We start from the raw sequence: 135,786 nt of genomic DNA, 5'->3' as shown, positions 1-135,786 counted from the left end.
GGGCCGGGTTTGAACCCAGTCAGCGGGCTTCAGAGCCCACACGCTCAACTCTGGGCTACATTGCCCCTCGGGGCTAACATCAAAGCTGGAAGGAGCCCACGAGAACATCCAGTGTAAATGCCCACTTCCCAGATGGGGAAACCAAGGCCCAGAGGAATGCAGGATCGCTTGGCGTCTCGTGGCGAGTTAGCAGCGGAGTTGAGGGAAGAGCCCCTCTGACTCCGGGCCTCCCGGGGCCTCACCCCTGCTCCCCTCTCTGGACACGGGGAACAGGCCTTCCCGCTCAGCCGAGGCTCGGCGTCCAAGGATCCCGGGTGGGAAGTGCTGTGTGGGAGGCAGAGGCCCGAGGGCCAGGGAGCGCCTTCTCTCCCCCGCAGATGCCAGGACGGAGCGGGAGGAGACGCCGATGCCCAGGAGCCGCAAGTAGGCGGTGCCCGGGCAGCCCAGAAGACCCACTGCCCAGCCAGGCCGCCAGCGACGTCAGGCAGCCCCCCGGCCGCCAGCACGGTGAGGTCCGCCAGGACCGGGCTGACCAGGTAGCAGCCGCTGGGGACGTGCACGCCCCGGACGGTCACCAGGACCACCACGGCGTCGCCCAACATGCCAGTCACGTACACGAGGACCAACCTGTACTCAGTCGGGCCCGGGTCAGCCTCTCCAAGGGCTGGGGGCGCGTTGCGGGGATTGTCGTGGTGGCCGACCGGGCGCCGGAGCAGGCGAGAAGGGGGAGCTCCGGGAGGCATCCCCGGTCAGCAGGGCGGGGCCCATGCACGCGCAAGGCCCAGCCGACACCTGCGGTCCTATAAGCCAGGCCTTGAGGGACACCAGGGACCCTGTGCTCGTGAGGCTGCTGTTTGGCCAGACGAGGGGACAGAACGGGGAATACACATCCGAGTCTCCGCGGCCAGTCTGAGCCACCCGCAAGCCTGTTTCCTGGTGCACATAGACAGCTGGCAATCATACCTCACGCGCAGGACCGTGGGCAGGATCGGTCCGGGTAATCACTCCCTGGGCCTAGCACATCCTGAGTGCTCAGAGCACAGCTGGCCTGTGTCGCAAGGAAGCCACACGGCACCTCAGCCTCGGTGAGCTCATCTGTGAAGTGGGGAGACTCAGGGACACGGTGAGATTCTGGAGAAACGGCAGGGCACGGAAACTTCTGGACCTGGAGTCTGGTTCGATGTCTGCTGCTTAACGTTAGCATTAAGGTTCCAATCTCCCTGAGCCTCGGCAGCCCCATCTGTCAGTGGGGCTGACGGCAGCTCCCTCCTCTCGTGCCGCAGGGAGCAAGCTCGATCAGCACGCCGGGGTCGTGTGACACCCACCCTGGGTCGCCCAGGAGCCGAGCCAGAAGTCAATGACCGGCTCTTGCCCGCAAGCCCTGGGCCGGGGCTGTGGCACACTCTTGCGCCGGAAACGGCCCGGAGTCACTCTGCCCGTCTGCGGGCGGCCCCGCTCTGCTCCCCCGTCAGCCAGGCCGGCCCCCTGTAGGGCCCGGAGTGGGGGCAGGTGAGCAGCAGGGGAAGCCGAGGCAGACCACGCGCTGAGACAGCCGGCAGGCCGGGGCTTGGCCCAGTCCTGCCGGCTCTAGGTGGCCAAGAGCCCCCGCCGCAGCCCCCACGGGGCAGGGACCAGGGCACAGAATTGGGGCAGGGCCGGGAGTGCCCTAGGACACTGCCCACACACCTGCACACGCACAAAACACGCAGACATGCACACACACACACACGAGCTCTCACGGACCCTCCTCGGCAGATCCGGCACACACGGCCACACACACAAACACGACACACCCTGACACACCCACATGCAGCACACACGTCTTCCTGCACCCACACATGAATGACCCCCCCGCACACCCTAACACCCAAAACACACAGACCCAAACGCACACGCACGTAGGTGAATCACAGCATAAGCTCACTCACCCCTCCACCGCCGTAAATAGACACACACTGCCCACACTCACGTGGCAGGTGCACACGTGCGTGGAACACACACCCACGCCTGTACTCATAGACGCCTGCACACTTGGATCCACAGGGGCCCCCAGGCCCATCGCTCTCCTGAAAACGAGCCCCCGTTCTGTTTGGCTGAAGAGACAGTCAGGCCCGGACCCCAGCACAGCTGCTGCCACCCCCAGGGCCTCAGCTGCCTTCTACCGTCGAGGCTGGCCGCCCCGGGACTGCACCCACAGTCCTCACAGCTGCCCCTCCAGTGTGCGGCCCCCCGCAGTGTGAGCTGGCCCGGTCGCTGCCTCCTCAGGTCTCAGAGGACCTCCCCAGGTCCCACCCCGCCTGCACGCCAGCCTTTCTGCACCAAACGTTCCACCAGATGGGCGACAGCCATCTCCCAGCCCAGCCCGGGAGAAACTTGAAAGCTCAGACAACTCCCCCCAGGAGGAGCCTTCCTCCTCCTTCCAGGGACAGGGAGGGGGAGACAGTCCCGGTGCCCCAGCCATTCCGCGCACGGAGGCAGAGCTGTGCGCGGGCGAGCCTCCGGTGTGCGCTCACACACAGACACACGCGGCCCTGCCAACTTCTCCCCGCTCCCCCCCCCACCCCCCGCCCTCCCCCTGCAGGGCTGACTGCCAACCCGCAGCAGCTTCCCCAGCAGGAGACCTGAGGCACAGCCCCCGCTTCCCCTCCTAGGCCTGGGGCAGGGGGCTGCCCAAATTCATCAGGCCGAGAGGGACCCTGCTTAGCCAGCTGGGCCACTGGCGGCCTAACAGGAGGAGGTACCAATCCAGGGAGGAGGTGGGGAGGGCATGGACGGGCCCCCTTTTCCTGCGCGGCCAGGCTGGGAGTAACTGGGGAACCCTCAGGTGTCTACAATCTGCAGGTGACTCTGGTGTGGGGCCCACCCCCGCCCCAGCCCTCGGGGGCCCTTCACAGGGCTGTGGAGAGGGAGGAATGACGTGCTCAGTGAGCACTGCCTGCAGCTCATTTCAGAACGGGGACTGTGGCTTGGGAGGGGGAATGGCTGGGTCAGGGGCAGGACTAGAGCCCAAGTCTGGGGACTCTGGGAGGCAGGGGTGCTGCCGTGTGCCCCATGGGGGGCATGGCTGCCACACCTCTTGGCTAGCCCTCGGGAGGAGAGCCCAAAGGGACCCCTCAGCTGGCCCAGGAAGCAGGGCTCCCAGACTGTTTCCCCCACATGGCCAGGGGCCTGGCTTTTCTGAGACATTTAAAATACAGATTTCAGAGGCGCCTGGGTAGCTCAGCTGATTGATTGTCCGACTCCAGCTCGGGTCATAATCTCACAGTTTGAGTTCGAGCCCCACGTCGGGCTCCGTGCTGACAGCTCAGAGCCTGGAGCCTGTTTCGGATTCTGTGTCTCCTTCTCTCTCTGCCCCTCCCCTGCTCATGCTCTGCGTCTCTCTCTCAAAATTAAATAAACATTTAAAAAACATTTTAAAGGCACCTGGGTGGCTCAGTAGGTTTAGCACCAACTTCAGTTCAGGTCACGATCTCACGGTTTTGGGCCCCGTATCGGGCTCTGTGCTGACAGCTCAGAGCCTGGAGCCTGCTTCAGATTCTGTATCTCTCTCTCTGTCCCTCCTCTGCTCACACTGTGTCTCTCAAAAATAAATGTTAAAATTTTTTTTTTAATTTTAAATGCAGATTTCAGGGGGCACCTGGCTGGCTTAGTCGGTACAGCATGCGACTCTTGATCTCGGGGTCGTGGGTTGTAGGGGTCACAGGCACACACCTCAGAACCAAGGAGGGACCCTGTTAGTGTGTGTATTCCTGGCCACCGAATTGAATGACCAGCAGCAGTGCCCTTGAATGTGTGTTTTAATAGCCCTCTCCTCCAGAAAGTCCGATGACCCCTAGTGACTTTCTCTTTTTTATTTTTTCATTTTGAAACATAGCATACACATGAAAAGGTGCACCAAACATAAATTACCGGTTGGATCAATAAAGTGATCGTGTAGGTAACCACTGCCCCTGCCCTCCCTATGCAGATCGCCACCACTTCTCTGGCTTACAGCCCCAAATGCCATCCTTCATCTTGCCTGCCCGGGACCTTTCTATAACCAGAAGTAGACCACGTGTAATTATTTGTGTGCTGCCTCTTCCCAGCATCACGCTGAGAGATCCATCCCCGCCGAGCGTGACTGTGGCTCGTCCGTTTCCACTGCTGTGTAATGTTCTGCCCTAGGATTCTCTGCAATATGTCCGTGCGTGACAGGCTGTTGATGGACTTCTGGGTGGTTTCCTGTTTGGGGGAGTCACAGACGACACATCTAGACGCTTCTGCACACAAGCTCAGGCTGAGTGGCATTTTCATCAACATGGCTCCAAAACTGTGATTTCCAGGACCTGGCTGAACTCGGGACCACAGAGATGAGTGGAGAGGGGAGAGGGCTGACGGGGAGGGGAAAGGGTGGCAGGAGACACCCATACGTGGCAGGCCTGGTCCCTCCTGCTTCTAAGCATGGCATCCCAGCTCCCCACTGGGGCTGCCGGGAACGTCTGGGAAGGCTCTGACCCCGTGAGCCCCGGTCGCATGGCAGGCTCATTGTTCCCAGACGCAGAGCCTGTCTCCCGCCATCCCTGCTGCTGCCTCCTCCAGCGGCGGGCCACACCTCTCCTGCCTTCCTCCAGGGAGACCCACCCGAGATTTCAGCCCATGGACAGCTCCAGGCGCTGTCCTCCCTTGCTGGTGCTGAAACCACCCGCCGCCTTATCCTGCGTCCTTCCAGACGGAACCAGAGGCACGGTGACCTCAGGAGAGAACGGAATCAAATGGCGTGGAAGGCAGCAACACACCCATCTACACCAAGGCCCGTGGAAGCGAAATCGGACATCCAGACAGGGAGAGCGGCTCGCCCAAATCACGCAGTTAACACTAGTAAATGAAATCGGCGCAAACAGCTAAGACTTGTGACCACTCACCACACCCCATGAGCTGTGCTAAGTGTTTGTGTGCAGAGTGTCTCGGTCGGCCCTATGGAGCAGGACACCCTTCACAGCGGAGAAGCAGCAGAGCTGGGACAAGAACCTACATCTTCAGCCTCACGCCGGTCCTTTCCTCTACTCCACTCCCCTTGCCCCTGATCCTGGGGGGTCCTCCCTCTGTCTAGGATAGGAAAGACACCACCAGAGCAGCAACAGCTCCAACACCCAGAACGCGTGCAGAGAGTGCTTTCACTCTGCCTTGAATTCTCCCACCACTGGCTCGCCCGCACTGTAGACAGACCACGTTTGCAGACGTTTGCATCTCCGCCCTCTGTGTGCCCCAGGAAGCCGGCAGCCAGCAGCCTCCCACCGCCCACAGCAAAGAAGCCTCCAGGGGCATCTCCTGGGGTCACATAGCAGTTACATAGCTTTTGTTTGTAATAAGACAACTCGCTGACAACTTAAATATCCATTCAGACTGGAAAGAACTTGATGCTGTGCTCCCACATCAGACTAACGGGCTGTCAAGACCGATGTCGTAGGAAGTACCAGTTGGCACGGAAAGGCGCTCACAACAGAGTGAGTGGAAGAGCATCTGTAAATAACCGGTGAGCATCGTCTCCTATTCTCAAATGTGTTCATACCTAACAGCAGCCATCTGCCGGGGGCATACCAGGGGCCAGGCACTGGGCACAGCCCATGGCACATTGTAGCTGTCACAAGCACCCCCCTATGGTGACAACTGTTATTGTCACCGTTTTTCAGAAGAGAGAGCAGAGCGTCAGAAGGCGAGCTAGTGGAGGGCAGAGTGGACATATGAACCCAAACCCATCCCTCTACAAAGTAGGTGTCCTCAGCCACAGCGCTGGGCGGCCACTCCCACCCCCGAGGCTCTGGACACGCCCGGATCCTGTCACATACCAGGGCCCAAATCGCCTTATTTATCTGTCTGTATCTATAAAGGTGGGTTTGTTCTGTAATTTAGAAAAAAATGACAAAAAATGTTTGCCCTTTTCATGACAACCCTCCTACATTTGGTCCCGAGGAGCAGGGCAGGGTGTGGGCAGGAAAGGCCATTTTGCAGGGATTGGAGGTGAGCCACAGTGAGACTTCTAGAATGTCACCTCTAAGTCCTCAGACTTAGGGACTTGGCAATCAGCGAAAACATCCAGCTGGGGGTGGGGACTCAGGGAAGGAGGGGTTCCGAGTATGAGTTGCAGATGGCACATCCCAGGGCATGCCCCATGGGCCCTGAGGAGGGAAGGTGTGTCTGAGTGAGCCCCCAAAGAAACACACAGGTGTTCAGCTGGTATGCATCAGTGCGGCTACCTCGGCCACTAAATTGCCACGTGACTCCCATACTAATGTCAATATGTCAATAACCAAGGGCCCTCTACCTCAGCCGACTGGACCCTCCTTGGAAACTTCCGGACCTCTTCCATGGCCCAGGAACCAAAGGGTTAATGTCTGGCACCACAGCTGTGACCCTTCTGGCGGTGGAAAGCCACGCTGTCTGGTGCTAATCCTGGGTGTTTGGCAGTGGGTTCTGCTGATGGTAGGAGGTGCTCATAGAAGCTGGGGCAACGTTTGTGCAACGGAAGATGGGACAAGGCTGCTGGCATAGAGACGTAGGCAGGCTGGTGCCAGAAGGAGGAAAAGTCACATTCAGGTGGTACGCTCATCAAGGGCTGGGGGCCTCATGGGTGCAGACCCCAGGTCCCAGGTGTGAGGGAGCATCTGTGGCCTTGGCCGTCTGGAACTGGGCTGCGAAGACAGTCGCTTCATTATCGTGCACACTTGAGGGCCCGCCGGGCTCCTCCGGGTGGTTCCTCGGTGCCTGATGACGGTGGGACAGCGGTCGTCTGGTCTCCTGCCTAGTACCTCGCAAGCAGGACTGGCAGGCTGGGGTTGGCTGGGACAGCAGAGCCCTGCCCTCTGTGCCATCTCGGGGCCTCTGCCTCTGCACGCGGCCACTCCAGCAGCGAAGCCGGACGTCCTACAATAGCTCAGGGCCCCCAAGAGCACAGACGTGGGGCTCCAGGCCCTCCCAGCACACCTTGCCTTTCCCTCCCCCGCCAGCCCAAGCCGTGGTGGGCCAGCCCGGATGGCGGGGCTGCTCCAGAGAGCGAGTCCCAGCGGGCAGGGCTCCTTGGGGCCATCTTGGAGACCGGCGACCATAGCCCCCTTGTTCTCCAGAAAGGGCTTCACTGACAACTGGGGTGGGGAAACCCACCGGCTGGCTTGCGGCATGGACCCAGGGTGCCGTGCCCACACCGCCACTGTGGGAAGAAGTCCTGGCCCTTGGTAAAGGCTTCGAGTTGGGAACCAAACTGACATCCGTTCATGCAATCATTCGTTCATTTCTTCACTCATTCAGCCACACCAGGGAGGAGCGGGCTGCAGCCACGGCTCAGCTGGGTCTGAGGTTGTCCCAGGATGTCTCAAGGGAGGAAAGGGAAACAGCTGGGTGGGGTCAGTGCCGGGCACCCCTCGGGAGTCTGGGACAAAGCCTGGAGAGGACAGGGGTCCCCCAGGAGTCAGGCCCCCCGGCAGCGGAGACCTGATCTCTCTCGCTCCCACACTGGGTCTGTGTAGGGGCTGTGACAGGAGGGTGGGGTCCCCACCCAGAACCAGCGGCCCTTCCTGCAAGCTGCGTCCACAGTTGTCTCGCAGAAGTGAATTCCAAATACAGGAAAAAAGCCCCCCAAAATTTGTGTGCTCCATTAATGTTCCAGTGAAGCCAGAGGAAGAGCTTCTAAACGAAGATGAAAGGGAATGTGTGTGGGGGTGCAAGCGTGCGAGCGCCCCTCCCCATGTGGGAATAGACAGCGTTTGAACATCCAGGAGCCTGAGGCCCGTCCTGCCTTCCGGCATCATCCACATGGCAGCCCAAGAATGAGAAGGGCTGAAGGGCTCTGGCAGGGGGAGCTGCACCCCCCCCCCACCTCCCTTCCCACATCCCGTCCCCAGGCGTGCAGAACACCTGGGTTGGCGTGCCCTCTGGTGGCAGCTTGAGAAAATAGCAGAGGCTCATGCGGGCATTGCCACCTTGAAGTGTGAAAGTCCAGTGTTGCACCTCCCCGCCCCCGCCGCCCGCCAACAACGGTCAAAGCCGGACATACACATGCACGTACTGATACGCGCGCATATATACGTTTGGAGGGCAGCCGACGCTGGCGGCGGTGGGGCTAAGACCTTGAGCAAAGGGAAACAACAGAGTGAACCCTGCGTGCACCCTGCGGCGGGGTGGGGGGGACAGACGGCAGCAAGCGCGGCCTTACTGAGCTGAGGAGACAGGGTCTAAACCATCTGGAGCTTGAGGGGAAAGCCTGGAGAAGGAGCCCAGAATCCTGAGCACGAACCCCTCAGGCCGCGGCTGCCCCCTGGGCTGTCTGGACTGGGGGAGAGTGTGACAACCGGCAGAGAAGGGCAGTGAGCGGGCGTTTAGCAGCAGCGTGGCAGCGGGAGCGACAGGTTGTAGATCAAGCCCATGGACACTGAGTCGGGCAGACGGAGCAGACGGTCCTCTGAACGCGCAGGGGCTCCACTCGGGAGTACGAGCCACACTCCCGGAAATAAACCAGCCCTTGCGAAACCCAGCAGCAACGCTTAATCAACAGGGCCCGGGGATCCGCCGAACCCGCTCGCCCAGAAGGCCTCACCCTCCCTGGGAGCGCGTAAGGCCGCCCCAGCACCCCACAAAAATTTATCCACCATGTCCAACATCAAATAAAAAGTACAACGCGTGCTATAAAAGGGGACCAGATCACCGAAAATCAAGAGGAAAAGCAACAGAGCCACCCACAGGTGACTAGGTGTAGGAGCCGTCAGATGAGGTTTTAAAATCACTGACATGCGGCACCTGCGTGGCTCACTCAGTTAAGCGGCCGACTTCACCTCGGGTCATGATCTCATGGTTCGTGGGTTCGAGCCCCGCGTCGGGCTCTGTGTGGACAGCTCAGAACCTGGAGCCTGCGTCGGAGTCTGTGTCTCCCTCTCCCTCTGTGCCCTTCCCCTGTTTGTGCTCGCTGGCGCGCGCTCTCTCTCTCTCTCTCTCTCTCTCTCTCTCTCTCAAAAATAAATAATTATTTAAACTCACCAACGTGAAGCTCTCTTCATGTCGCCCCCCTGCTCACGAGGGCACGTGGCTTCCTCCTCCCTCTTCAAAGGGGCAGTCAATGCCCTTTGTGGAAGCAGCTTCACCTGCACAGATATTAGAGGCATACACTTGACGTTCACATACTGCAATGTTTAACAATTACAATATTATACATATTGTACACTATTGCAAACAGCTGTAAACTGTTTTTTCTGTTTCTGTTTTTTTCCCTTGTTTTTTTTTTTTTTTTTTTTTTGGTGATTACTGAGAAATCTTCTGTATCCTTGTTCGTGTCTCCCAGAGGCCACGGGCAAGAGCGCCACAGTCCCGTGGTTCTTGCCCTCCAGGGGCATCGGATCCCCAGGCCTGTGGAAGGGCAGCCTGCCAGCCCCACTGTCAGAGTTCCTGATGCAGCAGCTCGGGGCAGGGCCTGAGAATGTGCATTCCTCTTTTAAAGAGAAAGCATAATGATAACGATGATGAAAATATAACGATGCATAATATTAGCCTTGGAGCGGGGAAGGCTTTTTTTCCAAGCGTTTTAATTTTAATTCCAGTACAGTTAACACACAGCATCATATTAGTTGCAGGTGCACAATACACTGATTCAACAATCCCATACATTACACAGTGCTCATCATGATAAGTGAACTCTTTAATTCCCGTCACCTGTTTCACCCATCCCCCCCTCCTGCCCCCCCACCCCCCCCCCCCGTCTGGTAACTATCAGTTTGTTCTCTATGGTTGAGTCCGTTCCTTGGTTTGTCCCTTTTTTCCCCCTTTGTTCCTTTGCTTTCTTTCTTAAATTCCACATGTAAGTGAAATAACACGGTATTCATCTTTCTCTGGCTCATTTCGCTTAGTCTTTTTTTAAAATTTTTTTAATGTTTATTTATTTTGGGGAGAGAGACAGAGCCCGACAGAGCAGGGGAGGGGCAGAGAGAGAGGGAGACACAGAATCTGAAGCAGGATCCTGGCTCCGAGCTGACAGCACAGAGCCCGACGCGAGGCTCAAACTCACGAGCTCTGAGATCATGACCTGAGCCCAAGTCAGACGCTCAACCGGCACCCCACATCTCACTTAGTCTTGAGTGCTTCTCATTTTTTTTTTAAATGTTTTTATTTTGAGACAGAGAGGGACAGAGCATGAGCAGGGGAGGGGCAGAGAGAGGGAGACACAGAATCCAAAGCAGGCTCCGGGCTCTGAGCTGTCAGCACAGAGCCCGATGCGGGGCTCGAACCCACAGACTGTGAGATCATGACCTGAGCCGAAGTCGGACGCTTAACCGACTGAGCCACCCAGGTGCCCCAAGTGCTTCTCATTTAAAAAATTTTTAAATTTTATTTAAATCCAAGTAAGTTAACATATAACGTAATAATTTCAGGAGTAGAATTTAGTGATTCAACGCTTACATATAACACCCAGTGCTCATCCCAACAAGTGCCCTCCTTAATGCCCATCCCCCATCTAGCCCATCCCCCACCCCCCATCAACCCTGTCTGTTCTCTGTATTTAAGAATCTTCTGTGGTTTGCCTCCTTCTCTCTTTTTATCTTATTTTTGCTTCCCTTCCCTTGTGTTCCTGTTTCTTAAATTCCACCTGTGTGAAATCATATTTACCTTTCTCTATTTTACTTAGCATCATATACTCTAGTTCCATCCATGTTGCTGCAAATGGCAAGATTTCACTCCTTTTGATCACTGAGTAGTTTTCCATTCTATATATACCACATCTTCATTCATCAGTCAGTGCACACTTGGGCTCTTCCCATACTTCGTTGTCGACAGCGCTGCCGTAAACACTGGGGTGCGTGTGCCCCTTCGAAACAGCACACCTGTATCCCTTGGATAAGTGCCTGGTCGTGCAATTGCTGGGTCGGAGGGTAGTTCTAGTTTTAACGTTTTGAGGAACGTCCACGCTGTTTCCCAGAGCGGCTGCGCCAGTGTGCATTCCCACCAACGGTGCAAGAGGGTTCCCCTTTCTCCACATCCTCGTCATCGTCTGTTGTTTCCCGAGTGGTTGATTTTGGCCGAGACCGTGCGTTCCTAACAGGTCCCGTGTTGCTGCCGCCCAATGACTCCGCTTTGGGCCGCCCGCCTAGGGTCGTGTTTTTGGCCACAGACCACTGCTCCCAATATGCCTGCGGTTCTCCAAAGTGGTCGTAGCCCAGTAGAGACCACCACGCTTGAGAGGTTCAGACCCAGTGACCTCAGGGCACTGTCCCAGCTGTCCCAGCTCGGTGGTGGCAACGCTCTCATGCGGTTAAGTAGTGTTAATGCAAGCCCGTTGGCTTTGACTGACCCGATGGCCCCGGCCAGATGGGATCACGTGTGTTGGCGCACTGAACGTGGCGGGAGAGTGCCTGCCAGTCAGGGTCAGAGGGGCTGCTAGTGACGCTGACTCCAAATGACCCGGGTGGATAAGACAGATGTTTGTGTTTCTCTTGCAGAACAGTCACACCCAGAGTAACTTCACCTGGAGACACCTCCTTTGTGATGTCACAGAACGCCTGGGATCTGCGGTCCACCTGCCGGGGTGAAACCCCAGCTGTGCGCCCCTACCCCTTCTACCTCCTCAACTATAAAAAACCGATCACGGGGGCGGCGGGGGGGGTGCCTCCCCAGGATCTCACGACAACGCCCAGCACAAGGCCTGCCGTGAGGGAAGAGCTCTGCGAACCGACGACCGTGTGTGCCCGTCACCGCACTCCCTCTTCCTTCTCTCGTGAGGAGGCGGCAGGTGTGAACAGCCCCACTTTATAGAGCAGGGAAACTGAGGCTCACAGGGACACTGTTCATATGCTGACACCCAGGGCCTCGGGCTCAAAGCACAGAGGTGCCGTGGTGTTTGCATTCAGAGACGCCCGGGTTCTGATCCCACCTCAGCCATTTTCTGTCTTTCCAGATGCTGCTCCCCCAACACACACCCCCACCCCAGATGCTGCAAACGCTGTGATTAGCGATTCGTGCCTGACCAGGAGCTCATAGCTGTGCTGCATAGACAGTCAAGGTTCTGGGAGAAGGTCCATCATCAACGAGGCCTGAAGAATGATCAACGTTAGGCGGGGAGACGTAGGGGCAGCGTCCCAGGCAGCAAGAATGACACGTGTAAACACCTGGTGGCACAGGAAGTGTGCCGCAAATTGAGGGCAAAGAAGGAACACACGTGCTGGTGGGACAGGCTGGGCAGGTCACGGAGCGGGGACAGCACGCCCAAGGGTTCAGGTCTGATCTGGGGACAGGGGGAGCCGCCGGAGGGGCCTCGGGCTGGAGCAGTGAGATTATAGGCAGGTGACTCTTGGTGTCCAGGAGAGGATGGGGGCAGGGCACAGTGACAACCAGGGAACCAGGTCTGGAGCTGCAGGATTAATCCTGGTAGGTGGTGACGGTGGTTGGAGAGAAGGGAGGGTGGTTGGAGATTCATTGAGGAGGCAGAATCGGGGACAGAGTCCACGGTTCTGGAGGCTGGCAGCCCAAGAACAGGGAGCTGGTGTGGTCAGGTTCTAGTGAAAGCCCTCTTCCGGGGTTGCAGATGCCACCTTCTCGTGCCCTCCCGTGGCGGCTGGAGGAGGAGACAGAGAACTCTTTGCTCTCTCTTCTTAAAAAGGCTACATTCCTTTATGTGGCTCAGTAATATTCTACTGGACTGATGGACCATATCTACCTATCATCACTTGATGAACACGCAGGTAGTTTCCCCTCGTGGCTGTTGTGAATAAAGCTGTTACCAACATCCATTCGTGTACAGATGTCTGTGTGCACAGGTTTCATTTCTCTTGGCTCAGCAACCCAGGAGTGGCATTGCTGGGTGATATGGTAACTCGTTTCTTCCCTGGCTCATTTGTTCAGATGACATGGGGCAAACATCTATGAGTTCACGCAACTTCACGGCGTGCCAGACTTACTTGCGGCTGAACAGTGGCAGACCGCACCAAGGAAGAGCTCCTAGTATTTATTGCAAATTTTCTGGAGGAGGAAGATGGCTGAATGAAGGCCTGCTCTGCTTAGCACGTCCCCAAACCCTTAATTACACCCAGAACCCACTACATAATCTGCAGGGCCCAGCGCAAAAGGAAAATTGGTTCCCTTGTCGGCAAACGATGAAAACTTCTAAGGCCAAGACAGCCGGGCATTCAACCAAGCCCAGGACCTTCCTCTCCAAAATGGAAAGTGCCTTCAGAGGGGGGAGCATGGGACTCTTGATCTGGAGGTCCTGAGTTTGAACCCCACCTTGGGGGTAGAGATGACTTAAAAATAAAATCTTAGCGGCGCCCGGGAGGTTCAGTCAGTTGCGCTTCCAACTTCAGCTCAGGTCACGATCGTGTGGTTCGTGGGTTCTAGCCCTTCATCAGGCTCTGTGCTGACAGCTCAAGGTCTGGATCCTGCTTTGGATTGTGTCTCCCTCTCCCTCTGCCCCTTCACCGTTCACACCCTTTCAAAAAAAATTAATAAATTAAATTTTTTTTTAAAAAGTGCTGTGTTTGGCCCTCTGCAGGGTGGCCCCACCCCGAGGGGCTGTGCCCACAGCCGGTGAGCTGCCAAAAGGCTCCAGGTGCCACGTGACGTCCTTCTGATACACTGATCATTCTAGTAATAGGGAGAGCTGTTTATTCCCACGGAAATGAAGTTGTGAAGCTCTGATATTTAATCTCAGTATCTGAGAAATGATTAATCTCTGCGTTGAGCTGATTATTTTTACGAAACCGGAAACGGTTACAATTTTGAAGCTTTGACATTTAAACTCAATACTCACAAAGGATCAATTCTGTGTTGAGTCGCTTACACTCAATGAACATAAAGCGATGCAGTCCGACGGAAGCCGCGAAAACTGTCGGGGCTCTGCGGTTTCAGCTCAGTGCGGGAAACACGAGTAACTTTGCGCTGGGCGCGCACATCCGCGTGGCGGGAGCTCACGGGTCCGCGGGAAGAGGGCGAGGCCGCCGGGCGGGAACCAGCGGCGCGGGGCGTCACGTGACCGCGCGGCGCGGCCAGCTCGCCCCGCCCCTCGCAGGCGTGGTCGGGCGGCCGGCCGCGCGTGGACTCGGAGACACGCCCCAGGGCGGGGGCTTGGGCGGCGCCTGCGCCGTGGCAGGCTCAGGCAGGCGCGCGCCGCGGGGGTGGGGCCGCGCGGAGGCGGCCGCGCGGAGGCCGGAAGGAAGCGGGCGGAGGGCGGGGCGAGGGAGGGAAGCCCGCCGGCCCGCAGGACGACCGTCGCGGCCTGATGACGTCGCACAATGGCCGGCCCCCGCGGGTAGTGGAGCCCGTTTGTTCCGCCCGCGTCGCGCCTCAAGCCGGAGCCTGTGAGGAGCGGAAGGGCCGAGGGACGTCTTCCCCGCGCCGCCCCGACGCCAGCGGAGCCGTGGCCCCCTCCCCGCCCTCGCGCTGAGGTAAGTGTCGGCGGCGGCGGCGGGGAGGCCGGGCCGGCGGGGAGGAGGCCGAGGCGGCCGGGCGGGGAGCGTGGCGGCGGCGCGGAGCAGAGGCCCGGGAGCTCCGGCGCCGCCGCCTCCGGGGAGCGCTCCGGGCTGCGTCCCCGGCCGAGCGTGGCTCTCGGGCCCTGGGAAGGGGTCCCTGAAACACACACGATCCCGCGTTCAGTCCGCTGCGAGCCGGCCCACGGGGCCCTGGAACCCACTCAGACCCCGAACTCCCCGCGGCCGCCTGTGCGCCCAGCGGTGGAGTTGATACTCCCGAAGCTGTCATTTCTCTTCCGGGACATTCGCGTGGCACATGTTTGCCGCCCACAGCAGGAGTAGCGGGGAGAGGCACGCAGGTTCGCCCAGCGGAGGAGGCCAGCCAAGACCGGGGATGGGCTCTTCGGGAACTTTGAGCTCTCTGGAGCCTCCCGGAACTTGCTCCCTCAGCTTCACGGTGCACAGGTTGGATGTTTTGCCTGTGCCCCAACGCGCGCGCCACTCTTAGGAACAAACTTAACTCCTTAAGTTAGGAGCCCGGAGGATGCCCAGTCCTTTGGAAAAACTCACTTCCAGCCTTGCATCTGCTGAAAGTTAAGTTTTGTCGAATACTTTGTGACAGCTAATTTGCCGAGTAGTGTGACCGATCATTTTAAGAGAGCGCTGTTCAACAAGGTCTTTGGCAGGAGTGGGGCAGTCTTCTGATCCGTTTGGGGAAAATGGAACGGAGCGCTTGGCATCTGTAGTACTGTCTGGGGGCAGAGCAGCGGCTCATCATTTCTTCTTTGAGACTCACCTCCCCTGTTGCCTGTGGATGGGAGTCTTGGCCCGAGAATTTCACAGCCTGAGCACGCGTGTGGAGCGCAGCCAGCTCTGTGTCCCAAAGGCTGGAACTCCTCCCTGGTTTGGGGTGGGAAACGCTCACATGTTGTAAGAAAGCTCGGTGGGATCCTTTCAGAGAGCAAACAGGTAAGCTGTGGCCTTGCTCGTGTTTAAGAAGGTTTTTTACTTTTTCACAGCTACAGATCATCTCAAGGTGAGTGCTTCTTTCCTGAGGAGTTTTTGGTGGTCAGGCTTAGTCCGTTTGGGGGCGGTGTCTGTCACCAGTCTTGACATCCTTCCTTTAGATGTTGTGAACCTGTGACGTTTTGAATCAGGAGCGTAACTGGACGTACCAGAACTTAGACCTTCAAATAGGGATTGCTCTATTAAAAGTTACCTTCCTGAAAGGTTACGCTTGTATTTCACGGGTGCTCCTTTGCCACCCTGAGAACTCTTGTTTTGGCCGTAAGTACCTGCGTCGGGTGAGAAAATTAGTCCCATTCGATAGTCGTACCCTGCATTTAACCAGAAGTCCTCTTACGTGGCTTAGTCGCTCCTCTCCTGGATTTCCTGTGATCTCTCGAGTGACCTACCTTGAGAGCACGAGTGTCTGCGGCCACTAGAGCGTGAGAAGAAAAGGTCCCAAACGTCGCTCAAAAAGAGAAGTTCCCAAAACGTTCTGCACTTTAGCGTTGCTATTGGAATCCGTGTGCAGCCCTCCAGAGTGCTGCTGGGTGACGAGACACCACTCACTGCACGTCTGAGTTCTGGCATCGTCTTCTAAAAATGAGCACTTGTTTCCAGTTTCTGGTACGCAACAGGTAGTTTATCAAGTAACAAGATGTTGTCGTTTAGCCAACAAGCATTTATCAAGTGTCATCTGCCCAAAGCAGCCTGCAGTGGAAACACGGTGATGGATGGACCCTTGTCATTCGGTTCTCTGGGCAAGTGCACCATCTTGGGAGTCAAAGGTTCTAAACTTTGCCAAGAATCCTCGGTTACAGGGTGATTGTGTGAGAAGAGCCGAGTAAAAACTCCGAACCCAGGAGTTGGTGAAGACGTGGCAAGAGGACGCCCCGTGTCACTGTCTGCATCCGTAGGCTGCGTGTTCTTCCTGGCATGTGGCCCGGGGTGTGCACTCACATGGCTGCCACGCCGAGTTCGTCTCCAAACAGGACATAGGTGCCCCGAGAGACGGTGAGCCTGCCCAGCACGGGGCCTGGAAGGCAAGCCTTCTTCTGACCCCCGGTGACACTTCTCTTCCGGGCAGCAGCGTGTGACTCGGGTTGTTTCTAACAGGCAGGTTCTTTGGCGTGTTTTTCTGTGCAGTGTGTTCACCTGTGAGCAGCCTCATACCGTAAAATCCCAAGGGGTTCCCCAGGTAAAGACGAGAAGCGACTCCTCAGGAAATTATCAGGGCCTTCTAAGGGGGATCGTACGTCCCAGTGTGCCTAGGACAGCACCTCCTAATGGCTGTTGTAATTGTTCATAGTGCCCCCCCCCCCCCGCCTTCAGTCTCAACCGTGACCCCGTTTAGACAGTAAAGTATGTGGAGCCGTGCTACTCGGTGCCAGCTGTCTGCTGAGCTTGGGGAGTAGAGAGGTGAGTCTGAACCCTTCTCCTCAGGTACTCCATGTAGGGTGGGGGCGGGGCCCGCCGACAGACTTTGCAGACCAACAGTTGTGGACGGCGTGGTAAGTATGGATTTGGAACCCGGTAACGTACAGTATACTTAAGGCAACGGCTCTTAATCTGGGGACAGCGGATGGACCCCAGGGGGTCTTGAACTCCCTAAAGTGGAAGATACATTGCACATATTCTCGTTTTTCTAGGGACACGAGCCCTCCCTGCTCTCCTAAAGGCTAAGCACCACTACCAGAGAACACTGGGCTGCCCCCAAAGGGGCGGACTTTTTACTCCGCTCTTCTCGCACAGTCACCTGTAACTGAGGATTCTTGACAAAGTTTAGAACCTTTGACTCCCAAGATGGTGCACTTGCCCAGAGTGGCAGGTGCACTGGACTGAACCCCTAGTGGCGGGTGCACAGGGCCTTAGTTAGCCCTGCTGCCTTCTGGTCAGCTCTGAAAACTGCCTTTGAGAGTCAGGAAGTTAGCTTTGTGTCCTTGGAATGTTGAATTGATTTCCATAATTTACACCATGGGGGCTGTGCACTCAATAAGGACTTCTTAAAGTGACTTTCCTGCCACAGTGCTCCAGCGTCTCCAGATGGTAACCTGAGTCTGCATTGCTCACGGGGCCAGTATAACGGTGTGCCCCTTTGGGGTTCTTTTCTTGGATTTCTGTTTAGCTTATGTGCCTAAGATTCAAACTGCAGATGAGCTTAAGATGACTGGTGTCACAAGTTGGATCTTCATATGTTCATAACTGGTTTTTAACTAATGGACTACATAAGTGGTATGTTAATTTTTCCACATATACGAAAATGTGGTTTTGTAGGAGGGCTAAGAAGTTATAGATGGATCGGCACAAAGCCTTAAAAGGGAGAAAATAAAAACAGGCAGACTCTACTGGTTCAGTAGCAGGCCCCAGTTTGTGTGTAGGTTCTGTTCCCCCAAAAAAGAGTTTATAAAATCAGTTTGGAACTCAGGTCCCATTTCCTATAGAAACAGTGGCAAAACGTAGGGGTGGGTTCCTCGGCGGGTAGCACGCGCTCACGCAGAGTACGGGGCTCTGTAATTGACCACACACTCCGGGTGCAGTTCTGACTTGCGGTCCCTAGATACCCACTCGGTGGCCATGCGGCCTAGGTCTCCTTATCTGTGACAGGGAACATGGTTTATTTGGAAGGCTGACAGGGATTGGTCAGGTGCCTGACACGGGGGGAAGGGGGGGGTCATCTCTCAGCAGGCGGTGGTGGCTGTCAGCTTCATTGCAGAGTTGTTTCAGCGATCCAGTCTTGAATCGAGTGGACAGCTGTTTGTTGGATGAAACCATGAATGAATTAACTCCTAAGTGCTCACAGAGACTGGAAGTGTGTCTGACGGGTGATAGGAGTCTGGTTCTTAGAAGTTGGGGAGTACCTTTACTTTTCACCAGTTCAGTTCAGATTCAAATGTGTGGAGCCTCTGTCAGGCACATGATCAGGCTTTAGCTCATCTAATTGTTACAATCTTGCAAAATAGATACTCTTGTCCCTATATTTCAGATGAAGAGACATACCGAGGTGTGGCCCGAGGTGTGCCCAAGGTCCCGACTCTAGGAAGCTGGGGTCCAGGTCTAACACAGAGGCCACACACTGTTGCACTGGGTGTCCCATTAAGATGCAGCCCCCCCAGCGGGTAAACTGCCCACTTTTTGCATTAGTTCGGGTGTTTGAAGTTAGGTACTGTGTTTCTTCCATTTATTACTCTAGGATTTGATTTCAAGTTCCCAGAGTATAAAACGCAGTCTGATTGGATCTAATCATGACAGCGAGACCAAAGTGCAAACCGGTTTGCATATGAGCCCCAGAAAAGAGCTGTTACCAGGTTAGGAGAGTTCGTGGCTGTGAACAGGATAGTATGTTGCGAGGCCAGTGGCGGGCTTGGAAGGTATTTTCTGCAGCCTGTCAGTTGTGCGATTTTTAATCTAGTTTGAGGGGACATTTAATTTTAGATAACAGTCGATTGATTTAAGTGGGAAGTCATTTTGTTTTCCGGGGTTGCCATCGCACTATAAAATGTGAAAATCAGAATTTGTCAGGTTTCTGGTAGGGGCGTCTGAGGCTCAGTAACCAGCTCCGTGTGACCGGCTGCCCACAGGGCACAGGTCTAGATTCAGCAGCTGCCCCGTGTGGAGAGGTGTCTTGTATGTAGCGTAAGAAGATCTGTGCAGAGATGGGCATAGGACTCCTGCACAAAGGAAAAGCTTACTGTCCACCAAGAAAGGGGAAGGGGCCCCGAGTGCTTGTTGCAACCTGGCCCTGTCTGACCGCTGAGCGTGGAAAGGCCTTAGCTTTCAGGCACCTCGCTTATCTCACGGGGGGCAGTAGGCGTGCTCTCTGGGGCAGGGGGGCCTACTTGATATTCAGCAGCGTCCACCATTTGAGGACTGACTTTTAAAAAATTCTCCCCAATAGTCCCCAGTCCTACCTCCGGATAGTACAGTTAGGAAGACTGAAAAGTGAATCATGCTCAAAACTGTGGCTATGAATGGATGATCAGGTTTGTAAATTTCTATTACCAGTGGTCATTTGGTTGATTTATAAAGTGGCAAATTTTAGGTGATTTGTCCTAACGTGTGCTCAATTATAATAATTTCCATTAACTGCGAAAACAGTGTTTCTAACTATCAATTAGGGTACCAGCTCTCGGTATGCATCTTTAAACACAGGTTCTCCTTTCAAAAGTATGAATCTGAAAGATACGTGTTTAATTTTTAGCTATATAAATGCATAAGGTAATTTTACATATCTTGTTTTTGAGAGAGAGCGCACTAGAGCACGAGTGGAGGAGGGGCTGAGAGAGTGGGGGACAGAGGATCCAAAGCAAGGGGCTCAGACCCGTGAACCGTGACATCACGACCTGAGCCGAAGTCAGACACGTAACTGACTGAGCCACACAGGCGCCCCAGTAATTTTTTGTATTTATTGAAGTATGCAGTCATATGTGTGTGCTTCCAGTACCAAATACCAAGTAGCATGATTGTGACATACATCATCTTAAATAACAACTTTGAAGACTCAGGTGAACGTTGAGCCCTTCGCCATTCCTGCTGTTGCAACAGTGACTCACTCCAGGTTGCGCTGGTGAGTGGTGTTGGTTTCCTGCACGTATACTCCGGTCCCACTGTGTGCAGTCTCCAGAATGGAACAGGGACGCCTGAGGGCTCAGTCGGTTGAGCATCCGACTTCGGCTCAGGTCATGATCTCATGGTCTGTGGGTTCGAGCCCCGCGCCGGGCTCTGGAGCTCAGAGCCTGGAGCCTGCTTCGGATTCTGTGTCTCCCTCCCTCTCTCTCTCTCTCTGCCCCTCCCCTGCTCGTGCTCTGTCTCTCTCAAAAATAAACAAACAATAAAAAAAATTTTTTAAGGAAGAAACGGAACAGTATACTGTCTATGGGCATCAAGGTTGGAAAACCAAAAAATATACACTTTATTATTAAATCCAGATTGGTAAAAATAAAAGTGAGATCTTCTGAAATGACAGTCTTTTTACACGTGAAACTACTCAAACATGTAAGATTTTCTGCAAGAGTCCTTTTCCGTGATATACCTGTGTTAGGGCAGTGATTCTCCACTTTGCTGTGAGGAAATCACAGGGTGCATGAGTGAGTGCCACCTTCAGAGCATCTGGTGGTGGCTCCAACATACAGGTCTCTGAGTAGGCCCCGGGTCTGCATTTTTTTTAATTTTATTTTTTTAACATTTATTCATTTTTGAGAGTGAGAGAGACAGAGCGTGAGCAGGGGAGGGGCAGAGAGAGAGAGAGAGGGGGAGACACAGAATCCGAAGCAGGCTCCAGGCTCCAGGCTGTCAGCACGGAGCCCGACGCGGGGCTCAAACTCACAGACCGTGAGATCATGACCTGAGCTGAAGCTGGACGCTCAACCGACAGCCACCCAGGCGCCCCCAGGTCTGCATTTTTAAAGCTTGTCCTGAGTGATCCTTTGGGACAGTCAGGGCCATGCTTACAGAAACACGTTCGGGAACAGGAGCTAGCCCATGACCTGGGGACTCCCAAGGCCGGCCAAGGTTTCTGCCTCAGACCCTTGAGGGGTGCCTTCGGTTCTGCTGTCTCGTTCAGTCGTGCAACTTTTCTTGAATTTCAGTTCTTACTCTAAGAATTGAAAAAGCTGTCCCTTGCAACAGCTATCTTATTACTTTGTTTACCGGGTTGCACTTGTGACAAGAACACCAGGTCTCTGCCAGATCGCCGCAGATGTGAGGCGCTCACCCCCCAGCTTAGTCAGTACGTGCAGCCTGGTGGAGACCCCGTGGGTGGTGCTGGCCTCCCAGCCTCCCTGCCGGCGCAGCCAGCAGCAGTGGTCTGTGAACGGGGGCCTGGGGTCTGGAGGAGCCGAGTGCCGGGCCAAGTGCGGGTCCCGGGCCCTCCTGCCGGTCAGGACCGAGCGTGGGCCCCGGGAAAACCAGGGCAGATTTGCTTTCCGTTTTGCTAAGTGCTGTGCACCTGCGATCTTTTTCTTTTGCAGAATTGTGGGTACCGATGGATGTGGCCGAGAGCCCTGAACGGGACCCTCGCTCTCCAGAGGACGAAGAGGAGGAACAGCAGAGGCTCTCGGACGATGACATTCTGAGGGAGAGCGGGTCTGATCAGGACTTCGGCGGAGCTGGGGGGAGGGCTTCCGATCTGGAGGATGAAGACCATGCCGCCCCGGGACTGAGCCAGGAGGAGGAGGAGAGTCACTCTGACGAGGAGGACCAGGACCCAAGCAGAGGCCCCGCGAGCCCCCCTCGCGGGGAGGAAGAGCGCGCGAGCGACCTGAGGGACGAGGCCTCGTCGGTCACCAGGGACCTGGATGAGCATGAGTTAGACTACGATGAGGAGGTCCCCGAGGAGCCGGCCCCTGCCGGGCAGGAGGACGAGGCCGAGAAGGCTGGCGCCGAGGATGACGAGGAGAAGGGGGACGGGGCTCCCGGGGATGAGGGGGCCGCGGGCGCTCACGGCCTGGAAGACAAGGAGCCCCTGGAGACTGCCAAGGAGAAGAGCAAGGAAGACGATGACGGGGAGCTGGACGACGGGGAGCTGGATGTGAGTGGCGGGGCTGGCGGGCGGAGGGAGGAGGCGGGGTGCGGGGAAGTCATGACCACTCTGGGAGCCGTCACCGTGGTAACCCGGGAGTGCCAGACCCGAAGAGGACCAGGCTAGGCCCAGAGAGCTTGGGCCTGCCGGTCAGCAGCTGGCACAAGTCCTGTGGACGCCCCCCCCCACCGTCTGCTGCTTTGGTGGGAAGGCGGACAGACGCCCGACCCCGATTGTTTCCTTGAGTTCTAGGTTTGTGTGACAAGACATCGTTTCTCTCTCTGCTATCTTTAAATAATATTTGAGTTCACATTCGACTAAAACCATTGTGGATTTCAGTTCCTGTTAGGTTCTTGAGACTGGTGGGCTCGAGAAGCTTCCTTCCAGTTTTGTCTGTTCTTTCAGGCCTTTTTATCTTTGCCCCCCAGCCCATCCTCTGAGGGTCCCGGCTGGAAGTGTCCCTGAAGGGGCCCTTAGGAATGGATAACAGGTGCATCCGAACACGCCAGCTTTTGATCGAGCCGTCACACTTGGTTACAATCTATTTAATTTGACTTTCAGGTTATGGAGAAGGTATTGCTGACGTGCTATCTCAGACACGGATAGGCTGGGTTTTCATGATGCATAATCCCGCTGAAAGGACTCTAATCGTGATCTCTCTCTCTCTTTAAGTTTTTCTTTAAGTTCCAGTTGGTGAACGTGCAGCGTGGTGTTGGTTTCAGTGTTCAGTACAGTCATCCAGCATTTCCCTACATCACCCAGTGCTCAGCACGCCATGTGCCTCCTTGATCCCCATCGCCCGTTTCCCCCATCTCCAGCCCCCCTCCCCCCGGGAACCATCAGCGTCCCCGTCCCTTTGCTCTTTTGTTTTGTTTCTTAAATTCCACGTACGAGCGAGATCATATGGTATTTGTTTTTCTCTGACTTCTCTCACTCAGCATAATACACTCTAGTTCCATCCACATTGTTGCAAATGGCAAGGTTTCACTCTTTGATGGCTGAATGGTATTCCATCGTGTATTACACCCCGTCTCCTTTATCCATTCCTCAGTCGATGGGCACTAGAGCTGCCTACACAGTTTATCATAAATATGCCGCAATAAACGTGGGGTGCGCGTACCCCTTTGAATGAGTGTGTTTGTATTTTGAGGGTAGGTACTTAGTAGTGGGATTACTGGGCTGTAGGGTAGTTAGACCTGTTTTTTTTTTTTAATGTTTATTTATTTTTGAGACAGAGAGAGACAGAGCATGAATGGGGGAGGGTCAGAGAGAGAGGGAGACACAGAATCCGAGGCAGGTTCCAGGCTCTGAGCTGTCAGCACAGAGCCCGATGCGGGGCTCAAACTCACGGACTGCGAGATCATGACCTGAGCCGAAGTCGGACGCTCAACTGACTGAGCCACCTGGGTGCCCCTAGTTAGACCTGTTTTTAACTGTTTGAGGAAACTCCACACTGTTCTCCAGAGCGGCTGCACCAGTTTATGTTCCCACCATCTGAGCAAGAGGGTTCCCGTTTCTCCACATCCTCGCCCACACCTGTTGTTTCTTGTGTTGTTGATGTTAGCCATCCTGACAGGTGTGAGGTGGTATCTCAGTGTGGTTTTGATTTGTATTTCCTTGACATGAGTGATGTTGAGCATCTTTTCATGTGTCTGTGAGCCACCTGGATGTCTTCTTTGGAGAAGTGTCTGTTCGTGTCTTCTGCCCATTTCTTCAATGGATTATTTTCTTGGTGTTGAGTTTTTTAAGTTGTTCTGCTTTATTTGTGTTTTGAGAGAGAGAGAGAGAGAGAGGGAGAATCCCAGGCGGGCACCATGCCTGGTGCGGAGCCCATCTCTGTGACCGTGAGATCACGACCTGAGCCAAAACCAAGAGGTGGGTGCTCAACCGACTGAGCCACCCAGGCGCCCCATAAATTTTATTTATTTAAGTAATCTGCACACCCCATGTGGGGCTTGAGCTCACGGCCCTGAGATCAAGAGTCACACACCCTCTTCCTACTAGGACAGACATCCCTGTAAGTTCTTTAAAGATTTTGGATACCAGTCCTTTATCCAATACGTCATTTGCAAATGTCTTTTCCCATTGCGTAGGGTGCCTTTTAGTTTTGTTGATTGTTCTCTTTGGTGTGCAGAAGCTTTTTATTTTGATGTCGTCCCAGTAGTTTATTTTTGCTTTTGTTTCCCTTAGAAGACACATCTAGAAAAATGTTGCTACGGCCAATGTCACAGAAATTGCTGCCTGTGCTCTCTTCTAGGGTTTCTGTGGGTTCAGGTCTCACATTTAGGTCTTTCATCTGTTTTGAGTTTGTTTGGTCTGTGGTGAAGAAAGTGGCCCTGTTTCCCTTTGCATGTCACTGTCCAGTTTTCCCATCACCATTCGTTGAAGAGACTGTCTTTTTCCCACAGCATGTTCTTGTGTCTTTTGTAATCATGATCTTTAAAAAGTTGAGTTTTGGGGTGAAAGAGCCTGAAGTCCTACCGAGTAATGCTTTTACTCAAAGGAGTCGAGAGAGGCACAGAGCACATTGAGATAATGGGGGGGGGGGTACCCCAGGGGAGGCGACGCTGCTTGTCTGGGAGTCATTACAGTGGAAAGTGTGTGGATTCTGTCAGAAATGTTCTGGGTTGGAGGAGGGGAAAGGTTGCTGCTTAAATACATGACCGTAGTCCGCGGTAAGCACCACACCTCCTTAGGTGCCCATTCCGTCTTCACCTGTGCTGGTAGGCCGTGGTCGTGCCTGGTTTTAAACATTGCTTATCTAACTTAGGCTCGTGAGAACAGAACTTGGTGGGGATGCGATGTATGTGGTTACAAGCTCCGAATTTTAGCTCTTTTCTTGCAGCTCTGCTAATAAGCTTTGCTTTGCTTAAAGGGTATTGTCAGGGTATGATTATGCAGGCGTCCTTGGGTTTCCCAGCCATGCTGCCTTTCCGGTTTTGGAAAACGTACCTCTGCCACAGGCCTGTCCAAGGGAAGAGAGGTCTTGAAACCCGAGTTAATCCATTTGGGTGAAATTTTAGGCAGAAGATGAAGTTCTTGGCCGAGGCGCCTGTGGGTGTGGTTGTCAGTGTTGCAGAGCGAAACCGTCTTTGTTCTGTCCTGAGAAGATGACGAGGGAGGGGCTGATTACCAGGCGTGGCCCAGGGGTCCTTGGCGGCCCATTCCCCACTCAGAGAGGGCCAGTTGCGAGTTCTTCCTGCCTCAACTGTTGAACGAGTCTCAGGGGGAAGTTCAGCTCCTTTCCTACCTTTCCGTGATCGTATGGGCCAAGTGTCTCCCTGCGGGTCCCGGACGGCCGTGGTGTCATCGCACCAGTGGGCTTGCCGGCTGCCCTTAGATGTGGTGGTGCGGGACCTTGGGTTGAACCGAGGCAGCCCTGGAAAATGCCCGTCATCTGGAGGTTGGCTGGTTGCCCTAGAAAAAGCACGTGGAATAGACAGACCTCCGCAAGCGGAGAACAGGCCCAGTGAATGGTGACAGGAGCACACGCGGCCTCTTCGAGCGCCTCTGCTGGGTTCCTGCCCTTGTCCGTGTCCGGCTGCGCCCCGCCCTGTAACTGGCAGCTTAAGTGTCGCTTCCTCTCCGTGGGCTCTGCCTCCTCCCCCGACCGTTATCCCTGGCTGAGGACTTCGTTGTATTTGCACAGTCTGAATTCACGGGGCCATTCCCCCTCCCCCGCCTCCGGAAATACACGTCCCCTGAGTCCAGAAGCTGCCTGGCCGGCTCGTCTGTGTCTCGCCAGAACTGGCCTGTCGTGGGCAGCCCCTAACTGCCTTCTGAGCAGAGAGGTGAAACCCCCGTTACTTTGGGGTACGTGCCATTGAAATGCATAGTGGCAGCGGGCAGAAGGAAGGCCTGCCCCGGAGAGCCGTTGGCACGGGGCGGCTCCTGTCCTGGGTGTCGGTGACCAGCCCTGCCTGAGCCCAGTTGGTAGGACCCGGTGTGGACGAGCGTCGGCCTGTCTGGGAGCAGCTGCTCCTGGCCTCCTCCTCCTCCTGCTCTTGTCCTGGTCCCAGCCCTCCGTCACTCCCCGCTGGCTCCCCGCTGCAGCGTTTTCCCCACCAAGATGCCGCACTGGCGTTCCCGTGCCGTATCCCCTCCTCCTCCCAGGCCCGGCTCTCTGATGGAGGGGGAACCAGAGGTACGCGCTTGGGTCTGGAAACAGCCTGCCTTCGCTGGTCCTTTGGCTTGGTCCCCTTTAATCAGCCCTTGCAGAGTCGCCTCTGGCCTCACAGAAAGCGTCCATCCCAGGGGGGTGTTTTTCCCCATTGCTTACAAGCCCTCTCATATCACAAGTGAACCACCTGGATGTTTTGTGAGCGGGAGATGCGTGGTTTGGCCTCTACCTCGAGAATCTGCATTCGCCGTCACCCCTAAGGGTCCCCGTACCCAGCAGGCTCCCTGTCCAGAGGCCCCTCCCGCACACCTGCCACCTCCTCCCTGCAGCCCTCCTGGCCTTGAATTGCCAGAACAGCTGAGTGGGAGAGTCTACAAGCCAAGTGCTTTTCTCGTCTTCGTGGTGCCTTGTCCTGCCTTTTCTCCTCTCTTAGGTGTCCAGTCACTGGGACTCGTGACTTGATATGCGGAGGAGTAAGCCCTTAAACTTCTTTTGCCTAAACCACACAGTTTGTGCCCAAGATCTTGAATTACCTTTATATGTGTTTGGTGTGCTCCCAAATTACCTTTCAGATGCAGATATGTTTCTGGAAATGCTGCTTTGCTCCTGTGGTGGGGGTGGGATTTTGCACATGGGCACCCTGGCTTGTTTGTGGAGTGGAGGCTGAGGGTCCCCGATGGCCAGTCCCTGGGGAGCCTTATTTCGTATTGAATCAGCAGTCTCTTACTTGCTCCGGAAGCCACACTTAACCCCGGCCCTACCTGTGGCTCTGTCTCTGCCCGGGCGTCTCTCAAAAGAGTGGGTGGAGCCCGCAGAAATGGACCCCTCTGTGTGAGGTTCCTTCCTCCTGCACCTGCCGAGTCTGGCCGTGACCATTCCTTCCATCAGGGTTCGAGGAGCACTCAGAGTTGTGGGTCTTCGATTTGCCTTTCCCAGCAAGTCCTCCCCTCTCGGGTGTGTCCGTCCTTCCTTCTACTCATGTATTTGGTTCTGGGTTTGTATCTTACCTGCCATTTGGTGAATAGAATTTGGTGTCCTCCATGTGGAAAAGGGTGGGCTATGTGTTTTGTTCCAAACCTGCCTTTGTCGATCGCTCTCACACTGGCAGTGTGGCCTTTCAGACCGCGGGACAGCAGCCACGTCCCGTCCCCAGTGGACAGTCCACGGCGCTCCTCTCGGGCCCCCACACGTACAAAAATCCTTTGAAATGTTTTCTTGGCAGGTGGTATTTTATATTTTCTCCCGTTTACGTCTACCTGTTCCTTTTATATCTAGATACATAGTATCTCCTACGAAAGGTCTCCCTCTGGTGGTTCAGGGTTTTCACTCTGCAGGGGCCCCGCTCTCCTCTGCTGCGTGGCCTCGCAGAAGCCCAGGAAGCAGCTGCCTGCCCCGCATTTGAGGAGAGTCCACACCAGATCAGGCACAGAGAGAGAGCAGGCCACAGTCCTTACCCTGAGCCGGGGAGTCCGGGAGCTCTGAGGGTGGACAGGTTTCCTCGCTCATCTGGTGGCAGACCTTGCCCGACACGATGCGAGGCTGTTTGTGATCCTGTGTTTACCCCTCGTGTGGCTGGTCGTGCACACCCCCCCCCCAGAAGGATGACCGCATCCGTTCCGGGGTGCTGTTCTGACCCCTGCTTTATCGCCTTCTAAAACCAAAACGCTTCTGAATTCCTAGACCACATCTGGCCCCAGGGGTGTTGGGTAAGGGGTCATAGACCAGGATTGTCACCCCCATTTTACAGATGCAGCACCTCTGGCACAGTGTCCGTGCCCGCCCGCCCCCCATGGTGCCGTCATGTGGTGCCCACTCACCTGCCTTAGTGCTGGGGCCGCTGTGGCGGAAGTGGCTTCTTGTGTAGATAATATGCAGGCATTGGTTTGTTCTGTTTTGTTTTTATTAAAGCAAGATAAAGACGTGCACAGAGATGTCAAACTATGTTACCGTTGTCGACACGGTCAGGGGTTTTTTTGATGTTTATTCTTTTTCTTAGATGAAAGTCTTTTCTTTAAATTTTTTTAATGTTTATTTTTGAGAGAGAGACAGAGTACAAGCGGGGGAGGGGCAGAGAGAGAAGGAGACACAGAATCCAAAGCAGGCTCCGGGCTCCCAGCTGTCAGCACAGAGCCCGACGCGGGGCTCGGGCTCATGAACCAGAGATCATGACCTGCGCCGAAGTCGCGTACTTACCCACCTGAGCCCCCCAGGCGGCCCGTATGTGGTCATATTTGGCATATCGCCTCCGAGGTAGTTTTCCGCTAAAATCATGACCACTCGTTGAGCGCTCGCTGCTCAGGTTTTCTGTGAGCACCGTGAGCGCAGCGCCTGGCACGGAGCAGCCTGTTCTGCGGGAGGACAGACAGTCCGGCTCAAGTGGGGCCTGTGTCCGTGGTCACAGTGCCAGGATTCAAGTCCAGTCTCCCCCCGCAGTCCTATTTTGTAACGCCAGTAAAGTGCAGTGTGCCCTGTGTGTGTGTGTTTCCCTGAGTGGGCACTGGTGAGGAAACACGAGCAGCCTGGTGTCCCTCCGTTCTGAAAGCTCCAGAGAACCTTGCCCGCCCCCTGAGTTCCACGTGGGGCTGTTAGTCTGTCCCGGGTGGGGGTCGCCGAGAGCCTCACGGGTGGTGTCCCAGGTGTGCACCCAGCAGGTGCACCCCGGACCCCTAGGGCCTCTCCTTGTCCTCTGCTCTCCGCTGTGTCAGCTTGTGGCCCTGTGACCAGGAGGTCTGAAAGACACACGTGATGTGACAGCCGCAGACGACTGAGTGGTGTGGATTTGGCTGTAGAGACGTCGTTCTTGACCTGTGTTTGCATGAGACTGCACAGTTGAAGTCATTTTAATTAACCATCACTTGAAAAGCCATCGTACTAAATAAACGAGTGGTTAGTTGAAATTTCAGCTGTTGGGGTGCCTGGGTGGCTCCGTTGGTTGAGCGTCTGGCTCTTGATTTCAGCTCAGGTCATGATCTCACAGTTTGTGAGTTCGGGCCCTACGTCAGGCTCTGTGCTGACAGCTTGGAGCCTGCTTGGGATATTTTCTCTGTATCTCTCTCTCTCTCTCTCTCTCTCTCTCTCTCTCTCTCTTTCTGCCCCTTGCCCACTCTTTCTTTCTCAAAATAAGTAAATAAACTTAAAAAAGAAAAAAATTCACGGTATTATATCGCTGAGTGGTCTATTCATCGTTCTTGTTTGTTTTATAATTAGAGAAGAGACCATACGTCTGGCACATGACAGGGAAGCCCTCTGTCTCCTTCCTAGCGGGGGTGGGGACTAGACGGCGGCAGCCAGTAGGTAGATGCCGTCTTGTGTTCTTTGGGTCGACGTTGCGTCGTGCACGCCTCACGTGTGGTTCGAGCGTTCTTAGCCCTGAGCCTTCTTGGCAGCCGCACGGAACACAGCTCACGTGACCGCTCGCCAGTCTTAAGATGGGCGGGCCGGTCTCCTCCCTGCCCTGGCAAGTATTGAAAGTAGCAGCTTTGCAGAAATACCTCTTTAAATCTGATCCAGCGCGCTTACCGGGAGCCCTGACCCATGCAGGGCCACCTCCTGGGCTCCTCAGCTCAACCCCTGGGCCTCGATTTCCAAGTAAAGCAGGAGGACTTGAATGGGGTGTAACCTTTCAGAAGAGTTTTGTTTTCCTAATGAGAAAGAAGAATCTGCCCTCGATTTGAGCAAATAGCACCTGAGGTGTTAGTCTAGCAGCCGTCGGCGTGAGAGCAGTTGTAAAGAGAAGGTGCCCGGGGCACCAGGGGGCTCAGTCCTTGAGCATCTGACTTGATTTCCACTCAGGTGGTGATCTCGAGGTTCGTGCTTCGTGGGATCAAGCCCCGCGTTGGGCTCCGTGCTGACCGTGTGGAGCCCGCTTGGGATACCCTTTCTTTCTCCCCTTCTCTGCCCCGCCTCCTCAAAAATAAATGGGGAATTGGGACGCCTGGGTGGCGCAGTCGGTTAAGCGTCCGACTTCAGCCAGGTCACGATCTCGCGGTTCGTGAGTTCGAGCCCCGCGTCAGGCTCTGGGCTGATGGCTCGGAGCCTGGAGCCTGTTTCCGATTCTGTGTCTCCCTCTCTCTCTGACCCTCCCCCGTTCATGCTCTGTCTCTCTCTGTCCCAAAAATAAATAAACGTTGAAAAAAAAAATTTTAAAAAATAAATAAATAAATAAATAAATGGGGAATCATCTTAAAAAAAAAAAAAAAAAGATTCTAAAGGACCAGAGGAGAGAGATGTCCCATCATGCCGCAGGAAGCAAACACATCTCTGAGACCTAGGAAATCCTCCTGCGGTTGGACGTGGGGAGGTGGTGCTTAAAGGGTATGGACTTCCACTTAGAATGTGAATATGTTCTGGAGGTCTAAAAAAAATTCTTGAATAAATCATGTAATCTTTTATTTATCTAATTTTTAAACATTTATTTTTGAGAGAGAGAGACGGAGAAAGACAGGTCACGAGCAGGGGAGGGGCAGAGAGAGGGAGAGACAGAATCCGAAGCAGGCTCCAGGCTCCGAGCTGTCAGCCCAGAGTCTCAAACTCACGGACCGAGAGATCATGACCTGAGCCGAAGTCGGCCGCTTAACCGACTGCGCCACCCAGGCGCCCCAATTATTTAATCTTTTAAAAGAAAGAAATTATTCTGTTGGCTCTTAAGGGATATAACTTTCAGGCATTTGTTCTTTTCACTATAAAATGTTTTTTTATTTTTATTGTTTTTAACGTTTATTTGTTTTGAGCGAGTGGGGGAGGGGCAGAGAGAGAGAATCCCAGGCAGGCTCTGCACTGTCAGCACAGAGCCCAACGCAGGGCTTGATCCCACGACCGTGAGATCGCAGCCCGAGCCAACATCAACGGTCAGATGCATAACCGACTGAGCCACCCAGGTGCCCCATAAAATGCTTTTTTCATAAGTAAATATTTTTCAGGCAGAAGTTATACAAATATTTACGCTTTAAAGATAAGCCATCCTGAATCCAGGGTTTGACCTTAGTATTTTTCATTCAACAAATGTTTGCTGACCATTTGCTGTAAGCCCAACACTGTGCTTGGACTGGTGTCACAGTCCTGCCTGGTCTGAACCCCTGTTCAGTCAGGCGGGACCGTGGCAGCCGTGACCCATGCTGTGAGGACCTGTGGTGAAGGGAGCCGGGGTGGGGAGGTCCTGAGGCAGGAGACTCATCCACCGTCTGAAAATGAGGTGAGTCCGTGTTAGTGTCGGTGGAGAAGGAAGAAGAATGCGGGCTGGCTTCTGAAAGGTCACTGCCAGGAGGCCCTGTGGGGAGTTGGGAGGGAGCGGGGCACCAGTGGGGAAGTGGCTCCCAGACCAGGCGGCACTTCGGACGAGGGGGGAGACGCTTTGGTGATCCCCATGCCCTGCCCTGTGTGACCCCTTGGGTTGACTGTCCTAGAGCACCCTGGACAGGGTAGGAAGGGCTAGGACGGGCCAGGACAGGGTAGAACTGGCTAGGTCGGGCCAGGACAGGTTAGGACTGGCTGGGATGGGCCAGGACAGGGTAGGGTGGGCCAGGACAGGGTAGGACGGGTAGGACGGGCCAGGACAGGCTAGGACAGGCCAGGACGGGGGGGCAGTGAGGAGCTCCCTCCTGGACCTCCCAGCAAAGATGTCAGCAGGGCACCTGCATACCCGCTTTGGGGCTGGGGGTGACCCCTGGGGATGGCGTCTCAACTGAGGGGCACAGGGGAGTGTCTGCAGGTCCGTGGTGACCGAGGCCCTGGGATAGTGGAGGCTGGACAGGGCTCAGAGCAGTAGTCCGGGTCATGGCTGTTCTTTGGAATTCCTGGGGATGAAACCCACCCAGGCTTTGGTGTTTGTAAAGCTCCCACATTACACCAAAGCTTGGCAGCCAAGGTTAGGAGCTCTGGCCTGAGAAGACAAGGTTCTGGGTCTGAGCCTGACCTCCCTCCTCCCCACCCCTAGACTCTTAAACTAGAGGACGTTGGTTTTGAGTTTTAAGAACAAAATATTTTGGCTTATAAATACCGTTTAAACGCACAAAGTTCTAAAAGTGTGAAGTGTCACCGTTTGCTGCCCAGCGTTGCTGCCGGAGGGAAAACAGAGAAGCCTGCTTTGTACTGAGCATTAGGTACTTCACGGAGCGTTTTTACTTGGTGTTTTGTGTCACGCCTCGACCTTGTAGACCAGCTCTGGCTTATCCCCATCGAGGTTTGGAAAACTGACCTGAATTGCCAAGTGGCCGAGACACCAGTCTCGTGAAAATACCCTTTCTGGTCTGGGGAAGCCGTGCCTGTTGGTGGACGCCCTCCACCTCCCCTCTCTCATTAAGGTGATTGCCTTTTAAGTCCCGTTGTCCTCTGTTTCAGGATGACGATCTGGAGGAGGGCGAAGTAAAGGACCCCAGTGACAGGAAGGTGAGGCCGCGTCCCACCTGCCGATTCTTCATGAAAGGTAATTGTCTGTGGGGCCTTGTGTGGTCTTGGCTTTTCCTGGGACTGTGGTGGTGGCTCAGCCCCGCCCAGTGCCCGGAAGCCTGTGCAGGGCTGTTCTTGGGGCCAGACCGTGACCGTGGCAGGGTGGCACCGTCCTTTGCTGGTCCTTGCCTCCTTTGACTGACTTGGAGGGGCCAGCCTGGCCGTTTCCACTTTGTGGCTCCAGGCCCTCCGTGACAGCAGAGCTGTGACCACCCTGTTTATGAGTAGTCCTTGTCCTAAGGCAGACGCCCCGGGCACCAGGGGCCCTACCTCTGTACCGACAGTTGCTGCTTGTTTGTAAACGTATCCAAGTACATCCTTCATTTGGAATGGATGTCCAAATAGCAAAGAGATAGCCTCTGAGTGCAGCAAGGTCGCTCCCTCCTGGAAGGTGAGTGGTGCCAGCCACGTGGCTGTGACAGGTCGCAGACTAACGCCACGGGTGACCTGGAACGGCGGCGAGAACCCCGGTCCGTAAGGGTCTCGCGGCCACGCGGCGGTAGTTGGGGCCTATTCCTGGTCACTCCGCCTTCTCCTTGGACAGGTGGGAAGGCGTCTGTCTTTGTCTCAGCCTCGCTGGCCCTGGGCGCCCCGCTCCCTGGCCCGGCCCGCGCGTCTGCTCCGAATTTCACAAGAGCTTCCTGTACTTCTTTTCCAGATGTTGGGACAGCACTGTCCACTCCTCTCCCACCAATATCACATCCCATACCACTCAGAGGCCAGGTTAAAGGTACAGAGTATACGCTTTTCCCTCTCTGCTCCAGAGGCCAGACTTCCTTCTCCTGGATCCAGAATACTGATGTGAAGCCAGAGGAAGGAAGGGGGAGGCTCTGAGGGGCAGAGAGCGCTTGTGGATCCCAGTTCTTAGTGGCGCTCGATGAGGCTCCCGGGACCTTTGCGGACCGCGGGGGGCAGCGGTGGGGGGTGGGACAGGAGGGGCACGGTGGAGTCCCATCTTGCCGAGAGGACAGGCTCTGCACTTGACTGGTCCTCGGAGGACCCTCTGCCTAGACCTCAGTGACGTGACGCAGAGGGTGCTTGGGGCCTGGGTCAGCTCACTCCTCAGGGTGTGGGCTCCTAGCCTGTGCCGTTTACCTGCACAGTTTTGTTTTGTTTTGTTTCAGTTTCTTGATTTTGAGAGAGAGAGAGAGAGAGAGAGAGAGAGAGAGCGAGCAGGTCGGGGAGGGGCAGAGCGAGGGGGAGAGAGAGAAGCCCAAGCAGGCTCTGAACTGTCAGCACGGAGCCCAGCGCAGCACTCAGGGCTCAGACTCACGAACCGCGAGATTATGACCTGAGCCGAAGTCGAGTCAGACGTTTAACCGACTGAGCCCCCCAGGCGCCCTACGTGCGTGTTGTTTCTGCCAAGTGGAGATACTTGGACTCGTGAGTTAGACATGCCCGTGATGGGTCCTTTGCACAGCACGTGCTCTGTCCTCAGGAGGGTGGCTGGCGGTTGTCTCGTGGACAGCATAGTCACCCTAAGGACACAGATGAGTGTGTGGTATGTTTTAGAAAGTAAATTCTTAACAGTTCTTTACAAGCTTTAGTATTTGAAATATCAATATTTCAGAAAATTTTGAGCAGAAGACCTCTTTTCCATAATTACGTGGGAGTAAATGGTGTCAGCCCGCCGAAACTCCTCACGGGGAGATGCACTTACGCAAGTACGTAGATGCGAACGCAGTCATTTCCGGTTGGCACCGCTGTGGAATCGTTCAGAAGCCTGGCCGGCCCGTCGGGACTAGCCGCGGGCTTCCACGGCAGGAGGAGGCACCGTCCGTCCGCGCCGCGGAGGCTCCGGTCCAGGTGCTCCCGGGGGTCACAGCCCTGAGGTCGTTTCCGGAGTTTAGCGACAGAAGCACACGGACCGACGGAGTTGGTCCCGTGTTGGGACCGCGGATGAGCATCCTCGGAGGTACCTCGTGGCACGCACAGGGCACCGTCTCCGCAGATGACTCCAGGGCCACATGTCAGTGGGAGGGAGGTCCCTCCAGAATGCTCAGCTTGGGTTTCAGAGCCCAAGGCCAGTGGCAGGGCTCTCTGCGGAGAAATCTGAGGCCAGTGGCACCCGGCCTTCTCGGCAACTTGGCTGGGCAGTCAGTAACTTGTCTCGGCCTCGGTTTTTGAGTATACATTTACCTTTCCCCCTGGATTGTTGAGTGACTCTGCGGAGTAGTGGGATACAGCATAGGAAGAAACGGTTGATTCTTTGGGCATGCCGAAACACATCCCTCGCTTTTTTTTTTTTTTTTTTTTTAGCAAGTTTTTGGGTGAAAATGTTTTTGCTTACCTGCAATTTTATAAGCTTGGTGTTCCATTGAGACAAATCGTGTAAGTTCCCTTCAGGAGCAGGAGAAGTCACTTTAGAAATAAAACAGAGTTTGTCGCGTTTGACGAAGATGGGGAGAAAGGGGACCTTCACACCCTGCTGGTGGGGACGTGACCTGGTGCAGCTGCTGGAAGACAGTCTGGCGGCTCCTGAGGACACGGGCGTGTAGGACCATACGTGACCCCATCGATTCTGCTTCTAGATCTCCACCCGAGAGAGATGAAAACGTACGTCCACCCAAAAACTTGTGCACAAATGGTCGTAATAGCAGTGTTTGAAACAGCCCACGAGTGCACACAGCGCCCGTGTCTGTCAGCTCATAAATGGTCAGACAGCGTGGTCCGTCTGTACGGTGGAATATTACTCGGCCACAAGAAGAGTGGAGTACTGGGACCACAGCACGGATGAACTGTGAGGACGTCATGCCGAGCGAAAGATGCCAGACACAAAAGGCCTCCTCGTGTGCAAGCTGTCCAGGATAATCCACAGAGGCAGGAACTGGATTAGCCGTTGTCTAAACTGAGGAGCCTGGAGGGAGGGGGAGTGGCTACGGGCAGTAGGGGTGATGGCTAATGAGTGCAGGGTTTCCTTCTAGGATGATGGTTGGACAGCCTTGCGCGTATGTGCTGAAACCCGCGAAATTGTTCGCTTTAGATTGGGACATTACACGGCATGTAATTTATATCTTAATTTGAGGTTTCTTCCTGAGAAAGTTTGTTAGTTATAGTTCTATTAAAAGATACCCCCGGATTAATCATTCGTTGCCCAAATGGGTACATTGATATTTGTGACCATTGGCAAGAAAACACAGGAACATAGGTTGAAACGTCTTTAAGCACCAGTACTTTGTTTACGATATGTTTTTACCTCTGGTGTATTTATGTTAAGTCATCGAGATGGGAAGCTCCCCCTACAGTGATGGAAATAACGTCTTCTTGAAACTATGTCCTACGTTGGGTTTCCGATTGGGCCAGCTATCAATGGCGCCCAGCCCATTCTGTGGGACAGGCCTCCTGGTCTCTGCTCCTTCCTGTTCTTTCTCCCTCTCGCTTTCTTCCCTGACCCCCTCCCCCCGCCCCCCCCAATTTGATAAAATGCACCTCGTGAAATTTACCATGGTAACTATTTTTATTTTTTTTTTTTTTTTTTTTTTTTTTTTTTTTTTTTTTGAGACAAAGCATGAGCAGGGGAGGGGCAGAGAGAGGGGGAGGCACAGAATCTGAAGCGGGCTCCAGGCTGTGAGCTGTCAGCACGGAGCCCGATGTGGAGCTCGAACCCACAGAGTATGAGATCATGACCTGAGGTGAAGTCGGGTGCTCAACTGACTGAACCACCCAGGCGCCCCTGTAACTATTTAAACTTTTTAAATTTTTTTTTTGAGAAAGAGACAGAGCCTGAGTGGGGGAGGGGCAGAGAGAGGGAGACACAGAATCCGAAGCAGGCCCCAGGCTCCAAGCTGTCAGCACAGAGCCCGATACGGGGCTCGAACTCATGAACCGTGAGATCACGACCTGAGACGAAGTCGGACGCTCAGCCGACAGAGCCCCCCAGGGGCCCCTCCATTGTAACTCTTTTTAAGTGTAGGGTTCTGTGGTGTTGAGTACATTCACATCGGGGCCATCGCCACCATCACCTCTGAAATTCTTCATCTTGTACGAGGGAAGCTCTGTAGCCATTAAACGATAACCTCCCATTCCTCCCTCCCCCAGCCCTGGCGACCACCCTCCTACTGTCTGTGAACGTGACTCCTTCCGGTGCCCCATATCAGTAGAACGGTGCGATGGTTGTCTTTATGTGACTGTCTCATCTCACGTGGCAGCGTCCTCGGGGCCCCCCTGTGTTTTAGCGCGTGTCAGAATCTCCTTTCTTCCCAAGGTTCGTCCTCCGCCGCGTGTGCACCTACTTGTCCAACAGCGGACCGGGGTTCTTTCATCTTCCGGCTGCTGTGAACGGTGCAGATGTTTCTTCGAGACCCCGCTTTGAAGTTCTGGGGGTGTATACGGTAGACTTGCTGGGTCGTGCGGTGGCTTTAGTTTCCGTTTCTTGAGGCGCCTCCTCGCTGTGTTTTGGGGCAGCCCCGCCACGTTGTGCTCCCGACAGCCACGTCCTCCTCCCCTACGCTTGGTGTTTTCTGACTTTTTGAGAGAGAGCATCCCAGTGGGTGTGCTTCTGATTTCCATTCCCACGGTCCCGGGTGACGTGAGCATCTCTTCGTGTGCTTGTTGGCCGTTCAAAGAGGATCCCCTCCTGGGAGAGGTGTCTGTTGCCCACTTTGGAATCTCTGCATTCTCCTTTATGTTTAATTTTTTTTTTTTAATGTTAGTTATTCTTGAGAGAGTGAGACAGAGCATGAGCCGGGGAGGGGCAGAGAGAGAGGGAGACACCGAATCCAAAGCAGGCTCCAGGCTCCCAGCTGTCAGCACAGAGCCCGACACGGGGCTCGAAGCCACGGACTGCGAGATCATGACCTGAGCCGAAGTCGGACGCTTAACCAACCGAGCCACCCAGGCACCCCTCTCCGTTATGTTTAAAGCAGCAGGTCTTAAACTGCGGCCTGTGAACCCCTAGCATTTCTTCAGACTCTCTTCCAGGTCAAAACAACTTTTGTGATGCTGAGATTACTAGCAGTCAGGTGCTGGCCCCGTGCACTCGGAGTGACAATAGCAATTTCATTTAATGGTGTCTGTGATAGAGCAGTGAGAATTCTTTTACACTCAAGTACAGGTCTTTAAAAAAAAAAAACACAAAAAAAAAAACACCTTAATTTCCGTGCCAGAAAATTTGCCTGTTCTAAGCATGCAATTCAGTGGTGTTTTTTTTTTTTTAATTTACCAAGTTGTGTGGCTGTCACACAGTCCAGTCCAGGAACGTCTCCATCACCCTGGAAGACCCGCAGCCCCTCAGCGCTGGTCTTTCGCACACTCGGCGAGACGATCTGGGAAGTACTCACGGAGCCCCTCTGCCGCAGTGAGGCGCGGACGTCATCCCCAGGGAGGGCGCGCGAGGTTCGCGCCATGGGCTGGGCCAGCCGGCGTCCCCGCGGGGACCGGGCATGGTGGCCCGGAAATGAGCAGAGCCTGCCGCTCCCCAGACAGCGGCTGACGGCGTCCGTCGCTGATGATGAGGTTTGGGCTCCCGGGCTCTCGAGTGGAGATCAGAGTTTGGGAGAGCCCGAACCTCCAGCCGCAGCGTTTAGCGACCGTCGCGCGATGTCACCGACTCCCTTCTGGGCAGAAGGTCCGCTCACGGGTCGAGATAGACCGGTGGGCGCGAGTACAACAGTTGGAAGTGCTCGGCGAGAGGGTGACGGACCCCCGCACGGCGGCTGGCGGCGAGAAGCCTTCGCCGGACCGGGTCGGTGTAGTGTCGAGGGCGCGAGGGGTTCTTCAAAGCCTGCTGAGTCCCCTCCCTCATCCGCTGCATCGCCCCCCGAGGCTGCGTTTTCTTCGCCTGCTCCAACCGCAGCGACACCGCATGGCAGGGTGAACGCGGAAGCCGACGGGGGACAGGCTGCCTTCCGTTTAACGGCAGGATTCAAGCGGTCTGCGAAAAGGAGGGCGCCTGAGAGGCTCTGTCGGTCAGGCTTTCGACTCTCGATTTCAGCTCCCGTTGGGATCTCACAGCTCGGAGTCGGCGCCCCGAGTCGGACTGTATGCTGACGGCATGAAGCCTGTTGGGGATCCTCTGTCTCCCTTCCCTCCACCCCTCTTCCGTCCCTTCCTCCCTCCCTTCCCCTGTCTCTCTCTCTCTCTCTCTCAAAATAAACTAACATAAAAAAGAGGTTTGCAGAAAGAAAAGTAACGCTCATAGCAGTGTTTTTGAAATAGAGTTTTTTTTTTTTAATGTTTTTTATTTATTTTTGAGAGAGAGAGAGAGACAGAGCATGAGCAGGGGAGGGGCAGAGAGAGGGGGAGATACAGAATCTGAAGCAGGCTCCAAGCTCTGAGCTGTCAGCACAGAGCCTGACGCGGGGCTCAAACTCACAGAGTATGAGATCATGACCTGAGCTGAAGTCGGACACTCAACTGACCGAGCCACCCAGGCGCCCCTTTCAGTGGCATTTTTTTAAAACCATGAAGCACTTTAAACTTCTCTGTCCTTGTGATCCCTGTGTTTATTTTCTATTCTGAGTTATTCAGGCTAACAGGAAATGGGACCAGTGACTAAGGCCGCTGTCTTACTCAGAAATAACAAAGTAGCAGGACACTTTGCAGATACAGTGAGTGAGCGCAGCCTCTAGAAATGATACCAGCACTGCCTTGTACTGACACCGGTCAGACTGACAATCAGAAATTTAAAAATCTGCTTGTGTTTCTGGGCCCACCACACATACACGCTCACACGTGTGCCCACAGACACGATGCTGTCTTCGGACATTTCACACTGCGGGAGAAGTGGATTCCTCCTCGGTCAGGTGTGTGGTTGTGGCCAGCAGGGCCCTGGCCTGGGAGACGTGGGTTTGGTTTCCTCTCATCTCGGGGTTTAGTTTCTTTGATTTCTGCAGATTTGTATCTGTTTCGCCGATCGTGGGTTTGGTGGGATTGAACACGCAGGTTCCTTCTTTGTAGGAACCTGTTATTCCCCCTGTTATTCGGGGGGAAAAAAAGCAAGGCTCAACACCAAGTGTATAAATGACCAGGAAAAAGTGGGGACGGCTACACCGTGGATTGATTGGTTGGTCAATCCTCCCCCAGTAAATTGGTGACTGGCTCTGGTAGGAGGCCCTGGAGGCCTGGAGGTGGCGCTAACTTTCAGAGTGTTTGCATATGTTTTGTGTATACGTTACTTTGATTTCATACATTTGCTTTTCAGTTAAGAACTAAAACGTCATCGGTGCGTTCAAAGCCCTGTGTAAACCATCATGAAGAAACTCAACGCCCTCGTCCTGACGGCGTGACCCAGCTTCCACTTTCCTTGTTTCTTTCTGGCCAGGGTCCTCCCATAATTGTCAGCCGTGTATTCGTCCAGAGTCACAGTCCACACGAACTCTGTGTTTGTGAAGTTTCTCTTAGAAGTAGAAGGCCGTGGGGGTTTAAAACAAGATTTATTCTTCCAGTTTCTAGAGAATACTTTCGCCCAAACAAAATGCTGGGGTTTTTTTTTAAGTTCATTTCTTTATTTTGAGAGAGCGCAAGTGGGAGAAGGGTAGAGAGAGAGTCCCAGGCAGGTGCCACGCCACCCGCGCGGAGTCTCTTGCGGGGCTCGCCCCTACAAGATACTTTTTTAAATTACGAAAGCGTTGTATACTGACAGAGTCAGGACAGTAAAAGACAGAAGTCTTTCGACCAGCCGACAATCCGGGGTGCTTCGTTCCAGGCTTTTTTCTACACAAAAATTCACTCTTAAAAAGGCTAGTGAGTGGTTGGCTCCGTCGGTGGGACGTGCGACTCTTGATCTTGGGGTCTTGCGTTCGAGTCCCATGTTGGGTATGGAGGCGACTTGAAGATAGAATCTTAGAGTAAAAAGGCCAGCGGGAGCACACAGCTTCTGCCCCCCTCTTCTGTGGGTGTGCCGACCCACACCACCCTCCGTGGGCACCCGTCCCGGCGGTGCGGGCCGGCCTCCCCTGCCTCCGCCCGGAACAGCCTTCTCTTCGCCTCTGGTGGCCGGCAAGGGTCTCCGCCCACCCCGGAGCAGAGGGTCCAGGAGGACGGGCTCCTGTCACCTGCCGGAGACTCGGGGGCCACCCGCTGCTGCTCTTCTCCCTCTTTTCTCCCCCTGCTTGTGGCAGCAGTAAAAGGTCTTTTTTGTCAGTAGGCTCATGGGAGACGTTTTTGATTTTCTTTTGGAAATATTTTAAATACAAAAAAAAAGAAAGAAAGAAAGAAAAAAAACCCCAGATTAACAAACCTATTTATCCGCCACCCAGTTACATATTTTAGGTTTAAAAAGTCATAGAAAAGCTGGCACCTATATTAATACTTTTCTGCGCTCGGAAAGTTTCTGCAGTAAGCCTTTGTGATCCGTTAGTCTAACTACACGGCAGCGAGGATGTCGTGTGAGTTCTCACAGGCTTAAAAGGCAGAGCACTTGATAGCATTTGGAATTCTTTATTTAGATACAGGACTGCCTAGTCTGTTTTCTTTAAACCTCTCTGAGACTCTGGGATTTTGAGCCCCCTGTAGTATAACATTTCCCAGACTCTGACTTCTGCGTGAATTTTAGGGGCGCCTGGGTGGCTGGCTCAGTCAGTCGAGCGTCCGACTTCGGCTCAGGTCGCGATCTCACGGTTCGCGAGTTGAAGCCCCGCGTCGGGCTCTGTGCTGACAGCTCGGAGCCTGGAGCCTGCTTCCGATCCTGTGTCTCCCCCTTTTTGTGCCCCTAACCTACTCGCTTTCTGTCTCTGTCTCTCTCAAAGATAAAAATAAACATTAAAAAAAAATTAAGAATTTTAAATGGGCAGCCCGGGCGGCTCGGTCGGTTGAACGTCTGACTTTGGCTCGTGTCGTGGTCTCGAGGTTCGTGAGTTGAGGATCCACCTCAGGCTCTGTGCTGTCAGTGAAGAGCCTGCTTCAGACCCTCTGTCCCCCTCTCTCTGCCCCTCCCCCCACTCATGCTTGCTCACACATGCATGCTCACTCGCTCTCCCTCAAAAATATTTTAAAAAACAATTTTAAAAGTCATTTTCACATTTCCAGAGAAGTAATTTTAAGCATACTTTATTTCGCATTTAACTCAGATCAATTCGTTAGTAAGTTTTAACGCAAGTTAAAATATTCATGATGTTTAAAAGGTAAATTTAGCTTTTTTCTGAATACCAAACAATTAGTTCTCTGTAATTTGTACGAAGAAAACTATGTTTTGTCAACAGAAACATTTAAATGGAGTATCACATTTAGGAGTGAATATACGGGGGGCGCCTGGGTGGCTCTGTCAGTTAAGCATCTGATTCTTGAGTTCCGCTCAGGTCATGATCTCACGGTCTGTGGGATCGAGCCCCACGTCCCGCTCTGTGCTGACAGTGTGGAACTCTGCTTGGGATTCTCTCCCTCTCTCTCTCTCTCTCTCTCTCTCTCAAAATAAGTAAACATTTTTAAAAAGTGAATATATATTGAAAGATGGTTTAAATTTTAACTACATGTTAACCTGTTGAAAACATTTTTAAGTCATTTAGATATCGTATGCTATATTTATTTTTGAGCTTGTGTAGATACTCCTGTTCAAAAAATTACATTTTTATTTTATTTTTTTAATTTTTCAACATCCTCTTTATACCCAACATGGGGCTCGAACTCATGACCCTGAGATCAAGAGTTGCATGCTCCACTGACTGAGCCAGCCAGGTGCCCCCCAAAATTAATATTTTAAAAACTGATTCGGGGCGCCTGGGTGGCGCAGTCGGTTAAGCGTCCGACTTCAGCCAGGTCACGATCTCGCGGTCCGTGAGTTCGAGCCCCGCGTCGGGCTCTGGGCTGATGGCTCGGAGCCTGGAGCCTGTTTCCGATTCTGTGTCTCCCTCTCTCTCTCTGCCCCTCGCTCATTCATGCTCTGTCTCTCTCTGTCCCAAAAATAAATAAAAACGTTGAAAAAAAAAATTAAAAAAAAAAAAAAAACTGATTCACTTACTGGTTAAATTGAAACGTGGGCTTCTTGCCTTCTGCTCTGGAAAATCAGGCAGTTTCCTTGAACGATATTGGTGTTCTGTCACCAAGTAATTCTAAAAGATATTTTTTATAAGCACCCAGATTATTAGGGTTGTCTATGTGTGTTCTCGTTAATACATTTTTTAAGTCCAGAAATGTCCTGAAATGGTATGTGAGGCTTTGGTGGGAGAAACACAGACGTCCAGAGCTGGTACAGACACCCAGAGACTGACTGGCGGAATTCTGGAAGCATCCTTCGATGCTTCTCTGTGATGGCTGTTTCAGTATGCGTGGTTTTTTGAGTCCGAATAAATCAGGGTCCTCCTTGCATACCTCTGAGCCTTTCTGGGGGTGCAGTGTCGTCCGAGCAGGAAACCCAGGGCCGCCTGTGATTGGGAAGCTCCCGGACTTTTTCTATTTTTAGGGGGAAATGAACTACTCACAGAGTCACTTAGGAACAGGGGCCACGTTTCCTCCACCGCATAACCTCAGTCCCTTTCGGGAGCACTCAGGAAGTGCTGCTCTCAGGAAGCTCCTTAGCCCGGGGCCCGGTCCGGGCCTGCCTGCCAGGAACCACGCACATGCGCGCGTGCGCGTGCGCGTGTGCGTGTGCGTGTGTGTGTGTGTGTGTGTGTGAAGGTGGAGGCACGGGGCGGGGGTTCTTTGCTGTGCTCGGTTCAGGCATGAAGGGTGAGCCCAGGCAGCCCAACTCTGAGCCCGACCCCGCCACCACTGCTGCCTGACTCCGGGCCCATTCGGACTCGGGTTCACACGGCCTGTGGGGTGGCGAGGGCGCCCTGTGTGGCACCGCACGGGCCCCCCGGCGAAGCTGCCGCTCCTGGAGCCGCTGTGGGCAAAGCGGGCAGGAAGCTGACCTCGTGTGCTCCGATTGGCTCCCCTTTCTGACCTGGCTTTTGTCTCCACAGGGAACTGCACGTGGGGAATGAACTGTAGGTTTATACACCCCGGAGTCAACGACAAGGGCAACTATTCCTTAATCACCAAAGCCGAACCTTTCCCGCCTAATGGTGCCCCACCTCTTGGACCTCACCCGCTGATGCCTGCCAACCCCTGGGTGCGTGAACCCCTCTCTTTCTTTCATTGCTAACGGACGGGACAGCTAAGCTCTCCGAACCTTCTGCTTACAGCCCATCGGTACACCTTGTGTAAAAGGCACCTCTGTGACGTCACGGTCACTGGGTCGCCTTCCAGATGCTTCCGTGTCTCTGTGAGGAGGCAACCCTAGGCTCAGGGCAGCAGGTCAGGGGCCACACTGAGGCTTGGAGTGCCAGGGGCGTGCGGCCGATAACCTTCTAGCTGGTGTTCTTGCTCCCGTCTCTTTGTAGATTTTGAAGTTTTGCTTGCTTTCTCAACTTTTCCCTTCTTGTTTCTTAATAGGGTGGGCCCGTAGTTGATGAAATTTTGCCTCCACCCCCTCCAGAGCCCCCCACGGAGAGTGCCTGGGAACGAGGACTCCGGCACGCGAAGGAGGTAACTGGAGGGCCTGAGGAAAATTCTTGAGCACGAGTAGCGTTGCTTTGATTCAGAGACAGTGACTGGAAACTCAGTGAAGTCTCTGAAGTGAGGGAGTGGTTTCCTAAGAGTTAAGAGAGCTCTGTCGGTCTGTCCAAGGCCCAGGCGCGCTGTCTTCCCGTGGCTCGGGTGGCGTCACACCGCACCCCGGCTGGTGCTGCGGCCCCCGGCCTCCTGGAGCCGTGGCCCGTGCGTGTGCAGGCCCATCCCTTCCCGAGACGGCCGCTGTCCCCACCCGCGCCCTCCCTCCAGGCTGTCCCGTGGCCCTGGCCGTCAGGCTTGTGGTCTGTCGCCACCAGACCTGCTTTCCAGGCCCTCACTTCACTTTCTCTCCAGTGAGGTGACAGGGTAAAAACGAAACCATTCCCCTGCCTGGCTCAGCACGGAGCCAGCCCCCACTCCCCCCCCCCCCCCCCCCCCCCCCCCCCCCAGCCCTGGAACCGCTTTCTCTCCATGCTTGGGCCCCGTCACGAGCGAGTATCTGGGGCTCCCTGGCTCAGGAGGTGGCCGGCTCTGTTACCCCTTTCCAGAAGGCAAGCCAGCTCCGTGGCACCGCCTGGCGGGCCCGTCCTGCTGGTGCAGAGATGGTGTGCCTGGGCCTGGAGTCCCTCGGCCGCTCCCGCTGCCCTGGCTGGGGCGCCGTGGGGCCGCCTTTCGTGACAGCGACTAGCGTTGACTTCTTCCTTCTTACGACGGTAGGTTTTAAAAAAAGCAACCATTCGAAAAGAACAGGAGCCCGATTTTGAAGAGAAAAGGTTTACGGTGACCATCGGCGAAGACGAACGGGAGTTTGACAAGGAAAATGAAGTTTTCCGGGATTGGAATTACCGCATCACGAGGGATGTCCGAGAGACAGCGTAAGGAGCCATCCCTCCTTCCCTTCTGAGGGACAGTGAAGCTGTCCCCAGCCGCGGGAGCCTCGCGCTCTTCCCTCAGGCCTCGGGGGGCCGTGCCTCCCTCTCCCCGTCCTCGGCTCAGAACGGCCTTCCCGAGATGGTGTCAGAAGCTCTGCAGGGGCTTTCCTGGGTTTTCTGCGCCGTGAAGGAAACGCCCCGGCTCTGGCAGGGCTGGGTGCCCGGAGAGGGCTCACCTCTGCGTGGCTTCCTCTGAGCTCTGCATTTCTAGAGCTCTGCTCCGAACCCCTGGAGCCCCAGCGGTCTGCCTCTTCCCACCCTCCTCCCGGTCTCCCAGCGGCCAGGAAAACCCATGAAATTGTCACCAGAGTCCAGGAACTCGGCAGGTGTGACACTTTTCGTCGTAAATGGCCTTGTTCCTTCTCCGACACGTCCTGTTACTGGTCTGGTAGAGAAGTGCATGCGGTGGAAAGGCTTCGGGGCTCTCACGACATCCCCCCGCACCTCTTCCCGGGGGACGGTCGGCTTTGTCGTGCTCCCCTTGGAGGGGCAGACGCAGGCCGCTCTCTCCTGAGCAGCCACCGCAGCGTGGGCTCGGGTCACCGCGATCGGAGCCGGCTCTGGCGCCCAGGCAGTGTCATAGCAGCGCTCCGCTCGGCCACACCTGCCGTGGGAGAGCATGCTCGCTGGGGTCTGGCCGCGGTGGCGGTGGCGGTGGGCGCAGAGAAGGGGTTCGCGGACGGGGCTTGCCTTTCAGGGTTCCGCCGGCCAGGCTGCTACTCGAAGCTCGAGGCTCGTGTCCCGCATCGTGCACCCTGCCCCCGGCTCTCTGCCTGCAGAGAAGGATGGGGGGGACCCTGTGCTCCACGCTTGTGTCAGGGGACAGCTCAGAGTTTGCAGCGTAGAGATTTAAAGCCGTGGTTCGGACTAGTGTGTTTTCTGATTCTGGGTGTGGAGGCCTGTCAGATTCCGGACGGGAGCGTGGCAGTCGGGACTCTGTCTGCCAGCTCCCACGGCTCCCTTCGGGTCCTGAGGCCTCACACTTTTCTTGGGGAAAGCGCAGGTGAGGCTCCCGTCCCGCCGGGCTCAAGGGGCAGGCGGACAGTCCCAGGGGCCGGGGTGACCGGCACAGAGGGTGTGCTCTCTGAGCGTGCTCACTCTGAACGCTGGGCGAAGAGGCTCCGAACCTTGACACTCGGCCTCCCAGCCGCTGCTGGCGCGGGGGGGGGGGGGGGGGGGGGACCTGGAGCGTGTGCCCTCAGGGGAGCCGGCCGGCGAGTGCGGCTCTGCAGGGCGCACGCGGGCCTCGGCCGAACCGGCGGCTGTGCCCTGGGCCTGCCCCGCGTGTGGTGCCGGCGGGTGCCACGCTCCCTCTGCGGAGGGTCCGTGGTGCGGGACCTTGCGCCTCTAAAGCCTCTGAGGACGGCCCTCGGAGCCAAGTTTTCACTCACGTTTGGTTTTTCAACGTCACTGCCCTAGAATTAACCGGGGGCTTCTGTGACACCCCTGTGTCGGGCCCCACCGGACCTCATCAGTCAGGGCCTCTGGGAACAGGGCCCCTGTGGCGAGTGTGGGTGAGAAGGCACCTCTGCCCTGTCAGTCAGGGTCCGCTAAACACAGGAGACCCCCTGGCTATTTTCATTTCGTGTAAAGACTGTGCAAACAGAAGGCAGTGGCAGCTGTAGGAAGTGGGGGGGGGGGGGGGGGGCAGTTGGAAGTTCACACCGAGAAGCTGGAGGCCGGGCTGGGACTCAGGCCGCTGAGGAGGGGAGTGCTGGCCAGCTGTGCCGGCTCCCCTGTGGTGGGCGAGGAGGCCGGGGTGCCAGAGTCCTGCGGGCGGCAACGGGCAGAGGCCAGGACAGACAGACCCTTCTGCCCCCGGGGCCCGGCCAGCCCCTGCGGCACCTGTCGTGGGCCAGCCTCGCGCGGGGCAATCGGGAGAACAGGGTGCTCTCGGCAGAGGGTGTGGGGGGCTCAGTCAGATACCAAGCGGACAGCTTAAAAGCAGTTCAGGGCCGTTGATGTAAAACTCAGAACCACCAGCCGTGCTGGTGTTCCCTGCCTGGGACCCCGGGGCACAACAAACTCTGTGCCCAGGTGCTCTCCACCCGGCGATGCGGCAGGCCTGTGCGCCGGATCCCCACGTGCGCCAGGTGAGGGAAGGTGGGGAAGAGGGAAGGTCGGGAAGGGCGTGAGGGACCGGCAGCACCACCAGGGGCCGGCCAGGGTGTCCAGGGAAGGTGGGGCCCCGCTGGCTAACTATCAAGCCTTCTGGGCGATCCTCGTGCCCACCCACTGAGGTTTGAGAGCCGTGGACTTCACTTCGGGGGCCCGGGCCCCCACCTGATGTCAGGGGCGGCGTGGTCAGGCTCTGGCAGCGTGGAGCTGGGTGCTCTGTTGTGGAACCAGTGGGGAAGGGTGCCCGCTCAGGAGCTCCTGAGGAAGTAGCCTGAGACAGTATGCAGCACAGGAAAACCGGTGTTTTCTTTATGCCATTTTTGGGAATTAACTTGTTTAGCAGGATCACTTAGTAAAGGTAGTGCTTTTCAGATGCCAGCCACCTTGTGGGACCTCATGCGCACAAGGTATTAAGAAATGTCACCCTGGGGGGTGGGGCGTTGGGGGGTCAGTTGGTTACGTGTCCAACTGCGGCTCGGGTCATGATCTCGCTGTTCCTGAGTTCGAGCCCCGCGTCGGGCTCTGTGCTGACAGCTCAGAGCCTGGAGCCTGCCTCAGAGTCTGTGTCTCCCTCTCTCTCTACCCCTCTTCCCCGCTGGAAAACAAAAAAATGATTAAAAAAAAGAAAGAAATGTCACCCTGGGGTTCCCAGCCAGCTCAGTCAGTGCGAGTGCGACTCCTGACCTCAGGGCCACGAGTTCAAGTCCCGTGACTTTGATGTCATCTCTGTGCAGGAGGCTGGGGTGCGGTTAATGCAAGAACATGCACTGAGCCCACAAAGGCGCCCTGACCGTTCCCTCCTTCACGTAGGGACCCTGGTGGCGGTGTCCTAAGACTCCAGGCCGTCCCACGGGAGAGAGGCCGTTACACGTTGCTTACCCGGTTTTCCAGAAACGAATTTGTCGGCACGGCCCTCCTTTGAGAGAACACGCACCCTCACATCCGTTTGGGAAGGTGTTTCTCCCAGGGCCTGGGTTGGCCGGGAATGGTGCTGGGGCCTGGGGGGCCACGTTCTCTCTTGCTGTCGAGCAGCGGGCTGGGCCGCGGCAGGCCTGCGCAGCTGCTGACTGCTGTCTTACACGCGACCTGAGTGGTGGGCACTTAGGCGCTTTGGAAGATGTCTGGCCACTTGGAGTGAAAGAGAGCTGTGTCCTCCAGCAGAGCCGGCCTCGGGTGAGTCAGTCTGCCGGGGTCCTGGCCCAGGCGGGGCAGACACCTCCCAGAAGGCAGCCCGCTGGAGGCCATCGGGTGACCCAGAAGCTCGGCCTGGCAGCCTCTTGAGGTTGTGGGCACGTTGGTTTCCCCCACCAGCTTACTCACAGGGGAGAGTTGGTCTGGAGCCAGGAAATCCCTGAAAGAATGCCTGTCTGTTGCCGGACTTACGTCAGGGTCCAGGGCACCCCCAGGGCAGGTCCTCTGGGTCGGTGGATAAGGTGGGATCTCCTTACCTTCCTCCCCACAGTCAGTGGCTGTCCCTTCCCCATTGAGTACAAGTCTGCCTTGGCCCCTCGGGAGGCTCCTTTATCCTACGTGCGGGGGTCTGTCCCTGGACCGTTTGTTTCTTCGTGAGAAAGGCAGGCCTGCAGTGTCGTGTTGTCTCAGGGTGTGTCTTTCTTGGCTGGGATTGCACATCTCTGCCTGCCTGTGCTTTCGGGGACCGGTTGTCGAGCTCCATATGGAAGCCCACCGGTGTTTTTACTGGGATTGCCCTCCATTTGCAAACTGATGGAGAGAGCTGACTTCTGGGCAGCGTCCAGTCCTGGCTGAAGACCAGAAACATGGTCTCGTGTGTTCACATGTCCTCCTTGTCTTTGAGGAGCACATTAAAGCTCTTCTCAGGTAGGTTCTGCTCAGTTCTGGTTAAACGCACTTTGTTCCTCAGTGTTTCTTCTTTCTTGCTGCTCTAAAAGAGGGTTTCTCTGCTCCTTGTCCGGAGTGGTCGTCTGTGTGCGTGGAGGCATCGGTCTCATGCTTCCCTGGGCCCTCTGGCTGCCTGTATCAGCTTTACCGTGCCTCAGGTTCCAAGTCTGGTGCCATTTCATTTGCGGGTGTGGGTCCTTTTCCTCCTCGCCCAGCCTCCGCAGCTTCATTCGTCTGATGGCAGCAGCCAGCCTCTGCCACGCCAGTGGATGGCCATGGAGGCCGTGGCCACCTTGCCTTTGCCCGGTCTTACAGAAATGCCCCTGTTCCCATTAGTAAGAGGTTGGCTTGAGTTCCAACGTATGTGTGTGAGTTAAGTCTCGTTAGGAAGTGTTGTCTCCAGCTCCCTGCGGTGTTTGTCATCGTAGGTGCGATCCTCTGTGGTTCTTCTCTTCAGGTCTGCCATTATGTGTGGTGTGTTCACGAATTTCCTCCTTCTGACTCATCCTCAGATTCCTGGAATAAATCCCACTGAGTCACAGCGTATTTTATTTTCTTAATGTGGTGTCGGATTCTGTTTGCTAACGTTTTGTGTAATATTTTTGCCTTAATATTCGTAAGTGATAAGATTTGCCTCTTACTCGCTCATTTTTCAGACTGGAGCCTTACGCAGATCCGTACTACGACTATGAAATCGAGCGCTTCTGGCGTGGCGGGCAGTACGAGAACTTCCGGGTGCAGTACACGGAGACGGAGCCGTACCACAATTACCGGGTGAGTGTGACGGTCGTGCACGTCTCCCCGCGCTGGTCCATTTTTTAAGATTACCCCCTTTTTCATCTTTGGGACTTCATATGGTTTTAGTAGCACGGGCAGAGTGTACCAGTTTCAAGTCCAGACTGACTGTTCGTGGAGAAACATTTCGGATCCACAGGTTAAATTGGTGGTGGTTTCCTTTAGTTGGTCTGTGCCCTTGCTCTGGGTTTGTTAAAAACTAGGTTTGCCGACTGGATTATTGATACAGCTCTGCATGGGACTGTGTTCTGCCCTCCTGAGTGTGTTACTCCCTCGGGTTCCCTAGCGGTACCATTTATAACTATGCTGTCCTCACCCATGTCCTCACCCACTTTAGTGACACCCCCCCCCCGCGCCCCCAGCTGTGCCTTGCTGGCCTGGAGGATGGGCCCGGGCTGTGGGGGTACAGGTGCGGCCTGCCAGGCAGGGTCTCCCTGAAGGTAGAAGTGACTTGTTGGAGCCGCTTTCCACCGCCTCTGTCCCCCACCACGTCCGAGGCTGCGGCCAGTGGCAGGGCAGGGGCGCACCTCATTACCTCACAGGCCACTTGAAACCCGAAACCCGTGTCCGTGCTGTGTGATTTGGGCTTTGTCCCGTTTTAACTTTGAACATTAGAGCAGACGGATGGAGGAGACCTGAGCGATAGTTCCGGAAGGCGCTCGAGGCCTTTGCCTCGGAAAGCAGGGGCACGTGCCCCGCGCTGTCCCCGCCCCTGGAAGGGGGTGGGGGCGGCCCCGGCGACTGGCGGACCGGATAGCGGTGCCTGGAGGACGACCTGGGGAACAGAGCCGGCGCGGCAGGTGGCCCCCGCGGCCTCCCCGCCACCTGCGTTCTGCCGGCCACCGCCCAGCGCGTGTCTTTGGCTTCAGGACCGGGAGCGTGAGCGCGAGCGCGAGAACCGGCAGCGGGAGCGTGAGCGGGAGCGCGAGCGGGACCGAGAGCGGGAGCGCCGGCATGCGGGAGCGCGAGCGCGAGCGCGAGCGGGAGCGCGACAAGGAGCGGCAGCGGAGGAAGGAGGAGTGGGAGAGAGAGCGAGCCAAGCGCGACGAGAAGGACCGCCAGCACCGAGACCGCGACCGCGAGAAGGAGCGCGAGAAGGAGAAGGAGAAGCCGAAGCCCCGCTCCCCGCAGCCGCCCAGGTAGGTTGTGGGCCCCTGGGCTCTGGGATGCCTGGCCCCCCGGTGGGGTCCCCGGAGGGGAGGGGGCGCGCCCGCCGGCCACAGCCCCAGAATCCTTGCTGGAGAAAGGTCGGTGTGTCGGGATGAGTGGGTGCCGGCCGTCCCGGAACGTGCGTGTCCCGGTGGGATCGCACCCCAGCGCACCCCGTCACCACCCTGTGTCGGGAAAGCTCTGAATTCCCGGTCGCGCCGCTTTGACACGGCGCCAGGGAGGTCGCTCAGGCGGCCGGAGCGCCGGACCTCAAGCCCCCCGCCGTGGAGGGCCGGCCTCCCCCTCACTCGTCCTCCGTCTTCCGGGTGGTGGCTGCGGTTTTGTGCCGGTAGTGGGAGCTGCCGGGGTGGTGGCCGGGCGGGCAGTGAGGACATGCCCTCCCGGTTCAGAGTCCGCGCGAGCGTCTTTGAGGACCAGGGCAGACACGTGGTCCCCAGGAGAAGATCCCGGAGCTGGAGGGGGCTTTGTCTGTGTCTGTGTTGACAGCCTAACGGGAGGGAATCCACACACCCCGCAGTGCCTCTGCTTAAAGTGTACAGAATATTGTAAGCTTGCAGAATATTCAGAACGGTGGCCCTGCCACAACTTTAAGGCCCTTTTGTGCCCCAAAAAGAAACCTCATGCCCATCAGCAGTCACCCCTCGTTATCCGCAAACGCCCCCCGGCTCCTGGCAGACACGGGTGTGCTTATTCTGGACATGGAGCGTGCGGTCTTTTGTGACTGGCTCCTTCCGCCCAGCGTGATCTCTGAAGTGCATCCGCAGGGTGGTCGTGTCAGTGTCTCTGCGGCTGAAGACGATGCCGTTGTGGGGAACACGGACAACATCGCGTTTACCCGTCCTGTCCTGTCAGTGCACCTTTCGGTCGTTTCTCCCTTTGGCTGTCATGAACACGAGCATCGTGTCCAAGCGTTTTTGCAGAAGTGGTTTTCATTTCCCTCGAGTGTACGCCTCGGAGTGCAATTGCTGGGTCACGTGATAGCTGTGTTCAGCCTTCTGGGGAGTTTCTGGAATCTTCCAAAGTGGCTGCACCATGGTACATTCCCATCGGAAATGTATGAGGGTTCTACTTTTCTCCTCCACATTATCTGCTTTTGCCCTTTTTTTTTTTTTTTTTTTTTATCGCAGCCATCCACTGGGTGTGAAACGGTAGCTCGTCGCAGGTTGGTTTAGGTCTTCTGGTAACTAACGACCTGTGTAGTCATTGAAAGGCATTTTAGTCATGAAAACGCTGGGCCTCTTTTCATGTGCCTCTTGGTATATGCTCTTGGGAGAAATGTCTATCCAGATCTTTTGCCCATCTTTTAATTAGGCTGTCTTACTGAGTTGTAGGAGTTCCTCACGTTCTAGGTACAGACCCCTTGTCAGACACCTGACTTGCACGTGTGCTCCCCCATTCTGCGGTTGGTGGTTTTGCTTTCTTGATGACATCAGCCTTTTTCTTATTTTATTTTATTTTATTTTATTTTTTTAACAGGAGCCTTTTATTTTATATTTTTTCCAGTTTTATCGAACTATAGTTGACACGTAACATTGTATACGCTTAAAGTATACAGTGTGATGACCGGATACGTGCACGTGTTGCAGAATTGTTGCCACAATGAAGTTGGTTAACAGCAATATTGTTTCACATAATTCCCTCGGGTGTGTGGTGAGAACATCCCAGAACTGTCTCGGCATCTCAGGTACACGGGTACACGATACGGTATTTCAACCGCGGGCCCACCGCGGTACCCTAGATCCCCAGCACCGATTCGTCTCACGACTGGAAATTTGTACCACGTGACCAACATCTTGCCATTTCCTCCATGCCCTTCTCCTGTCTGTTTCTAGATGTTTGGCTCTTTTCGATTCTCCGTGTAAGTTAGGAATATACAGTAAGAAGTCTTTTTTTGCCTGACTTCACCGAGCGTAATTTCTCAGGGTCCGTCCATGTTCTCACAAATGGCAGGATGTCCCTCTTTCTCGTGGCTGAGTAACCGTCCATGGCATGGCTCCACCACACCTTCTTCATCCGTCAGTGGACGCTCAGCTGGTTTCCGTGTCCTCCCTTCGAGAAGGAAGCTGCGGCGAACACGGGAGTGTGGACGTCTCTTCTGTTTGCGTTTCGTTCGGATGTTTACCCAGAAGTGGTTGCTGGATCGTGTGGTAGTTCTATGTTCAATTTTTTGAGGACCCTCCATACTGTTTTCCACAGCGGCTACACCCGTTTGCATTCCCACCAACAGTGCACGAGGGGTCCCTTTCCCCACCCTCACTGACACCTGTTACCAGCTGTGCTTTTGACGACAGCCTTTTAAGAGGGGGGACGTGATACCTCATTTTGGGTTTGATTTGCCGTTGCCTGGTGATGAGTGATGTTGAGCGCCTTCTCACGTTCCTGTTGGCCATCTGGATGTCTTCTTTCGGAGAATGTCTAGTCAGGCAGTTGCCCATTTTTAAATTGGATTCTTTGGTTTTTTGCCATTGAGTTGCAGGAGTTCTTTACATATTTTGGATATCAATCCCTCACCTGATAAATGGCTTGCAAATATTTTTTTCACGCTCTTGTAGGCTGTCCTTTCACTTTGTTGATGACTTACTTTGCTTTGTGGAAGCTTTTTAGCCGGTGTGGTCCCACTGTTTATATTTGGTCTTGTTGCCCGTGGTGTGGGTGAGACTCGCATCGAGGAGCTTTATTGTCGTGTTTCCAGCTGGGAGCTTCTGGATTTCGCGTCTTTAATCCATTTGGAATTATTTTTGTGTGTTCCTACCTCCTTTGTTGTAATTGGCCATATATGCATGGATTGACTTCTGGGCTCTCCATTCTGTCCCATTGATCTGTGTCTGGTGTTTGTTTGTTTGTCTGCCTTAAGTGGTCTCTGTGCCCATCGTGGGGCTTGAACTCAGGACCCCGATTGCACACTCCACCGTCTGAGCCAGCCAGGGTCCCTGATATGTGTCTGTTGTTATGCCAATACCATACAGTTTTGGTTACTAAAGCTTTGTGATACAGTTTGAAATCAGGAAGCGAGATTCTTGATCCAGCTTTGTTCTTGTTCAAGATTGCTTTGGCTATTTGGGGTCTTTTGTGGTTTCATACAATTGTTTTTTCTATTTCTGGTGAACAATGCCCTTGGAGTTTTGATAGGGATTCCAGTCTGTACTTGGCTTTGGGTAGTGTGGACATTTCTTCTGCATCAGCTCTCGCGATCCGTGAACGCGGAATAGATTTCCATTAATTGTGGAGTCTTCGATTTCTTTCATTGGTTTCATACAGCTGTCAGGATACAGTGCTTTCATCTCCTTGGCTACATTTATTTCTAAGTATTTTATTTTTGATGCAGTTGTAAACGGGATTATTTTCTTTGTTGTTGTCGTTGTTGTTGTTCACGTTGTTACTGTATAAAAATGCAACAGATTTTTGTATGTTGAATTTGTGTCCTTTGTACCGAATTCATTTACTAGTGACAGTTCCTTGGTGGGGGAAGCTGAGCTCTTCTCATAGATCTCGTCCCCTGTGTCAGCACAGCTGTGTTTCTGACAACAAGCATCAGGACAGTAGTCTTTGGTTTCACGGTCAACTCTGGCCGCAGCGGGACGGTCCGTGTGAGCACCAGCCTTGACTGTTCCCATCCTCCAGATGGCGATGAATTGCCCTCACTAAATTTGCTGTATTTTTTCATACTTTCCTAACACTGGGCAAAGCGATGTTTCGACAGAACGTTCAGAGTGAATCACACACCCATTCTCTGGAAGACCGCTTTGACGGATCTTTATGTTGCCAAAACCGCCGTTTACCTCACCGTGAAATTCATCACTTAATTTGAAGTGCAAAGCTTGATTTTGATCTTCCTGCTCTCGGTCCCTGGAAACCCCTCTGCCCACACCACCGCTGCACTCTTCATCCAGCCTGGGCCCTGGCCACCCTCCGCCCCTGCTGGGCCCCTGGCGTCTCTGGGACTCTGCTCCGACATGGCTGCTCAGAGGGGCCTCCCCACCCACCCCTGTCTTCGCTCCCTGCTTGGTAGATCCTCACGGCTGTCGTCGCTCCCGATGTCACATTGTTCTGTTCACGTGTCTGTTAGCCCGTGCTGCCTTCTAAAGTGGGATCCCCACTTTAGAAGTGGCAGCAGGTCCCGTCTCAGAGCCCGGCACGGAGCTGGAGCCCACAGACCCTCGATGGTGCTGTGGAGTTGTTCTGGATTCGGTAGCAGCCTGCATTTTGCCCCGTCTGCCGCTGTGAGTGTTGTAAGGTGGACAAAATCGTAGGCTGAGTTCTGCAGAGAGGACTAATTCAGTCTGCTTTCCAGATTCATGAAATGGCTGTTTTCGTGCACATCCACATCCCTGGTCTTAGAAGGAGAAACACAAGAAAGACGGACAGATGATGTGATGTCTAGGATGTGTGGACTCCCAGATCACATCAGCAAGTCCGTTCTCGTGGTTTGCTGGTTTATGAGCGAATTCACTCATGTTTACTCTGACGACCAACCGCCTCCCTCCACTCCCTCCACTGACACGTCCTGCTCGTCTCCAGGAAGCCAGGTAGCTCTTCCAAGTTGGAGGTCTGTTCTTCCGGCACAGGGACCCTTTTATACCCGAGAGCATCCTTTTAGAGAGAGTCCGTTGGAGAACAGCTGCATCGGCGGCTGTGTCTGTCTGTGCTTGTGACTGACTCCTGGGACAGACGCCCGCCTGCCACTCATTCCCGGTCCCGGTGCTGCCCGACCCCTGCAGAGGAGGTGCCCACGCGAGCCCAGCGAGACTGCGCTAACAGCAGTGGCGTGAGTCGGCGTGGCCCCCGGGCGCCAGACGCCTGTGCAGAACAGCCTCACACACAGCCTGCATTTGCACAACCCAGGATCTTCAGGTGAGGGCCGGGGTCAGTGAGAACACGGCTGAGCCCGCAGGGCAGGTTCAGGAGGCTTGACTGAGTGGCTTCTTCCTAAAAGGAGGTGCGGCTTCCTCACCAGACCAGGCAGGCGTGCCCTCTACTTGTTTCTGCCTGGTTTGCTCCCTTCTGTTGGGCCCCCGTCCCCCCCCCCCCCCCGCCTTTTCTTGCCTGGACTCTCTCTTTCGCTCCTGCGGACCGTCCCCCACAGGACTTCTGCTGACGGCAGGGACACGTGCACCCTGTCCCTTGGTCAGGATTCAGCCTATCTCACTGGTGCCGGGGAGTCTTGCACCCCATCTTTGATCACTCTGGCTGGAACCCTGCTGGCCCTGCGACCAGCCCGAAGGGCTAGGGTTTCACCAGAGCAGAATTTCCAACCCGGCCCTCCTATTTCCTTTTCCTGTGACCAGCCGGAGCCGGTGTGACTGCTTCTTCGGGAGGAAGCTGAATTTCCCTGCGGTCGTATGTTTGTGCCATCTCCCTGTCGTCGAAGAGTTTGTTTACTTAGCCCAGGACAGCTTGGGGATTTCACAGCAGCAGCTGGACAGAAAGGGTTCTCCTCGCCCGAAATAGGAGACAGACACGGTCACGTTCAGAGAGTCCGGTGGGAAGCTCTCGTCTGCGCAACCAGGGGGGCCGTGTGCCGGAGCGGATGCTGCACCGCCCTGGTCCTCGCAGAGCCCGGTGGACGTGACGGGAGTAGGCGATGAGCTCAGTGCGGTGGTGGCTCTCCCGTCTTGTCTGCAGCCGGCACGGGCGCTTTAAACCCAGAGCCCCCGTTACCCAGCAGAGGGCACGGGCACGCAGCACGGCGGAGCGAGCTGTGGGTGAGGGCTGGCGATGGCGCTCTGGGCTCCCGGTTTCTTCCCCCCGCCGGTCCCGAGCTGGTCTGCTCTGACACGGCACCTGGTGAGCTGTCGGGGTTTCTTGCCAGCTTTACTCTGGGCCTCGTAGGCCAGACGCGGTGTCGCCGTGTGTGTGCGCGGATGTGTCCCTCTCCATTTAGTTTGGCCTTCTGTAACTGTGCCTTTCGGGGTCCCTGGCCACTCTTGCATCTGGGCTATTTATAGACTAGACTGGAACCTCGTAAGCAGTCGTATGGGACGCCTCTATGTAAATAGAGGGAAACCCCTTTTGTGAAACCTTCTACTCTTTACAGCCGAGCCAGTGGGTGTGCTCTGGGCGGGGCTGAGGCGGGTCATGAGGATGTGCTTTGGCACAGGCAGATTCAGGCCATCCCAGATAAAAATAGCAGCTGACATCTTCCTGGAGGGATTGCCCAGACCGCCTGTTACCGCGAGAGCTGCGCACGGTTGAGGTGTGGTGCCCCTTGGGGTGACACGGCAGACTCCTCGTTTCCTGGGAGGGAACCTCTGCCCGCCTCTCCACGTCACCCGAAGCCCACGCTCTCCTCAGGGGGGTCCTTGGCGTCTCGGGGTACGAGAGGCCTGTGCAAGGCCCATCAGTGTCCGGTCAGAGGCACATCGGGGGGTCCGTGAGCCCCCCACAGAGGCCTGCTCTGGACTCGCACCGGCCCGGAGCAGCTGGCTTGCGGCTGGGCCCCCGCCCTGCATGTGCCTGAGCAGCTCAGGCTGCCCTTTGTTCGCAAAAACCACACGTTGGGTTTCCCTCTGCTTTTGGTGACGCTCCACTCCCGCCCGGCCAGCGCCCGTGCCCATCTGCCCGGCCTCCCGCCGCCCGGCCTTGGCCTCTGCGGTGTCTCCCCACCTTCCACGGCCTCCGTGGCACACTCTGTCGGGTTCGTGAATTTGAACGTGACAGGTCGTGGCCTGAGTGCCGACGACCACACCCGGACGACCTGGCCTCCCGCTCCGCTCCCAGCCGTGTGACGCTTCGTGCTCCGCGACCAGCCCGGCGTCGCAGATTCCTCCGAGCTGGTTCCCCGGCACTTAGGCTCAGCTCCGAAACCGTCCCCGGTCTTGTCTCCGGGCAAGGCGCTCCCCTGGGGGTTTCCTAACCCTCATGTCCCCGTTCTGATCTCGTCTGGCGTATCTTTGAGGAAAAGCGTGTCCTGGTTTTTAGCTTCTTGACTACCTACCCCCCTGAGTCATCCAGAACTTGCCCAGCTATTTGCTGAGTACGAAAAGGCAAATGATGGCCGTATGTCATGCTCTCAGGTGTGTGTGGATGTCTGGCGTGGGTGGGAGTTGGGGAGGTACAGATGGACGCGGGTGCGGCCGTGACACGGGAGAGGCGCTGGAGAGCCTCCTCGGGCATCGCTGTGTGCCCGCTTTGTCCTCTGCTCCCCCAGAAGTTCATGTCGGGGCACACAGGGCTTGTGTGTCCCTGGGTTTACTTGTCCCTGATTACGTTCGAGTGTGTTTTCAGAGGTGCAGGGTGAACGTGACATCACCGTAGGCCCTTCCGTCTCTCCTCCCCTGGAAGACCGGGAGTGCGGCGGCCTGTGCTGCCACATCCGGCAGGTCCTGTGCGGCCACCGCGCTGGGGACACGGGCGGGGTGGGGTGGGGAGCAGGCTCCCTTGCAGGCGGGCGTTCCGGAGGGAGGGAGCCCCTGCCCGGGCCAGCGCCCTCCCAGAAGCACATGGACCACCGTGGGTGGCTTCTGCCCGGTGTCGAGGAGGGTGATCGCGGCGCAGGCTTCCACAAAAGGCCCCACAGAGGCTCCGGGAGCACAGGCGTGCTGAGCATCTCCCACGGAAGGTACCGTGACCTTCCCAGACAGGACTGTGAACAAGTTAGGTGACTTGTGGTTCCCTTTTCCCGGAGCCTTATTGGAGACTTAGCCCTTTGATTTTAGAAGAACTCCTTTCTGCTTTCACCTTGTTCCGCTTTGGAGCCCACGCCTGGCAGCCGCTCAGCTCGGAGTTTCCAGACACCGTTCCGTCACCCTCTTACGTCACCGCCACCTCACACCCCTGTGGCCCGTGTGAGACATGAGGCGTGTCAGGAGTCGACCCGGGCCCCTGTGTCGTGTTGTGTTCTGACGTGGGCATTTGGCAGTCCTGGTACGGCTGACCTTTGCTCCTTGGAGTGTCTCCCGAGGCCTTGAACAAAGGCTCTATACCCGGAAGATAAGCTTGTGTTGTAGCTGTGCAGGGAAGGCCACTTCCTCGGCGGAGGGACAGGAGCCTGGCTTCCCCTCTCCCTTGGGAAGGCTTTATGCAAATTCCACGCGAGTTCCTGACTTGGGCCTGGCCTCCCCAGTCACCTGCTGACTTCGCTGTTCCTGTTCCTGGGCTGAGTCGCGGGGGGGGGGGGCAGTTCCGCTGCTTTCTGTCTCCACGAGGTCCTTTGTCACTTGGCGACTTCGCTTGGTTTTCCAGGCCACGCGCGCTCTCTCTTCCGGGGTGTCGGCACTCTCTGAAAGGGGCTTCATCCTCAGGGGCCTGGCCTCTCTCTGAGAGCACAGGAGCCGCCATGGGCACCCGTGTCAGGGGCGCTGCTGCCCAGGGTTTCAGAGCTGGCTGCCCGGGCTCTGCCCCCTCACTAACCGGGTTGTGTTGGACTCCTCTGCCCGCCCTGTGCTGCCCACCGCAGCCCAGAGCTCGAGGCCCCTTCCTCCTCTGAGGCCCCATGAGAGGTGAGAGCAGGGCACTGATAAAGACCCCGAGAGTGTGTGCAGGTCAGTATAGCAGACCGCACCCTCTGCGGGAGTGGAAAAATCTTTAGTACTTGGGGTTTTTCTGTAACAAATGTGAAACGTTATGGTGTAGGAACGTTTGGAAAACCTTACAAAGAATAGAGGAAACGGTGAAGAAGGAAAGACAGTGGACCAGGTGGCTGCTGTCACCCGTAGCCACACGTGCCCACCCGCTTGGGAATCTGGGGATGCCTCGTCTGCCCTCGGCCGGCCGTCCCCAGCGTCCTGTGCACATTTCCCAGCGGGACTTCCTGTGAGCTCTTTATTGGGTGTTCCTTCGGTCATTTTCCCAGAAACACTTGCCATCAAAACTGATGGTTCCAGGTTTGTGTCGAGGCCTGAGACAGTTTCTTCCCGGTCTGGGTCCCCAAGTCTGCGGCCCCTCTCGGCAGTGTCTGACACGGGGGGTCTGCAGAAGGGACCCCTGGCTCAACGTGCTCCCCAAACTGCTCCATTCTTGCACCACCTGCACGGCTTTCTGTGTCCAGGTCCCACATGGCACTCCTTACGTTTTTTGATGTTTTCACTTTTTAAGCTTGAATACGTTTCAAAAGGAAACTTTACATCATTTCCGTAAAGCAGGCCAGATCATTTGTCCTAGTGAGTCACTATAGAAATAAATCAGAAGTAAAAATGGTTGTTTGTGTGCTAATTAATTAAAACCAAGACCCCCATTTGCCACAGTTTGGGGATCCCTGGTTTCATGGGGTCACTACCAGGCATCCAACCCTTCAGAAGCAAGGCCCCCACAGCGCCCCCAGGCCCCGTTCCGGCACTGTTGAAGGGGCAGCTCATTGTGAAGCCCATAGTGTCACCCCAGTGTGAGTGAAACGGTGTCCCTGGCAAGAAACGTTGACTCTAAAAGAGGACGGGAGCCTGCTTTGGCCTCCGCTCGGTGACCTCAGTGCTGCGATGGGGACAGATCAGCGTTCTGTCCTTTCTCTGCTCACTGCAGCAGGGGCCCTCGGTGCAGTCACGGCAGCGTCACAGGCCTGTCCCTTTTTCGGCCGCTTTGCTGCCCCTGGTAGACGGGCCGCAAACCGGCCAAGCTGGGCCGTTCGATGACTCATGGAAACCCGGTGACCAAGGTGTTCTGTTTCCTGTTGCATTTTTAGAATGAGAGCAGCACAGGACGTGGAAAGGTGATGGCAGCCTGGGACAGCTGGGACAGGCTGGAATCGACAGGTTTTTACTTCCTCCCGGGATTACTTTCCTCGGAGGACACGCTTACGAGCTTATGTGGCATTGTCTCTCGGGGTTTGGGGCCGACAAAACGGGGATCTTATGCTTCAATTTAGCGTGTCCCTAGGGCAGTTTTAAATGTTGGTTTTCGCTTCTGCTGCGGGATCCTTCGCAAGTAGCAGACCTGAAACTCGCTGGTGGTTCTGCAGATGTCGGCAGGTGACGGTTTTTACGTACCGTGATGTGATATACTGGATGCTGGTGACGGCAAAGCCAAGGGGAACCGAGAGGCTCAGATGCTGGTGGTAGAGAATCCGCAGCAGCTAAAACTCTACCCAAAAAAGGCAGGACTTCTTATGAAGAAAACGGCCCCCACGAGGGAAGGCCTGGGTGAATGGCAAGATGCTCTTAGCTTAGGAACACGCCCGCGGGAGGCCCGGTGGGGGGACAGCGTCTGCAGGCACGAGGCCGAGCACCTTGGGGAACTCGGAGCGTCGGGGCTTCTGGACCGTGCACCTCCCGGGGGGACGATCCTGGAGGGAGGGGAGTAGCCGGGTTATGAGACAGCGGCCCCCCGAGAGTGAGACACGCACACCAGAGGTGGCCCCGCGTCCCAGAGCCCCTGGCGGAGAAGCCGGCCAGCACCGTGGGCCCCCTCCCCTCACGCCACCTTGTGCTCTGCCCTACACGTCGCAGACAGAAACCGCAACTCCAGGCACACCAAAGAGTGGACTGTTAACACAAGAAAGGAAGGAACTCGAGATCACCCAGAAGAAAAACACAAGCGAGGGCGGCTCCGAGTGGAGCGGGACCCGTGTGCCGGAAAGAGAAGGAGCCCATTCGATGCCACCACCAGAGTTGAGAGCCAGTAGCCGGGGACAGACGCGGGACCGCGAAGGGCTCCCTCCCACGTAAAGAACTTAGCAGAAAAGTGGCCAAGAGTGAGTCCGACCGCCAGAGTGCAGGGTGGCCAGGAGGCGCGGGGGCCGGCCTTCCAGCCCCAGCTGCCGCCACAGGCACCAGGAGCCCTTTCCACGTACGCAGTTGCCACGTTGAGGGTTTATCTTGTGTTTCCCTGGTAACACGGGAACCTGCACGGTGAGAACGAGGTAACGTGGGCGCCTTCATGCTGCTGAGCGAGCGCAGGCTGGTTTCGCTTTGGGGAAGATACTTAACTTGTAAAACGTTCATTTCCTTTGACCCACCGTTTGACTTCTCAGGAGTCTGCTCTTAGAAGAAACAAGTTGTTCGTGAACGTAGAAGGGGTCATTTTAGCATTATAGGTTAGAAACAGCCGATGGTGTAGGAATGTTGGAATTCTGTGGCACGTGGCATGTGGCGTGGACCATCACACGGTCTGGGAAGACCCCATTTGCACAGCAGGTGCCACGGGGAGGCGCCCCGTTGCAGCCAAGCGCTCACCAGGCGGGTCGTGTGTACGGTGGGTGTGAGTGCACGCGCGAGTGTTCGTTGTGGCCGACCGAGTGCGGGGGAAGGGAGCGCAGAGGCGTAAAGAGATGCTGGCCGTCTCTGGAAAATGGGAGGACAGGATTTTTATTTATTTCCTTGTTTGTACTTTCTGTGTTTTTTAAATGAACTTTATAGTATTTAATTAATAAAGAACTATATCCCGGGACCAGCACACAACTGCTAGTTGTCTGGGATCCTATACTTCGGCTCCTTATTAAGGGAGGAGGTTTTGGTTTGTGGGGTGTATCTGTGGGCACAGGGCGCCCTGGCCAGTGCTGGGCCTCCTCCCAAGTTGGGCTGCTGAGGTCCCTTCTCCCACTTTGTCTCTGCCGTGAGCTCCTGGGTGGTGTGGACGGGCTCACCCGTCTAGGACTCAGCCGCCCAGCACCTCCCACCGCCTTTAAGGAGGGCTCCCGGGTTCTTCTGCCGGAAGCCTGCCGTCCACCACAGAGTGTGGCTCTCACACTTCAGCCTTGATTCTCTTCCAGGTGACTTCTGTCCACTTGTGGTTATCACGGATGCAGCCCCGCTGAGATTTGGGGGAGATTGCTCATCGGGCCTGGCAGGGTCCCTCATACTGGCCCGCTAGCCCTCAGTCCTGACGCTTGCATTAACAGCTGTCACGGAGGAGCACCCCTCTCTCGGCCACTGCCTCCTCCCGCCACCCTCCCTCTCTGGCTTTGATCAGGATATTCTCTGGGTGAATTAAACCAGCCTCTTTAAACCTAACTCAGACGACAAACGAAGCGTTCAAGGCTTGAGTTTCATGATTCGTCAAATCTCTAATGCACGTGAAAACCAAAAGTGGTTCGTTACCCTTAAATTAAGTATTTGTGGTGCACCTGCGTGCCAGCTCTACAGAGAACATGTTGGATGGGCCACCTCTGTCCCTGTCCTCCCCAGAGTTTGTAGTGTGGGTGGGGAAGATAGGAGGTCAGGAAGCAGGTACACCCAAAAAGGTAAGTACCGATGTAGTTAGGTGTCCTGAGGGAGAAAGATGGGTGTGTCCCCAGGAAGGACGCGTGCGCAGGGAGACCGTTCACGGAGCGAGCTCTGCTGTCTTGTTCGAGATGAGCTCTGCTGTCGGTGGACTGTTGCCGCCCCCATAGGCGACCCTTTATTTGTCAGGCTTCCCTTGGATAAGGCACTTAACACCATGATCTCGCCTCTTATAAGGTTCCCTTCACCAAACAGTGGCGCCTTCATGGAAGGGGTCCCAGCGTTGCTAACATCTCTGTGATTTTAGCCGTCAAACTGAGCCACCAAAGAAGGAGGCCACCGCTGCCGGCCCGCAGGTGAAGCGAGCAGACGAGTGGAAGGACCCTTGGCGTCGGTCCAAGTCTCCCAAGAAGAAACTCGGGGTGTCCGTCTCCCCCAGCCGGGCACGAAGGCGTCGGAAAACATCCGCCTCGTCGGCCTCTGCCTCCAATTCCTCCAGGTAAGGAGGCCGGCTGGTCGGAGTTAGCTGGTTCATCCACACCACCGGACGGCCACGCCGCCCCCGCCTGAGGACAGTCAGTGGGACTGCAGGGGTGTCTTTTCCGAGATTATTGAGAAGCTGGGGTGCTAGAGCGTCAGCGGCAAACAGAACCGATGCCCGGAGCCTCAGAAAGGCTTCACGCCCCCCCAAAATAGACACTTGAGACTGGCCAGGATGTTGGCGACCCAGCCGGGAGCACGGACCCGGTGAGGGCAGAGGGGTCAGCCCCTCTCTTTCTGTGAGTTGGGGCTTCTGTGTGTCCGCCGGGTCTGAACAAACAGACGAGGGTGCAGCCCCAGGTGGGGGGAGCCTGCGGTGGTGGACGGAGACCGGAGGGGTCCTGGTGGATCCGGGGTTCTCGTGACGTGCGCCAGGGGCCGTTAAGTACACGTGTGCACGTGCACAGGTCAGACGTGCTGTCCTGCACGCGTGGGCGCACCCGTGCTGGCTCCGTCCACCCGGGGCCCGCGAGCCGTCACCCGGCAGTAGCGAGGCCAGCGGGCCGGCACCGGGGGGGCGCGCCACGGGCCGAGGCAGACGGGCCCCACTCGCGTTCCTGTCTTCGGCACTGCAGGTCCTCGTCGCGGTCGTCCTCTTACTCCGGCTCCGGGTCGTCCCGGTCGCGCTCCCGATCCTCCTCCTACAGCTCCTACTCCAGCCGGTCTTCCAGACACAGCTCGTTCTCAGGCAGCCGCTCCAGGTACGTCCCGGCCGCCACGCGCGGCCAGTGCGGGCGCCCGAGGGCACGGCCTCTGCCTGACGGCGCCCTTCCGGGCTGCTTGGCTGTTCTCGGACGGCGTAAGCTGTGCGTCTCACGCCGTCTTCTGAGGAAGGGCACGAGGCAAGGTGACGGCGGGGTGGGTGCTGCGGGCTCGGACCTGGTGGGAACTGAGGCCACGGCCGGGCCACGGCCCGACCACCCCCTCTGTCCGCTGGGCCCACAGCCACGTGCGACGATCCTCACTCTGATACGGAGTGTTGGGCTGTGCGTGAGCCCCGTCTGGGGATGTTACAACTTTTCCGTCGTCACAGGAAGTTCCGCTGGACGTTTCTGGAAAGATCACACAAGAGGTGTATTTTCCCCGTTGAAAATAGGCTCCAGAACCTTAGGGAATTCTTCAGTCATTTGTGTCGGAACAGAGTCGTCGGTCAGCGTGACAAACGGGACCGTTCTGGGGCTCTGTTTCGCTGCTGTTGTTTTCCTAACCAGTGCGGATGGCATGTGCTCCAGCCGCGCCCCCCTCTCCTGCCTGTGGGCAGATGCCAGCTGCTCGAGGCCCTTTCTGCCTCATCCCGCCTGCCAGAGACGCGTGGCGGGGAAGCCCAAGCATTTCCCTTTCTTTCCCTTTCTTTCCCTTTCTTTCCCTTTCTTTCCCTTAGTCCCGTTCGGGGTTCAGTTAGGAGAGGAGGGGTCCAAGACCACAGGACGGTGGGGAGTGGAGGACCACCCGTGCAGCGGCCTGCACAGCACCCGGGGTGCGCCCCGCACCCCTGGACGGCCGCGGCCGGAGACATCGTCATCCCAGTCCTTGACCAGGGCCACACACAGGCCACACGCATGCACACGCTCATTTGGGAAGTGTGTCACCATGCGTTCTTGGAACAGATTGGTCGGTCCCGCGGTGGCGCCCCTTCCTGGCAAACGGTTGCTTCGGGGCACTTACAGAGATGATTAGAGCAGCATTAGGAGATCGCTGGAGCCACCGGACCCGATGGTCGAGATGGTAGTCTGAGTGCGGGACAGGCGGAGTGGGTTACGTGGGGCCTGTTTTCTATGGACGTCGGATCTTGTGCAGCCCAAGAGAAAGAAAAGCAGCCTGTTCCTGAGGGTGTCTAGAGGGTCAGCTGTGGGCACTGAGGCCTCACAACCTTGTGGCCAGGGGTTTTAAGCTATACTCGAGGGGTACAGAGGAAGGCTGCAGGTCACGGGGCAATCAGGGAGGGCTACCTGTGGGAGGAGAGGTAGAAGACGGAAAGGATACCAACCAGAGCATCAGTGGCAAGAGTCTGTGTGTGTGGCCTCGTTTAGGATACATGGACGGTGAGCTGTGGGCCTGAGGCCCCGCTGAGAGATTGGGAAGTTTTGGAAATGCTAGTGGTGCCAGGAGGGCAAGATGTCACCTGTGGTGTCTCCTCTGCGGGGCCTCGAAGGCGCTGAGGGGGATGGGCTGGAGGCCCGCGGTGCAGTGAGACGTCCTTGTCACCGAGCTCTGCAGAGCCAGCCCCCGGGACCAGCCCTGTGTCCCAGACCCAGTTTCCCTCGTCAGCTTCGGAATCTTCTCACATCACGAATGTAGACGTCTCAGCCGTTTTCACAACATCAGCCACACGTCCTTGGCCACCTGACCCTCCTCCTCGGGTTGCCCGGACACCCCTGCTGCCCACTGCCCGCAGACCCCTCCCCCGTGCACACCCTTAGCGGCCGGGGCTGCGTAGCAGCGCCTCTGAGGATGCCCCAGGCAGCGGCGTGGGGTCGTGTGGCCTCGCAAGGCCTTCCCTCGGGACTCCCACGGTGGGCGGCCCCAGCCGAGCGAGCGTGAGGACAGGAGAGTGCGGCACGTGTCCGCGCCTCTGTCTGTAAAACCGCCGTGCGGTGACCTCAGGGGCTCAAGGCGTTTAGCTGTTGCTCGTTTGGCCGAAAACGTCGCACGTTTTGCGCCACAGTCTCCAGGTCGGGAGAAATCGGCAAACCCGGAGCCTCTCGGAGGCTCCCTCCTCTGGGAGGGTGTGCTGGGTCCCGGGACGGAGGAGGCAGCCTGGCCGGCCTCAGAGCCTCCCGGCCAGCGCCCCCGTCCTGCTGCTCACGTCGGAGACTGTCTCAGACTGTCCTCCAGCAGGAGCCACCCCCGCCCCGGGCCCCCGTGCCCGGCTCCCTCGCGCAGCCCTCTGTCCCACCGCTGTCACCGGGCCAGGTCGGGCTGTGTGTGTCCTTGCTGTCCCGCCCACGCGGCTCCCAGGGCAGCAGGACCCCCGGCCTGGTGACTCCTTTTCCCGCTGCTGTTTGAGGAGAGGACCGGGAACACCCGAAAGCCGTTTTAAATCCAAGGCCGAGACTTGCCGTGACCTCTTCTGCGAAGGCAGGCAGCGTCCCTGGCCTTGGTCGGGACCAGGGCACCGCACTGCTCCCTCCTCACGTGTCCGTTTGTTCTCTAGGTCCCGGTCCTTTTCCTCGTCCCCGTCCCCGTCCCCAACGCCTTCCCCACACAGACCTTCCGTCAGAACCAAGGGGGACCCGGCCCCGCCTCCCGGGAAAGCAGGGTAAGTGCCCCGGGGGTCAGGCCCTCCGCGCTCTCCCTGCCTCCCTCTCTCCCCACCCCCCCCCCAACTGTGAAGAGGCCCCAGTGAGGCCCTAGAAGGGGGGCGGCGGCGCCAGGAGACCGGGCCGTGCGGGAGGCGGTTCCATCGCCCTCCCGGGGCTGTGTCCGGGACACGTGGAAGGGGGTAGCCGCCACCCCGGGCTAACCGTTCACTCTCCCTGCTCCCGGCGCGTGGGACTAGCACGGGAAACGGGAGACACCGCGGAGCGCCACAGGCACCACGGCACCTGGCGGGTGGCGCCTAGCCGAACGCAGGGGGCTCCCCTCCGAGCGCCGCAGGGCCCGGGAGGCCAGTGGTGGGGTCGGCCCCGCGGGCGGGGCGAGGCCGGGGCGCAGCTGGGCACAGGGGCCCCGCCTGCTCGCCACCCGACCCCTCGGTGCCCGCCGACCGGGCCACGCCGCTCACGCTCCTGGCGAGCGAGTCCTGAGTAGCCGCTTTTAAAGCGTTAACGCGAATGGCGTCGAGGGATAACTCACGTCAGCGGCACCACGTCCGTCCAAATTGTGCCACCTGATGTACTTGACAAACGTGGGAGGCCACCCACTGCAGTCCAGACACGCCGGCCCGCGGGAGGCTGTCCCCGGCCGGGCCCGCACCGAACCTGACTCGCCCCCGACGCTGTGCCGAGCGGCATGCTTTTTGCCCGGGCTTTGTTTCCCGAACTGAGTGTTCGCCCCACCCAAACGATTGGCAGAGTATTTCCCCCACACTGACCGGAGCGACCAGCCCTTGGGACTGTTTCCCCTACCGCAGCGCGGGCCCCACGCCTGAGCGGGCCGGGCCCGGGGACAGCCCCGAGATGGGCATCCCCAGCAGGCACGGCACCAGCTGTCATTCTCGAGGGTTCCTCGAGGACCCGTCCCCGCCTGTTAGGCCGGGTCTGCCCCCCCCCCCCCCCCCCATCTCCTGTCACAGAGAGAAGTCCATGAAGAAGCCAGCCCCTCCTCCAGCCCCACCACAGGCCCCTAAGACCACTGCTCCGGCCCCCGAGCCCGCCAAGCCAGGAGACCCTCGGGAAGCCAGGAGGAGAGAGCGGCCAGCTAGGAGCCCCCCCAGGAGGTAAGCGAACGGGGCTTCTGGGTACCCTTCTGGAGATTTCTACGTCTTTGGTGCCGGAGCTGAGGGACTTGCCGGCCCTCGATTTCCCCGCGAGCGTGCTGGGAGGCGCAAGCCCCTGAGAGGGAAGGTGTGGCCGTGCGGGACGCAGGCGCCCCCTCGACACCAAGGAGTCCCCCGGAGAGAGGCTGCCGGGGGACTCGAGCAGAGGCTGGCATCTTTGTTTTGTGGAGAAGCCAGCCTTGAAAGGGCAGAGCCCCGCCCACTCGGGAGAGCAGCAGCACCTGGGCCTGTGGCTGCGGGGACCGGTGGGGGGTGTGGGGGGGTGGGGACCGGAGGGACAGGCGGCCGTGGCACCACCTCTCTGTGTTGCAGGCGGACCATCAGCGGCAGCGGCAGCGGCAGCAGCTACAGCGGCTCTAGTTCCAGATCCAGGTCATTGTCCGCGCCTCTCCCGCCCCAGACCCGCGCGCCCGCCCCCCCCCTCCCCCCCGAGGTGCTGTGGGGCAGCACGCGGACCGAGAAGACAAGGGACCTTGGCCGGCAGCCCCACGCCTGCGGAGGTGCTCAGCAGGCCTGAGGCCAGCACGGAGCCCTCCCCGCCACCCCATGCTTGAGGCACTCGGCCGACGGCCTGTAACCAAATCCGGGAAAAGAATGAGTGGGAAAGAATTCTGCTCTTAAACTGTTTGGAGGGAAGACCGTGTGAGACCAGCGCTCGGGTTCCTGGATCGAACTTTCTCTTTGTTTCTAGGCAGCAGGTGGTTTATCCTTTTGCCCACATCTTCCTAAAATAGGTTTAAAGTCCCAGTGTTCAAGCAAAACTGGGTCCTCCCTTTCTCCCCTGATCGTTTCGGGGTCTGAGGACCTAGGAAGCGGTGGTCGGTGTTTTCTGAGAGTGACAGGACTCCGCGGCCTGCCACGTGGGGAGTCCTCGTGGCGGGAGCCGTGGGGGCAGCGGCGCCTGCGAGACGGGCCACCGGTCCCGTGCTGGGCCGGGGTGGCCCCTGCTCCGGTGTGCGGTGTGACTGCAGGTCAAAGCCCTCCCCTTCCTCGGGCCTCGGTACCTGGGCCCTCGGCTCTGCCGTTGCCAGCCTGGCTCCTGCTTCGACGACCCTGCCCGGCAGACAGGGTGGCTGAGCATTAGTGCGAGGGGCCCTCGACTCAGGGACGTGGGCGTCCCTCCACCGTGTGGCCCCTCTAAACCACCCGAGCACCTCCTGAAGTCTCAGGTTTTGTGGGTACACGTGCCTCAAAAAGAAACTGGGGAAGGTGGACGTGGAGACCCGCTGCCGGCCCCCCGTGGCCTCTCGCCCCCGGCCGTCGTGCGGTCACGGCCACGGGGATGCAGACGTGCCTGTGTGTATCCAGGTCCCTGAGCGTGAGCAGCGTCTCCTCGGTGTCCAGCGCCACGTCGAGTAGCAGCTCGGTGCACAGCGTGGACTCAGACGACATGTACGCAGACCTGGCCAGCCCCGTGTCCTCAGCCAGTTCGCGGTCCCCCACCCCAGCCCAGACCAAGAAGGAGAAAGGTACAGGGGGCTCCTCGCGTCCTGGGCATTGTGGCTGCAGAGGCGGGCAGGCCCTTTGTGGAAAGAGGGTGTGCGCCCGGCCTCGCTTGGTTCAGCAGGAGAGCACAGGGACCCCCCCCAGCTCTGACACGCGCGCCTCCTCCGTGGCCCACGGGAGACCGCCGTGCCAGGATGGCGACCGTGACTTAGCGTTTGTCGTCGGCAGGAAAGTCTAAGAAAGAAGACGGGGTTAAAGAGGACAAGCGGAAAAGGGACTCGTCAGCACAGCTGCCCAAATCCTCGAAGCCTTCTGCAGGCGGGAAACCCCCGCAGCCCGCGGCCCCCCAGCAGGCGCCCCCCGGGCAGCCCCAGCAGGGCTCATTCGTCGCCCACAAGGAGATCAAGCTGACGCTGCTGAACAAGGTGAGGCCGTGGGCGCTGCTGGTGGTGCTTCCGGGAGCCCCGCTCGGTGGGGCCGTCCTGTTCGCTGAGGCCGCTTGACTCCTAGGATTAGACCACCGAGGGCCTGGAGTGGTGGCCCTACGTAGCTAGCTCGTCGTCCTGCCCCGGCCAACTGCCTCACGGGGACGGGGGGACGCGTGTGGGGATGAAGCCCCGTGGCACGTCCTGGGAGATCGAGCGTCCCGGGGCCGGTGGGTGCTCCCCCTGGCCCTTCCCCGAACACCCGGGCCCTGCCGACTCCCACAGTGCAGCCCGGGGGCAGGGAGCAAAGTGGACTCGGGCTCTGTGAGCTGGCGTCCCCAAGGCTGCATGGGACTAGAAGGGCAAGAGGCCTTCCCGGGCAGGTGGCCCCCAGGAAACACGGTGTCTGTGCAGGCACCTTCGCTGCAGAGGTTGAAGGCCCGAACCCCTGGGCTTTGCCTCTCTCGGGGTCCTGTGGGCACCCTGCGTCCGCCCGGGCTGCTTCCGCGTGGTGGCCAGCAGGTCAGGCCGGGGTCCTCACCGTGCCCTTCTCTGTCTCAGGCGGCTGACAAAGGGAGCCGGAAGCGGTATGAACCCTCGGACAAAGACAGGCAAAGTCCTCCTCCGGCCAAGCGTGCTAACTTGTCCCCAGACCGAGGTGAGCCCCAAGCCCTGCAGGGTCCAGTGAGGCCGAGGGGCCTTGAAAGATACCCCCAGGAACCGATCGTGTGGGTACATCTGTCAGTGTCTGACGTGCTAGAGTTAAAGCTAAGAAGGAGATTTCAACGTGTGCTTATGTTAAAATAAAACAGTAGATTATTGTGTTTTAACATAAATACCACTTTTTATGAAAAAAATAACTAAATTGCCATAAACAGAAGTTAGTAGGTTTATCATCGTTTTCTTTTTCGAAAACGTCTTCACTCTCTGGATGAGAGGCGGTGGCTTGGTTCTCCTCTCTTGCGATGGCGCGGGACACACGGACTCTGGGAAGCCCGGTCCACGAGCGAGCGCAGGGGGCAGGCGGGCCTCGGGGCTGCCGTAGAAACAGTCTGACCCAGCCGCCTGCACTCAGGCGATCTCTGGAGACCGGTGCAGACTGGAGCTCTGCCAGGGCGTCTCTTCCCTGCTAACCTGGGCAGGGGGGCCGGCGGGATCCCCGGGGCGCCAGGAGCAGGAGGGGGGCGCCCACCGCACGTGCGCGCCCGGACCGAGAACCGAGTGGCGTGAGAGCCTGTGTGCTCGGCCCGGCACCGAACCCCCCGCCCGGCGCCCTCTTGCGGGCCCTCCGTTCTCATTGGACAGCAGTGTGACGGACGCCTCCGACTTGGTGGTGTCACTTGTGTTTTCCCCGTGTCCCGCTCTGGCGCTGGCTCTGGAAGCACGGAGCCCACGTGGGTTCCCGGGGTCTCACCTCTGACGTCACCCGTGCTGCCCCGTCCCCTTCCTCTGCCCCTTGCCTCTTCCCGTGAGCTGCCACAGCTCTGGAATGGGGCCGCCGGCGTGCGGGAAGCCCACCGGCCCCGTCCGCATGCGCCACCCCGCGCCGCTGGCTCACGCATAATCGAGAATGAGGTCTCACCTCATCCTGTGTCGTCCAGGTTCTCGGGACCGCAAGTCGGGTGGGAGACTCGGCTCCCCGAAGCCAGAGCGGCAGAGAGGCCAGAATTCTAAGGCACCCGTGGCCCCCCCAGACCGGTGAGTGCCCCACCCCTGCCCTGGGCACACCATGTAGGTGCTGTCGCCGCAGGGTCAGCTAGCCGGAGCTTCCCTGCCCAGGTGGAGGCCGGCAGAGCCAACCCCACAGCGGGTCCTAGAATGAGGGGGCCCCGGGGCACCAGGCTTTCTGGCACCCCAGCTCCTCCCGCCTTCCCCGTCGGCCCCGCGAGCAGGAGCAGAGATTGGCTTCCGCCAGGAAACCGGCCGCCTAGCCCCTTCCCGCACCCCACTACACCCTCAGGCCGGAGGTCCGGATGGGTGCACACTCGGTTATCCGCACAGCCCCCACCCTCCCCGGCCCTCGGGGCTCCTCCCGAGTCAGTGTGGGCTTCTCCCCACCACGAGGAGGCAGCGGTGGGACAGGTCAGCAGGTTCCAGGCGAGCCCCGGACGCCGTGTCCCCTCCGCCCCACGACCCAGGGCCCCTCCCACCGCGGCCAGGCTGGAGCGAGCACTGCCGGCCGGAAGCCCACCTGTCTCCACGGCCGCCAGTGCCCAGCGGGCCCCATCCACCTTGGGAGGCCCACGGCGTGGGGGGCTGGGGGGACGGCGCTCCGACCCTCTGACGGCCTCTCCCTCCAACCCGCCCACCCCCTGCAGGAAGCGCCAGCTGTCACCCCAGTCCAAGAGCTCCAGTAAGGTCACGAGCGTGCCCGGCAAAGCCTCAGACGCCGGCACTGCCACCGCTGTCTCCGCCGGCACCAAATCAGGGAAGGCCAGCACGCTGTCGCGGCGCGAGGAGCTCCTGAAACAGCTCAAAGCCGTGGAGGACGCCATCGCTCGCAAGCGGGCCAAGATCCCCGGGAAGGTGTAGGGGCCCCGCGGGCTCGGCCCCCCGCCCCCCGCCAGAGTTAGAGACTCTCGTGTTTTTATAAATAGGGTAAGCACAGCCTTCTCGGATTTTGAAGTTAACGTCGAATTTTGGCTGTGATTCTTTTTAAAAATTAAAAAAGAAAAAAAAAGTTTCTCAGCTGGAAAAGAAGCCACACACACGTAACGAAGATGATGCCGAATCCCGGTCTCCTCCCCAGCAGACCAGACCGAACCAGCCCCAGCCCAGAGCAGAAGTCCCGAGAGACAGGCAGGCAGGCCGGCCGGCCGGCCGGCGGCAGGAACAAGGACACGGCATCAGTTTTATGTAAATTATAAGTCCCAGGCGCCCAGTTCCGCCTGCCCGGGTCTTCCCTGCCCTCTGCCAGCCAGCCTGCCCTGGGCCGGTCCTCTGCCCGCGCTCCTTCCTGCCCCGGGGTCCCGGGAGCACCTGCTCCTTACCGGCCTCCTCCCCACCCCTCCCCGCCGCCCCCAGGGTCAGAAAATAGATATATATTCTTGACTGAAGTCCGATTGGGAAATATTTCCTGTCTTTTATTTTAAGCATCAGATTGTTTTAGTTGATTTAAAAAGGAAAAAAAAAAAATATAGAAAAGACCAAAAAAAAAAAAAAAAAAAAAAAAAGACCGAGGGTGTTGTTGGGCGTCTGTCTAATGTGGAGGGTCTTTTTTTGAGGGGTCTCCTAAAATAAAGTATTTTGATAAGCAGCCGTCTCGCCCCGGTGGTGATTACGTGGACTCGGGCCCCCACTGTCGCCCGCCCCACGGCGCCCGCTGGGCCCACCTGGCAGGTTAGCGGCCTCCAGCTGCTGGAGGCTGGGGACACGGGGGGCCCCCCCTGGGTGGGGCACCTCATGTCCTCGAGGGGGACCTGGCCCCGGCAGGGCTTCGTGAACACTCCAGCCAGCCGGTGGCCGCCTTTCCCCAAGGTGGATCCCGGGGCGGAGAGGCCAGGAGGGACAACCGTCAGGCTAGGCCGGCCCTGCCCGGAAGCTGTTGTGCAGTCGGCGGAGTGACCGCGCCCCCGGGTGCGCTGAGCTGAGCGGGAGACGTCCCGCCACAGAGCACAGGCGGACCGTGAGGTCTGAGCGAGGCTGTGCTCACGCTCTCCCCTGGAGAGCCCCATCGGGGCCAGGGCCACGGAGCGTGGACGCCTTCTGGTGTGGATTAAACTCGCAGAGGAGTGCCGTGGCCTCGGGGCGCCCCCACGTCGCGGTGCCCTCCTGCCCCCAGGCTGCTTTGAAACAAGGTCTCAGGTGCTGCACAACCCCTGGAGCCCGTGCTGCCGTCCCCGTCCTGGTGCCGGGGGGCGCTTCACGGTGCCCGGGTCGGGAGCTGGGTCCAGCACCAGTGCGCTCGGGTGCTCGGCCCCAGGGCTGGCTGGCTGTCAGAGCGAGGGGCCCGGTGGGGGGTGTACTGCCAGACCGGCCACACCACCAAGCGTCCTGAGCAGGTCGTGCTCCGGTTTCCGTCCACATCCTGCGGGAATTGGGATTCCTCTCCCGACACGGTGGCCTCGATTACGTGTCGCGGCAACTTTCCAAAGCTTATCTGGTTTGCCATCGGGTCAAAGCCAGGTTCGGAGAGAACTCCCATCCTCTGAGTAGGTGGCCTTCCGGGACACAAAGCCAGAACCCGGGACGGCTTGGGGGCCAGCCTGTCCCGACGTGCGCTGTGCCCCTGGGCTGCCAGACCCCGCGACCCGCCGGCAGTGATAGCCACTGTAAAGCCGGGAGCCCCCAGGGGAGCCCACCACCCAGCCGTGTGCGCTCCCCTCCTTGCCCCGCCACCCTGACCCGGCTCGAGCCAGAGCCCTGGATCCGCTCCACCCCAGCCTGGTCGAAACTGACAGTTTGGAACTTGCCGTCTGGGCTCATGGCTCCTCTTGGCTAGACTTAGCAGGTGCCTGTCCGGGGAAGGGTAAGAGCCGCACCCCAAGCCAACTCTCCCCCGCCCAGTCTGGTGGAAAGAACATTCTGGGCCGGGCGTCTGGGAAAAGGAAGGCCTCTGTTATGTAATGGGTCCTCGGGCATCCTTGCCTCCAGGGAACACGATGGCTGAGATCCTGGCTCGTGTGGTTAACGTGTAAAACAGTGGGGATAATGAAGGGTCGTCCCTCCACTTCCGTGTCTGTCCCCTAGGCCGCCCCCCGTGTCCAGGTACGGTCTTCACAGCTAGGGGGGCCCCGCCGCGTGACACGTGCTGACCCATCCCCTCCGACGCCTGCTTGCCTTTCCTCCCACCCGAGGGCCTTTGCACATGCTGCTTCCCGTTCTTGGAACTCTGACCTCACTCACCGCTCAACGCTTCCTCTGGCCGCTCAGACCAGGCCTGCCCCGTCCCCTCAGCCACCCCCGCAGCACCCCGGTGGGCCCTCCCACCTTCCTCCCCCAGCCAGCCTGCCCCTGCGCCAAGCCCCCCTGCCCTCTCTCCTCCTCTCTCTCAAGTGGATGAAAGCAAGACGGAAGGGTTTCATTTTCTAATTTGTATTTTCGTCACTGAAACGTGAAATACGATCTCCAACGTCATGAGGGAAAACGGGCTAACGTGGCAGCTCGGTCTGGTGAAAATGCAGTTGCTGTGGGTTTCCCGCTGGTCGTTCACAGCAGCCCCCCTGCAGTCATTACGTCTCGGCTGGACATGCCCTCCTGCACCCTCCCCTGTACCCAGTTCCCCCGGGCCTCCACCTCCTCCTGCTCCTGCCCCTCCCCTGCTCTCCCTACACCCAGCCTCCCCCCCGGTGACCGTTGCCACCAGCCCACAGGCGGCCTCGCTCAGCAGGAGGGGCTCAGCCTGTGGTGCTCAGGGGTTTCAGAGCTGAAGGAGGCCTGTGTTCCAAGGGGCATGGTTTGAGGGCGGGGCCTTCTGGGACACCGCCTCCGGGATGCCCTCCGACTTCCTCTGGTGGTGCCTTTCCAGTCTTGCCCAACCCAGGACTTCTGTGCTTGCCTCAGCCACCCGCAGGAATGAGGTGCCACCTGGGCCCCCGCCCTGCATCCATGCAACCTTGATGTCGGGCTGGCCAGGACCCCCGGCCCCCCCGGGCCCTTCCTCTGCCCCTGGTCCCCTTGAGCAGCGTCTACCCCCGGAACTGGCTGTCAGGACCACGGGGAACAGTGCTGGGTGGCCCTGGTGTCACAAAGCGGGGGGAACGCACAGCCTGGCCCCCGGTTCCTCCACTGGACGCGGTGCCCACCCAGTGGGCCGTTCGGAAAAGACACACAAGATGTTGACACGCATCTCGCGGGGGGCTGGTGTGGGCAGGGGGCAAGGCTGGGGCCTCGCGGGTGTGGACCCCCTGGCAGCCACGGCATATTCTTCAGTTCATAAAGGAGACCCACGTGCATGTGTGGCCAGACCCCCCTGGCCAAAGGGCAGCGAGAGCCCCTCACACGTTGCCCCCCCCCCCCCCCCCAGCCTCCAGGCTGGGGTCAATCTGCCAGCGCCCCGCGACTGGGGCGCCGTCCCCCCACTCTCCTCCCTGGGGACCCGGGCTCAGCCCCTTCCCCCCATTCTGCGGCACTTACGGGACACCGAGGCGCCAGGGGCAGCTCCGTGCCGGGGCCGTGGCAGGTGCGCCACCCCACCGTCCCTGCCCTCAAGGGAGGAGACCCCCGAGCACCCCTGCAGGTGCAGGGGGCAGCCGTCGGCTCGGCCCGAGGAGGCTCTTCCTGGAGAGCCGGCCTGGGCTGACACACAGAGCACAGCAGCCAGCATCCGCCCTGCAGAGGCGGTCATGGGCTCAGCGGTGTCCCCCCCAAAGTATGTCCACGTCCTGGCCCCGGTGCCTTTGGAGAACGTGCCCTTATCCAGGAAAAGGGTCCTGGCAGATGCAGCTATGGTGAAGGCCTTGAGATGGGATCATTCTGACTGAGGTGAGTGTCCTCACGCAGAAGGCGAGATGGGGGCACAGGGGAGGGGCCGTGTCGTGGCCGCAAGCCAAGGGACCCTGAGAATCAGCAGCAGCCAGGAGAAGCGAGAAGAGGTGGGACGGGTCCTCCCTCGGAGACCCCAGATGCCACTTACCCTGCCGACAATATGATTTCAGACCCCGGCCTCCAGACTGTGGGAACAAATTTCTGCTATCTTAAGCCCTCAGTGCGTGGTACTTTGTCGAAGCCGCTCTAGCAAACTAATACAGGTGGTGATCTCCCCGTTGCAGGAGGTATGCAAGCAGAGGGCTGGGGCGCTGGAGGGAGGACCAGCCCTGGGGACTCGATGCATCTATCCCTCCATCGGAAGCAGCATTTCCTCCAGGCCAGCGAGGGACAAGGGTCTCCCTTAACCCTGTCCTGCTCCCCGGGACACAGGCCCAGCAAGCCCACTGACAGGTGCAGACGCCAGGAGAGCCCTCCTCCCTCAAGGGGTCTCCGCGTCCCTGGAGTCTCGGGGTGGCGCCTGCCTGGTGCGGATGCTGGCCACTGCCCGCATGTGGGCAGGCGGGGTCCTGGGACGGCAGGTGACGCCCTCCCGCCACCCTCAGACCCTATTCAGCTGGGGGACGCTTCAGATTCTGATATGAGGGACCAGGACGCACAGGGCCCTGGGTCTTGGTGAGTGACCGGGGGACCCGGGGGGTGGTGTCCAAACCCCAGCCATTGAAAGCTCCACCAGACCACCTCGCACTGTCCTTTCCAGGGTAACAAAGGCGCCCGGCGCCGTCACCCCACAGCCCCACGGCCCAGCTCCTGGAGCGCCTTCTGGAATGTCTCCCACCTGTGCAGGAGGGGGCGGGCACCGATGCCCCTCCTGGAACGTTGGCTACAAACAGGACCGACCTCGCGTCCACAACCTGGGGGACCGGCCCCCGAGGAGCTCCGTGCGGCACTGTGAGTGACGGAGGCCACCCCGGCCGCCCGGCCCACGGCCCCCCGTGCCCGAAACATCCCGGCCCGTCCGTCGGCAGTGGCCAGCCTGGGGCAGGGTCCCTCCGGGCGGGGGAGGGAGAGGAGGAGGGGGGTGGGCACGGGCCCGCCCTGGGCGGGGAGGAGACAGGGGCACCCACCGGGAGGGGAGGAGGAAGCTGAGCGGGCACTTCCCCGGGAGGAAGCGGCCCGGATTTCCCCCAGGTGTGGCTGGAGGTATAAAGGGCGCCGGGAGCCGGGAGGCTCCAGGACCGCAGCAGCCGGTGCACCTGCCTCTTGCAGCCCAGCGCCGCCACCGCCGCCACCATGGTGAGCCGCCGCGTCTCCCCACGCCCCCACCTGGGCGGGGCCACCTGGCCCTGAAGGGCTGGTGGCTTCCCGCCCCCACTCGGAGGACGTGGGGATGGGGTCCAGGAAGCCCCCCCACGGCTGGGGACAGGAGGCAGCCGGGCCCCAGGAGCTCTGGTGCCCTGGGGAGCTCGGGCTGCAGGGCTAGCCCCAACTTGGGAGAGAGGGCTGTACCCCGTCTTTCCACAGGAAATAGGGCAAGCCGGGGCGGGGGGTGGGGGGGCGGTGAGTGCCCCCTTCCCTGGGCGCCCCCTGACCTGACTCCCCAATGCCTACCCCCCAGCTCCTCCCTGGCCTCTTGCTTCTGTTCTGGACGCCTGCCAGCCTGGCCCGCCACGGCCCCCAGCTCTGGGGGGGCCCCCACGCCCACGGGACCCCACGCTGCTACTCGGCCGAGGAGCTGCCTCTGGGCCAGCCCCCGCCGCATCTGCTGGCTCGGGCCGCCAAGTGGGAGCAGGCTTTGCCCGTGGCCCTGGTGTCCAGCCTGGAGGCGGGGGGCCGCAGGAGGCGGCACGACGGCCCCCCCGCTGGGACCCAGTGCCCGGTGCTGCGTCCTGAGGACGTGCTGGAAGCCGGCATCCACCAGCGTTCCATCTCCCCCTGGAGATACCGGTGAGGGCCGGGGGGGCCCCCGCTCCGTGCTGCTGGGCCATCCCCGCCCCCCTCTGAGCCTCAGCGTCTCCGCCTGTCAGACGGGACGGTCACCCCCAGGCCGGGCGGGTGGGTGGGGCCCCATCAGCGGGGCGCCTCCTTGCCGCTGCGGTGGGCAAGAGTCCGGCCCGGCTCGGTGGCCGGGGACGCCCGGGAGAATGCCGAGGTCCGCGCCTGAGCCCCCGCGGGGGTGGGGCGCTGGGCCGGGGAGGGGGGGAGGGGAGGGGGCTCGCTCACCGAGGCCCCGCCCCGTCTGTCCCCGCAGCGTGGACACGGACGAGAGCCGCTACCCGCAGAAGCTGGCCTTCGCCCAGTGCCTGTGCAGGGGCTGCGTCAGCGCCAGGACGGGCCGCGAGACGGCGGCGCTCAACTCGGTGCCGCTGCTGCAGAGCCTGTTGGTGCTGCGCCGCCAGCCCTGCTCGCGGGAGGCCACGGGGCTGCCCACGCCCGGGGCCTTCTCCTTCCACGCGGAGTTCATCCGCGTGCCCGTCGGCTGCACCTGTGTCCTGCCCAGGTCGGCTCGGTGAGCCCCGGCCTCGGCCGGCGTCGCCTGCGCCCCCCCACCCCCACCCCGCGCTGGACAGTCGGGGGGCTCTCTCCCGGCAGGGCCCCCCTATTTATGGGTATTTATTGCTTATTTATTTGCCCCACGGGGTCCCCGGGCAGGTACCGAGGCTCCGGGCCTCGGGGCCGAGGAACGACGGCGGACGCCACGCCCCGAACGGTGGTGTCCCCCGTGCCTGGAGGGTGACTCTGCTGCTCGGGCCCATCTCGAGACTCGGTTTACCCTTTCTGCAAAAACACTTGGGCCGGAAGGACTCTTTGGCTTCTTCTAGAACTTTCTTAAACAACACGAACGGTGTTCTGATGACGCCTCCGTCTCGGTGTTCCCCCCGGGGCTCCCCTCACACCCTCCCTGGCCTCACGCTGCTCCCGGTCCCCCAAGCTTCCCCTCCCCAGCCCCCCAGAGGAAGAGGTACCCCTGTATCTCCGAAACAACTATTTTAAGTGTCAACGCGTCGTTAAATTGACAAACGCCCCCCAGAGCACACCGTGGGAGGGCGGAGGGCGGTGGTTGAAGGCACCCCCTCCCCCTCACCCCTGCCTGGCCCTCGGCACCCGGCTGGTCCCGCGGGGGCAGCCGCCGGCCCTAGATTCTCGTGTCCTCCCAGGAAGGTCCCGAGGTCGTCCACTTGGGAGATGTGCTTTGACACGGGTGTGCCCCACTGGCCCTGGCAGGGCCTTGGCACCTGAGGGGCTCCCATTCTGGCCGTGTTGTGGCCAGACCCTCCTCCACCAAGGGGACTCCCCCCCCCTGCCCCACGGACAGCGTCTGAGGGAACTCCTGGGGGAGTCCGCTCGGGGGGACACATCTCCGGCTTCTGAACGTCCCCTCCAGCCCCGCCAGAGACCTAGGCGGATCTCGCTGCCTGGACGGCCCTGGGGCTTCGGCCCCGCAGCAGGGACCCGTCAGAGCCCGGCAGCCCTGAGGCCAGTCACCCCAGCCTCCTGCAGAGCGTCCTGGCTCACAGCGTGACTACGCAGGTCACGGCCGGGGGCGCTCGGTGTGTGGCCTCAGCAGGTGTGGAGAGGGCTCCCGGGCAGCTCTGGCTCGGCTACACCCCCCCTCAGAGCCTCAGTTTCCCCAGCCTAAGGGGTGACTGCCGTAGGGGCTGCAGGGCTCTTTTCAGAAGCTCCCTGATGGATGCACCACTTTCACCCCCGATCAAGGTCCGCTGTGTTCAAACAAGCCCGCGGGAGGTGTTCGGGGTGATCTTTGTGGGGGGTGTGAAGGACACTCTGCCCGTGGGTGGCCACACCAGTTGTCGGCTGGTGAAGGAGTGAAGGCCCCGGGGAGGGGGGAGGGGCTTCCAAACTGAGGGTCCAGGAGGCCCAGAGGCCACCTGAGCAGGGACCAGCCTTGCAGTAGAGGGAACAGCCTGTGTCTGGGGGGCAAGGGTCATCCCTGTGGCTGGAGTGGCAGGAGGGGGCGGGGGGGGGCGGCATCCGTCCTGAGCTGTGGGTTCAGTGAAGACAGGCGGGGGTGGGGGAGGCAGGGGGGCGGGGAGCGCCCATCCTGGATTTATTTATGCAGAAGGCAGAGCTGGGATTGGGTGTGGTGTGCACACGGGGAGTCAGGGAGCCTGCTCTCCATGGTTTATTTTGGGAGCCCCACGCGGGGGACGGCCGGAGACGCCCGTCACACGACCTCGTCGACCACCGGGACCGGGTTCTCCTGAGGGCCGCCGGAAACGCCTGCCGATGCCGCGGCCTCCTCCTCGTTGGACTTCTTTCGGGCCTCGGCCGGGGGCCGGGGCGGGGGGTTGCTGGGCGGCTGCTTGATGGTGCCCCCGACCTGCGGCCGCTCCTTGGGCTTGGGCTCGATGGGGGTCCACTGCTCTCCGTGGAAGGCTGCCTGCAGGACGCAGAGAAGCCGGGTCACAGATGGGCTGCCCTGGCCCCCCGGAGGCCAGCTCTGCCCCGCCCCCGGGAACTGGGCAGGACCCACGTGTGAACCCACTAAGTCCAGAGTGACAGCCAGGACCCCGGACTCCAGCTGCTTCGTTATGGGGGGGGGGACCCTGAAAGCGGGGCAGGACGAGTGGAGGCCACTCCTAGGCACAGGCTCCAAGCCGGGGCTGGCCCCAACCAAGGCTGGGGCAGGGCAGGAGGCAGGCCTTTGTATCACACAATGTCTGGCAGGCCGGGCGTCTGCGAGGAGTGAGGGGCCCAGGAGGGCAGCCGAGGGGGGCGGGGGGGGGGGCGGGCCCTTTCTGCCCTGGAGCCTCCCCAGGGGCACCAGCCACGGTGAAGACCCCAGACTCTGGCTGAATGCAGACTCCTGGGCCCCGGGGCCCTACGGCAGGCCGGGACGGCCTGGGAATGTATGCTTTCCATCTGTACCCCACAGTCCTCGATGGATAATAAAGTGTGGCATCACATCACTCATGAAGCAGAAGAATAAATGTCCCACCTCTGGACTTAAAACTAGCACATCCCCCCTGAAAAGTAAACCACACTGCCGATAGGAGAGAGTGCAGGCAAATGTGGTTTGCAGGGGAGGGGGGAGGGGGGGAGGCAGGGGCGGGGCGGGGGGGGCGGGGCAAATGCACAAACCAGAAAGCGGACACAGGTGAACCTCTGCTCATCCGCCCAGGGAAGGATTTCACAAAGTTAACAGACCCTTAAGGGGGGCGGGGGGAGCACTCAGCGTCAGACGCTCCCTCCCAACTCCTCCACGATTAAAACATACATAAGGTTCCCCCAAATTAGTAAGGAACAGACGAAAGAGCTATGGGAAAACGGGCAAATGACACGAACAGGCCAATTCCGAGAGGAAGGAAGGTCAGACAGGAGTCGAAAGCGGCCGTGGCTGGGCGCACCGGCGGTCAGGCGGGGTGGGCGTGTCCTGCGGGTGACCTCTGACCCAGCAGTTCCGCTGCTGCGGGTCCTTGAGGGGCCGGCCCGCGTGTAGAGGGTCCGGGGCTGGATGCGGGCGACGCCACGACCGCAGTGGGGAGAGCGGCCGGCCGGCCGGCAGGAAGGGCTCTCTAGCGGGAGCACGGGGCGGGCCCACAAGGGTCAGAGCCCAGACGTCACGCCGCCCCGTCCCAAAGAACACGTGCGAACACCAGCGTAGTCATCCAGCCCACCCCGGAGCCTGTGCGGGAGGACCGTCCACGGCCGCCCGCCGTCCTTCTACAAAGACAGCCTGACCACGGGGCCTTCGCGCGCGTCCCAACCAGGCAAACCCGATGGGGCAGCTCTGGAAAATGTCCGCGTGGCATCGGCACCCCTAACGAGCTCCGAGGAAGCGCTCCTGACGGCGCCCCAAGTCGGAGCAAGGATGGTTTGGATGAGAGAAGAGTGACGATGATGCCAATCCGGTTGGGCCCTGGCTGGCCGTGTGACCCGGGCCAGCCACGTCACCTCTCTGAGTTTCTACTTCCTTATCTGTAAAGCGGGGCCCTCGCCACCCACCTCGGAGGGCCGAGGTGTAGACAAAGGAACCAGCACGCTTTGTACGTGCTATACGTGGCGACTACGGTCATCACGACCCCGCCCCGGCACGAGCAAGGACACGGGCTCGGCCTTGGCTCTGCCTGCACAGCTGGCTTTGGGGACGGGGGTGGCACGTGCCAGGGGGCGAACCACAGGGGATGCCACTCACCAGCAGATAGATGCTGCTCGCGATGGCCAGGCAGGCTGTCCCCAGGATGGTGGCAAGCAGGAAGCCGGCAGGTACCGAGAGCCTGGGGTGGGGTGGCGGGGAGGTGAGAGGGGGTCTGCGGCCCCAGGCCTTGGCCTCAGGACGAGGCCAACTGTAGGTGTGCGGGCCCCGGGACCCTGCACGGAGGACACACCCAGTCCTGCCCAAGGCTGGGTCCCGTAACCTGCTCTCTGCTTCCGCTTGTACCTTAGCAACCCTTGGGGTGCTGGCGCTTGGCCCCCGCCACCATGCCGGAAGGAAGCCGTGTAACAGCGGGGGCCTGTGTTTGCAGCCTCCCCGGCAGTTAAGCCCCAGACACTGGCGCGGGGCCGTGAGCGGGGCCGCCCCGGAGAGCCGGTCGGCTCGGACCCTATTCTTGATTCAAGCTACGGAGGGTGGAATAAGTCCTTACGCAGCATGAGGTGACACACACAGGTGTGGGGAACCTCTGGCAGGACCCAGGACCCGCGCTTTGGTCTGGAAAAGTCTCTGACTCGGTGGAAGCCAGGTGGGTGTGGGAGCTTGCTCACCCCAGGTGCAGGACGGCCCGGATGTAGTAGTTCCTGGAGAGAGGTCCCAACACCTTCACCACTTTGGTCAGGTACTTCTGTCCGCTGGGCACACGGGGAGAGAAGACAGACCGTGTCCTGCTCAGCGGCCCCCACCCACCCCAGCGCACCCCAGCTCCTCCCCCCCGGGACCGAGGGGCCGCGGCCCCCAGAGCAGGGCGGCACACTCACCATCTCTCCATGGTGGACCCCTTCCTCCTCTTCCCGCGGGGGTACTCCAGCAGGCAGATGAAGACACCCGCTACGCTGACGTGCCGTTAAGGAACAGCTGAGCTCAGCCCGGGGGCCAGAGTGAGCCCCCTGTGCCGACGAGAAAACAGAGAGGTGCAGCTGCTGCCTGGAGGTCACACAGCTGGGAAACAGCCGGGCAGGGTTTGGACAGGCCTGGCCACTCTGCTGCCCGTCCTGAGCCCTCGGTCCCCTGGCGCCTGCCTCGGCTGGCCGGTCACAGCCGGGCAGACCCCGGGCTGGCCAAGGGGGGGCGGCTGATAGAAAGGGGGACACAGAGGGGGCCCCCGGGATCCCCGAGGCCTCAGTGCCGGCCCTCGGGGCTGCTGGCACCTGCCAGCCCTCACCAGGCCTCGGGCCTCGGGCAAGTTGCCTCCCTGCCCTGAGCCTTGGCCTCCCGCGAACCACGCCTGAGCCGGATCCTGCCGACCCCGCCGCCGCTGAGGGGCTGAGGGCCCCAGGGCTGCGGCAGCATTCTGCAAACCGAGAAGTGCTGCGCCCCCCGGGGGCGGCACCGTCCCCACCCCGAGCCCGGCAGCACCGCCCCGGCTGCGTCCCGGCATCTGCGGAGGCAGGATACATGGAGTACGCGCCGAACCACCAACTGGTGAACTGGCCGGCAGTGGCCACGATGCCCCCCGTGATAAGGACTGTGGGCAGAGGAGAGGCAGGTCAGCGGGGCTGGCGGCTGCAGGGGCCCCGGCCGCCTCTCCCTGTGTCCCCTCCCTCGGCGAGGCCACTGGTCCGTCACCGGTGCCCTGCTCCGCGACAACACGTCTGCCCGTGAAGGGGACACAGGCGGGCGCGGACCCCTAGAAGCAACACGTGAGCGGGGGCGGGGCGACGGAGCAGCGGGAGCCGGTGGGTGGGGTCCGGACCATACCAGTCCCCGGGGCTCTGCCACCCCCTTGCCACCTCCAGCGTCTGCTCCTGTGGACAGCCGTGCCCGGCTGCCCTCCACCTCGATTCCAGCTGCGGGACCCGGGCACCCTGCCCCCCCCCCCCCCCACGAGCCGAATCCGTCAGTCTTCCTCTCTGCGGTCCTGCTTCCGGCCGGCTGCTCTGGGAGGCACGACCTGGATCTTTTCTCCCCCAGAATTACTTTTGGGCACCTTTTCTACTGTGATAACATACACATAACACGAAAGGTTCCATTTCAGCCATTTTAAAGTACACGGCTCGATGGGGCGTGCTTCCAGTTTTGTCCCGTTATGAATAAGCTGACACAGCGTTTAATAGTTTTCAATCGTTTGTAAGAGTTTTAACAGTTTCCACCAGTTCAAGCCGACAGCAAACCGACCATCCTGGACTTGCCGTGGCCGATTCGAAGTTCCTCTTTCTCTCTAACAAGCCCCGTGTCACGTTTCCCGCCTCCAGCTATCTTGCTCAAACTTTAAATTTTACAATTTCTCTTCCTGGGTCACGTGTGGATTCCAGCTTAACCTCAGCCCCACCCACAGACCTCCCGTGGTGATTAATGATAAATCATTCACCCTTCCAACCGGCCACAGACTGTTCAGCGTTCTGGGCTCAGCGACACCCTCCCCCCCCCGCTGACGGGCATCGCTCGGGGGGTCCCCCAGGAGTCAGGCTTTCTCTGGGCACCTCAGATTTTATTCCACCGCCTTCTGGCAGTGATTCTCGATGATGAGTGTGGACTCGGCCTGACTCGGCCTGTACTTTTCTCCTCTGGTAAACGGCAAGATTTTCTTTAATGGTCTGTATTTTCATTACAGCGTGTCCAAGAAGGGATCTGTTTTCCGCTATTCTGCGTTCTGCTTTCTCCTTCGATCTGAGACTCTCCGTTTCTGCAAAACGCTCACCCATTACCCTTGGGTATTGCCTCCCTGTGTCCTTCCTTCAGAGCATGACTGTCTTGCCTCGGGACCTGCCGCCGCCCACGGGGCGGGTCTCCCCCCATCCACCAGACCCCTCCCCCCAACCTGCTTCCCATGGGGGTCCCCTGCCCCGCCCACCCTGCCCACAGGGCAGGTCTCCCCGCACCACCGCGCACGGCTGGCCTCTATTTAATAACCCATCTGTGTCTCTGGGCTGCGAGCGTGAGGGGCCCCCAGCCCCATCTTACGGGCCCCTAACCCTCTCGTCTTTAGATAGCGTTCAATTCATCCACTGACCTGTAGCGACTTTATTTCTTGACATTCTGCATTAGCTCACTTTCTGCACTGTCCTCTTTTTGCTGTGTAATTCTCTATTCCTTTCCCTCCTTGAACAGTTGTGCCCGCAGTCGTGGGCGTAAACACGCACTCACATTCGCGTGTCTTCCAGAAGGCACCGCAGCCCCAGCCCCTGGAGGTGTGTGTGCTGCCTCTCCCCGGGCCGGTGCTTCCTCCCGCGGCGGGCGCGTGCGGGCTCCTGGCGGGGCCTGCCTTCCTGCAGCGGTCGGGGACAGACGTCCTTGCAGGGAAGTTACACGCTGGCCTCTGCTGGGGGCCTCCGGGTCTCTCCGGTTCATCGGAATGTCCCGGTCCAGCACAGGGTAGGGGGGACGCAGCCCTTCCCACACACAGCGCAGGCCTGGGGTTCCGGGATTTTGCCTCGTTGGTGACTTGTTCCAGCCCTGGCTGCAGGTGGCAAGCGTCCTCGGAGGGGACCACTTCCTACTCCGTCTCTTGTGCAGGTGGGCCTCCCCAGCCGGGTCCAGTCACGTAGCCCAGAACTGCCCGTGTCCACGCAGAGGCCCTGAAACCCCACCGAGTGAGAGTCGAAGCCCCTGACGGTGTCGCTGTTCTCCGGGCCCCCCCTCCTTCGGCCCCCGGACACCACCTTGAAACCTCACTCCGCTTTTCCAGCTGCAGATTTCCTACTCCTGTGCTGAGCTTTGCTACACATTAACCACGTGTGCTTGCCCGGCAGCGTGCGGGGTGGGGGCTGGAACAGGGCACTCAGCACACTTGTCTTGGGTGCCTCGTCCCCCCTCCCGAGCTGCGGTTTCGCTGCCTGCCATCAGCAAGAGGGGAGCAAAGACACGGGTGACCCACCAGGACGGCAGGGCTGCTCCGTCACCCTCCAAGGCTGACAGAGCCCTAGTAAGTACAGGACGCACCGGAACAAGGAAAGGTGAGGCCTCGGCTCTCGGGGGGCCTTACGGTCTTGTCGGGGGAACAGAAATACACATCGGAACTGGAACAGGGAACGTGATGGAAGGCCTGGGGCTACTTTACGTCCGGTGCTCCCCAAAGACTCCTCCAGGCTCGTGGCAATCTGAGCCGAGAAATGAATGGAAAAGCCAGCCGCCCACAGATGCTTCAGACAGAAGATGCCTCTTCAGCAAGGCACAGCAAGGATCCGCTCAGGAGATCCGGGAACAGAAAGGAAGCAGGTGCCCTCGGAGCTCCGGAGCAGGGAGGGAGCTGGCGGGGCAGGGAAGGGGGCGGCCAGGAGTGGCTTCCGTTGTGTGTACCCGAAAGGTACCGAGGGCTTTGAGCAGCAGGTGACACGGTCTGGTCAGATGGGGCTTTCCACAATAGAAAAACCTGTGGGGTGTGCCTGCTGGTGGGTCTCGCCAGGCCCGAGGGGCCCCACGGGGCTGAAGTTTATGCCGAGAAGAGAAGTCAACAAAGGGGGAGCCGGGGGACGGGAGTGCCCTGGGGGACCTTCTGACACACCGTCTTGTTTGATGACGAAGAAGGCTGAGCCCGGGCCTCGACCTCACAGTCGGCACAGTGGACGTGAACAGAGTGGGCCCCGTGGCCCCCGTGGGCAGGTGTTAGCTAAGGCCAGGCCAGGCCAGCCTTCATGCAGTGGGCCTTCAGGGAATGGGGCCCCAGGGCCTAGAACCCTCTACTTCCTGGGAGGGTGGGAGTTGCAGGAAGCGGGTGAGGGTGGTCTGCAGTGGTCTATCTAGGGGGTCCTGCCCCAATGCCTGGGGACAGGGAGAAGCACCATCTAACTGAGCCACTCTGGAGGCCAAAAGCAGGGGTGACCTGTGTGGACGGGGAACAGACTGCTAGGCCCCGGGCCCCCATGTGCTCCTACAGTGTGGGGCTGGGGAGTCTACCTCCGACCCTTCCCTCCCCGGCCGGTCCCAGCTGAATGGTAGTGGGCTGAGACCCTCCTTGCGAGCACGTTCCCCCCCTGGGCACAGGCCCTTCCTGGGAGTGGCAGGTGCCAGGTGGGAGGGGCCAGGCAGGGCCAGAGCATCTGGGCCCACTCTTGCCTCAGACTCCGTCTGGGACTCAGCTTTACCCCACCTAGTCCTGAGAAGTTCCTGCTTTCGGTACAGGGCTGCGGTGCAGACCCCACCGCTCCTTAACCAGAGCTCTTGAGTACAGGGCCGGGCAGGGTGACTGGGGGCCCTGACCCCTTCCCCGGTCTCTCTGGGAGTTGAGCTGAAAGGGGGTCACTCTGGGGGTTTCCAGCCACCTTATGAAATCCCAGATGCCCTTCTGTGCACCTGGGGGCTGGGCCCCAGATGGAGAGCGGCTGCCACCCAGGACGCGAAGAGAGGGAGGCCCTCGCCATCGCTGGGCCAAAGCCCCGATCCAGGGCAGCGGCGGGGAGAGGGGGGTTTGGCGGACACCGACGTCCACATGCCGGGTTTTCCCAACCCTTGGGGGACAGTGACTCCCCGGAAACTACCAAGGACGAAAGGCCTCTTCCCCTGGCCGCAACTTCCTCTTTCAGTGTAGAGGTCCAGACGCAGATGGGGGACTGAAGAGGGTACGGCTCGGGGGGGGGGGGGGGGGGGGGGGGGGGCAGGGGGCGGGGGGCTCCGAACCCCCTCCGCAGGCAGAAGTCTCTGACTGCCTGCACCCTACCCCCACCCCCGGCCCGCTCCGCCCCGCCCCGCCGCTGCACGTACCCCACCCCCTTCCCTGCTTCAGTCCCCACTCTCGGAGCCCCCGCGGGGCCGGCCCGCAGCCCGAGGTCCCGGCGCACACTCACTCAGGCCGGACGCCAGCGCCTGCTCGTTGGCCCACATGGCCCACTCGATCTGCCCCATAGCGGCGGAGGCGACGACAGCTCGGCGGACTCCGCGGCAACACTGCGGCCCGCGCTCCCGCCGCCCGCCCCTCCCGAGGGCCGGCCCCGCCCCCGCCCCCGGCGGCAGACCCCACCCCCGGCGGCTCCAGGCCCCGCCCCTCAGGGCAGAAGGGAGCCCGGTTGCGGCCGGACTCTTCCCCGCCCCCGGCCTCAGGCCCCGCCCCTCCAGGCAGGTGGGAGCTTCGCTGCGGCCCGCCGGCCTCCCACCGCTCGCCCCGACAGCGACAGCCCGGACCGGAGCAAAGGCGGGCCCTGCCCGTCCCGGGCCTTCCCCCTGGGGGGTGTCCCCTGCAGGCCCAGCCAGCCCGCCTTCGGGCCCAGGCCTCCCGGCTCACTTCCTCCTTCCATCTCCTTCCGGGCGCGCGCGGGCGGGGGAGGCCACCACTTTCACCGGCCAGCTCCGTGTCCGAGCATCACGTGGGCTGCTTATGACCAGGGCGATGCCTGGCAGGCGGGGCCAGGGGAAGCAGGCTGTGAGGTGGGTGTACCTGCGGACGAAGGCAGAGGCACCCCAGAATGCTCCGCCTCTCCTTGGAGCTTCCAGACCAAGGATCACGCAGGTGGCAACAGGGGCCTCTCCGGGAGGTGTGGGCAGGCTGCGTTCCTAGAAGGGCTTAAAGGCCCAGAACCTTCACCACGCCCACACAATGGATGCCCCACGAGGGAGCAAGGCCTTCTTGGACGCCAGTACCTGCCCTAGGGACGGTGGCAGGCCCAGCCCCCACTTCCTCATCCGGCCCAGGCACCCCTCTGCTCACAGCGCTGACTGGAGGACAGAAGCCAAGCTTCCGAGAAAATCCAGATTGCCAGAGCCTGCCCCTTTGTCATCCCCTCCACACTGCCCCTTGAGGGTGACTTCAGCAGTGGCGACCCCGGCCCCAGCCCCGGTCCCTGGTGGGAGAGGGGCAGGGGTTCTCCCAGGTGCCCACCCCCTCCCAGAAGCCTGCCTGCACTACACTGACATTTTGGAAGTGGGGAAGGGTGGCATTCCTATGGTTTCATGATCCAGAAACTCCTGGGCTGAGGGGAATCATGTCCCTAACCAGCACTGCGGCCAAAAAACCCACTTCCTGCCTTCTTTTGTGGACAGGAACTTGAAGCAAGACCCGAGCCACACCCCCACGCCTGTCAGGGCTTTAAGGATTGTGTCAGCCACCGGAAATGGGCCACAGTCGTGGCCACGTGCATGGCCATCAGGTGACAGAGGGCAGCTTCTTCAGGTGCAAGCTGGCTCCAAGCTCTGCCCATCCTGCCCACACCCTCCAGCCTCTCAGAGCAGGGACCCCAGAGCACTGGTGGAGGAATCGAGAAGGCCCCAGTCAGGAGCCCTTTCTTCCCAGCAGCCCACAGGGCTCTGGGCATCGCGCTCCCACCTCCCGCAGGAGACACACCGGTGTCTTTTTTTTTTTTTTTTAATTTATTTTTAAAGTAAACTCTCCAGCTGCCAACATGGGCTTGAACTCACGACCCTGTGATCAAGACTCCCACGCTCCACCACTGAGCTCGCCAGGCACCCCCAGTGGTCATTTTACACAGAAACGTTCCATTCACACCTCGTGGCCTGCGTCTGGCAGAGGAGCCGTAGGCGGCTCTCAGGCTTCAAGTCTTCCAGAGGGTCCCTGAGGTCTGCAGAGGCTTCCTGTCTTCCGGCTCTGAGGAGGGACGCCACCTCCCCGTCATATCCGGCACGGCTGCCGTCTGGGGCGGTGGCAGCGGCCCCAGAGGGCGAGGCCAGGGAGCCCCGTGCCATCCAGCCCGGCACCCGCTGGGGGGCGTGCCCCCGACTGCCCGTGTGGCACCAACGGTCACTCCAAGTGTCCCAATGTGGCCACAGCAAGTGGCCTGGCCTGGAGCCCGGCGGCTACCCCTCGAGCCCCCAGTGAGCACAGACTCGCGGCCGCCACACCCAGCACCCCTGTCCTGGCGAAGCGGCCCTTGTCCCAGCGGTGGCTGGGGCTCGTCTTGGGGAAGGTGGTCAAGCAGCTGGCTTCGGCAGGCCGTCGGGGCCCAGGAGGTGGGCGTGAGGGTCGTCCAGCGTTTGAGGCCCGGGGCCCACCTGTCAGGTCGTGCCAACGAGAGAAGGAGGGAAGTGCAGGTCAGAAAGTAACAGAGGCTAACAACCCGCGTGGGCCACTGCAGGCACCCGGTCACTGGGCCTCCGTCACCCAGACCTAGGGTGGATAGCACGTGCAAGGTGGAAGGTGGAGACCGTGGCCTCGGTGCTCAGGTCGCGGGACTCAGACTCGGGCAGATCTGAGCAGAACGCCGGCTCGGGCACTCTGAGCTGTGCCCACGTGGCGAGCCCCAAGGGTCCCCAGCACTTGTGAGTCTCCCTAAGTCACCCCACTCAGCACTGGGGACGCCGGTGGTCCCAGCGTGTTCCCAAGTGCTCCCCTCGCTTGGCGGCGGGGGTGGGAGGGTCCCCAGACATCCACTTTGAGAGTAAGTGAGTGGACGGGACAAACCACACTGTACCAAACGCTCCGAAAACAGAAAGGTGGTGTCACTGTTACCGCCGGCAAGCCGGCTTCCTGCCGGGGACAGGCCGGGGCCGTGAGCCCTCAGTGGGCCGGGCCGCTGGGCCTCACCTGCGTGGCAATGATGTACTTGACGCCGCCGGGGGTGGGATCCACATCCAGCGCGGCCCGCAGCTCGTCTGAGAGTGAGGCAGGCCTCACGGGCAGCCCCTTCAGAAACCTGGGGAGAGACGGGCCGCACGTCCTGAGCTCCCGACGGAAGGTGTGCAGACAGCAGACTCAACACAGGAAGAGCAGCAGTGGCTGCCGGGGGCGGGGGCGGCACTGCGGGAGGGGAGGGGCAGGTCTCCTCTGGGGACGTGCACGGGCTCGGGAACCCAATGAAATGCGTAAGGCCACCGGTTGCGCCCTTCGAGGCTGCTGACGCGGTGAGTAACGCGTGGCGTGTATTTGACCTCACACACGCAGACACGCAGCCGGGCGCGCGTGCGCGAGAACCTGGCCACGGTGGCCAGGAAGGGGGGACGAAGCTTAAGAGGGAAACACCCCGGTGCAAGTGTGAGTCCGTGGCCGTGTTCCCAGAACAGCAAAAGCCTGCAAACCACCCACGGGGTGACAAGGGCAGTGAGTTCAGAGCCTCCCACGAGGACACCAGCTGCCTTGGGGATCGTCCTTGGTCGTGCGTTCAGTCCATCTGGCAAGGAAGTCAGTCTTCCAGCCCCACCCCACTAGAAGTCATCAGTGTTGCCCCAATTACAGCGACAGAGAAACAACCCCGCGTATTCCCCGCAGCCCTAGCAGGGCGATCTCCCTGCACGGGGAACAGGGACCGCTGGGAGAAACGCAAAGGCCCCGTGGCCACCTCGAGGCTGGGGCCCTGCCCCACGGGAGCCATCACGCTGCGCACCCGTGCACGCGGCCCCAGGGCTGTGACCTGTGTGAGAAGCGCCTGCGGTCACAGGGAGGTGCCCTCGGTCCCTGTAGAGATCGACGCTTGCCACGGGACCCCCGTTCGGCACCACGGCCTCAGATGCCACTGTCCCCAACTTCAGCAGGAGACCCTGCTCCTCCCCCCACGGCCTCCCAAACGCGGGGGCCCCCAACTCACTTGTCTCCGTTGGACTCGGGGGGAAAGCAGTGCCTCACGGCAGCCACGAACTCGGGCACGGTGTCGTCCAGGGTAAAGACCACAGCGTTGGGGCCCGCGTCAAACGTGTACGCCACCTGGAACCCGCGTGGTCAGCGTGAGTGTCCGCGGAGAGGCCGGCCCGGCTCACACCTGTCACCCGCCACGGACACCCGTGGCCGCCCGCCAACTCAGGACCGGCCGGGGGGCGGCGCGGGCCGCGGCCCCTCGGCAGCCACGTCAAGCAGGCGCCGAGAAGCCTGGTGGCGGGCAGGCCCGTGCTGGGCCACGGCCTCGGGAACCCGCCGCCGGACTTCCGCCCCCAGCTGCCCCCCGGGCCCCCGCTAGCCTTGGTCTGCCCGTGGTGGGCGTTGAAGCAGTGCACGAGGCGGATGATGCGTCTGGAGATGTCGCTGAGATAGGAGATGGGCGGGAAGGTGTCCAGGCAGGTGGCGTGGAACTGGTTGCTGTCCTTCATGGTCAGCCGGCCGAAACCCTGGAAGTCCCGCTCCCGGACACAGTGGGTCATCTCCACCATGCGCCCCGGCACCACCGCCTCGGCCCGGAACTGCGAGGCACGGGAGATTTCGCTGAGCGGAGCACAGCGGCCCGGCCCCGAGGGACGCGCAGGACGCGCCCCGGGCGGCCGCCCGCCCCCACCCACCCCAGCCTCACCCTCAGCAGGGGGCTGGTCTCCACGCTGGTCTGCATGCCCGCCGTGCTGCCCATCGGCTTGCGCTCCGCGCTCACCTGCACCGAGACAGACGGCCTGGACCCCAGCCTGCAACACGCGTCCCACCCCGTCCCGTCCCGCACCCCCCCCACCCCCGGGCTCGTGTGGGAAGCGGGACAGCGGTGCCCCCGACCACGGAGGTCGCCCACCCGGGCGGAGACGGCACGGTCCTGGGAGCGGCAGCCCGGCAGCCGCAGGGAGCCACGGGACGCTTCCACCTCCCGAGGCAGCCGCCCCTCCCAGCCTCACTCACCACAAGTATGAGGACTCGGAGTTCGGGCCAGTGTGACTCGGGGGCCACCTGCCGGGCGACGCTGTCCTTCCCGTCGGCCCGCTCCCCCATCTGCCACTCCACGAAGCCGCCGTACAGGCTCCGACAGGCGCTGCCCGAGCCCCGGCGGGCCGCTTCCGAGAGGTCGCTGTCCACCCCGTAGACCCGGGCCAGGGTGTAGGCTGCAGGCACAGGGTACGGGACACAGGGTGCTCAGACGGGCAGGCCGGGGGCGGGCGGGGAGCCTTTGAAAACCACGGGGAGCAGCGACCGAGGCAGAGGGGCCCGGAGAGCGGCGTCAGCGAGACAGCTGGCCGGGCCGGAGTGGGGCTGGGTCTGGCGGGGGGGGGGGGCCGACGGCAGGACACAGAGCTGGGGGCAAGCTCTCTGCCCCCGGCCCCGCTAGGCACCGAGGGCGGCTCAAGCAGAGCACACGAGCTGGCTGGGCAAGTGAGCGTCACCCCCGGCGTTCCTCCTAGGTCAGAAATCGTGAGCCCGCCGCCTGCCGCTGCGGTGCCCAGCTTGGCGCGGGTGGGGAGGGCGTCCCGGAGAGTGAGCCGGCGCGGGGGAAGCAGGGCAGGGGTTTGGACGGAAGGAGGCAGACGGGTTCCCAGCGGGCCTGTCGGAGCACCTGGGGCCAGCTGCCTCTCTTGGGATTGTGTCGGGTGAGCGGAGATGCTGGCCTTCTCTTAGGCTCGAGCCCGTCTGGGATGGGTTTCTGTCACGTACAACCTGGAAGGGCCTGTACACAGAGCCCTAGGGGGCCGGGTCGTTCGGACGTGTGGCGGGGACTCCACCACACTGCGAGAACGTGACAGCATTCACAGCACAGCACCCTACAGGCCCTCGGTCTCCCCGCGGGCACCCACCTAGGCAGGCATGACCAGCCGCGGAGGAGGCCAGGCCCGCGGCCGTGGGGAAGTTGTTCACCGATGCGATGTGAACCTTGTAGCTGAGGCTGAGGGGCGGCGGGTCCTCGTCGCCGGTGCTCCTCCGCTTCCGGGCCAGGCGGCGGACTGAAGGCGGAGGGGACACGGCCACTGGGCAGGTGGCCCCGACCTGCTCCCGGCATCTCACCCGCCGTGAGTCAGGAAGAGGGAGCGGCACAGCCGAAAGCCGGCCTCTGCCCCCAGCTTCTCCTGCAGACGCCCCTCTCGGGGAGGGAAGGTCCCGGCCCCCGCCCCGGCCCTGGCCGTGCTCACAGGCAGCCCCCTCCCCAGGGGGCCTGCGAAGCCGGCAGCACCCTCTGTGCACTCAGACCCTACAGACAGAAGAAGGGGCAGAGGGGAAGGAAGGGCTCGGCCCAGTGTCGCACACGTCCCCCGCAGGATCCCACTCACTCTCCCTGAGGCAGGCCTGGAGGCGTGGCTGCCCCACATCTTCCTCCCGGCCATTCAGCCAAATCCGGTCCTCGGTGAAATCCTTGCTGATGGCGGCCGTGGTGGTGGTTTTTAACTGGGAGAGAAAACACAGGGGCCACCGCAGGGACGGGTGAGGGGTCAGCGCGCCTTTCCACTGGGGATGGCCCTTCGGGGTCTCCCGCTCAGGAGCAGGGACGGCCTTGCCGGAGAACTGGGCCGTTGAGGCCAAGGCAGGCCGGGCAGGCGGTGAGGAGGCCCCAAGGCAGGTGGCAGGCTTGGCACCAGGCCTGGACTCCAGAGGAGAGCTGGGAGCAGGGGCCTGTGCGCAAAGAGCAGTCCTAACAGGGGGCCGGGGAACTGTTCACCGGCTGGGAATTTACTGCTACGGTTGTTAAACAAAAGTTCAACCAAAGCGTGGTAAATATTTACATTGCGTCCAGTGCCCATTCGTACTAACCTGGTCTTGGTGCAAGGTGACGCTCAGAGAGGAGTTGATGGGCAGGACCAGGTCCTCATCGCGCTTCCCCCCTGGAACAGACAACCCGAGGCCGGGCCGGTCCATTGCCCAGCCCTGCAAACCATCACGCTGCCCTCGCTCCTCCCCACCAGTGCTCCCCAGTTACCCTCGCTGCCAGCCCGCTCTCTCCCCTCCGCCCAGAGCCTGCTGCCTCACTGCACAGTGTTAAGTCCTCTTCCTCCTGTGCCCTCGCCTTCAGGAAGTCCTCCCGGATTTCTCCCCACTTCACCAGGCTCCCAGTCCCAGAGCAGAGCTGGAGGCCGGTCCATCCCCTGTTTCATCGCTTGTTTTATCTTCCACCCCTCGGAGCGGCCTTCCAGGCCCCGAGCGCTCTGGGTAAGGCTCTCGCCTCCCAAACAAGGGGAGCCCTGGTTCCAGTCTCCGCTGTTGCTCCCGGAGACACTCAGACCGGCCCCCTCCCCCTGCCCCGGCTCGGCAAAGGGAGCTTCCCACGAGTGGACGGTGGCAGGGCTCTCTGTTAAGCACCCACGTCGCGCTGCACTTGTGTGGGGCCTCGGGACAGCGGACGGTTACCGGAGGTGCTGACGACAAGCTGGCAGGGGCTCCCGGAGCGCCCAGAAAGAGACCCACTTCAATTCACCCAACGGACTTGACGAAGGCGCGAGAGCCGTTGCAAGGAGAGGTGCGGCCTTTCCAGCAAATGCCGCCAGAACGACTGCACATCCACAGCCCAAAGCACGGACCCAAGTTTCACACCTTATACAAGAAAGCAACTCAAAACGGAGACTTGAACTTCAAATGAAAAACTATAAAACCTTCAGAAGATCTTCAGGTTGGAGGGCCAAGTAGGTGAGTCTCAGACTTGACCCCAAACGCGTGAGCTTCACCCAGATTTTGAACGCTACGGCTCTTTGAAAGACCCCGTTAGGACGATCGAAAGATAAGCCACAGATGGCGGAAAACATCTGCGAACATCCGACGAAGGATTAGGACGCAGAGGACACAGCAAACTCCCAAAACTCGATGGTAAAAAAGTACACAATCCAATCAGGACACGGACATAAGACGCGGGCAAGTGTTTCACCAAAGAGGACGCACAGGTTACAAACAGCACGGGAAACGGTGTCCGGTGTCACTGGCCGGTAGAAGATCATGGAGTAAACCCACGGTCAGAGGTCACCCACTGATCAGAATGGCCGAAGTAAAAGCCAGTGACGACACCAGCGGCCAGAAAGCTGCGTCGCCCACGCGTCGCTGGTGGGAACAGAAAGCGGCAGCCGCACGTCAAGTGCAACAGTTTCCTTTACACAACTGAAACACGACTACTCTACGGCCCAGCAGTGACACTCCTGGACATTCATCCCCAAAGAATGAAAACCCGTGTTCAACGCGGCTACCTGTACGCGAACTTTAGAGCAGCTGTCTCCACAATATTCTGGGACAGCGACCTTTCAAAGGGTGTCTGGCTAAGCAGAGCATGGGTGTCCCCGCCGGGGAACAGGACTCCGCGCTAAGGGAACAAGTAACGACCCAAGCCAGCGCCCCGGTGAATCTCCAGCTCACGGCGAGTGACGAGAGCCACTCCCAAGGCTCCACATGAAAGGAACCCGTGGACTGAGCAGTCTTGAGAACATGACGGACTTGGAGAGCAGGCTCCAGGTGGCCAGGTTCCAGAACTGTGGGAGCCAAGCCCCAGGGGTGGGTGTCCCAGTGGACACAGTCCCCCACCCCCGCGGTGGTAAAACTCCCCCTGTGGACCCTGTTCCTCGTCCCTCCACCTGGGGGGAGATGTCCCCAGCGGACCCTGTCCCCCATCCTGCCCCCCGGGGGAGTGGACGCCCCCACTGCCTTGGACCCTGTCTCCCGTCCTGCTCTGGGGAGTGGACGTCCCTCGTGGACCCTGTCCCCCATCCCAGAGGTGGACGTCTCCCGTGGATCCTGTCCCCCGTCCCTCCATCCAGGGGTGGACCTCCCGCGTGGACCCTGTCCCCCGTCCGGGCCCCGTAGACCGTGTCCCGCGCCCCGGCCAGGCACTCACAGTACTTGATGACCGCGATGTTGACCGGCGCGGTGCAGGTCACGACCACCAGCGGCTTCTCCTCGGAGGCCATGGCCCAGAAACAGTGCGAGCTCAGCCTGCAGCCGGCCCGGCCGGCACCTCACCCGCCCCGCGATTGGCCGGCAGGGAAGCTGTCCTCGCTCCGTCCAATCAGCGGTGGGCCCGGCCACCGCTCCACTTCTCAGCCAATGAGCGGGATCGGACGATGGCCTGCTGACTCTGGGTCCGCCCCCGTGGGCTGGCGGACACGCACCTCCTTTGCGCAGGCGCAAGGATCAACCCAGACGCGGTGCACTCAGACGCCGAGTCTACGTAGGCGCTGGGACTGCGCAGGCGCAGGGGTCTGCGCAGGCGCGTGGCATCGGACTTCCCTAGCGCGGGCTTGGACTCCAGCTGAACCCGGAAAGTTCCCGCGGGCGGACGCGGTAGGGGACCGCACCCTGAGGGACTGTCCGCCCAAGCTGGGCTCAGGGGGTCCGGGGGCTCAGGCGCCTCAGTAGCTCCAGACGAAAGACGGGGTGACGGCGTCAGGGGTGCCGCCGGGGCTGAAGGGCAAGCCCCGGGGTCCCCCGCGCCCCGGAACAGGTCCTCCCCACGCCCTGCTCCCAGGACAGATCCTCCCCGCCCAGGGTCCCCAGCGCCACGGGACAGGTCCTCCCCACGCCTCGTCCCCCGAGGTCCCCGAGATCTGGCGTCCCCATGGGACGCACCCTCCACCTCCGGTACTCGCCAGAGCCCCTGAGCTGGGGGGCGCTAAGGGATGAATTGCTTCAGAGCTAGGCTCCTTCAAACCTCTCCTTTTTCTGAGCTCCAGATAAGCAGGGGTCCTTTTTTCACCGTGAAGGCGGATTGTCAGATCTCTGCACAGGGACTTTTCTATTGTAAAATATTCATAACGTAACACTTACCGTTGTAACCATTCCCAGTTGTGCGGTCCTGTAGCATTAAATACATTCCCGCTTTACAGCCATCACCACCATACAACAGCAGAACTTTTTTATCCTAAACTGAAAGTCCAGCCGTTAAACACTAACTCCCAGTTTCCCTCTTCCCTTTCTAAATGTTTAGTTAAAAATTTTTTTTAATGTTTTATTTATCTTTGAGAGAGAGGCAGAGTGCGAGTGGGTTGGGGCAGAGAGGGAGGCACAGAATCTGAAGCAGGCTCCAGACTCCGAGCTGTCAGCACAGAGCCCGACGCAGGGCTCGGACCCACGGATCGTGAGATCATGACCTGAGCTGAAGTGAGAAGCTTAACGGACTGAGCCACCCAGGCGCCCCCAATAAATGTTCATTTTTACCTTTAAAATGGCCCATTCTTCAGTCGAGTTTGAGTACGTGTTGTGAACTGTCCCACCCCCGGCCAGCCACCCGGCTCTCTTCCCAGAAGGGTTAGTGTGACCCAGTGCTGGAGCGTCTGTCCGGGAACAGTTTCTGTGTGATGATACGCAGGGACCTTTTTCCACTTAGGTGCTTCATGGGGATCATTCCAATTCCGAACAAAAGTGCTCCCTGGCTCTGCTGTCCACATGTGCCTTAATCTTTCCAGCCCGCCCCATGTTGGTGCACAATTAGGTTGTTACCAATTTTTTTTTTTTTATATAGTATAAGCTGTTTTTTTGTGTGTTAGTATTCGTGTAGAAGGAATTTCAGGAATTGTAATCACCTGGCCAAGTAGAGCGTGTCAGGTATAGGTAGCTGTTGGCAAGTTCCCGGGAGGAAGTTGAATCGGTTGTTGAAGGCTGGTCCCCAAAGCGTGGGAGCGTGCTCACCCTCTCCACGCAGCCCATCGGTCTTAAGGTGAAAAACCGAATCTTACTGCTGTTTGCATTTGTATTTCAGATGGCTGGTTTTTTTAGTTTTTCTTGCAATCATGTTTCCATTTCATGCAAAACGGCTGAAACTTGTTTTGCAAGATTGGTGGTAGCTTGTTCCTGGCATATTCTCTGAAGAGAGGGTGCCTGTGAGTCTCGGTGACTTCTGTTCTGCAAGGCAGTGGTGGAGAGGACAGCACCGACATTTATTACGTCTACAGAGTGAACTGCCTTCCCCAAATTCATCTGTGGAACCCAGCCCCCAGCGTGATGCTGTCGGGAGGCCATGAGGTCAGGAGGGCGGAGCCTCGTGATGGGATTGGCGCCCCTGCCCCTTGCGCCCGCGGGGACAAAGCAGGAAGACGGCCGTCTGTGCCTTGGTCTTGGAGCTCCAGCGTCCAGGACTGTGAGAAACCAGGGGGTGTTTGTAAGCCCCCCAGCCTGTGGTGGTTTCGTCCTAGCAGCCTGGATGAACTGAGATAGTACTGTGTATACATGATTTTAAAAGTCAGTTACCAGACCACTTCTCCACTCACCCACCCCCAGGTTTGGCTCATCAAAGGCAACCACTTTCAAATCTTTATTTCCCTCCATATTTCTTTTTTTAATATATAATTTTATTTATTTATTTTAGAGCGTGAATCAGGGAGAGGGCCAGAGGGCAAGAGAGAGAATCCCAAGCAGGCCCCACACTCAGCAAGGAGCCCAACGCAGGGCTCAATCTCACCACCCAGGGATCATGACCTGAGCGGAAATCAAGAGTTGGATGCTCAGGGCGCCTGGGTGGCTCAGTCGGTTGAGCGTCCGACTTCGGCTCAGATCACGATCTCATGGTTTGTGGGTTTGAGCCCTGCGTCGGGCTCTGTGCTGACACCTCAGAGCCTGGAGCCTGCTTCGGATTCTGTGTCTCCCTCTCTCTCTGCCCCTCCCCCGTTTGTGCTCTGTCTCAAAAATAAACATTAAGAAAAATTTTTTTAAGTGAGATGCTCAACTGAGCCACCCAGGCGCCCCTGTTTTCTTCCGTATTTCTAAACAACCTGCTTATATTCTTTCTTTCTTGATTTCTTTCTTTTTGTTAAGTTTATTTATTTTGAGAGAGAGAGGAGGGGAGGGACAGAGGGAGAGAATCCCAAGCGGTCTCTGCAGTGACAGTGCAGAGCCCAATGAAGGGCTGTATCCCAGGAGCCATGAGATCACAACCTGAGCCAAAAGCTAGTGGGATGCTCAACTGACCGAGCCACCCAGGTGCCCCTCTTTCTTTTTCTGATTTTTTTTATTCTTTTTTTTCAGTTTTAGAATCTATTGATTGCCAGTGAGCAGAAATAAGGGATTCTCTTCCAGCCACATCCCTTCCTGCCCTGTGCTCCCTGTGTAGGCACAAAGGTCTGACAGCGTGCTCGTGGGCAAAGGCCCCTTTATGTAATGGAGAGCCTTGAACGAACAACGCCCGTACCCAGGCTGGAAGCACATCCACACCAGCACCTTCAGCCCAGGACCCACCCACATGTATGAAATTAACTCATCGTAGGGCCTCTTGGGCAAATGAATGAAATAAATGCTTTTCTCCTGCTCTCAGGGTTTGTCATGTAAGTTGTGGGGTTAATGCCTATTGGGTCGCAGAGAGGATGGTAAACCAGAGGTCACATTATTCTGATTTTCTGATTTGTTCCATTCAAGTGTTTCAAAGATGTATGTGCAGAACAGGGAGCAAAGCTTGACATCTCAAGGCTCACTAGCAGGGGTGAAGAGTAGGGGTCCCTCCTGCAAGCCGGAAGCATCTTCCACGATGGTCCTCAGGTTTCCTTTTTTGTTTTAAAGCATTGTTTAAAAATTGTGCTAAGGGGCGCCTGGGTGGCTCGGTCGGTTAAGCGTCCGACTTCGGCTCAGGTCACGATCTCACGTCCGTGGGTTTAAGCCCTGCGTCGGGCTCTGTGCTGACAGCTCAGAGCCTGGAGCCTGTTTCAGATTCTGTGTCTCCCTCTCTCTGTGACCCTCCCCCATTTATGCTCTGTCTCTCTCTGTCTCAAAAATAAATAAACGTTAAAAAAAAATTTTTTTTAATTTTGCTAAAATATACATAACAAAAGTTTACCACCTTCACCACTTTTTGGCTAGCGCAGGGATGTTAGGTTCGTTCGCTCTGGAAGCACACGTCACCACCACCTGCCGTTCACCGAACTCTGCCACCTTCCCCAGCCGGAGCTCTGTCCCCACGAAGCCAACTCCCCGGCCCGGCCCGAGCCCCCGCACCTCCCATCCCGCTCCCGTCTCCACGGATCCCACTCTTCGGGGGACCTCGTACGAGTGGGACCCTCGGAGTGTCCTGTTGTCACCGGCTTCCTGCCCTTGGCAGGATGTCCTCCGGGTCCATCCGTGTGGTACCAGCTGCCGCTACTTCCTTCCTGTCTTAAGCTTCAATAACACCCCCTCGCGTGGACGGCCCACACGGTTTCGTGGATTCATCCACCGAGGGACACCTCGCTGGCTTCCACCTCTCGGCTGTTGTGAGGGATGCTGCCGTGCGCACAGGTGCACACGTACCTGTTCGTGTCCTTTTAGTTCTTTTGGGCGTCTGCTCCCCGGATGGAGTTGCTGGGTCACGTGGTGAGGCCATTGCTGAGTCTCTGAAGAACCGCCGTGCCGTTTTCCACGGCAGCTGCACCTTTCACACCCCCGCTGACCGTGCACGGGGTCCCCGTTTCTCCACGTCCTCGCCAACACTTACTAACTCATCTTTGTTATTTATTTACGTATTTATATTAAAAGGGAATATTTATTTTTTTATTTAAATCCAAGTTCGTCGGGTGCCTGGGTGGCTCAGTCGGTTGAGTGTCCGACTTCAGGTCGTGATCCCTCGGTTCATGTGTTCGAGCCGTATGTCAGGCTCTGTGCCGACAGCTCAGAGCCTGGAGCCTGCTTCGGATTCTGTGTCTCCCTCTCTCTCTGCCCTCCCCCATTCTCACTCTGTCTGTCTCTCTCTCTCTGTCTCTCTCAGAAATAAACATTAAAAACAACCAAGTTAGTTAACATAGAGTGTAATAGTAGTTTCAGGAGTAGAATTTAGTGATTCATCGCTTACATGTAACACCCGGTGCTCACCCCGACAAGTGTCCTCCTTAATGCGTCTCACCCTTTACCCATCCCCCCCACCCGCAACCCCTCCAGCAGCCCTCATTTCTCTGTATTTAAGAGTCCCCTAGGGTTTGTCTCCCTCTCTGTTTTTATCTTATTTTTGCTTTCCTTACCTTATGTTCCTCTGTTTTGTTTCTTACATTCCACAGATGAGTGAAATCCTATGATATTTGTCTTTCTCTGACTTATTTTGCTTAGCATGATACCCTCCAGTTCCAGCCACGTACGTGCAAATGGCAAGATTTCATTCTTTTTCATCACCAACTAATATTCCCTTGTATGTATATACCACATCTTTATCCATTCATCCATCAACGGACATTTGGGCTCTTTCCATACTTTGGCTGTTGTTGAAACTGCTGCTCTAAACATGGGGGTGCATGTGCCCCTTCGAAACAGCACACCTGTATCCCGTGGATAAATGCCTAGTCGTGCAATTGCTGGGGTGTAGGGTAGTTCTAGTTTTAGTTTTTTGAGGAACCTCCATACTGTTTTCCAGAGCGGCTGCACCAGCTTGCATTCCCACCAACAATGCAAAAGAGTTCCTCTTTCGCCGCATCCTCACCAACATCCGTTGTTGCCTGAGTTGTTAATGTGAGCCATTCTGACGGGGGTGAGGGGATATCTCATTGTGGTTTTGATTTGTATTTCCCTGATGATGAGTGAAGTTGAGCATTTTTTCATGTGTCGGTTGGCCATCTGGATGTCTTTCTTGGAAAAGTGTCTATTCATGTCTTTGCCCATTTCTTCACCGGATTATTTGTTTTTTGGGTGTTGAGCTCGATCAGTTCTTTATAGATTTTGGATACTAACCCTTTATCTGATACGTCGTTTGCAAATATCTTCTTCCATTCCGTCGGTTGCCTTTTAGTTTTGCAGATTGTTTCCTTCGCTGTGCAGAAGCTTTTTATTTTGATGAGGTCCCAGTAGTTCATTTCTGCTTCTGTTTCTCTTGCCTCCGGAGGCGTGTTGAGTAAGAAGTTGCTTCCGGCAAGGCCAAAGAGGTTTTTGCCTGTTTTCTCCTCGAGGATTGTGATGGCCTTCCTGTCTTACATTGAGGTCTTTCGTCCATTTTGAGTTTATTTTTGTGTCTGGTGTAAGAAAGTGGTCCAGATTCATTCTTCTGCCTGTCGCTGTCCAGTTTTCCCAGCACCGTTTGCTGAAGAGACTGTCTTTATTCCATGGATGTTCTTTCCTGCTTTGTCAAAGATCAGTTGGCCATACGTTGGTGGGTCCATTTCTGGGTTCTCTATTCTGCTCCGTTGATCAGAGTGTCTCTGCTTGTGCCAGAACCATACTGTCTTGCTGATTACAGCTTTGTAACAGCTTGAAGTCCAGGATTGTGATGCCTCCTGCTTTGGTTTTCTCTTTCAAGGTCGCTTTGGCTATTCGGGGTCTTTTCTGGTTCCATACACATTTTAGGATTGTCTGTTCCAGCTCCGGGAAGAGTGCTGGTGTTGTTTCGATCGGGATCGCCTTCATCTTTGTTTTAATAACAACCCACCCTGATGGGTGTGAAGTTCCAGGTCTCCCTTTAAGATAAGCTCCCAGTGCTGACGAGAGTGAGTGCAGGGTGGTGTTCCACTAGTGTTAGTGTGCACATGATTCCTCCAGGGAAGCGTGTGGGAATTCTGATTCAGGAGATCTGGGGTGGGTCCTGATAGTCTGCGTTTCTAGCAGGCACCAGGCATGCCGATGGTGGAAGCTGCTGGCCGAGGGCCATGCCGTGAGCAGCAAAGATGGGTGGGGGGAAGCCGGTGGGCTCGGGGTGAAGCAGACCTGGATGTAGCTGCAGCCACCCCAGCCTCCTCCTCTGTGGACTGAGAGCCCTGCTCTGTCCTGGAAGTGCCAAGTGCAGGGCTCAGACGCCAGCACAGAAGAAATGACAGCCTTCCTCAGTAGCTGCTGCTTGGCCCATCCCTGAAGCAGAAGGAGGAGGGGGGGTCCCCCTGTGCTGTCATCAGGCACGTAGTCGGGATGGAGGCATAGGGACCACGGGTCACCTCCAGGCTGCAGGCTCTGGAGCCCGACCTTCCTCCAGCCATTGGTGCCTCGGAGTTTCGGGAGAGCAAGAAGGGCCTCGCTGCTCGGTCAGTGACCACCGATCACGGGCCCGCCCGGTGTCACGATGGTGTGCAAAGTGCAGGTGCAGGAGTGCGGTGAGCTGAGCAGGCGACGACGTCCTGGCCCAGGAAGGGGGGCCTTGCCTCAGGGCCGTCACACTGCTGCCTTTCCCTCCTGCCCAGTGACCAGAGCGGGACCAGAGCTCGGTGTTCCCGGGTCTCCCGCACAGTGATCGTCAGAGCCTTCAGCTGCCCAGCTCGTCCACCTCTGGCCACGTGGCCCCAGCCTGCGTGTCGGGGACTAAGCTCTTCTGTGAATTATTTCACTTATGGTCCTGTTGTCTTAAGCTGCCAAGGCAGCTCAACGGGGCATGCTCGGTGTCCTTCAGTTACCCTGGGAACCGGCCCAGCCTCACCAGGCATTCCCATCTGGAGAGAATGGTCTGAGGCCGATGGCCCAGAGCTGGGGGCTGGCAAGTGCTTCCCGGCCCGGGACCTTTGGGAGCTGCCTGCTGAGGGGAGGGAGAGCTGGACCACGCCCCGTAATCACTGCTGGGGGATACTGCCCGTCCCCTCCTGATGTCTCTTTCTTCTCCCAGGGCCACTGTTTCTTTGTAAAGTTTTTCCGTTTGTTAAGAGATGTTTGATGCACATAAAGAACACAGATCATACAGTCATTTGAAGCATCAAAATATGGCCCCGCGGCCACCACCACTCACTTGACACTAACCAGTCCTCTGACCACCGTCCCTCCTGGGTCTGCTCACCAAAATGCCAGTTGGTGGGTGGGCTGTGCTGTCCCTGTGTCCCTATCGCTGGTGGCCCTGTCATCCGTGGCCCAGTCCCTATGGCCCTGCTGTCCCTGTGGCCCTGTCTCTGTGGCCCTGCTGTCTCTGTGGCCTGGTCCCTGTGGCCCCCTTCCTGTGGTCCTATCCTGTGGCCCGGTCCCTGTGGCCCTGCTGTCCCTGTGGTTCTGTCCCTGTGGCCCTCTCCCTGTAGTCCTGTCCTATGGCCCAGTCCCTGTGATCCTGTCCCTGTGGTCCTGTCCCTGTGGCCCAGTCCCTGTGGACCTGCTGTCCCTGTGGCCCTGTCATCTGGCCCGGTCCCTGTGGCCCTGTCCCTGTGATCCTGTCCCTGTGGTCCTCTCCCTGTGGTCCTGTCCTATGGCCCGGTCCCTGTGGCCCTGCTGTCCCTGTGGTTCTGTCCCTGTGGCCCTCTCCCTGTAGTCCTGTCCTGTGGCCCTGTCCCTGTGTCCCGGTCCCTGTGGCCCTGTCCCTGTGGCCCGGTCCGTGTGGCCCTTTTGTCCCTGTGGCCCCGTCATATGGCCCGGTCCCTGTGGCCCTGTCCCAGTGATCCTGTCCCTGTGGCCCTGCTGTCCCTGTGGTCCTGTCCCTGTGGCCCGGTCCCTGTGGTGCTGTGGTCTTCTGAGCCTTGCTGTTTGCACACACACTTCCGTCTCTAAGGACTGCACTGTCTTCTTTGCAGGACAGATTCAGTGTCACGGATCCAGCACCAACTTGGCTGCAGCTGAGCATCTGAAACCGCCAAGTACCTGCTGACATCCCAGGAAGGTGAGAGGGTAGCGGGGTTGGGGGCACAAATGGGAAAAGAAGCGTTTGAAGGGTGGGCGAGCTCCAGACCGGCAGAGAAAGGGGCTTGGGCCACACTTGGCTTAAGGACTGGTACAGGGGTGCCCCCGGCCTCCACACTTTCACACCTTCCAAAGTTACCCTTTCGTTCCATCCCCACTCAGGAAGTAGCTGCGTGACCTTCTCATCATCACAAAACAGAGGCTCTACAGCCATTGGATCTTCTTCTAAGTTATCAGGGGAGGCAGGAGGCGACCCCATCCTCAGGAGATTGACAGCCTACCTGCGGAGATGAGGTAACTCCTAACGAGTAAACAGTGACACAACAGAGACAGTGGCGTGCTGCTGGAGATGCTGTAAATACCGAGGTCCCACAGACCTGGACAGGGGTCCGGCTTTCGGTCTGGAGATGACAGGGTTGTAACTGTATCTTGAGCAAAGATATTTGCTGACATGGATGGATTGGAGCAGGGAGACGCCTAAGGTTATCACGGTAGTCTGTGACCACTGTTGTCTGTTGAGCCTGCACGGTGGTAGTTTGTGACATCCGTCGTCTGTAGTCTGTCACAGTCGATACCGTCTGTCATCTGTACACTATGATGGTCCATACTGCCTGATACCCACAGACGATGATACCCCGTACCGTCTGTCATCTATGGAGGGTGATAGTCCGTACTGACTGTCATCTGTAGACCGTGATAGTCCGTAGCATCTGTGAAATACAGAGTGTGATAGTCCGTACCATCCGTCATCTATAGAGTGTGGTAATCTGTACATCCGTAGAGTACGATAGTCCGTATAATCTGTCATCTACAGAGTACAATAGTCTATATCGTCTGTCATCTATAGAGTCTCAAAGTCGGTACCATCCGTCATCTATAGAATATCATAGTCTGTACCATCTGTCAGCTGTAGAGTATGATACTCCGGACTGTCTGTCATCTATGGAGTGTGATAGTCGATACCATCTGTCAACTATAGGGTAGGATAGTCTAATCATCTGCCAACGGTAGAGTACGATAGACTATACCATCTGTCATCTAGAGACTCTGATAGTCCATACCATCTGTCGTCCCTAGACCATGATAGTCTATCGTGTCTGTCATCTCTGGACTATGACAATGTATACCGTCTGTCATCTACAGAGTATGATAGAGTATATCGTCTGTCCTCTACATAGTGTGATAGTCTTTACCATCTGTCATCTACAGAGTGTGACCATCTAGACCATCTGTCATGTGTAGACTATGTGAGTCCACACCATCTGTCATCTACGGAGTATGACAGTCCATACAGTCTGTCGTCTGTAGACCGTGATAGTCTATTCTATCTCTCATCTACAGGTCATGACAATCTCTACCATCTGTCATCGATAGAGTCTGACAGTCTATACCATCTGTCATCTCCAGAGTGTGATAGTCCATACTATCCGTCATCTGTAGACCGTGATAGTCTATACTATCTGTCATCTGTGGACTATGACAATATACACCATCTGTCACATGTAGGGTCTGATAGTCTATACCACGCTCATTAGGGAGTATGATATTCCATACCATCTGTCAGCTACAGACTATGACAGTCCGTACTATCTGTCACGTACTGAACGTGAGCTTGTATCATCCGTGGACGCTGACAGTCTGTATCGTCTACTGTCTGGAGACGTGATCTTCTGTATCCTCTATAGACTGATCATCTGGATCAACTGTCATTTATTGGCAAACTGTGATGGCCTGTGTCATCAGACTGTAGACTGTGATATAGTGTGTCATCTGTCCTCTGTAGACTGATGTTGTATCGTCTGTAGACTGCAGTAGTTTGTATCATCTGTCTGTATACCGGGTAGTCTGTGACTTCTGTCTTCTCTTGTGACACAGACCATGGTGTCTATAATGGAAGTTCCGGACCAGTATTGGAGGGTCAGTAAAGGGAATCTGAGGCCTTGAGAAGTGTGTAGGAAGAAAGAGGACGTGTGTTGAAGCCTGGAGGTAGAGACTAGGGGACGAGACACGTGAACAATCACGGCAAATTCCACTCCTCAGGGCAAATTCCGCTCCTGAGCGTTCTAGAAAGTGCCAGTGACCGATCTGTCTGACAGAAGGCATCCCGTGGTTGCCTGGGATGGGGCTGAGGGCTGGGCAGGTGGACTGCGGCATGAGGAAGCTGGGCGGGTCGTGTGTCTGCTGCATCGAGTGGGCAGTGGTGTCACGGGTGCGCACAGGTGTCCCGGCACATCTCCCCGTGCACTTAACGTTGGACGGTTGGCCGTGTGCCAGTCACGCCTCAGTCCGGCCGCCTGGTGACACCACCGCTTTCCGTCTGAAGCACCAGGTGGGGGGCTATGAACTGAGGGGTGTGGTCACTGTCTGCTGTAGACTTACTGCCCTGAGTGGGTTCTTGCCGATGTCAGAGGACAGACGGATGTTGTCTTTGCCAAACTGCTCATCTAAAAATATCCACCCTTTGGTTTCCGAACCAAAATGCGCTCTTTGAACCAGGCCTAGACACATTGACCCCCGAGTCAGATGCCGGCGAAGGCGGCACAGGGTGGCAGAGCGAAGGTGACTTTGGGGGAGGGAGGAACACGTCACCATGGAAACGGTGGGTGCCGGGCTCCACCCGTCCGGAGGCTTATGTTTACCTATGTCCTCGTTACGTCTCCTCAGACACAGGACCCGCAGTGACATTGTGGGGCTGCACGCAAGGTGAAAGTGTGGTCTCGTGTTCAAGAAGTAGGCAGAATTTCGAGACGAGCCCAGCAGGGCATCTCCCTGTGCACGTGGCCTTCCACGGGGTCGGTCCCCCCGACGGAGCGCCTGGGAGGGAACGGCTTCTGCCCACGCCTTCGCCTTCGCCGCCCCTGTCTGCGTGGTCCCAGCTCCTCCTCTTGAGATCAGCGGCGTTTTCTCAGAACCGTGGGGTCCCACTCATCGACACCCGTGTCGGCCGCGATGCAGGAAGAGAGATCAGGCTTGAATCTCCGCCCTCCCCTGGCCGCTGACTGCTCCATTCCCACCAGGCCCTTCCTTTGGGGCCCGTTCGAGGCGCCGTGTCTGGCACGCAGCAGGTACCTACTGTCTCCTCTCGTCCGTCAGCAGAGAGAGCACGAAACAGGACTTTACTTACAGGCTTTTTAAGTTTATGTATTTATTTTGAGAGAGAGAGAGAGAGAGAGAGGCGGGGAGGGCAGAGAGAGGAGAGAGAGAGAATCCCAAGCAGGCTCCACACTGGCAGCACAGAGCCCGACACAGGGCTCGAACTCGCGAACCACGAGATCGTGACCTGAGCCAAAACTGGGGGTCAGATGCTTAACCGACTGAGTCATCCAGGTGCCCCTATTTACAGGCTTTTAATCCATTTTTTTTTTGTTTATGCTTAAGGTTTGTCTTGGGGCTACGTGAGGTGCAGGGTGACGGGGGTGCGGTGACGGGGGTGTGGTGCTGAGGACGAGGAGGGGGCAGACGTGGATTTCTGAGCCCGGTCCAGGGAAGGCCAGCGGCTGCCTGTCCTGATGTCGGGGAGACTGAGGCGCTGCCCCGACCGGTACCCCACCCATCCCCGCAGAGCAGAGCTGTGGTCTCCAGCAAGAAAGGAGCGTGAGGGTTCTGGGGTCCGGGGGAGGCTGCCTGATTCAGGTCCTGGTCCCGCCGTGTTGCAGCCGGGGGCCCCCGAGCGGGTGAGTCCTCCTCCCGTGCCTGTGTTCCCTGCCCTGAACCGGAGCTAGGACAGCGCCAGCCTCAGAGCCCAAAGGTCTGACTCCTGGAAGGCTGCTCACAGCACACGGGCACCTAAGGGGCCACATCTGTGTTCCACAGTTGACATCAGATTACACAGTTTTAAAAGGGGGGCTGAGTTGTCCTCTGAAAATTTGCATGTTGACATCTTGACCCCCAGGACCTCGAGATGTGACTTTATTTGGAGACAGGGTCTTTGAAGTGGCGATTCAGTTAAAATGAGGTCAGCAGGATGGACCCTGATCCCAGTGACTCGGGGAGAGAAGGAGATCAGGCACAGATGTGCTCTGAGGGAGGGCCACATGAGGACACAGAGAGACGATGCCTGTCTGCAGGCCACGGGGGCCTCAGTAGGGACATGTTCATCGCCGGCCTGTAGCCCCAGGACTGGGAGAGAGTCAGTGTCTGAGCTCTAAGCCCCCACCTGTGGGGCTTTGTTATGGCGGCCCCAGCAAGTTGTTCAGGAGCTGTGACACACTGTAGTCCCCAAATACTCGGGAAGGGGCGCTCACAGGTATTCACGCATCCTTCACCGCAGACTCTGGCAGGGGCCTCCGTCACGGCTCTCACCACCTCACACACACCCCTGCACGCACCTGCCGGCATCTGCCTGCCGGTCTTTCCCTGAAAGGTTTATGGTTCCGGCCGGGACAGTGTGAGGTCTCTCGGCGTAAACCAGAAGGACCAGAGCCATGAGCCCCAGAGTGTGGAGGGCCGTGGCCTGGGTGCCGCGCTGGGCAGGTTACCCGCTACCCGTTCGGCCCCCAAGTCCAAGTGTTAGTGGCGACGTCACACCTGGCTCCGGAGAAACCCTTTCCCAGTCTGCCTTTGGACTCGTCACTTCCCGGCCGCTGCCCTTCGGCTTCCCCCGTCCGTGTTCTTCCTGTGTTTTCCGTCTTGTTTCTCAAAGCCTGGTCAGCCCGCTGAGATTCGGAGCGTCCTGCTGTCCCCACACGGCTTTGCCGCCCCTTCTCTTCCCCTCGGCAGGGGTGAGGAGAACCCGGGGTCCCACGCTCCGGTCGCAGAACCCCCAGGCGCTCCCCTTCCTGCACGTCCTCCTGGCCCTCTGACCATCTCACCCAGGCCTGTGTCCCAGTGTAAAAGACCCTCTGCCCTCCTAAGCAGCCACCCTATTTCTGATTTCCAAGAGAGGAGAGCCCAGAATTTCTCACTGAGCAGCAATATGGTTTAAGACCACAGACCGTGAAGCCAGAGCGCCCGGACTTAAACCCCAGCCTTCCGCCGACATGCTGTGTGACGTGAGACACGCTGCGTAACCTCTCTGGGCTTCCGTTTCCTCGCTTGTAGGAGAGGAGTAAGCCGACTGCTCCCTGGTGGAGGACAAAGCCCTTGGAAGGGCCATGTCAGTCCACGGTGAGCAGTCGTCATCGCTAGTCCCAAACCGCTCACGTGGGTGCCGCCACCGCTCAGAAGAAAGCGTCTGCGTGGTTCGATCAGCGAGTGAGACACACAGCCTCCTCCCTGGCTTCCAGCCTCCCGCACTGTCCCGTGCCTCCGCCAGCCCGGGTGAGCACAGCAGCCTGGGGCTGATCACGGTCGTCAGGTTTGTGCTGAAGACAGCGGGTTCTTTTCCAGGGTCGAGAAAAGGCCACGATGGTGAAATTAGCCCCAGAAATGGACTGAAGAAAACAGTAAATAAAGCCTGGATTATGGCACTGCTGGAGGGAATGCAAACTGGTGCAGCTGCCCTGGAAAACAGTGTGGAGTTTCCTCAAAAAATTAAAACTAGAACTGCCCTCCGACCCAGCAATTGCACGACTAGGCATTTACCCAAGGGATACAGGTGGGCCGTTTCGAAGGGACACGTGCTCCCCCATGTTTGTAGCAGCAGTTTCAGCAATAGCCAAAGTATGGAAAGAGCCCAAATGTCCCTCGATGGATGAATGGATAAAGGACATGTGGTATATATAGACAATGGAGTATTACTCGGCAATCGAAAAGAATGAAATCTTGCCGTTTGCAGCTACATGGGTGGAACTGGAGGGTACTATGTTTTTTTGTTTTGTTTTCGTTTTTTAGTTTTTTTTTCATTTATTTAATTTCGAGAGACAGTGACAGAGTGTGAGCAGGGTAGAGGCAGAGAAACAGGGAGACACAGGATCTGAAGCAGGCTCCAGGCTCCGAGCCGACAGCACAGAGCCTGACATGGGTCTCGAACCCACGACCTGTGAGATCGTGACCTGAGCTGAAGTCAGATGCCCAACCGACTGAGCCACCCGGGCGCCCCTAGAGAGTATTATGTTAAGCGAAATTAGAGAAAGACAGATATCCTATGACTTCGCTCGTGGAATTAAAGATACAGAACAGATGAACATAAGGGAAGGGAAGAAAAAAACAATATAAAAATGGAGGGGGACGAAACATCAGAGACTCTTAAATACGGAGAACAGACAGGGTTGCTGGAGGGGAGGGGGGAGGGCTAAATGGGCAAGGGGCATTGAGGAGGGCGCTCGGGGTGAGCACTGGGTGTCACACGTAGGGGATGAATCACTGGCTCTACTCCCGTATCATTACCGCACTATATGCTAACTAGCTTGGATGTAAATTAAAAATTAATTCATGAAAAGAAGCAAAGCCTGGTTTAGACGAGCCACGCCCTGCTGTCCCCGTCTGTCCCCTCCTTCCTTTGAAGATTGTCAGGCACCTGTTGCGATCAGATACAGGCCAGCCATGCGGGGCGCCGAGCCGCCCCCGCAGGGTGGCGCTTGTGGGAAAAGGTGGCCTCCCGCACTGCCAAGGGTCGTGGTCTTGAACTTGAGGCTGTGGGAGCCGGCCAGGCTGGAGGAAGGTGTGGCAGGGGAGTGGGGGAGGGGGCCAGGGAGCAGGGACTCCCTTGGGGCGGACCCGGGGCGGTCTCTCACTTTGCACCGTGGGATGGAGTCACGTGGCCGCAGGGATTTGTTTCCGGAGTCCGTGGGCAAAGGCAGAAAACACAGGTGGTCTCAGTTACCCCAGATGGCCCCTGAACGTCACCCGTGCAGCAGAGCGGAGGCTCTCACCACACCCGGCGCAGAGTGTGTGCGCCACCGGCCGTTTGTGTCTCCCGGAAGGCCACGCGGCGCGTGTTCTCCAGCCTCGTGTCCCAGCGCTTCTGTGCTCCAGGCCAGCAAAGCACCCGCGGGCTGTTCGTGTGTGGGGTGCATGTTAGGGATTAAAACTGGTGGTGCGTTAAAGATTTGCTGTGTCCGTTCATTTAAAATCGTCGATAAGCCCGTCACGTGCTAACATATTTGGGTGAAAAACCACTGTCTCCTGAAACAAAGTTGTGGGAGGGTGGCGTCGCTCCGCGTGTTTGTGGATCTGGGTGTCTGGTCTCTCGGCCGTCCCTGTCGCCGCCACGGTGCGTGGCTTGGGGTGTGCGCGTCCCCACACAGCTCTGGAAACGTGCCCGAACAGCGCCCGTGGCTCGTCTCTGGTGGCACGCCAGACCTCAGCCTGTGGCACTGCCTCCAGTGTGGCTGTGATTGGCACGTGACGGCCGCCGTCGTGCGAACGCTTCCCGCGTCCGTTCCACCAAGACCGTCTCCTGCCCGGGGTCTGCGGCCCAGGCCAGACCGTGCAGCGTCCTCACGGGTCATGGGGAAAATACCGGTTTGCTGATTTATCCAGAACTTCCACATGTTGGCGTTTCATTGTATAAGTAAAAAAATGATGTTCTCGTCAGAAAAGGCTTCAATCTTGGAAAGCTGCCCAAAGATGAAAGGCTTCCAGAATTGTCGTCGTCTCTTAAAAGTGTTAATATTACCGTGGCCGAGAAGGACCGTCACTCTCACCAGGTTCTGCTTGGAGAAGACGCCTGAAGGTGCCTGGCCTGGGCCCCCGTGGGTGTCCCGTGAGCACGCCCTCCCCAGAGGGGACCTTCGCGCCCCAGTGGGAGCGAGGGGCTCTGTGGACACTTCTCATTTCTTCACTGAGAATGTTACAGGGACCCGGACGCTGGCACTTAGTAAGACCCAGGCCGGTGCTCAGCCGTATTGGTTTTCCGTGAGCGGGTGGAGGTGACATGCCCGGGTACCGGGGCAGTGACGCCAGACCCACGTGCGCCTCGCGGAGGGCAGGTCTGCAGAGCACTTATGTACTGTTGGCACAGGGGCATGTTCTGCGAGAGCAGGAGGGAGACAGCCGTCACCAAGGTAGCGACAGGGAGCCACAGCTCATCCGACGCCCAGCAAAGGGGCTGGCAGCGGGATCCGGCCTGGGATGGTCCTCGATCCCAGCTTCTCTTTGGCCGATGTGAGACACTGGCATTCCCAAGGTCGTGTGCAGATAGAGGGACCTGTGGCTCCAGGACCGCCCTCCTTACAGACTCTCATTTCTTTTTTGTTAATTTTTAAAAATATTTATTTACTTATTTTCGGGAGAGAGAGAGATTATGAGTGGAGGAGAGACAGAGAGAGAGAGAGAGAGAGAGAGAGAGAGAGAGAGAGAGAGGAGTCCCAAGTAGGGTTCCAGCTGTCCGCGCAGAGCCTGACGTAGGGCTCAAACCCACGAACTGTGAGATCATGACCTGAGCTGGAGTCAAGAGTCAGACGCTCCACCGACTGAGCCCCCCAGGCGGCCCCCGAGACTCCCATTTCTGAAATCATTGTGTCACGTGTGTCCTGGGCCCAGGCCCACGGCCAGGGAAGGAGAGGGGCTGGCGTGTCTGAGCTCAGCAGGCAAAACAAGTGATTGCGCGTCTTCCTTCAGGACCCGGGGAGGGTGCATCCTTGCAGGAGAACGGAAGAGGGGCCCATGGGGCAGAGGTGTGGGGAGGGGGAGGGGACGGATGCCCTCCGGTCAGCCTGGGGGTGGGGGGCGCAGCACTGACGGAGGTCGTGTGGGAAGGCAGCCTCCAGGTTTTGCACATACCAGAGACACCCGCACCCAGCCGCCAAGACGGACCCTGAACCTCTGCCCCCAGCCCTCCCGCCCTCGGCCCTACTGTGTACCTGAGCCCTGCCCAGCGTCTCCTGGGCCCTGAGGACGATCCCAGAGGCTCAGTGGGCTGGGCGGGCAGCTGGGAGGGGAGACTGGAGCCAGAACTCGGTGGTCCGGAAGTGCACACGGATTCTAAGAGGAGGTAAAGGTGGGGAGTTTCTCTAAAGTTAGCTATTCTATTTTATTTTGGGCATCCGAAGTGTCTTTTTTTTTTTTTTTTAACGTGTATTTGGCACTCCCCTGAATTCTGAAATAGAGTCTAACAGGATTCCTTTTTTTAAAGCAGTGGAAGCCAAGGCTTTCTAGTGGGACTGACTCAGCTGGGATCAGAACCCCTCCTTTGGGACCAGGCCAGGACCCCCCCACCCCCCGATGGCCGGAGAGTCCCGCACACTCCCCCACTCGGGAGCAGGAAGGTGCGGCCAGCAGCCCGCGTCCTCCCAGCCTCCTCGGAGCCTCTCTGAGTCTTGGCCGAGCTGTGTCCCTGAATGTCAGGCCATCTGCAAGTGATGAAGGCCTGGAAACTTTTGTTCCATTGAACTTTGCCAGGGAGCTATACTTAGCCACCGAGTGGAGGCCAGGAGTGGGTTCTCTGAATAAAGATAGTAACACGCGGGCTATTTTCAAACTTCCAGAGAACCCCCCCCTCCCCAGAATATTCTGCGCCAAAATGATATTTATGGAGCCCTCTGGGCTTTTGGAAGGGAGGGTGTAACCTTAGTGTGTCTGTAGCTTTCAGGAGAGAGGTTTCTTTCAGCTGGGAGTGGGGCCAGGGCGGGGCCACCGGAGACCTAGTGTCCCTCTCGCACCTGTTTCTAGGACCTGAGCTCACAGCGGCTGGGCGCTGGCATCTGAGTCAGAAAACGGTGGTTTTCCTTGCTGGGTATCTGGTGCTGACCCTGTCTGTGGCCCTCACACCGCCATCCAGGTGCACCTGTCGTGCTAAAAGATGGGGTCCCCAACCTTGGAGGGCTGGTTACATGATTTTCCTCGTGTCCCGCATCCTCGCTTGTCTCTTAGGTTTCTCTGCCTTCACCAGACATAACCAGGCTGCAGCTGTGGCACCTGCTCCCAGCTCCTCGGGTCCCGGGACCTCTGGTCCCGCCTCCCACCTTGGAGGGAGGACCCAACAATGTGCTGGACCAGGACCAAAAGGCCTTCTTTAGGGTGAAGACTGGAAATGTGGTCAGTACAGTTTGGATAGAAAAAAGATGGCCTGTAGGTGGGAGGGACCCAAATAGCAGCACCCTGAGAAAAGAACCAGTCATCCACCTTCACCCAGGGATAGACCTCCTGCCGACTCCCGTTCTGTAGGTGTTGGGAGAGGGCTCCAGAAAGCCAGCTTCTAAATGGGCGTCCCAGGCGAATTCTGATGACCAGGCAAAATAGCATGGAAAAAGGTGAGGGGGGAGCTGGGAACCCTGAGCGGCCAGGCAGCTGGGCAGGTGGCCTCCCTGGGGTCTGACTGCAGCCGCCCCGCCCCTGGTGGACCGTCTCCCCCATTCATTCTCCATCAGCTCCCTGGCAGGTGCTCGGCCTCTCTTCACCCTCTCTGCCAACCTGGCCTCCACCACCCTGCCCTCTGCCAGTCCAGATATAAATATAAGAGCATTTTCCACGGGCCGGCACAGAAGGGCAAGCATTTGACTTTATTTTGGGGCCGTGAAATTCCCTCCCTTCATACCCAACAGGTGCATCGCCTCATTTAGCTATCAGGGCCCAGGAATAGAACACAATTTACAATATAGCTTCCTTTGGGCATCTGGATGCTATTAAAAAAAAAAAAAAAAAAAAAGCCCTCCTGTGAGATGGCCGGATATGGGCCAGAACGTTGGCTTGACCCACTCAACAGAGGAGCCCAGCTCTTCGGGAGACCGATGGGAGGGAGGACCACCCTGCTAGGGCAGGGCCCCTGGTTGGGATGATGGACAGGAAGTGGGAACAGGCACAGGAGGTGTTTGCCGGTGGGCCCATCAGTTAAAATTGACCGCCCCCCTTGATCCTTTGTGGACCAAGGGGACAGAGGAATCCACTCTGCTGTCCTTCATCCTTCAGCCCAAGCACAGGGACCCACTGGGCATCTCTTGGCAAACTGTGTTCACATCAACTGTTGGGGGGGGGGGATGGTGTCCTCCACTCTGCGGGTTCATATGTTGAAATCCTGACCCTATTTGGAATCAGGGTTTTTTCAGGTAATCGAGTTAAGATGGGGCCATTAAGGGGGGTCCTAACCCCGTAGGACTGGTGTCCGCACAAACTGAGGAAACTTGGACACAGAGACAGACACATACGCAGGGAGAAGCCATGGGAGGTGGAGGCAGAGAAGTGTGATGTGTCCACCAGCCAAGGAACATCAAAGATGACCACAAACCAGCAGGAGCCAAGACAGAGAGAGAGAGAGAGAGAGAGAGAGAGAGAGAGAGGCCGGCCCCCGAGAGGACCAGCCCTGTGGCAACTGGGGCCCTGACTTCTGGCCCCCAGAGTGTGGGAGTACATCTCTGTGATTTAAGCCGCATGGCGCATGGGGCTTTGTCATGGGAGTCACAGCCCGCTGACCTATCAGCTAAGCATCTGGTTCGCACTGTCTGTCCCTCGAGGGATGGCAGGTCCCCGCGGAGGGGAGGCCAGGTGCAGGCCTGGGAATGTGAGCGTGGCTTCCCCGGCGAACGTCTTCACTGCACCCGCTGATCTGTTCTGCTGTATCCCGGAGCCGCGGCCCTCCTGGGTGGCCAGTTTCGTCGAGGTCACCCTTGGTCCAGAGAAGCCCCACATCACGGTCGGGTTTCCTCTGGGACATCCCCAAGACCCCTCCGATGGCCATTATCAAACCAGCCACGCAGGCCCTTTCACCCCAAGGAGCCTCGGGCAGGATCTACAGGTGCCGCGTGGCCCAGCAGCGGGCTGGTGAATGTGCTTCAGTGGGTCTGTGAGGCCCAGGGCCGACATGCGGCCTCTGCCGCTTGCCCTGCGGCCCCCACTCAGGGCCAGGAACAGGAGCCTAACTTTGTCCCTCAGCCTGGGCCAGAAGTGGGGCGGCTGTCCCCTCCGGGCATCAAGAACTCAGTCAGTCCCCATTAGACTCGGGCTGCCCTCCAGGGGCAGGCCGGAGACGCTGAGACACGCTAGCAAGATCGAGGCCCAGCCCAGCAGGTGACATCCCGGGGGTCTGGGGGTGGGCAGAGGCCGTACTCGGGGGCAGGATGCTGGGGAGGGGACTCCTGCTGGCATCTGAGTCGGTTCAGGAGGCATGTGTCTCGGGCAGCACCCACTCCCTCCGCTGTGGACGCCTATGGCCTCGGGAGAGGGCGGGCAGAGAAGGGCGATGGTGCCACGGGCAGTTGTGGACACAGTCCCCCGGTGACATGGTGGTCTCGGTGGAGACCTGTGCAGACCCAGGACCGGGTTCTCTTGTGAGCACCCTGCCGACGCAGACACACACGGCCCCCGGCTCGCCTCTTCCCTGGGCCTCACTCTCCCCAGCTCTGCCCTCACAGTCTCACCCCCGGCGTATCTACGCCCCACGGCCGCTCTCCCTCCCTGTCTAAGGCTGTCCCCATTTCCGGTCTCCTTGTTCCCAAAGAAGGTGGCCCTGCTCACCTGCTTGGAGTGTCGCCACCCACCTCCCCGCTCCCCGTCCCTACACTTTGCCTCCCTTGCTCCGTGGCCAGAGGCCCAAATTACCCAGGAATCTGGGTAATTACTCCGGGCTCGGCCTCTTCCGCAGACCCAGGGCACCAGTCAGGACTCGGGGTCTCAGAGGACGTGACAGGCAGGGGTGCCAGGCTCCTCACCGCCCTGTGCTTGGGGACGGGGCCCTGGCTCTGCGTCGGGACACCCAGTGCTGCGTGCGCGCGCGCAGGCAGGCGGAGGTGAGCCTGTGGTGGCCGTGCCCACGAAGGCCGAGTGGCAGGAGCTGGCCCAGCTGGCAGCCACCCCCAGCGGCCTTTTCTCTTGGGAGAAGAGAACCGGAAACCAGGGCAAGTCAGGGAATGGTGGCTCACGTCGCCGTGACGGTCTTCCCTCAGTCGCCCTAACAGCCCGCGGGCGGCTCTGGCCCTGGACGGAAGTGGGTGGCCGGCGGGGAGAGGAGGAACCCACCGAGCGAGCGTGGGGCCGGGCTCGCTGGGCATCACGGGTGCCGAGAGGGGTGAGGTCCTGTCCCTCCCGCCGGCACTGAGCCCGCACCCGTCAGGGGCCGCGGCGGCAGCCAGACTCCTCGTGCCGCGCCAGGAGCGACATGCGGGAGAAGGTCCTGGCGCAGCTGTTGCACTGGTATTTCTTGGTGTCCGAGTGTGTCTGCAGGTGGGCCCGGAGATTGGAGCGGTCGGCGAAGGCCCTGCCGCAGTGTGAGCAGGTGTACGGCTTCTCACCTGGGGGCGGGAGGGCGCCGGGTGAGTGTCCGTCTGGTCCGCCCCAGGAGGTGGCCGAGCCCCCCGTCCCCAACCCCCCGCCGCCCCTGCTTATCGATGTATAAGCCCCTCCGCCTCCTCCACATGCTCACGGCAGTTCTGACGCATCGGTCTTCCCTCACCCTTCCCCAGGAGGTACGTGCCGGGGGGCCGGCACCTGCCCCAGGAGGAAGGAAACCCTAGGGCCACGAGGTCCACATCCACGGTCAGGCTCAGAGCTGCCTGGGGACAGGGTGGGATGTCACCCCTGGGCAGGACTGCAGCATCTAAAGCCCTCTCCAAGGGGAAAGAGCTAGCATGGGTCTTTGCTAGATCTTTCTGTTTCTGCCAGAGCCCTCCTGGGGCCCTTTGCCCAGATCTGGTCCTGAGCAACACTGGGAGCCCTCAGCTGTCCCTGCCTACGGAAGGCCGGTGGTGCAAAGCAGCTGGGCCCCTGCAGACTCTCCCGGGAAGGCGAGCCCCGGCCCTTACGATGGAGGCAGGCATTTCGGAACAGCTTAAGACCCTTGTGTCCTCTGGGCCACCTCCAATCAGGGCGACCAGGGATTTGGACAAAGCCCTTCTGTTGGGAGCTGGGCCCCCAGGACAACCTTAACAAGTGTAAAAAGATCCTTAAAGGTCACCTGTTCTCTTCCGCCCACATGGAGTGACTTCCAGTCGTACACCCAATAGAATCCTGAGAAACACCAGCGTGCAGTCCCCCTGGGCCCAGAGCGTCCCTGCTGCCCAACGCCCAGGCACATTCCCTCCCCCGGCCAGCCTCCTGCAGGGCCTCCCACCCTCTGGGCCCCCAGACCAGGAGCACTGAGCCCCTGGCGGTGTGATGTGGGACGCTCAGAGACATCCCTGGGGGGGAGCTGAGGAAAACCGACTGGAATTTCAGCCCGGAGAAAGGCTCCCGCAAAACCCTTCTTTCCAGCCTCCCCCGGGTGTGACTCAGAACAGTCCTACTTACAGAGCCCTGGCTCAGGGCTGGGGAGGCTCCAGTGACGGGGGCGTGTGTTCAGCCGTGGGCCTCAGCCCGGTGAGCCTTATCCCTGGGCTTCGGTCTCTCTGTGCCCACCTGTCCCTCTCCTGGCGGGCCGGGGCCAGGTGTGGTTCAACCCCCAGCTGCCCTGGGGCAGGCAGCCCCCCTCCGCTCCTTTGGGCAGCGGTGGCTGATGTACGGACAACGTGCTGAGGCCCCCAGGCCTCCTTCAGGTCTGAGCGCACGGCTCTGGTGCGCTCTCACCAGGGATGGGTTTGCCCCTGGGGTCCCAGCCCCCCGTCAAGACCCAGTCCTCGTCTGTGCCCTTCGTCCGTGTGACCCCCGTGGTTGCCACCAAAGGCCAGGCCTTTCGCGCAACGTGGGAGGTCAGACCCTCCGCGGCCCCGGCAGCCTGCGCTTTGCCAGGTGGTAGGGCTTGAACTGTGCCTCTCAAAAAAGATCCGTCCACGTCCTAATCCCCAGTACCTGTGAGGGTGACCTCACTTGGAAAATAGGGTCTTGTCATCAAGGTTACATGTCATCAGGTTAAGATGGGGTCACACTGGAGCACGTGGGCCCCGGTCCAGTGGGACTGGTGTCCTTACAACAGAGGGAGGTCGGGACACAAACACACACGGGAGAGGCCGTGTGAGGACGGGGGTAGAGGCGCACGGACGCCTGGAGCCCCCGGGAGGTGGACGGGGCAGGAAGGACCGTCCCCTGCCGCCTCTGGAGGGAGCGCGGCCCTGCGACACCTGGACTTCAGACTCCGGCCTCAGGAGCTGGGACGGAGGGCATTTTTGATGTTTGAGCCTCTGGTTTGTGGGACTTTGGAAACCAGCACGCAGGGAAGCAGAAGCCGTGTGGCCGTCCCTCCTCTTGTTTACAAGGCCTCCCTCCCTGCCTGACCCCCAGGTCCCGCCCTCACCCCTGCCCGGGGCCCTCCTGCCCGCAGACCCACCTGTGTGGGTCCGGATGTGGCCCTGCAGCAGCCAGGGCCTGGAGAAGGCCTTGCCGCAGACAGAGCAGAGGCAGGGCAGCGTGTGCGTGCGGATGTGCATCTTGAGGGCGCCCAGGCTGGCGTACTCCTTGTCACAGAACCTGCAGGTGAAGCAGCGGGGCGCCCGCAGGTGGCAGGGCTTGTGGCAGTGCGGCCGCCCGAGGCCCCCCGGGGCCGCCTGGCGTCTGTCTGGAGCCTGGCCCCCGTCCGGGCCCGCGATCGGGGGCCACCGCGTGGGCGGAACCCGCAGCGGGGGCAGGTTGAGGTGGTTCAGGCTGTCTTTGAGGGGCTCGCTGGGGGCCCGGCCGGTCCAGAGGTCCGCCCGGCTGCCTTCCAGGGGGTCTGGCCCGGAGGCCCCCCGAGCTTCCTCAGTACGCGGAAGGGGCAGGGAGATGGGGCAGACGGCAGAGGTGCGGTCCCACGGCAGGGGAGGGTCACCAGGGGTGGAAGAGGCCGCCTTGTCTGGGAGGAGGAGGGGCACCGCCAGCCCCCCGCAGGCAGAACAGGCGCCATGAATTTCTAGAAGGGAGGAGGGAGAGAGAGAGCGTGAAAGTGGACATGAGCCCCCCCACACTCTGTCCTCAGACCTGCCCTTCTCGGTGCAGCCGCAAGCCTGTGTTCTAGGTCATCAGCAGTTCTGCACGAAGGGGAAGGGCTGGCGAGGCCAGTGTCAGCGCGGGAAGTGACCACAGGGTCTAGAGGAGGGGCCTCAGTTCTTTATTGTTATGATTTTTCTAAATGTTTATTTTTGAGACAGCGCGAGCGGGGGAGGGGCAGCGGGAGGGGGGCAGAGGATCTGAAGCCGCTCCAAGCTGAGAGCAGAGAGCCAGATGGGGGGCTCGAACTCAGCAACCTGAGTTGCCCTTTGCCCTGAGCCGAAATCAAGAGTCAGATGCCCAACGAACTGAGCCACCCAGGCGCCCCCTCAGTTCCTCTTTAAAAGCAAAGGAAATGTCTTACAGGATCCCAGAATAGCTCTCATGGGCTGACGGAGGCCCCCCTACTGGCCCGGCAGGACAGGCCTCCCTGACCCCCGCCCCGCCTCAGGCCCAGCTCACAGCAAAGCCTCGCCAGCCTCCCGCAGGCGCGAATTCAGAGCAGACATTTGGCGGTGGGCCACCATGTGAAGACAACTGATTAGCCTCCAGTCACCCCCATCACCCCCCGCCCATGGTGATGTGAGTGCCAACGCTCCCGCGTGGCTGGATGGCTGTCCCCGGTGGTGCCACACGGCCTCCAGGGGCAGCCTGTCCCCAGGCCGTGGCTCCCGGATTTGTGGGCCAGCATGCCTGTGCCTGAACAGATGAGCGGCAGGGCCCCAGGGTAAACAGTCTGGCAGGTAGGAGTTACGCTCTGCCTTTTCCCCCGAGCCCCAAATCTCCAAACAGCCCCCAACCCATTGCCTACTCCAGATGTGTTGAAATAAATCTCTGGTCCCATTCCTGCCTTCATGCCAAGGCTTTGGGTAAGAAAGAACCCACAGAATGGGAGAAAATATTTGCACATCATGTATCTGTTAAATCGATGGCATCCAGAATATACAAAGAATTCTTGCAATTCAACGGTATATATATATACATATATGTGTATGTATATATATATACATACACATATATGTGTGTGTGTGTGTGTGTGTGTATACATATATAATTTTAAAATGGGCAAAGGATCTGAATACACATTTCTCCAAACAAGATATACAAATTACAAATGGCGGGATGCCTGGCTGGCTCAGTCTGTAGATCATGTGACTCTTGATCTCAGGGTTTCAAGTTCAAGCGCACGTTGGGCATAGAGATTACTTAAAAAAATATATATATATACCTACACAAACGGCCAACACGCACAGAAAAGATGCTTGCCATCGTTAACCATCAAGGAAATGCCAATTAAAGCCTCAGCAAGATACTGCTTCGTGCCCACTAGGATGGCTAGAATTACAAATAGCCAATTGCAAGCGTTGGTGAGGATATAGAGGAGTGGGGACACTTAAGGAAACTTCCCACCTTCCGCTCTATCCTGACCTCACCCCTAACTTAATCCCCCCAATTATAAAACAGCATGCCAACTTTCTGTCCTCCTGGAAAGAGGGACTGGGCAGTGTCAGGCTAAGAGACAAAGTCCAAGGAAGTTCTGGAGAGAGAGGCTTGGGATACCCAGAGAGCCTAGGACCCCACTTCACTGGGGGCTTTCTACTGGGAAAAACAGTCACCTCTCTTAAGTCTCTGAGACTCAGCCACCACCCTGGCTCCAGAGCCAAACCCGGGCTTGGGGGCTGGGGGCCACCCCAGAGGGAGGGCAGGGGAGGGCCGGCTATGCCTGTGGCCCTGATCGAGTGCTTCTGCTGGCCCTTCAGATGCGTCCACACACCCTCTGGGGCTGTTGTAACTCAAATTCCTGGGAGAAGAGACTTTCAAGTCCCCTCCACTTCAGGGGCTCCCTGGGGGGAAGGCCTGAAAAGGCACTTATTTGAAAAGAGAGAGGGAGGGGCCCCAGACCCAGCACCTCGGTCTATCCTAGGGCAACATCCTGGGTAGCCTCAACAAGCGGGAGCCTCCGTCCCTCATCCGAAGGGGGGAGGAGACGAGCGGAGGAAGCGGAGAGTGCTGGAGGGCTGGGCTGCTCTCTGACACTCTCTCATGTTCAAAGAGTAAAGTGGGGGGTGCACTCGGTGACTGGGCTCTAAACAACAGGTGTTAAGCTTTAACAACCAGGCTCACATAAACTCCATTTCCCATCACGTATGTGTCTAAAATGAAAGTTTCCTTTACCCGAGCACTGCATTCGGATGCCTTCCGTTCTATTTCATTTTGTGAAATTGTTTTCAAAATGCAGAGTTCGGGACCCCAGTCCTAGAAGGCACCCCCTGGAGGCAGCGGCCTCGGAAAGGATCAGCGGGGTGCCCTCCACTCCTGGGCCGCCTCCGGGTCCCTTCTCCCCTCCCGCGCTGAGCTACCCAGCAGTTCCTCGGGGGGGGGTGTCTTCAACTCAGGGGCTGTGAGGTGATGGCTCTGATCACTCTCGAGAGGCCTTTGTCCCGGGACCTTCTCGTGCCTCCAGGACATGGGCAGTCCTGAGCCCTGGACCTGTGTCTCCCTGGGCCACCTGGGGGGAGGGGGCAGGATTGCAGCCCCTCAGCCCAGTCTGCCCTGAACAACCTCCACTGGGGTGAGGGGTGACGGGGGGGGGGGGGGAAGGTGACCGACGGAGCGGTGAGGAGGCACCCGAGGGGCCTGGGGGAAGGCTCATGGGCTGGGCCTTGGTACACACAGCCCGCGCGTCTCTTCTGTTTCCATCCGGATGCCCTGGAGGAGCCGTTGGACGGCAGCCCCAAGCCTCCCTCCGTCTCTCTCCCCACGCATCCCTGGGACCCCTCCCACACCTCCTGCACCAGGAAGATGGCTCCAGGGTTCCCTTAGCTGGGATGGGTGCGCCAGGCCATAGGGGGAGAGCCCCCAGACTGACTGGGGGCCGGGAAACTTCTCTTAAGTGGGGAGGGAATCCCCGCCTGCTCTTCCCGACGCGAGGCCGAGGCCCCCGACGTGGACAAGGCGCTCGCAGGCCTCCACCCACCCGGGGTCTCGTCCCCGCTCCGCTGGCTGGCGAGGTGACTCCTCTCCCCCGGCCTGGGACGGGAGTCCGAGCCGTGGGCGGGGCTGGGGAGCCGGGCAGTCCCTACCTCTCTGCGTCTCCAGCTGCCTGTAGTTGGAGACCCTGTGGCTGGAGTGCGTTTTCACCAGGAAGGAGCGCGGCATGGTCCCCCCGCGCGTCCGCCGGGCGCCCGCGGGCAGCGCAGCCGGCAGGTGGCCGGAGGGTTGGCTCATTAGCATAGCGCGCCGCCTGGGCCAACCAGCGCGGGGCGCGGCCGGGGCGGGGCTGCGGGGCCACGCCCAGGACAGGTGCGCGGGCCGCGGGGGAGGGAGCGCGTGGCCGCCGTGTCCTCCCCGCGGGACTGCCCTGGCGCGCGCCGCGAGTCACACCGACCCCTGGGGCCTGGCGCACCCACTCGCCGTGGACTAAAGGGCGGAGGTCAGGGCTGGGTGGAAGCCGCGCCGGGCTCCAGTCCACACGGCGGTGGAGGCGCGCGCAGAGCCCTTGCCGCAGCTGGCTACACTCGCCCCACCTCCTGCTCAAACCCGCAACGGTAGGATGGGTGAGCGCGAGCCCTGAACTCCACAGCCGACCCAGCTGACCGGCCAGAGTGGTGCCGGGGGCGGGGGTCAGCCGGCCTGGGGGCGAGAGGCCTTTCCCAGGGGAAGAAGGCTGGGGAGGGCTCCTTCCCTCCCGGGACAGGGCTCCAGGAGGTGGCCCAAGCTTCCAGGAGGCTCATTTGGCGGGGAGAAAGGACACAGCCTGGAATTCTGGGATTGCAAGGGGGTCCGACCCGCGGTCATGGGAAGTTTAGTCAAAGAGGGGGAAGTGCGTGCGCTCTGCCCAGTCTGTGACCCTGGGCAGCCATGTCCCTCCTGTGCGGCAATGACGCGTTCGAGCCACGTCCGAGTGTACGCTCCCTTTCGGTGTGGACGCTTCAGGAGTTCAGGGGTCAGACAGGGCATTCCCTGGGCGAGTGGATGCAGCACCAAGCCTGTCCCCGACAGCTGCGGGGCCTTTCCATGGCTGTGTGCTGGCCGGCCCGCCTGCCTGCCTGGCAGTGCCATTGAGGTCCAGGTGCCATGTGACTGTGGGCTTGGGCGAGGTGAAGTTGATGGGGACCTCTGGAGAAGCGGGGGGACAGGGCCGTGTCACACAGTGTCTTAGGTCCCTACAGTTTTGCAGATGAGAAAATGGAGGCTCTGAGAAGTTAGGAAGCGGGGGCATGGGGACCCAGGCCCACACTGCCAGTCACACACGAGACGTGTGCCCCCCTGTCTGCTGCTGGGTGAGAGCATGGGAGGGCAGGTGGTGTGCGGACGGAAGGCACGCGTCTCTCCTGTGGGCCACAGCCTGGCACCGTGCTGTTGTGTGTGTGGATTTCAGAGGACACGTGGCTGCGTTCTGCTTATTCACCTGTTCTGTGGCCTCGCAAGCTTTCTATTTATACCTTCTCTTCCTTCTTTCCCCTTCCAGACATAGATAAGGCTTGTAGATACCTGGGCCAGCCCTGCACCCACACTGTCCCTCCTCACCGGGTCACCCACTGTGTGGCCACCAGCCAAGATGCCCTCCCTCATCCCCAGAGAGCTACTGACACTATTTAGGGAAACTGGCGTGTTCCTAATCTCATCCCGGAAATGCCCCTGGGATCCCGAGGGTCCTTGGAACAGCTTTGGGGGACGGGTTGCAGTAGTAAGTGACCCCACCCACTTGTCAGCCCTCCTTGGGGTCATGCACACTCACTGGCTGGGACTCACAGTGTTGTGTCTGGGCTGGACCCGAGGAGGACCCACAGAGGAGGACCTCGGTGTCCACACCTGTGCAGTGCTGGAGAGGGGCGCAGCTGTCCCCACCCATTCTTGCTTCCCGTCCTTCTGTCCTCATCCTGGCCGCCTTACCTCCCAGTGAAGCCTCACATCCGCCCACCCACCCACGCACTCCCCACTGGCCTCCCGGAACTGCCCCTCTTTCAACCAGAGCAGGACTTGCAAGGACCAAAGCTCTCTCTTTCCTGAAGAAATCACTGTGCTCTTCCCTTGACACCTAGGACCTTGGGGATGACAGCTGGCCCAGAGCCAGGCTGTCGGCCCCACCCACCTGCCTGAGCAGCAGCTTCCAATTAGGGTAGGCACCTCCAGGTACACAGATTTTGTAATTCTACTTAGTCTCCTTGTATGCGTGTGTTCTGTACTCTTTGCCTTCCAAAGAATAATTCAGTAGTGCTTGACTCCACGTATGTATCTCCATTGCGAGCTCACATTGTAGCCGATTTGGTTTCACGACCCAGTTCGGAGGGCCCCGCACCCTGTCAGACCGCGCCCCGAGAGGGGGGCCAGGTGGGAGCCAGCCCGTGCTCCTGCACAGTGCCTGCCTGTGGCACGTGCGCGGTGGAGTCCCGCGGTGCTTGTTGGACTAGATGGAAAAGCACCGAGAACCCCCCAAACAGTGCGGCCCCTGGCACGCCCATCCCTGGGGGTTGGAGGAGGGTTAGCGTCCGTGCCCTCCGGTGCCATCAGGTGCAGGAAGCCCAAGCCCCAGGGACCAAAACTCTCGGAGCACTGCTTGCGGCGGGACCTCACCGCTGGGGCTCGGGACAGATGGCCCCTCGCCCTGGGAGCACCAGCCCCTGCATCAGTGCATGGAGCGTTCTTTGGGGGGGGGCGTGGCTGGGACATCCTGACCTGGGGCAACCTCACAGCATGGCCTTGTGGAAACTCAGACCAAACGCTCAACCTCCCAACGTCTGGTTGGATCGGTGACCAACCGATGGAACCAGCGAAGGGGGACTCACAACTAGTTTTGAGGCCTGATTGTTAAAGCTGGTGGTGGTTCTTAACCTGGGGTCCGGTGGACACATCCCCTGTGAGATGAGGGCACTGACGGGGGATGCTGTCCCTTCCCACACAGCTTGTAGGACACGCAGTAGAGTCCTTGACGCCTTGGGGCATGCCGGAGGATTGGGTGCTGGGAGGGGTCCTAGGGGCTGGGGCGGAAGGATGGAAATGAGCGGGGGGGGGGGGGCCGAGCAGGGGTGCACGTGCGGGCTGGGCTGTGTCCTCACAGCCCGTGTGTGTGCGTGTGTGTGCACACGTGTCTGTGAGGCCCCAGGAGCTGTTCCCGTGTGACACAGGCATCGGGCATCAGCAGGGTGCCCAAGGCCTCAGTCTGTGGGGTCCTCAGCAGGGTTCCCAGCTCTGCCCCCCCCCCCCACCTCCTCTCTGAGGTTCTTGTCTGTCCGCAGGCTGGATCCAGCCCCTCGTCCCAGCAGGTTGTTGGGACGCGGGCGGTCCTCTGTCGCAGGGAGGGTCTGGACCCCTGCCCCCCACCCCCCAAGCATCCACACGTCAGCAGGCCGCCAGGGGCAGAGGCCAGTGAGGGTGGCCTGTCCTCGGAGGCCCTCAGGAGGGACGTTGCGGGCAGCTCAAACCTTCACTGCGACTTGCACCGAAGGCACCACGCCCCACGGGCCGGACATGCTGGGGGCGCCCGGAGGAGCCTGCCGGGTCCCAGGTCCCAGGCTCCCGGGATCAGGCTTTCTGGAAGCCAACGGCTGCAGGGCCTGGAGTCACTTCCAGGCACGGCCCGAAGGAGCCAGCGGTGGGTCTTTGGGGGCCGAAGCGCCTTCTTCTGCTGGTCTGGCACACTGGCCGCTGTGTCCAGCACGACGCCTCTCTGGGCGAGGTCAGGGCAGGGGGCCCAGCTCTCCAGGGTGCTCGGCACCCTGGGACCAGGTGGTGGCTACGGCACTTTCTGGAACTCCGGGAGGCCGCCGAGGACAGGCGTGAGAAGAGTGACAGGGCTACAAGTCCCCGCCGTGTGCAGGCGGTGCTCATCCTGTCTGGGCCCGCACTGGAGACCGGCCGACGGACGCCGTGGGCGCAGTGCTTGGGCCATCGGCTCCCGCGAGGCCCGGATGAGAAGTGTGCCAGTTCCCAGGAGTGCCTTCCCGCCGGCTGCCTTCCTGACAGAGAAGGTCGTAGGTCCAGAGACGCTTTCTAGGCCACGGGGTGCGCTGGGGAACGTGCACCATGAAGGCGCGGGGGCGCCCCGGGCCTGGGGCTGCCTCCCTCTGTGTGGCAGTGGTGGAGATACACTCCGGGGGCGGTCGGCCCTTGCGCTGATCAGGGTGGGAGGGAGACCATGACTTCCAGGAACTCTCGGCCTGAAGCGTGTGTGTGTGTGTGTGTGTGTGTGTGTGTGTGTGTGTGTGTGGCGCGAAAGCCCCGGGGGCCTGGCGGGACAGCCCCGCCGCACGTGGGATTCACGCGAGGCCGATGGTGCTGTGGACTTGAGCCGGAGCGTCCCCTCCCCGACACCGTGGGGTCTGCTGACACGGGTTCCTGTGTCCCGCGTGCCCCGTTAGGGTTCACTCTGATGCTCCCCCCTGGGCAGACTATCCTGGACATGAGTCCCTTGGTCGGTGGTGTATTCTCTGTGGTCCCATGTGGCCTGGGCCTGGGGTGGAGGGGGTTGAGAGGCCACGTGTGGACGCTGTCCTGTGGGCTCCCGCGGCTGCGCGGAGGGGGCGCAGCTCCACAGGTGTCCTCGGGTGGAGGCAGGGACTCGTCGCCACACCTGCTCCCTGGAACCGGCATCCTTGGCCAGTGGGGTCAAAGAGGGAAGGGTGGGGCTAGAGGCTTCTAACAAAGGAGCCAGGGGGTGGCCAGCCTGTCACCACTCTCCTGCCGAGTGACGGTTGTGGAGGCTCATGTGCCTGGCCCTGCTATGGCTCCAAGCTCGGGAGACCCACCTTCTTAGAAGAACAACCCAGAACCCAGCCCTGCCTGGGGAGGCAGCCCGGAAACAGCCAGGGAGAGGGAGGCAGGAGTGTGGCCGCACACCGACCACCAGCTGCCAGGACACCGGCCAGCAGGTGATATTTGTCGGCTTTCAAAGGCCCGAGTGACGTGGGGGACAGCAGGAGCCCGTGGCACCAATGATGGCCCTGAGCACCGTCTCTGGGTGAACATTTCACGTTTAAAGATTTTATTTTTAAATCATCTCTACACCCAACATGGGGCTCGAACTCATGACCCTGAGATCAAGAGTCACGTGCTCCACCGACCGAGCCAGCCAGGCACCCCTGGTTCACATTTAAACGGCTCCTTCTGCCCTCTAGTCACCGAATGAGGCTCTGGGGCCGAGAGCACCAGGCAAGACCAGGGAAGCCACCGAGTGGCAGGAGCCAGCCGTGGGGACGGTGGCTGCTGATCAAGGGCCTCCCAGAGACCCCGTGCCGGCCGCTGTGGCCACGTCCGGGCCTCAGAGCTAGCCTCAGTGAGACCAGCCTGCCGGCCTCAGGGGACTGCATCTCACAACAAGGAAGGAGGTGAGAGCCACCCGCGCCTAGGGTTGCCTACGTTTGTCACGGGGGACCAGACGTGGTTCAAGAACGAGCACGTGCCTGGGACAGGCCGAAACAGGCTGGTGAGCGAGCGCCTCGGGGTGAGGGAAGCCTGGGGAGGGGCCTGGAGCAGGTGTCCTGAGCGGAGCTGTGTGGGGACACACACACCCCTGCAGACCTTAAACAAGGGTGCACACCAGCCCCCACCCCACCGTTAATGCTCCCAGATGAACCCACAGATCGGGGTTGCTATAGATGCTTTGAAACGTTTTATTTACGTTTTTTTTTTTAAAAGAGCAATAATTTATGCCGTGAACCGAAAAGAGTGAGATGGCGTCTTCCAGCCCCGCCTGTCGTCCCCCGGGGTGGCCTACACGGTCCGTGGTCCGTGGTCCGCTTGGGAAGGTGACAGCGGGGCCGAGGCCAGGACCCTGGCAGGAGGAGGCCTGCACTGTGAGCAGCCAGGGGGGCACCGGGGGCTTCTTCCTGGCGACTATGAAAGGGACCCTGGCCACCGCGGTCCTGCGCGCACCCCAGCAAAGCCCCGCGGCCGCGCTGGGGCTCCGAGGTCTGCCCGCCTCTTTCCCTCCCCTGCACTGACCCCACCACTGTTTATTTTTGATTGCTTTTTTTTAAAAAATATAATTCTGTAAATGTTCCATAAAAATACTATTGCCCCTGGTCAAACGCGGGATTGCGGTTTGTAGAGTAGCTGTTCTATAAAATGTGAAAAGGTTCTCACACTGGGTGACGTAGAAAAAGGCCAGAATCTCCAGGTATCACAAAAGCCAGTACCGTGCGCGCAAAGGGAAAGCGCTGCCAGATGCCGGCCAGGGCTCCCCTCCCGCGCTTCCCGTGCAGCGGCCAGGCCTGCGGGACGCAGCGTGGGCAGGACGGGTCTCCGTGCGTACGGGGAGGACGTCATGGCTTTGAGACAGACAGACAGACAGTCGACTGCTCCCAGGCCCAACGAGCCGGCCCTACCAGGGCCACCTGCTCAGCTCGAAGCACCGAAGAAACCAGCAATGCCCGGCCAGGAGCACTGGTGGCCGCCCCGTGAGGACGCGGCCCGGCGGGCTCGGGGGGCCGCCCCTCCTGCGACGACAACGGAGGCCCCGCCTGGTCCCCGAGGCGCACTCCCACTCCCAGGCAGGCGCTGGGCCTCAGGGAGACCGCACGCCCCGTCCCCCCGAGGCGGGAGGGCTCAGGTCCCGGGGCTGGGCTGTGCCTTCAGTTCTCGGAGAGAGACAGGGCCAGGGCCGCCTGGAAGGCCGCTTCCTCATCGATGCTGTAGTCCTGCAAGACAGGAAGTGAAGACGGGGGTGCAGCAGTGGCCTCTCGGGGCCCCAGACGGGACAGCCGCATCCAGAGTCGCGGAGTCACTCTACTGACAGCCCCGAGGGATGTCAAAGTATTGTCCAGCATGGGACCCACATCTGGCTTCCCAACGTTCTTTACAGGGACACCTGACTCGGACACCTGGCTGGGACGCTGGGCGCAGGCGGGTCTGTGGGAGGTGTGAGCTCCTCCTCCTCAGACACAGGTACCAGGGTTCTGAACTGAGCAGAGGGGCAGGGCATGTCTGGGGCCCCTGGCAATTAGGACGGCGCGACAGGGCTGAGAGCAAGTAGCCCCAACGGCTGGGGTGCTGGAGGGTCTGCAGGCCGCATGGTTGGTGGGGGGGGGGGGTGGGGTGGGGAATGGGACAAGGTTTCTGAAATGCCACAGGTGGGAGAGGGAGGGACAAGACCCCCGGCAGCTCTTCTCCAGGCACCAGGAGGGAAGCCTGTCCCCTCCCACAGGCACTCTTGGTCCCCAGGCCACCACCATGCAAAGCCTGAGAAGAGGGCTGATGGGCCCAGTGGGGGGCGGGGTGACCAAGCAGAACAAAAGGAGGCCCTGGTGGGACTGCTCAGTGCAGCTCGAGCCCCCAGGCCCTCCAGGGGTCACACCGCCATAGGTGGCCCCCGCCCCCAGAAGTCGCGCCCAGCTTCCTCCAAGCTGCTGCCTCAGGCAGGGGCACGGCGAACTGGGTAAGAATGCAGGCAGGGGGCCAGGGGCGGGGCAGGGCGAGAATGGGGCGGGGCCGCGGGCAGGGGCCAGGGCGAGGCTGGGTGAGGATGGGGCGGGGTCGCGGGCTAGGGGCGGAGCTGGGTGAGAATTGGGGGGGGGGGGGGGGCCTGCGGGCAGGGGCCAGGGGCGGGGCTGGGTTGGAATGGGGCGGGGCCGCGGGCAGGGGCCAAGAGCTGGGCTGGGCACCTACCACAAAGGTGTCGTAGGAGAACTTGTGCCGGTGTAGCAGGTGCTGCAGGAAGTTGGCGCTCTTGTAGCTGGGGTCCCCCCAGGGCATGGCCGAGCAGATGGGGCACACCTGGAACAGAGGGCCCTACTGAGGCAGCGCTCGGGCGGGAGCAGCCCCCTCCCTGGGTCCGGGCGGGGGCGGGGTTCCACCCACCACGCGGTTGGGGTCGCTGCGATGGTTGTCCACACAGTGCTTCAGCAGCTCCTGCTGGTCCAGGTTTCGGGCGCCACAGTAGGGGCAAGTGAAGGTGGACCTGTTGGGGACGGCGCTGGGGCGGTGGGGGGAGGTGAGTGGGGGCCACTCCCACTGCCCTCCTGGGCCCTGCCCACCCCTGGGCACCTCACCCGGCACCCCCCTCCCCAGACTCTGGGTCCCCTCCCTTCGCTCAATGTGGCTATGCCCCTGGGAGGGCATCTGTCCAACCCTGGCCTTTCTGGGGACGGCATTCCCCTGCTGGGAGGTGATTTGTGAGCCTGCGTGGCCCCTCCACAGAGGGGACACAACAGCCTCTTCTACCTCCTCAAGGGACAGCAACATGGGCCGGGAGCTGCCCCCACAAGGGACAGGGGCTCCGAGCACTTGGAGCAGGGTGCTTACCTGGGGATGGGCTGGGATGTGGGCACCACGGGGACGAATTTGGGGCAGTTGGCCATTTGCTCCTGGACCTTCATGCAGGAGGAAACGTGCACCCTCATCTTGGCCAGCGTCACCTAGGAAGAGGGAGGCAGAGAAGAGGGTCGGGGTCAGGCTCCAGAGGCTGGGAGGACAGTGAGCAAGCAGGCCAGTCCCTGCCCCCGATGCTCGTGGCCCAGCAGTGCTGGGTAAGCAGCGAGAGGCTTCATTTAGGGGCCTGGTGTCTCTGCTGGAGAAGAGACACAGAGTCAGGACACCCCCCCCCAGCAGGCCACCAGCCACCAGTCAGGAACACACCTCAGCTGGGATCCCTTGGGGGCTGCAGAGGGGCAGGGGCAGTCCTTGAGGAAACCGGAAGAGCATTTATTTGGGGAAAACAGCCCTCATAACGGAAACTGATGAACAGCGTTCTCTCATAGACAAATGTGATAGAACTCCTTACCAGACTGCACCGAACCCAGCCACAGCACAATCTCCTCAGCCAGGCCCAGGTCACACACTCTGGCCAATGGGGGACACCCGGCTCAGGGCAGGGAAAAGGGGCCTCGGTGTGGATCGAGCGAATGACCGCAGAAAAGGAATAAGCACGGCACCGGTAAAAGCCGCCAATCGTGACCCGTCGTCAATGCCCAAAGGCCGGGAGGAAAGGTTTCACAAATGGAAAGCTCGCTCACAGGACCGAGGGAGCAGCGAGGAGGGTGTGAGCACCCACCCCTGGGCCAGCATCCCACCCGGCTGTCCAGGGTAACAGAAGGGCCTCCAACGGCAGCCTGGCTCCCAGCTCTGCTCGGGCCGCCACCGTGGCCTGCGTGCGTGGACACAATTTGAGAACACGGGGGCGAAGGGCAGGGCCACTGCACACTGGAAACGATGGGAGGGCCCTGCGTGCCCTCTCTCGGAGGTGGGGGAGAAGGCCTACCTGCCAGGGAAGAGGCCAAGGAGCCTCACTGCAGAACCCAGGGTGGCCCCTGCGCGCCCAGACCCTGACCTTTAGAACAAAGCAACCAGGGGCTGCTTTTTGTTGTGGTAAGTTGGTACAACCTGCCGAGCTGAGAGATTAAGGTCCAAATCCGTTCCTGGGGTCGGGCCGCTGGAGAGGCAGGCCAGGGTGGGTGACAAAGGCCGCCGAGTGCCCCCCAGGGCTGGGGCGTTCAGTACTAGAGATGCTCCCTTCCATTGGGCCTGGGGCCCCGCCCCCCCGCCTGCACTTCCCCAAATCAGCCACACGGCCACGGAAGACCGGGGCCAGGCGGCAGGGGGCGGGGAGAGAGGTGGGGGGATGTGGCCAGGCCGCCGGAAGTGAGTGGTGCTGTGGGGGAGGGGCGGAGCAGTCCAGCCCAGTTCCTCTCTGTGGGAGGGTGGGACCAGAGCCCGCAATCGCCCGGGAAGGCCCTGGGGGGTTGGGAGGGGGGTACCTTCTTGTTGCAGCCCCTGCAGGGCGCCTTGTAGGATGAGAGCTGCTTCTCCACGTGGGCGGCCTTGTCCACCTTCTTGGGGTCGAACGGCAGGCGGCACAGCGGGCACAGTGGGGACGGGACCTGCAGGCACGGCTGGAGGCACTCCCCGCAGAACCTGCAGCGGCAGGGGACACCGGCCTGAGCGCGCAGGGCAGCTCCCGTCTGCCGTCAGCGGCGCGTTTCTGGCGACGGTCACTTCTGTTCCTAAATCCTACTGACCCGACGGCTGCCCTCTGGCTAAAAAATGAGCCCAGGTCCCCTCCCAGCTGTGGGCTTCTGGGGCCCGCCGCCAAACCCAGGATGCCGGTGCAGCAGTGGCCGTGGCTCCCCAGGACCCGTGCTGGCCCCGCGGCACCGCGCCCAGCAAAAGCCCCAGCCGCGGTGGGAGAGCTCAGCCTGCCCATCTCACGGCCATGTGGTGACAGCGCCTCAGCTGCTCTGGGGACGCGGGGGCAGCGCAGAGGGCCCTGGAGACACTCCACCCACCCACAAAATTCTCAAGAGTGAGATCATGAAAAGTTCTGGGAGAGGAAACCGCAGGGCTCCAAGGGCCAAGACTCATTGGACGAGGCAGGGCCAAAGCTGTCCAGGTTGAGTGTCACCAGCCGTGGGACGGTGCCTGAGCGTGGCGACACAGGGGCCTTGCTTAGGCTCTTGACTGCTGAGCAGGGATCCTCACGGCCCTGGGCACGCACTCAGGCACCCGAGGCTCTTTGCAGCCCTGAGCTCCTGGCACTGTCCTGGAGATGCCACGTCACGAGGACAGCCAGGGGACACAGATGTGCTTGGGCCACGGCAGCAAGCCCTCGCGCCCCCCACCCCCTCAGTGCTGCCTGTCACTCAGGCGGGAGGAAAGCCAGGCAGTGGGGACGCCGGGCTGGAAGACAGCCGCGGGGGGGGGGGGGCAGCAAGAAGGAACTCGATCGCAGGACCACGTCGGTCCAGCTTCTTAGGGAGCGCCGTGGGGACCGCTTAGCCGTGATGCCGACCTAGAATGTGCAGATGCTGACACAGAGCCGCCACGGCCCCAGGGGAGTGAGCGCTCAGCCCCGAGACGAGACGGGGCCAGGCCCACACCCACGAGAAACACTGCAGGGCATCAGGGTGAGGCCAGCTGTCCTCTCACCTGTGTGCACCCTGCAGGTGGGGTGGGAGGGACACGGGAGGAGAGGGCTTCCCCGGGTATAGACCGCTCCGCTCAGCTAAGCGGTCGGCCTTCTCCCACCTCCTTCCCAGGAAAAGGCAGCTGAGGACTCCCGCTGCCCAGGGCTGGGCCGTCCTCCCACACGCTGGCATCTGGGGCGCCCCCCACCCCCCACCCCAGCTCATCAGCATCTGCACTCACACTGTACGTGAGAAGGCCCGGCTCGGCCTGAGGCCAAGAAAATTCCCAGCAGCCTTTTCCCCACAGCACCCGCCCGACCCTTACCTCACCCAGTGCGCGCTCCCCAGGCACCCCTGGTAGGCGTGTAACGAGGCGCCCACCCGCCCAGAGCTGGCGCTCTCACCGCCTCAAGGGTCTGCTCAGCCTAATGGCCGAGGGAGGCCGCCCTCTCCACCCAGTCACTGGGGGAGAGCCCAGCTCCCATCCCAGTGGGGGCCACGGCAGCATCGCCACGAGAGCCACGAGGTGGAAACAAGCCATGTTGTCCGTGGGTGATGGACACACAGACCACAGACGTGTGAAGGTGAAGGAACCCAGGACGAGTGAAGGACTGGAGGACGCCGCCCCGGGGTCAGCCTCGGAATCACCACGCTCGGGACGTGTGGTGTATGATTCCGTTTGTGTGAAAAGTCCAGAACAGACCCACCCGTCACCCGTAGGCAGAATGTAGACTGGTGGTTTCTGGGGCGGGGGCGCCAGGGTCTGGGTGCTAACAGGGGTGAGGCTTCTTCCTGGGGAGACAGCAGGGATCGAGGGCTGACGGGGGGAGGACTGCTCAACACCGCACACTCCAGGCAGCCCTGAACTGTGCACATGAGACCGAATGTCAACAAAGCTGTGAAAACACGCGTAGAAGGCAAGGCCACGGGAGCACTCGGGACGAGCCATGACCACGTCGTCGGTGGAAGGCAGGGTCCAGGGCAGGCCTGAGGGCCACGACTCCGACCAGAGATGCACAGGCTGTGTGAAGGGCACCT

The 135,786-nt window shown here is 59.1% G+C and overlaps 7 protein-coding genes and 1 long non-coding RNA gene across 14 annotated transcripts in view; 4 read left to right on the top strand and 4 right to left on the bottom strand.

Moving 5' to 3' along the window:
- The first annotated feature begins 15,639 nt into the window (after positions 1 to 15,639).
- On the top strand, positions 15,640 to 72,998 carry ZC3H18 (zinc finger CCCH-type containing 18). The gene is given in 20 exon segments (XM_030297600.1): positions 15,640 to 15,644; positions 21,386 to 21,945; positions 32,393 to 32,477; positions 33,159 to 33,230; positions 43,339 to 43,487; positions 43,811 to 43,903; positions 44,645 to 44,802; positions 49,494 to 49,611; positions 50,502 to 50,585; positions 50,587 to 50,771; positions 63,199 to 63,390; positions 64,007 to 64,132; positions 66,586 to 66,690; positions 67,666 to 67,809; positions 68,182 to 68,241; positions 69,178 to 69,338; positions 69,544 to 69,740; positions 70,302 to 70,398; positions 71,342 to 71,438; positions 72,059 to 72,998. Coding segments are annotated over 19 exon segments (2,883 nt in total). The 5' UTR covers positions 15,640 to 15,644; positions 21,386 to 21,399; the 3' UTR covers positions 72,273 to 72,998.
- Positions 72,999 to 76,189: 3,191 nt separating this feature from the next.
- Positions 76,190 to 78,679, top strand: IL17C (interleukin 17C). Its single transcript, XM_030299214.1, has 4 exons — positions 76,190 to 76,273; positions 77,436 to 77,462; positions 77,785 to 78,113; positions 78,418 to 78,679. The coding sequence occupies exons 1-4, from the start codon at positions 76,190 to 76,192 to the stop codon at positions 78,677 to 78,679; spliced, it is 702 nt and encodes a 233-aa protein (XP_030155074.1).
- Positions 78,680 to 80,197: 1,518 nt separating this feature from the next.
- On the bottom strand, positions 80,198 to 88,526 carry LOC115502231 (cytochrome b-245 light chain). 3 transcript variants are annotated; one of them, XM_030297408.1, is made up of 6 exons: positions 88,499 to 88,526; positions 83,740 to 83,809; positions 83,103 to 83,177; positions 82,893 to 82,976; positions 82,324 to 82,405; positions 80,198 to 80,568 (listed from the first exon to the last, which is right to left on the bottom strand). In XM_030297408.1, the coding sequence occupies exons 1-6, from the start codon at positions 88,509 to 88,511 to the stop codon at positions 80,353 to 80,355; spliced, it is 540 nt and encodes a 179-aa protein (XP_030153268.1). In that variant the 5' UTR covers positions 88,512 to 88,526; the 3' UTR covers positions 80,198 to 80,352. The 3 variants fall into 3 exon arrangements, with proteins under 3 accessions (XP_030153268.1, XP_030153266.1, XP_030153267.1); XM_030297406.1 differs by lacking the exon at positions 88,499 to 88,526 and adding an exon at positions 88,065 to 88,188; XM_030297407.1 differs by lacking the exon at positions 88,499 to 88,526 and adding an exon at positions 85,295 to 85,857.
- Positions 88,527 to 89,572: 1,046 nt separating this feature from the next.
- MVD (mevalonate diphosphate decarboxylase) lies at positions 89,573 to 96,791 on the bottom strand. Of its 4 annotated transcripts, XM_030297403.1 has the most exons (10): positions 96,648 to 96,787; positions 94,589 to 94,659; positions 94,111 to 94,225; positions 93,640 to 93,786; positions 92,753 to 92,952; positions 92,442 to 92,516; positions 92,116 to 92,334; positions 91,749 to 91,864; positions 90,752 to 90,860; positions 89,573 to 90,219 (listed from the first exon to the last, which is right to left on the bottom strand). In XM_030297403.1, exons 1-10 carry the CDS (start codon positions 96,718 to 96,720, stop codon positions 90,139 to 90,141), a joined length of 1,206 nt encoding a protein of 401 aa, XP_030153263.1. In that variant the 5' UTR covers positions 96,721 to 96,787; the 3' UTR covers positions 89,573 to 90,138. The 4 variants fall into 4 exon arrangements, with proteins under 4 accessions (XP_030153263.1, XP_030153262.1, XP_030153264.1 ...); XM_030297402.1 differs by lacking the exon at positions 89,573 to 90,219 and having other exon boundaries at positions 90,773 to 91,234; positions 96,648 to 96,791; XM_030297404.1 differs by lacking the exon at positions 89,573 to 90,219 and having other exon boundaries at positions 90,773 to 90,964; positions 96,648 to 96,789.
- A 180-nt stretch (positions 96,792 to 96,971) lies between these two features.
- Positions 96,972 to 108,460, top strand: LOC115502233. Its single transcript, XR_003965020.1, has 4 exons — positions 96,972 to 97,093; positions 105,160 to 105,245; positions 105,428 to 105,559; positions 107,930 to 108,460. It is a non-coding gene; the product is annotated as an uncharacterized LOC115502233 (long non-coding RNA).
- Positions 108,461 to 118,087: 9,627 nt separating this feature from the next.
- On the bottom strand, positions 118,088 to 124,084 carry SNAI3 (snail family transcriptional repressor 3). Its single transcript, XM_030299749.1, has 3 exons — positions 123,994 to 124,084; positions 120,276 to 120,833; positions 118,088 to 118,308 (listed from the first exon to the last, which is right to left on the bottom strand). The coding sequence occupies exons 1-3, from the start codon at positions 124,067 to 124,069 to the stop codon at positions 118,127 to 118,129; spliced, it is 816 nt and encodes a 271-aa protein (XP_030155609.1). The 5' UTR covers positions 124,070 to 124,084; the 3' UTR covers positions 118,088 to 118,126.
- A 5,420-nt stretch (positions 124,085 to 129,504) lies between these two features.
- RNF166 (ring finger protein 166) overlaps positions 129,505 to 135,786 on the bottom strand; it is a 9,465-nt gene continuing 3,183 nt past the window's right edge. Inside the window, exons 2-6 of the mRNA XM_030297229.1 lie at positions 133,603 to 133,759; positions 132,152 to 132,264; positions 131,708 to 131,822; positions 131,516 to 131,623; positions 129,505 to 130,548 (exon numbers count right to left, since the gene is read on the bottom strand). Of these exons, the coding sequence (XP_030153089.1) occupies positions 130,483 to 130,548; positions 131,516 to 131,623; positions 131,708 to 131,822; positions 132,152 to 132,264; positions 133,603 to 133,759 (559 nt within the window). The 3' untranslated portion in view covers positions 129,505 to 130,482. The remainder of the gene's footprint in view (positions 130,549 to 131,515; positions 131,624 to 131,707; positions 131,823 to 132,151; positions 132,265 to 133,602; positions 133,760 to 135,786) is intronic.
- The window catches only part of CTU2 (cytosolic thiouridylase subunit 2), a 16,230-nt gene continuing 11,019 nt past the window's right edge, over positions 130,576 to 135,786 (top strand). The window contains exon 1 of one of the 2 annotated variants that reach the window (XR_003965014.1): positions 130,576 to 130,795. Coding sequence is in view for 1 of the 2 variants with exons in the window: in XM_030297225.1 (XP_030153085.1) it covers positions 130,656 to 130,795 (140 nt within the window). In the remaining variant the exon portion in view is untranslated. The remainder of the gene's footprint in view (positions 130,796 to 135,786) is intronic. The other variant, XM_030297225.1, reaches the window with a different exon arrangement.

Source organism: Lynx canadensis, chromosome E2 (genome assembly GCF_007474595.2).
Source record: "Lynx canadensis isolate LIC74 chromosome E2, mLynCan4.pri.v2, whole genome shotgun sequence".
In the NCBI taxonomy this organism is placed as follows: Eukaryota; Metazoa; Chordata; class Mammalia; order Carnivora; family Felidae; genus Lynx; species Lynx canadensis.
This window is presented reverse-complemented; position numbering and strand designations above follow the sequence as displayed.

What these genes read in the sequence shown, in the direction of transcription:
- LOC115502231 (XM_030297406.1), bottom strand. Translation starts at nt 88,122, where the DNA reads ATGGGGCAGATCGAGTGGGCCATGTGGGCCAACGAGCAGGCGCTGGCG. An exon ending in TGGTTCGGCGCGTACTCCAT is followed by an intron (nt 83,178 to 83,739) that starts GTATCCTGCCTC and finishes ACGGCACGTCAG; the next exon opens with CGTAGCGGGTGTCTTCATCT. An exon ending in GGGTCCACCATGGAGAGATG is followed by an intron (nt 82,977 to 83,102) that starts GTGAGTGTGCCG and finishes CCGTGTGCCCAG; the next exon opens with CGGACAGAAGTACCTGACCA.
- IL17C (XM_030299214.1), top strand. Translation starts at nt 76,190, where the DNA reads ATGGGGGCACAGGGGAGGGGCCGTGTCGTGGCCGCAAGCCAAGGGACC. An exon ending in GCCAGGAGAAGCGAGAAGAG is followed by an intron (nt 76,274 to 77,435) that starts GTGGGACGGGTC and finishes TGCCTCTTGCAG; the next exon opens with CCCAGCGCCGCCACCGCCGC. An exon ending in CCGCCACCGCCGCCACCATG is followed by an intron (nt 77,463 to 77,784) that starts GTGAGCCGCCGC and finishes CCTACCCCCCAG; the next exon opens with CTCCTCCCTGGCCTCTTGCT.
- MVD (XM_030297402.1), bottom strand. Translation starts at nt 96,720, where the DNA reads ATGGCCTCCGAGGAGAAGCCGCTGGTGGTCGTGACCTGCACCGCGCCG. An exon ending in TCCGAGTCCTCATACTTGTG is followed by an intron (nt 92,517 to 92,752) that starts GTGAGTGAGGCT and finishes GTCTCGGTGCAG; the next exon opens with GTGAGCGCGGAGCGCAAGCC. An exon ending in AGACCAGCCCCCTGCTGAGG is followed by an intron (nt 92,335 to 92,441) that starts GTGAGGCTGGGG and finishes CGTGCCTCGCAG; the next exon opens with TTCCGGGCCGAGGCGGTGGT.
- SNAI3 (XM_030299749.1), bottom strand. Translation starts at nt 124,069, where the DNA reads ATGCCGCGCTCCTTCCTGGTGAAAACGCACTCCAGCCACAGGGTCTCC. An exon ending in GCAGCTGGAGACGCAGAGAG is followed by an intron (nt 120,834 to 123,993) that starts GTAGGGACTGCC and finishes CCTCCCTTCTAG; the next exon opens with AAATTCATGGCGCCTGTTCT. An exon ending in CCACATCCGGACCCACACAG is followed by an intron (nt 118,309 to 120,275) that starts GTGGGTCTGCGG and finishes TCCCGCCCCCAG; the next exon opens with GTGAGAAGCCGTACACCTGC.